General features: G+C 42.2%; 3 protein-coding genes across 5 annotated transcripts; 2 read left to right on the top strand and 1 right to left on the bottom strand.

Moving 5' to 3' along the window:
- Positions 1–44175: 44175 nt before the first annotated feature.
- Positions 44176–110550, top strand: LOC147431914 (uncharacterized). 3 transcript variants are annotated; one of them, XM_086494362.1, is made up of 5 exons: positions 44176–44535; positions 58775–58929; positions 59024–59752; positions 76667–76751; positions 109843–109978. In XM_086494362.1, the coding sequence occupies exons 1-5, from the start codon at positions 44376–44378 to the stop codon at positions 109848–109850; spliced, it is 1137 nt and encodes a 378-aa protein (XP_086350488.1). In that variant the 5' UTR covers positions 44176–44375; the 3' UTR covers positions 109851–109978. The 3 variants fall into 3 exon arrangements, with proteins under 3 accessions (XP_086350488.1, XP_086350487.1, XP_086350489.1); XM_086494361.1 differs by lacking the exon at positions 76667–76751 and having other exon boundaries at positions 109843–110550; XM_086494363.1 differs by lacking the exons at positions 76667–76751; positions 109843–109978 and adding an exon at positions 108377–108840.
- A 272-nt stretch (positions 110551–110822) lies between these two features.
- On the bottom strand, positions 110823–112889 carry LOC147431913 (tubulin alpha chain-like). The gene is made up of 5 exons (XM_086494364.1): positions 112747–112889; positions 112526–112668; positions 112195–112429; positions 111707–112077; positions 110823–111616 (listed from the first exon to the last, which is right to left on the bottom strand). The coding sequence occupies exons 2-5, from the start codon at positions 112616–112618 to the stop codon at positions 110960–110962; spliced, it is 1356 nt and encodes a 451-aa protein (XP_086350490.1). The 5' UTR covers positions 112619–112668; positions 112747–112889; the 3' UTR covers positions 110823–110959.
- Positions 112890–124669: 11780 nt separating this feature from the next.
- On the top strand, positions 124670–125193 carry LOC147431912 (uncharacterized). Its single transcript, XM_086493713.1, has 2 exons — positions 124670–124855; positions 124924–125193. The coding sequence occupies exons 1-2, from the start codon at positions 124670–124672 to the stop codon at positions 125191–125193; spliced, it is 456 nt and encodes a 151-aa protein (XP_086349839.1).
- Positions 125194–144179: the final 18986 nt, after the last annotated feature.

The following is a 144179-nucleotide window of genomic DNA, read 5'->3' as shown; positions in this document are numbered from 1 at the left end:
ACCACCATCACACTGCTTAAACTGTATGCCCAAGTAATGATGCAACAGCCCCAAATCTTTCATCTTGAAAGTAGCATTCAAATCAGCCTTAAATTCAGCAATATGTCTCTCATTTGGTCCAGTGATCAGCAAATCATCTACATAAAGAACCACAATGAGAAGTACATCACCCTCATGATTTACATACAATGTGCTTTCTGTTGGACTGTTACAAAAGCCTTGTTTGACCAAATGAGTGTCAGCTTTCTCATACCAAGCACGAGGAGATTGCTTCAACCCATACAAAGCCTTCTTATATTTGCACACTTTGTCCTCTTGTCCTTTCTTGACAAAACCGCGAGGGTGTGTTACATTTACTTCCTCAAATATGTCACCATTCAAGAAAGAAATAACAATGTCTGATTGATGTACATCCCAACCAAAATGAGATGCCAATACACATAGAAACGCACAGTAGTCACACGAGAAGTGGGAGCAAAACTCTCTTCATAATCTATGCCTTTTTGCTGTGCATAACCCTTTGCAACAAGTCAAGCCTTGATCTCACCATCTGGCTTGCGTTTTCAACTTGTAAACCCACTTTGTACAAATGGCCTTTTTTCTAGGAGGAAAATCACATTAAAGTCCATGTGTCATTTGCTATAAGTGCATCATATTCTGATTGCATGGCAGCCATCCAATTTTTTGAATTCTATGCTTCATCAAAAGACAAAGATTCCTCAGCATCATGTAAGCCAGACACAGCCAAAACATAACAATTTGACGCATAAGATGCATGGCCAGAGCCTGAATGAGTACGACTAGACAAAGGTGCATCCAATTTATTGTCATGCAATGTATGCACCAGCCATTTTGGCATACCTCTAGCCTACTCATTTTCAGCCCTTTCCTCATCAAGTACATCATGTACATCTGCATCAGTAATAGGCTGATCTATTGCTTCTTTGCCACCTCTTGAAGCACCTGTCAAACATGTTTGTGAAGGCTGTATTTTGCTTCAATAAGAAAAACTCAGAAGCCCAAAACGTGCATGCCACAGTTTTGTATCTGAAACAGCCCTTGAATCTGCAACTGCATTTGCAAAATTTTATCCACACTTGTCATACAAAGTGAGCTTATACAGCCCATGGCACAAAAGGCCAGATGCAACAATTTCATCACCAAAACTGAGATCATGAACTATACATCTGTCATCCACAAATTTGACTACAAGTCCAAGTCTAGCAAGTACATATACAGACATAAGATTCTTCTTGATCCCATGTACATAAAGTGCATCAAAAAGTGTGAAAGAACTGCCATTTGCAGTAGTGAGCACAATCTTTCCAGCCCCCTGACCCGGATAAGAGGGATTGTTGGCACAAGTGACTAAATTCCCATGAGGGACAGACTCGAGAGAGGTGAATAATTCACGATGTGAGGTAATGTGCTTTGTAGCACCACTATCAAAATACCACACATGCAAATCTGCAGCAACTTACGCATCATGGACAGCAGGATTGTAAGTGCACTCTGCACTAAAAGCCCATTCTGCATTAACATCGCATCACAGTCTCCTTTCACAAAAGACTCAACAATGGCTACATTTATACTGAAACTAGTATTTGCAGTGGAACCACCCTCTTTCTTCTTAGCCTCTTTGGCCTTCAACTTGGGACACTTCTTGATCAAGTGATCATTAGCTTTACAATAATGGCAACGCATCTTTTTTTTGCCCTTCTCATTAGAACTGTCAGACGAAGTGCTGCCAGTAGAAGCATTGGGAACATAAGTTTTGCCACTTGCAGCAAAACCATAAGAAGTGGCTGCATTGTTGTTACCACTCTTTCTTTGAGAAGCAATAAAAGCATGTTCAACTGCACGTTGTCTAGTCCTGTTCTTTCTGGAAATTGATTGTTGCAACAGCAATGTGCACAATGCATCAAACTTGACAACTTTAAGATTTCCTTGGGTCATAAATCTCCAAGTACTAGCAAAAATCTCGTAAGAATCTAGCAAGGCATCAAGAACAGTCTGCACAAGGGAACTGTCTGAAATGACTTCACCTACAGAAATAAGTTGCTCATTAATATCCTTGACACCAGCAAGGAAAGTGTCCATATCATCTTCCTCATGCATAATCTTCGATTCCAGCTCTTTACGCAGCAAAGCAATTTTTGCCTCATTGCGGCTTGCATAAAGACCAGCCATAATATCCCAAGCCTGTTTTGCAGATTTCGTTGAATGAATGTGAGGAGTAATGGTGCGCTTTACAGACAACGCAATCAATGCATGAGCCTGTGCATCCTTTACATCCCAACGAGTTTGTTCTACCGTAGGCAAAACAACTCTAACATCAGCAAGACCTGCAACATCCTCAATATCACCTACATCCTCAGAACCAGGATGTACATCAATGCCCTGCACAATATTCTAGACACCCTTTGACACAGTTGTTAGGAAATATGATGTAGCTAAGTAGATAATTGAGTAGATTACTTAATGGAGAGAGATAATTTACACACACAAGAGATTATAGAGTAGAGAGAGAGAGAGTGCACACAATATATGTGGTTCACCCAATGTGGGCTACGTCCACGGAAAAACAGCCACTCAATGGCTTTAGTACTTCAAACAAGAAGTAAGTTACAAAGGGATTATACCCTTTTGGAGCTTCCGCCTTGCTTCACTCTCACCACCTCACATTAACTTCACAATGCTTCACAAATCCATTCTTGTGTGTAGAAGAGGCCTCCTTTTATAAGCCAAAAGGGCTACCGTCTCTCATGAGAGGCAGCCATGTGTAGCCACCCTTGTGTAGATAAGTCCAAATCGAACCCTCCAATTCGCCCATGGGTGACCGCCCTCGAGAAGACAAGTCCATTTTTGAATTCGGCCATCGACCATTGAATTCAGCCACTGGCCACTGGCCATTGACTTCCGACCACCGGTCAACCGGCCAACCGATCGATCGTTTTCCAACCACTTTTCGGCCACCGTCCGACCATAATATTCCGACAAAAATGAATATTTTGGGGCTTGAGACTGGTCGTTAAAATTTTGGTTTCTGGTGAGTGATTTTGGTTTTCGGCGAGTGATTTTTCTTCACGCACGATGGCTTCTCCTCATAATGGGGGCCTTACAAATGTGCGTTTTTACCACAAAAATTTACAAGGGGTAAATCAGGCTCCATACTTAACAACAAGAACGTGTTGCATCATGTAAGCCCACATATGGGTAATTGTCCCCATCCAACCTGTCCTCAGCAGCAAACATCTTGAACACATTTGTGTTGTTGTCAGCCCATGGAAAATGTATGCACCTGATGTGAAAACTGCTCGAAATGAGGAGAAACTCAGTGAGACTAGCACGTGCTATATAGCACAACCCGCAATAGATTGTATAGGACCTGTTATGCAGAAAACGGCATTGATAGAAATTATGCACTAAATGACGAAATTGCATGTGCAGACCTGCCAGTAGTGGAAACAGAGGCCAAAATCGAAGAAAGCGAGCAGGCGTATGCTGGAGCTGCTGGCGACTAAGCCCGGGAGGATGCAACCTGCTCTAATACCAATTGTTGGAATTAGGGTTGCGAGAAAACACACACAGTTTGGAGAAGATGAAGGAAGCTCAAGGCACACAACTGAGAATGTATTACTTAGTGTGCAATGGCAAGAACGATAGCCCTAAAGTGATAGGCGTATATACAATGCACGAAAGAAAAAACCTCCTAAAGAGGGGGAAAATGCCCCAGCGGTCCTAGTGTGTTCACACACATCACTACCACATGTATATGGTAACACCCTCTTCATCCATAATAATTCTCCATGCTGAAAGTAGTTTTCGGGTAGCATTGATGGTATCCAAATTCCAACCATGAGTATGTGTGTAGTTGTAGAAGTTATGAGCTATATCAACCAAAATCATTCCCACATCTCTCAATGTCTTCTAAATCTCTGGAGCATTATTTAAAATGTGTGGTAAACACCACTGATTAAACTTTTGATGCTCTTTTGCAACAAAATTTCCGTGGTGTCTAGTAGCATGCAACTGCCATCGTCCACTTTTGCGAAGTGTTCGGTGAATTGCAGCAGTAACTTCATTTATTGCATGAGCGATGGATGTTTTGATGCCATTGCTATCCTTTAAAAATAGATGTTTGGTATACTTCTTGAAAATGTTCAGTGCAAGAATGTGCATCACATCATACACAAGATCCAAACTAATGTAAAAGCCACAGAGATGGTACAACCTCTAAAGTGGTGATTCTCCTATTAGCGGTGCATTGGATAGAGTAGTGTTATACTCTTCCTTTGTTTTTTTTTGTCTTGAAAGTCTTATAGCTTCAAACATCTCTGTTGCAGTCCTCTTTTCTGGTGGGTAGCGAGTAATATATTTAATTCTTTTTGTATACATACTTTGGAATGCACACCCCTTCAATGATTTGCTTCATGGGAGGCTTATCCTGTCTACACCCGTTCTTGCCCCCATCCTTCAAACACCCTGGTTTACATTGGGTTGGGTGATCGCCTGCCCATGACATGAGAATTGCCCTTAGAATTCAAGAATGATATGCTATGTCCAAAGACTTGTCAAATATGGCAGTTGGTGGATAGTTAAAATTGATGGAGAACCCATCAACAAAAGCTGGCTCAAGTCACATATTAAAGGCTCTTAAAGGTATGGAAGAATATTGCCATGTTTCTTTTCTAACTTCAATAAGCTAAGTGGCAAAAATAGCACTGGCAAAGCTCCAATAATTGAGTTTTTTCCATCGTTAAGGACCACCACTTCAACAACTCCACTATCTTTCTGCTTGGTTGAAGCTGTTTGAAAGCCATCCCAATGGCACATTAGTGCAAAGTTCTGAGGATCCCTCTAAAAAAACATGAAAGTTATGGGCATGATAAACATTGCTAAGATGAAGCCTATTCAAATTGATTGCAATGTTGGCTCACCTTGACCATTCTTCTTGGCACTTTGATATTTGTTGCACAATGTGAGCATAAGAACTCATATTCCTTGGTAATCTCATTCCAATTGTTGTTTAGCTCCGGACTACGCAAGGCAACTGGAAAAATTCGATAATACATGGCACAAAAACTATTGGGGCATTTAACTGGAATCTCCCACTCTTTCTGTGGGTTTCAAAAGTCTTTTCACATTCTTATTTTGTCCCCATCCCAATAATCATTGATAACATTGGTATAGGTTGAATTGTCCGCTTGCCAAGTGCTTCTTGCCCGCCACATTGTAAGAAAATCATAACAAAACTCCTCGCTCTGACATAAAAGACGAAGTTGCTCGATAAACAAGATGAACTCAAACCGCACCATGTTTTTTCTCTCCTTGCCACAAACATCACAACGTCCACAACATGTCTCACAATTTCTCTTATGCTTATTCCTTGAAGAGGACAAAGAACATGTACATGGTAAAACATTCTCCACTTATATATCCTCTACATCCGGGGGGGAAAGAGTGGGCTTGTGTTGTTTCTCATCCTTGCCTATGCAAAGTCGCCACTGTGTAGTTTTTAAAAGGCCCTTCTCTTTATATCGAGCAAACACCTGCGTTTAATAGTCTGCGGTATGGTGTTGTCTACCCCTAGAAATTCTTCATCCATGACAATTTCTAAGAGTGACCTATTATGCCTTTTTTCATAGATTGTTTTCCCTTTCCCTTTCTGTTTGGGAGGGATATCATTCTCAATATTGCATCTTGTGCAAGCAAAGGTGAATGAAAACTAACCAGATTGGATTGTAGGCTCAACACCCAGCTCTCAAGCTCACCCTGCAAAAGGGGACCTCTCTCTGAGGATGAACATGTCAATACTTGATCGCTATCCTCAACACATGGCTCCATTAGTCCTATATCACATACACATACACAATTTCTTCTCTTTGCTTGGTACAATGATTAAAAGAAATGGAAAAAAATGTATTCAACAACTCGTTTAATATAAAAATTGAAATTCAATAGAAAAAGGTTGTGTCCATCAATCACAATTCAAAGATACATACTCACAGAAAAAATAAATGAGCAAAAAAATCATATTTGTCTTATAAAGTCAATGAAGTTGATGTCTCTGGCCATCTAAACCTCTAGTAGATCGCCTATCTCAGAGATGCAATGTTCATGGCACCTCTCATCAATCTTAGTACTCACGCAAAACCGGTCTAAGACCTCGCACACTTTGGCCATATTTCCGACCCCAGCAAAACAATCTATTATGATTTCCCCTTCTTGAGTGCCAAAAGCAAAACTAGGAAACCACAAAAGTTTGTGTGTCTCTCAACTACACCACGCAAGGCATTGCCTTCTTCATCTAGTGTGAGGTTTAGCTTCCCTGTTGGTAGCTCCACAAATGTATCATACTTGTTGTCGAAAGATCCCTTCATGACTTTTAGTAATGCCTATTCACATGTACAATTTGGATGGGCAAAGAATGTAATCACTAAAGTGGAAACCTGCAAAGCAGCATTAAGATAGTAAACTAGAGTTTTAGCCTAAAAAAACTTCTACAACAGTAATCCTCAAGTGGTTTTGACTTACCTCTTCTACTTTCCCACCACGAATGGTCCTTTTGCATTGGGTTGTAGTTTCCAAGAGCATACTATGTACATACTGAAGTTTGGATTGCCCCATCACACATGACACAATCTCAAATTGATGCTCAATACCACTAGTAGCAACAAAGAAACCATCATGGCTCAAGAACTCAGCTGCAATGGTAACTGACACCTTCAACTTTTCTAACCTCTTTGAGAGCTCCAATTTGAATTCACCTCTACATCAAAGTTGAGCATATGAGATTGGGCATAATATGAACTAAAAGAAACAGGCAGAGAAGGTTATGAATGGCTATACAAAGTAGATAAGTTGCATTAGGAGGCCAAGTGGTATAGTCCACCAAATCCAGGGATGCCCCCTCTTATCTTCAGAAAATTCTACCTCTATCTCCTCGAGTGCCTCTTTGTTAAAATATTTCTTCTAGCTTTTTTTATTTCCAAGAGCAAGCCTTCTTATCAAGTGGATCTCACTTACAATCGTCTTCTTGATATGTATTTGTGTTAAACTAACAGAAAAATTCCATACACATTAGAAAATTACGATATGATTTGCTCTAAGACTTACATACATGCCAAGGTACATTTCTCACTTATTAAGACAATCCAAGGCAAACAGCATAGAGTATTCCTCATCTTCCAAGAAGGCAATGATTATACACTTAACACGCACATACCTGGAGGCATCATCATGGCAAGTTTCACAAGATCCATTCACCACATTCATAAATTATAGTAAACAGGATACATACATGTTGAGGTAGAAAATAATTCCTCACCTGAATTGACTTCCCTTGTCCAAGCCTTCAAGTGATGGTTTCCATCCCATACCACCAGCTTTCGACCAACAAGATGTGTCTAGGATTGAGATGCAAACAGCTCTCGATCAAACTGGCGATTCACCTCCCCCCAAAAGGACTCGTCCCATTGTTTTTCTTCCTACTCACTTACTTGAATTACGTCTCCATTGGCCATTTTTTTTTAGACAACAAAATCTCCGCGAGTTGGCATGTAACCATGATGCCTAAACTTATGGGCCAAGTCGTCAATATTGTTTTCCCCTTGTTAGACGAACAGCTTCGTGACCATGAAGTCGGCACAAGGGAACCCAAGGCCATCCAATCCTCCAAGAACTTTGTGTCGAGCTCAACATATCTGCCCATCGCCTTTACAACTAGCTGGGAACATTGCAACACCTCTTGGGTTGCAGCTCTCACAACCTTGCCTAGATCTTTTTGAAACCATCTTTTTGACACCTTGCAAGCTCTCTTCCATGACCCTTTAGGAACTTTGAATGTATACAATCAAGATATTCAACAACAAGAATTAAACATAAAGTACTTATAGCACTCCCAAATTCATTTTTAGTATCTCTTTTTGTACTCGGATATGGTATTAGATTCACAAGTTTGTGTCAGTTTGGTCTCATAGGTCATTTTGGCCACTTGAAGACATTAATAAATTAGTTCATCTCTCTCTTTCTCTCTCCCATTGTATGAGTGATCACACATATCGCACATAGTACTAGCTAATAGCATTCCCAAATTCATTTTTAGCATCTCTTTTTGTACCCAGACATCGTATTAGATTCACAAGTTTGTGTCGGTTTGGTCTCATAGGTCATTTTGGCCACTTGAAGATGCTAACATATCATTTATCTCTCTTTCTCTCTCATTGTATAAGTGATCACACATATCCCACCTAATACTAGCTAGTAGCACACCCAGATTCATTTTTAGCATCTCTTTTTGTACCCAAACATCATATTAGAGTCACAAGTTTGTGCTGATTTGGTCTCATAGGTCATTTTGGCCACTTGAAGATGCTAATATATCATTTCATCTCTCTCTCTTTCTCTCTCCCATTGTATGAGGAATCACACATATCCCACATAATACTAGCTAGTAGCACTCCCAAATTCATTTTTAGCATCTCTTTTTGTACCCAACCATCGTATTAGATTCATGAGTTTGTGTCGGTTTGGTCTCATAGGTCATTTTGACCACTCGAAGATGCTAATATATCATTTCACCTCTCTCTCTTTCTCTCTCCCATTGTATGAGTGATCACACATATCCCACATAATACTAGCTAGTAGCACTCTTAGATTCATTTTTTTGCATCTCTTTTTGTACCCAGACATCGTATTAGATTCACAAGTTTGTGTTAGTTTGGTCTCATAGGTCATTTTGGCAACTTGAAGACACTAATATATCATTTCAACACTCTCTCTCTCTCTCTCTCTCTCTCTCTCTCTCTCTCTCTCTCTCTCTCTCTCTCTCTCTCTCTCTCTCTCTCTCTCTCTCTCTCTCTCTCTCTCTCTCTCTAGGTTTTTGCTTACCAGATTTTATAGTCGCAAACTTGCGTCTATGCACAAGCCTCCGACGTGTAGCGATGTGCCGCTTGAAGTGCCGGAGTTTGGAGTTTGTGAGTAGCCCCTTTTGGGAGCAGCCCCTTGGAATCGCCGACGAATCGCTAACGCTGCATGTATTTTATCACTATGTTTTTATAAAAAGAAGCCACGTTGCAGCTGCCCCCGACCCTTATAAGTTTTAAAAAATATTTAATATCATGAGCAGTAGCACCCGGCGCTACTGCTAAAGAAAGGAGTTGTTTGCAGGTTGATTGTGGCGGGTCCCCCCACTCCCCTTGTGAATCTTGCATAATCATCACGCGGTAATGTGCGTTCAATTCCAATCGACTCTCCCAAAAGCATATTGCACTATCGGTCAGTTGGTCCTGGCAATCTTCAGTTCCGTTGTCTTTCTCACGAGCGCAACTGATCATCTCCCCATCAATTTTTCAATTGCAACGTCGTCCTCGTGCGCAGTGGCCATTGGTAGCATACACTTTAATGCTCATTTTTTTACAAGGTTGCTGAAAAAAGATGCCAGCGTTGGAGGTTTGACATTAGCTGGCTGGAAAGCGAGGGACACACACACACACACACACACACAGAGAGAGAGAGAGAGAGAGAGAGAGAGAGAGAGAGAGAGAGAGAATGAAATGAAATGATATATTAACATCTTCAATAGGCCATACGAGTAGTTGACTCTACTAAACATAGTTGAGGTATATAAACAAGGATGGCCACTTCGGGGGGGGAGGCATGAAATAAAATGATATATTCATACCTTTGAAAGGCCAAAATGACCTATGAAATCAATCCACTACAAACTAGTGAAAGAGGGATATATAAATATATATATATATATATGTATGTATGTATGTATGTATGTGTGTGTGTGTGTATATATATATATATATATATAGCCATAGGCAAAATCCTCGACAAACTCTCGCAAAAATTCCTACCGCTCGACTCAATTTCAGGTAAACTTTCGATGGCATTCTTGAACAGACCTTTGTCAAAAGTGACCAAGTCTTTTGCCCACCTCTTTCTATAGCTGTAGAAGAAGCCGAACCTTCTGCTCAATGGAAAATCCAGAACTTAAACCTAATCAAGTATATAAGCACCAAAAAATTATTTAAGCTTAAAGCCTCCACTGTCTATCTAGATAATAGGTTAATTGCATCTATTCCCTCATATAATCAAATGCACTTCATTAAGCTTACTGAGATCCTCCAACATGATAAAGCAAAATCCCTAAAAAAGGGTTATCACTTTGTTCATCTTGGTTGTATACAAATAGGTGTTAATCCCCTTTTTAGAGCAGGCCTAGATGTAGCATGTTTAGAATGATTTTAGATACCAGACACAAAAATTTGCAAGATCAATTCCTTGGAGGAATTGAAAGCAACCTTGCAGATGGACCTATCTATTTGCAAGTTTTCCCAAACTATAATGTGTCGCTAGACGACCCCTATTTTGGCGAAGCCTTAACTCTTGCAATAAAAATTATTGGTTGTGATCCAAAGCATCTAACTCCCAATGTAGAAATTGCCTTCTCTATTTTAAGAAGAGCAATTAACTCCGGGTTACCAGCAATATACGAAGGAAAATTGATAGCGAGTGAGAAAAAAGATCATAAAAGGCAAAACATCATTATGCGCTCAGACGATCATTCTTAGATGCTTCGCTATGATCAAATTGCATGGTCCGAAGTAAAACTACTAGAAAATTGGGTAGTAGATATACAGCCTACACTACAAACAGAACTTATAAATAGAGTTCTAAATGTAAATAGTATAGATTCATCTAATTATTTAATTAGTTCACAAAAGCCCATTTCTTTTGCTATTGTGCATAAAGCCCCTACAAAGTCTAGAGCTATGCGAATAAAGGACTGCCAACATTTGGAAACCTTTGAAAATAAAGACAAAACCTTTTGCAAGCATTGTTTAAGACTAATTGGAAAAGTAGACTCTTTCTCATCTGCTTTTACTATCCAGTTTTGCATGATCGAAGGAAAGATTTTATTGTCTTTGACACCGATAAAATCTTTATAGCTCCTTATATAACTATGCCTGATCAAGCAAAACCTCACTCTAAATTGCTGCAAAGTAATTACCATATTGTAAAGTTGCATTTGCTTGAAAAGAAATTAAATGAATTGCATAAGCTGGTTACTGAGTCTGCTCATAAACTTGCTAATATGCAAATTCAATTACAACAGCTTGACACATCTCCCTCCTCTATACATACAGATTTAATTGTCCCCTCTTCCCTAGAGCTCCCCTACTTCTCTTTCTATAAACCCTCATTGCAACGTCACTCTGGTCACTCTGGCAAAAATATGTCCTTTAATGTCTTGAATGTTGAACAAGAACAGGATAGTTCTTCAAACATTGAACCGGGGTGGGAAGACTGGAAAGCTGTGGAGCAACTTTATTACCAGCCACGAAGTGACTTATCTGATGAAGATGATAGAGATCTTTACACTCTCGCTTGTTGCCACAAAAATCACAACAAACTAATTGATAACGCAGGTAAACCGCCATCCAAAAACCCTAAAGGTGTAACCATAGAATCCATCGACTATAAATGGACTGAAGACCAACTCGAGCTAATATGGGACATGTCAACGGCAGAACACAGAGCTAGAATAAAAGATTATGGTCCCGCATTTGTCTATGGTGACTGCAATCAGTTTGACTCTTTCTATGATGAAAGAATTTAGAATGGCCTTCAAGCAGAAATTATTCTTGACAACCTTCCATCTCCTCCAATAGAATTTGACAGTTCTTTTTCTCAGGAAGAATCAGGAATTGATGATTCACAAGCTGAAATCCATCTGTGCCATTACAGATGGAAAAAGATGAACCTATGGAAGAAGCCTCAACAAGTGCTGCCCAAGCTCCTTAAAATCCCCAATTTGTTCAAGGTATAAAAAAGGTAGGTGACATTACCTTTTACAACATTGATAATTTAGAACAAGAAGATATCATTCTTGTTCTGGAATACATACATTATTGGATCTATCAGTAAATGTTATTTGGGCGAATGCGACAACAAACTACAGTAGAAGCTGCAGTTAATGGTTTTTAAGTATCCTTCAATGGTGGTGGGAAATATACCTCCAAAGAAAGTCTATCTTACGGTTTGCTGGTAATGCCTCTCCTCTCTTACTCCTGATAGAAAGCATATACAAAGAATTTGTTGGACATCAGGAACAGTGTATTTTTTTTGGACACCCTTCTTGAAATTTTGCTCACTTTGCTGGCGAGTAAATGTTGTGCCTAACATAAACTTGTCAAATTGGCGAGTGAAAGGAATGTTTAGTATGAATTTGTCACTATTAAAAAAACTTAATTTTCATCGAAAAGAGGAGGCATAGTTTGCAATTTTCTTGTATGATTGCATTAATAGTATGATTATTTATAAGACATTACGACATGCTCTCTCTCTCTCTCTCTCTCTCTCTCTCTCTCTCTCTCTCACGAGTGCAAGGAATTTTTTTTAAGGGGGGGCATAGGTAGGTGGGTAAAGGAAGTTTAATGAGAGAGGACCCAAACTCAAGACAATAAGGCTAGCTAAAATTGTTGTGCTTATTGCAAATAAAAAATTTGTATTTCTAGCAATTTGAGAAGGTTTTGGTTGACATGAAGAAAATACTATGAGTAGAAAATGCTATCATTTACATAAGCTTCAATGTCTATTCTCTTCAAGCATGTGTACATGTGTGTGTGTGTGTGTGTGTGTTTGTGTGTGTGTGTGTGTGAGAGAGAGAGAGAGGTGAGAGAGAAAGAGAGAGAGAGAGATAGGTGCAAAGTCATTTTCTCTCAAAATTGACTACGAATATAGCACTTAGGTAGGCAATACTATCCAATTGTTATAGGTATGAAATATTTCCTATATGGATCTTAAAATATGCTTCACATTTATGTTTTTGTTTTCAAAAAGAGTTAAGTTTGGATGTCCAATGTCATGTGCTTTGTGCATGGATAACAACCTTCAAACTATAGTCTTAAGACCCTTGATACCCTCTAATGTGAGGTTCTTTTTGGATAGAAAACAACATAAACTTTTTATAGTGACACCTTCAGCTTTGATGTTTATGAAACTATTGTATGTGTGTGTGTGTGGGTGAGAGAGAGAGAGAGAGAGAGAGAGAGTCATATTTTTGGACTATATACATTGTCAAGTGGAAATAATATAAACTTACCATTGAATTTTATTTTAGAATAATCAGAGAGTAGGGGAGTTGAACCCCTTCACCATGAGGTATGAACCTCCATGGCTACACCAAGCTCCCTCCAAGGAGAGGATAGTTGATTCACTAAGGATAGTGAATCAACTATCCTCTCCCCTTCCCTGCACAACCCCAAATAGACATCAGTAAGAAAATAAAATACACTAAGATTAACATGCGTACTTACAAACCTTCCTTACTCATATCATATATGCCTTTACCAAAAGCTGCAACCAAGCACATTTTCATAGATCCAAAAATATAGAAAGTTGAAATACATCCATCATGGCACATCTACCAACAACACTAGAAAACGCATCATGTTGATCAAAATATACCAGAACCACAATGGCACAATGGGCCATGGCTTTGCATCATGTTGATCCATGAAACACAATGGCATAATGGCAAGGCATCCTGCTAATCCATGAAACAACCCATTTGATCATGCATGAATATAAAAATAACAAGGCATAATGGCAAGGCATCCTGCCAATCATGCAGCAACCCATCAAGGAAGAATGGCAGTGCATCATCTTGAACCACATACACCAGCTACAATCCACAATTGCATCATTGGCAGCACATACTATCAAATCATGAGCATGAAGCTTCTAGCATGTATCGTCACTGTCTATATCACTAATATCATCAAGATCTTCTTCTTCCTCCTCAATGCATGAGCTGTGATACCTTGTACGCATAGGACGATCATTCCATACATTACAAGCTTCATTGAAAGGAAATGTATTGATATCATAAAACTTTTGCTCAAAAGCACGGACACAAATGTCCAAATGCTTATCTAATCTATTCCTCTTCTTATTTTTTATGAAATCAAGCCTACTAAAAGTCCTTTCATCTTCGACACTACCAATAATCATCACTAAGGCAAGGTCAGCAAGCTTTGCATACTCGGAAATTTGAGAGAACAATTGAGGAGCTTGGGACAACTTTTTCCAAAGAAAAGTGACAGTTACCTCTTTTGCATACTCCACTGGAGTCTTTGCAACATGTGCCTTCATTGTTGTAGTAAAGAAGGAAGATTGGGAATCTAGCTTCTCTGCGTCCAAGATAGGACCATAGAAGCAACCACCCACTTCTCTTTGAGTGCAATATGTGGCCTGCAAAGTCTTCAAATGCCTTAAAAAATCCACTTCACATGTTAGAGAGTACCAAAATTGTGGGTAGATGATGGAAAATGCTTCAACCAAGTCATGTGATGGGAATCTGTCATTAATTTCTTGCACCAAAAAAATAGCAGCAGCATGGCATTCCCTTTTCACATTCTCAATAGTCTCAAGAAACACATTATTGGACACCCCTTCCCTTCTAGAATGTCTCACACCTTGACCTTCAAATCCACCCTTCACAGTTATAAACATATTATTGAGGACAATACCTAGCTCATCTTTCTCATTAAAATCAAGCCAACTATCACTCTTAGAACCATACACAAGGCTAGTCCACATTTTGAACTTTGGCCCTTGAAACCCCAATTGTAAATCATACATTTCTTTCAAAACCTTCTTAGTATTTTCAATGCATTCAACAATGTCAAGTACATATACATCTCGAGCTTGAGACAACTTCACAAGCATATGCATGCGTTCCAAAAGAGGGAGTACACATGGTATTCCTAGAATAATTTCAATGTCTACCAACTCTTCAAAGACTCTTAAAGCATCCACATTATCTCCACAATCCTTCTTCATTTTCAAAACCAAAGTGCGATATTCCTCATATAGTCTTAGAATGGGCTTATATAAGGAAATCCATCGCGTTTCAACATCCCTTAGAAGTTTTCTACCTTTGCTCAAACCTTCGGCCTCTTTCTTGTACTCACTAAGTCTCTTGGGAGACCTAGAGAAGTAATTATAGACATCATGGATGACACCTTCTATCTTAGAAACTAATGCAACCTTTGATATTATTTTTCCAGCCAAATTTGTTCTATGTGCCATGCAATGGATTCCCAAAACAAAAGGAGCATACTCTAATGTAAGACGAACAATCAATCCTGCACGATTTCCTTGAAGAACACTTGCACCATCACACCCAACACACATTAACCTTCCTCCTAATTCGGTACTCCCAATACCTCCAAACACTTTCAAGTTCTCGATTACCAAGCTTAACAAGTTTTCGGCATTAGGAGAACCATCAATCTTAGACAAACAAAGGTAATTTACTTCTCTTCTATAGTTCTTCACAGTATACACATGCATTGCCATCCATTGTGTGTTGTCATTTGCTGTGACTTCATCTAAACTAAAGGCAAAAAATGAACTTGCATGCACATCACGTCTCACCCTATCTTGAAACACATCATCCATGCATTCTGCCATCTCCCAACCTGAAGTGATAGACCAATGCTTGGTCGGTAAGGAAGGAACTCCAAGGAATGCATATAAATACTGATTTCGAGGAAAATCATTCATGGGTCTCCCTTTGTTGAGAAGATAAAAAATGCAAGCAAATTGGGGTTTTTTAGCCAAAAACATTTGGCTAGTTTGTGTATGCATGTAACACTCAATTGTTTCTTGATTTGCCTCAGTCTTAAGCAGTTCATCATATTTTTTCTCATTCTCTTTGTGTTTGTTTTTTGTAGCCCAAAATACACTATCCACCTCTTCTCCCTCAATTACAATTTTTGCATAGCGTTTCCCCTCGTGCTTCTCTAAAGTGTCACGCTTGGAATCCATTATACGAGGCCTCTTGTCTATAAGCTCACATACCTTGCACCTCACTTTCCCTTTACCCTCTACTTGCTCCGCCCAAGGAAAGTCAACAAGCCACTCTATACGAAAGCTTCTAGATGCATCATAATCTTTCCAAGTGCGTTTTTCACCTACTTTATCCTTTCCCTTTCCCTTGGTGGTTTTTCTACACACCGCATTTGAATTCCCAACTTCATTTGCATGCATCGCATTCAAACCCTCATGCAAAACATGGGTGGCATGTGGCTCTGTACTAGCAACATTTGAAGAACCAAAAAATGACTTAAACTTATATGAAGCAGGTACCTTAAGGTTCTTTGATGCCATCTACAAGTATACAAGAATAAATTCATGGAATGTAAGTGCTTAACAATAAGGTAGAATACTTTTTTAGCTAGTAGCAAAGAAACATACCTTTGAGAAGAATCGTTCGACGTTCGGACTAAAAATATCTTGATAGCAGGTAACCATGCAGCTTTCTCTAATCACAAAAGAAAAACATGTAGAATCTTCTAAAATCTCTCTCTCTCTCTCTCTCTCTCTCTCTCTCTCTCAGATTCAAGCAAGAAATTTCACAACATAACCGATGTTTTTTGCACTTTAACTCTTTTTTCGTAAGTTTTTCGAACGGATTTTCTCTTTCTTCTCCTCTCTTCAACCGGTTGATTTGGCTTTTCAACCAACTCAAGGCTAAGTTGAGGCACACTTTTCTCGAACACTCCATGGAAACAAAGCTTTTAAATTTTGAATGAAAGTGACCTTTCAGCAAAGCAAAGCAAAGCAAAATTGAAATGAAAGCATAAGCACTAATGTTAAACTATGAACGAAAAGGACCTTTTGAAATTTAGTCTTTAGTTTTAACATCTCACCTCACATAAGAAAATGCCTTTGAATGAAAAGGCCCACACAAATCAAAGCATTGAGTGAGCATTTTCAAAAGTAAAAGCTTTCAACACTGTTTAAATTCACAATTTTACAGGGTGCACTTTTCTACCTGCAGGGTGTACTTTCTACCCACAGAGTGAATCCCAATCTTTTGATTGAAGAAAACGTTTAGAAGAAGGCTTTTGAGTCTTGAGGCATGTGCAAAAGAAAAGACTTGTTACTTTACTTATGTGTTCAAAAAAAGAGGAATGAAGAAACCTCTGAAGTCTGCGTTGAGGTGTGTGCAGACAAAAAGAAACGAGACAAAATAATTTACATGTTGAATTGAAACATGCCTTCAAACTTATGTGTTCAAGACAAAGAATTGAAGAAACCATTTCGTTGAGGTCTGTGCAGGAGAAAAGAAATAAACAACGATTTCTTACCTTAAGCTTGTAAGAGGGCTTGAGTTACAAAGCTAAAGCATGCTCCACACGCTCTTCCTCCAAATCCTTAAACTTCATGATTCACCACTTCCATACGCAGTCTCGCCAAAGTTCTCTTCGATAGGGTTTCACACATTTAGGTGCCCTCCCTTATCCCTCTCTACGTTTAACTTTTGGCGATCGTTCCCACCAAAAACCTTATGCTCATAGCCATACTTGGCGAAAAAATGGTCAAAATTTACCAAAATATAGCCAAAATTTATAAAAATAAATCCAAATTTCGCCAAATTTACGAAATTTCTCCAAAAAAAAATACACTGAGATTCAGGAAGATCAAGCAACGCTAGCCTTACAAGCCTTTCATGAGGCTCAGATCTATAACTTCTTCTCTATCTGGGATTTTTGTATTTATTGCAGAAACCTGATATACAAAGCAAGAAAATACCATTATGGGGAAATCAAAGTAGAATTTGTGCATAAACTACCGAAAGCAATTAGAAAGCTCCTTGTTGAGAAGCTGGATAACCAAAATCTAAATCTCCAAACAACAACTCTTGGAGATATAATCCAAGCTCTAAAGCTGGTCCTACAGGAACTCTGTATTCAAAAGCAGGCACAAAAAGAATTGAAGGATTCCAAACCTTCGAAGAAATTTTGTAAACAGAATTACTACTCCAAAGATTTTGGATGTGCAAACAAAAAGGAAAAATGTTTTGCAAGCGTCAAAGAAGGGAAAGAAGGAGAAGAATTTTAGAAGAAAACCCAAGCACATGTTTTTCAGAAAACGTAAGTCCACATCCTCAAAGAATGACAATAAATGTTTTATTTGTGGCAAACAATGTCATTGGGCTTCAGAGTGTCCAAAGAAGAAAAAATCAGTAGCATTCAAGAATATTATTCTTGCAGATGGATATAGCTACTCTGAGATATCTTCCTTCGGTATCTCTGATTTTGAGTTCATTATTACTCAACTTGAAAGCAAAATGCCTTCACAGAAGAAATCAATTACGACTCCGACTCAAGCTTTCAAGATTGCCCTATTGCAATGAATGTAATGAGCTTAGAAGACTTCATGCCTACTCCCTTCAACCCTCAACAATGGAAAAGGTTTTCCAAAGGAAAACAACAATTCCAACGTGATGGCTCTGCTTCAAGAAATTTAGATTCTTCTTTAGAATTTGAAAAAGCAAGTAAAAAGACCTTTTCTCAACAAAACTCTAAAGAAGCTTCTACTTATCAGAAGCAGCTCAGAAATTCTCTACGTGAGGCTAACCCAAAGCCCCAGCTTTAGAGCGAATGGTCATTCCAGCCTTGGCCACTAAAATGAAACTAAAACAAATCAAAGCAAGTCAGCCTCTCTTTAATCACAACTTCATCAGCAATCTGGTCTCAGGCAAAATCAAAGCTAGACCTCTTCACGAGCTGCCACCAAGAAAAACACCATCCAATTTCTCTAGTTCTGATGAAATAGCTTCTGATTTTCCTCGAGATATTCCATCCACATCTCGTCATACACAGGATCACTTTTATGAAAAATTTAGTAAAAAAGAGTAGGAATTGCGCCAACAAGAGCTCATGTTAGAAAAACAACAGGCTCTCCTTAGATGGGAAGCTGATCTAACTACACGTGAAACCAACAGAGTAGGAATTGCGCCAACAAGAGCTCATGTTAGAAAAACAACAGGCTCTCCTTAGATGGGAAGCTGATCTAACTACACGTGAAACCACTTTCCTTTCTCGGGGGGGTGAGACTTCTCAGTTCTCTCGAAATTCTCACCCAACTCCACCTACTCCACTTCCATTGGATATCTTGCTACCAAAAGAACAATTCTCTAAGCCAACTTCAAAAGATAATCAACTATCTGAAGAAGATATTCAAAATCTTAAAGAGTTGATAACCCTGTTCAAGCAACCCAAGCCTCAGCCAAAGGAAACAAAGGAATCTACAAAAATGAATATGGTCAACGAAACACAAATCATCAAGGATAATGATGTGGCCATCCCTATTGTTGGATTACTAATCTAAAGCCAAAAAGTTTTCAAGCAATTGCTCTGGATGCTTTAGTTGATACAGGTGCAGTAGGAAGCTTTGCAAAAAAATATTTATTCCCGTCAACAACAATCAAGCAATATCCAGAAGCCAGGCAAGTGAAATATGGCAATGGCTCCAAGTCAACAATCAGGGAATACGTCTATGCATGGATAGAGCTAGGTAATGCTAAATTACCTATCAGACTATCTTTACACAGTTCAAACATGTTCTATGATCTAGTAATTGTATTCGACCTAGTATCAAAACTAGCCCCTAGCACATTCACAGAAACTTTGCTTTCATTTCTCTTATTTGGGCAAAAGATATTTTACTCCAATTAAGCAGAGAGCCAGCTATGCTATCAATAGCTGTTTGGTTTCTATCAACTATTGTGATAGCAAATTTAGAGAATGATTCCAAAAGGAAAAAGCAAAATATAAAACCCATATAGAAGAAATAAAAGAGAAATTCATGAAGAGAACCTTCGACAACCCATTAGCTTTCTGGGATGAAGAAAAGTACATGATCACTCTCCCTACTATCCCTGAAGTTAATCCAACTAAAGCTTCACACCCAGGAATGTCAATTTCAGATAATGAGCTTTGCCACAGACAAATAGAAGAACTACTGCAAAAAGATATAATCCAACCATCCAACTCAAACTGGGCCTGCAGAGCCTTCTACGTCAACAATCACAGCGAAAAAAAGAGACGGAAAAAGAGGTTAGTAATTGATTACAAACCCCTGAACAAATTCTTGGTTCCAAAGAAATTTTCTATCCCTCTTCAGGACACTTGATCAGAAGAATAAATGGTGGAAAATTCTTCTCCAAATTTGATCTTAAAAGCAGATTCTGGCAATTTAAGGTGCATCCCAGAGATAGGTACAAAACAGCTTTTGTGGTACCCCAAGGAATGTATGAATGGATATCTATGCCCATGGGATTATCAAATGCCCCTTCACAGTGCCAACTTAGGGTTGAAATAATATTTGGCCTATTAAGAAATTTAAGAAGTAGACTTTTTAGGCATTACCATCTGTAATGGATGTATAAAATTACATGAGCATGTATTAGCTAAAATCTCTAATACTCCAAATCAACTGAAAAATATCACCGAGCTCCAACAATTTCTTGGATGCTTAAATTGGATCAATTGTAATATCCCTTACCTAGCCACCATCACAAAGATAATTAGGGTGCTTTGGCAGAAGAACAGTTCTAAACAGTGGGAGGTTTCGCACAACAAAACCATCGAATTAATCAAAATGATCTGTAATCGACTCCCCCCATTAAAGCGACCCGGTGATGGACAACTTATCCTTTACACCAACGCCTCTCTTGAATCATGGGGAGCAGTCCTCTGTGAAGAAATTAGCAACAAAGAAATGATGGTCTGCAGATTTGCAAGTGGTTCCTTCCTACAAGCAGAATAGAATTATTCCTCTGCTCAAAGAGAGAATCTTGTTGCAAAATTAAGCATCAAGAAATTCAGGCTATTTCTTTTGGGACGAGTTTTCATTCTACGAATGGATATCAACAACTTCCTTAGATTTCTTACTTTGAAAAATGCCAACGAAGATAAACGCCTTATCCAATGGGTCTCTTGGTTTGCCCATTGGGACTACAAGTACGAACATATCAAAGGCGGTGCCTGCAACGTCCTCGATGACATCCTAAGCCATCTCATCCCACAAGCCAGGTGGAATAATATTATTTCCTCTCCACTAACTCCTGGTGACATAAGCACTGATGTCATCCACAATGCCACGGCTGTGCCAGCACTTAGTGACTGGAAAAAAGCGTGAGCATAATAGAGTACATAGGAAGATTCTACTTTGACGGTGTACACATGTTCATTCTAGTGGAATACACATGTTCACTTTTACTTTAGTGGAATACACATGTTCACTTTAGAAAGGAACATGCACGATATGAAACTTGTAGAGCAAGCCACCCAGCCTCCTATAAAAAGAGAGACTCCCTTCATTGTAAGGCATCTCAAGTAAAGCCTAGCCTTATATTGTAATTCCTATAGCGATCCCTTACACACCTTATTCATACTTTGTATGTTAAATACATCCTAATATACTCCTTCCACTTGTAATCTATTGTGTGTCCGTATTTTGGTATATACGTACACACACACACACACGTATATATATATATATATATATATATATATATATATCTGTATGTATGTATATATATATATATATATACATACATACATATATATATATATATACATACATACATATATATGTGTGTGTGTGTGTGTGTGTGTGTGTGTGTGAAAATGATATATCAACGTCTTTAAGAAGACAAAATGACCTATCAGAACAATCGTTACAAACTAGTGAATTTGATACCATGCTTGGGTACAAAAAGGAGATACAAAGATGAATCTAGAAGTGCTACTAGCAGGAATTGTGTGGGGTATGTGTGATCAAAGAAATGAAACACCAATCTACTACACTTGGGGGAGAGAGAGAGAGAGAGAGAGAGAGAGAGAGAGACCATAAAGATAATATAGAAACACTCTACCAATCTATCGTAGTTGGGATATGAGAAACACTACTAGAGATTTAAAGGGTGGGTATCAAGAGCCTGACGGGTTCATATACAAAAGGGTAGAGTTTACCTTAAAGAATAGATAGCAGCACAAATTCTTCCCTAAATAGATTACGGTATCCTGAATCAAGGCCTTTGCCTTCACCTTTTGCTATATATATATATATATATATATATATATATATATATATATATATATATATATATATATATAGAGAGAGAGAGAGAGAGAGAGAGAGAGAGAGATGAAAATGAAATGAAATGTTATATTAACGTCTTCAAAAGGCCAAAGTGACCTATGAGACCAGAATGTTACAATGTGGTGGATCTAATACAAAGTCTGAGTAACAAAATGAGAGAGAGAGAGAGAGAGAGAGAGATGCCATAGTTATTACAATTGTTCACATGCCTCCGATAGAGGTCAATTCTATGCTTAACTGGTAATTTTCTCTTACAGATCTTGTACTCTTTCATCAAAACATGGAGAAGGAGTGCTTAGAAGGCATCACTTGCTGGAATGCAAGGGAAGTTACTCAATTTGTTAAAGGCTACTTAGGTTCCAATTGATACACACACACCATACTCAAGAGTAACATCAATGGAAGCAGTCTTCTATATATGTATGTGCCTTCATGGGACGCTTTGGGAGTGGACATACTTGGACACCGAGTTGCATTGTATAGTTGGGCACAAGAGAAATTGTAGACCTCAAAGATTTCCTTACCGCAAGAGAAGCATGTCTATGATAATGACAAGGTGTCCTCTTCAATGTTACATTTGCAGGATGAACAAGCTCTTATCCAAAGCAAGCCACCAACCAAGCAACAAGTGCATCTCTCTCAACCTCTCCCACCGATTTTGATCCCAAAGAATGCTCAATAGAAATCCTTTCTTAGAAAAGAATTATAGTTGGGAACACAGGAGATTTAACAAAAATCTAGAGAATATCCAAAAATGGGCTGAGAATGGTCAGGGTCTCTTCACTATAGAAAAGTTCATAAATGTTGACCTAAGTAAAGTCAAGGAGATGAGAGAACAGATTGAAGACTTTATACGGCACAAAAGGAAGACATTGATATCTTTTGGAGGCATTGGGGACAAAGATGGTGAGTACATGTCAGAGAAAGTGATCTTGCAAAAGCTACATTAGTAGAGACACTATTTGCAATTGAAAACTATGCCATTCTCTAGTGAAAAGAGCAGAGGGTATCTTCTCTAACCATTGATTTGGAGGATAGAGAAAATCAAACTCAAGATAGCTTAGATAGTATGGAAGCACCAAGAAGCCTTGTGGATAATCAAAAGGGATACCAACGGAGTGTGAGCCCTCCTAAAAGTGTCGCAACCATGGATGATGAGTGTTATGTTCCTATAGGATCTCACGAGCTGGTCTCCATCATGGGCTCATCTTGAATCCTCTCACATGAGAACGTAAGCTATAGATATGGCTTGTTTCCTCAAGGCGTGCAACAACAATATGTCTTTATTCCTTTCTTAGATGGAGATACCAAGGAGATTTCCATTGGTACAATCTTTTCAAAGTCTTGCGATGGAAATACCTATGCAAAGTGGAAGGTGGAAATAGAATCTATCAACCAAGATGCACATGGATGTTACATCCCTGGAAGCGTTGTGCACGTGTCATGTTTGCATGCTGTAAGTATCTCTTTTGTTTCCAAAAGTGAGAGCTTTAAACTCACTAAAAATGCCTTGTGTTTAGGGACAAGTCATAGAAGTTCCTATTGTGTATTTAAAAATGCTTGAAAGTAAATCCTCCTTGGAATTACTTGTAAGTCTCAGATTTTCTTTAAATTTGAATTTCAATTAAGTTCTCTTTTCCGAGACTATTAATAAGGTAATTTCAGCCTTCCAAGGAGGAAAGCCCTTCCTTCTCTTCACAACAATGCTCAAGTGTGCACTCAACCACTGGTGAAGGTGCGAAGGAGTGCTATGAAGCACCAATAGAGGTACTCAATTCTTCTAAGTTTTATTTTAAATTTGTTTACATACACCTTAGTTCCTAAAGACTACATTTTTTACATTGCAAGGCTAGTAACACTCCAAACGGGTCATCCACATACATGCAATCAAGCAGCATATCTCCTGAGTATAAGTTGGGACATCCACAAAAATCTAAGGAGGTCAATGTAAAGCTTTTATTTTGTTTGTACTTTGATTTTAATTTAGCAATCTTGTGCCCTCTACAATTTTATTTTTCCACTCCCCTAGGTTACAGTGCTACCTATCAATGGATCGTTCACAAAAATCCAATTACCATCCTCTTGTGGCAAGAACGATTCTTGACATGACAACGTTATTGATAGGTTTGCTTACTAGAGTTGTAAGGTTTTGTACATTGAGCTTTTGTGGAAAATTTTAAAGTATTCAAGAAATTGTTTGGAATATTTATCTACTTTGTATATCTGTGTTTATAGAATTTTGGAAATGACTCTCCTCTAAGCGTAAATTTACCTATTGACTTGGATCATTCAAACGAATAAGTGAGAGAGGTAGATTGTGATCTTTTCCACAAAACCAATCACATGCAGTTCCTTAAATTTTGGCTATGTTTAATGATGTTGGTGTGTAGTCAACATGGAAGATGTTTGATATGGTGGAAACAGATGAAGACCATGGCATTTTAATCATCAAGAATTTTGTAAGGACTTCTTTTATTATCGATTATGTCATGGGTTGAGACCTACTTTTTTGTTTATAGATGATAGTTAATGTAGGTGCTTAACCATGGATCGGTAGACCTTGATGACAAAAGTGATATGGAGATATCTGGAGGGGTAAACTTCTTTGGTTTGTCCTCTTATTGAGCTAAATCTTGTGACTTGCATGTTAATATCAATTTTGTTTTAGAATGATGATGCTACACCACCCATTAACATATCAAAAAAGAAGCCAAAGGTCATGTGCTTAAATGAGCTCGTGGTAAGTGTCTTAGACTCAAAGTGTGAAGAAAAAAACTCTATCTATTAATGGTGTTTGAATGATACCTATATGTTTGCTTATAGTGTGGAAACAAAGAGAAAGGAAATATACCTTCAAAGAAAAAGGTTTGAGATTGTTGATTTGATGTCATTAAAGGACATCTCCCTTGAAGGGGATCAAGAAAATCTTGTTTTTGCAGGTTTTGAAGGAACTCACAAACAAGAAATCATCTAGCAATGACGCCATCATTTCAAGGGTCAGCTCATCATCAATTCTTTGGTAGAGACTTTAAATCTCTATTTTGTAATGATTTTGAGATGGAATGGTCTTTGCAATGTGAAGCAAGAGAAAATGGGCTAAAAGACTTACCCAAGTTCCTGCTAGATACAAAGAGAACACCTCTACCCTGGTACAAGCCCTTTTCTCGGTATATTGATCTAATCAAGCATTTTGAGGGTTGTGAATTGTTTTTGTTTATTGCAGGTTTGCAAGTCTAAAAAGAGGAATTTGAATCCTTCTCATAACAAAGTCACATTATTGCCTCATGTATTGCAACTAACATCTTTGGTGGTATAAATGAGCACGTTGCATTGCAAATTCAATAGATTTTTTATGAAGGCCCTTACATGAGTGTAACATACCTTTTGCAGAATAGGGCACTTAAGAAGACAAAAAAAGAAGTGATAGCTTTAAAACTGATGGGAGAGCACAACATAGACCTCATGTATAGGCGACTAGCTGACTTTTAAAAGAGCTGCAATGGATTACTGCAAAGGAATCATTTGATTTAAGAAAGAATCCCAAGACTAAGAGGCATTGGATGTTTTAGTGTCTTGGGCCATTGTTGAAAACAAGATTAAGCTCAAAGACACTAATGCTAAAAATATGGTTCAAGATGAAGTTGAACTTGTTTAAATCAAGTTCACTATGGAACTTTGGCTATATACGTTGCCTCTATTTTGACAAAAATTTTGGGTAGTTTGGCATTTAATGCGCAAGCACATATCATAACTATAAATCTAAAAGATTTTGTGGGACAAGTTATAATCGATATGATCTCAAAGCATTATTGCTCCTGTTGCAGTCTTGAATGTTTGATGTATGATAGTTGATTGGCCACTATTAACAGTTTTCATACTAAACAACTATCCATAAAAGATGTTTGATTGGAGGTTGCTCATAATTTGGATACTGTTATGCGTACAAGATAGAGATTCCTTTCAATATGTGATAAATTCATAGCTATGAAACTACACTCAATGGCAAAAAATTGGCAATTGTACGCCACACCGGCGATACGACAATTGATGGCCATGAAACTTTGCAGGGGTAGGGAAAGCACCCTAATCCGTTCCCTTGCAAAGTTTCAGGGGCAGCTCAAATGCTAATTTTTTGTCATTGGGTCTTTAGCAAGCCTAAGGCAAAATATTGGCGATTGTGCAGTGTGACACCAACGAGATGGCAATGGATGGCCATAAAACTTTGCAAGAGTGGAAAAAGCATCCTATTGCCTCCTTTTACAAAGGTTCATCGTTATCGCTAATTGTCTCGACGGTCAAGTGCGGCTCGAATAGGCAAAAAATTGGTGATTGTGCAGCACCACACCGACAAAACGGCAACAAATGGACATGAAACTTTGCAAGATCTAGGAAAGCACCCTTATCCCTATCCTTACAAAGTTTCATGGCCATCACTAAGGGTTGCCACGGTCAGGGGCAATATAAACGCTAACTTTTTGACTTTGCCCAATGGCAAAAAATTGGTGATTGTGCAACACCACACCAACAAGATGGCAACTTATGGCTATGAAAATTTGCAGAGGTGGTGAAAACACCCTACTCCCTAGCCCTACAAATTTTTATGGCCATCACTAACCATCTCCACGATCAGGGGTGGCTCGAACGCCAATTTCTTGCCATAGGGTCCTTAGCGATCCCAATGGAAAAAAAGCTATTGTGCAGTGCCACACCAACAAGACGACAACGGATGGCCATGAAACATTACAGGGGTAATAAAAGCATCCCAATATCACCCTTGAAAATTTTCATAACCATCTGTAACCATCTCGGCAATCAAGGATGGCACCAATGCCAACTTTTTTCCATTGGACCCTTAGCGAGTCTAATGGCAAAAAAAATGGTGATTATGTAGCGCCACACCGATAAGACAACAATGGATGGCCATGAAACTTTGCAATGGTGGAGAAAGAACCCTAGTCCTTGCCCTTACAAGGTTTCATTGCCATTGCTTACCGTCTCGATAATCAAGGGCGGCTCAAACACCGTTTTTTCCCATTGGGTCCTTAACGAACCCAATGGCAAAAAATTGGTGATTGTGGAGTACCACATCGATGAGATGGCAACGGATGGCCATAAAATTTTGCAAGGGTGGGGAAAGTACCCAAATCCCTACCTTCGCAAAGTTTCATGGCCATCACTAACCATCTCGATTTTCACGGGCGGCTTGAGCGCCAATTTTCTACCATTGGGTCCTTGGTGAGCCTAATAGCAAAAATTGGTAATTGTGCAGTGCCACACCAAACGAGACAACAACAAATAGCCATGAACATTTGCATGTGTAGACAAAGCACCTTAATCTCTATCGCTGCAAATTTTCATGGCCATCACTAACCATCTCAATGGTCAAGGGCGGCTCGATTGCCAACTTTTTACCATTGGGCCCTTAGCTAGTGCAATGGCAAGAACTTGAAAATTGTGCAGCACCACATCGACAAAGTATGGCCATGAAACTTTTCAGAAGCAAGGAAATCACCCTAATCTCCATCACTACAAAGTTTCATGGCCATCGCTAACCGTCTCGACGGTCAATGATGGCTCGAACATCAATTTTTTGCCATTGGGCCCTTAGCGAGCCCAATGGAAAAAACTTAGCAATGGTGTAGCGCCACACTGATGATACGAAAAAGGGTGGTCACGAAACTTTATAGAGGTGAAGAAAACACTTTTCTCATGACCCTTACAAAGTTTCATGGCCATCACTACCGTCTCGATGGGGTCAATGGTACCTCGAACACCAATTTTTTACCATTTGGCCCGTAGTGAGCCCAATGGCAAAATATTGGTCATTGTCCAGTGCCACACAAATGAGACGGTAAAAAGGATGGGCATGAAATTTTGTAGAGGTAGTTAAAGCACCCTAATCCCTACTTATGCAAAGTTTCATGACCATTGATAAACGTCTGGATGGTCGAGGTGGCTCGGACGCCAACTATTTGCCATTGGGTCTCTAGCAAGCCCAACGGCAAAAAATCAACAATTGCCACATTACACCGACGTGACAGCAAAGGATGGCCATAAAACTTTGCAAGGCTGGAAAAATCATCCTACTCTCTACCCCTGCAAAGTTTCATGGCCATCATTAACTGTCTTGACAGTCAGGGGCGTCTCGAATGCCAATTTTTTGCCATTGGGCCCTTAGCGAGCCCAATGGAAAAAATTTGGCAATAGTGCAGAACCACACCAATGAGACAAAAAAGAATGGCCATGAAACTTTGCAAGGGTGGGGGAGCACCCTTATCCCCATCCTTGAAAAGTTTCATGGCCATAACTAACCGTTTCAATGGTCAAGGGTAGCAACAACACCAACTTTTTGCCATTGGTGGACCCTTAGCGATCCCAATGGCAGAAAATTGGTGACTGTGCAGTGCCACACCATCGAGATGGCAACGGATGTCCATGAAAATTTGCAAGGGTAGGGAAATCACCCTAATCTTTGTTGCTACAAAATTTTATGGCCATCGCTAACCGTCTTGATGGTCAAAGGCAGCTCAAACACCAGTTTTTTTGCCATTGGGTCATTAACGAGCCCAATGACAAAAAATTTGGCAATTGTCAGGTGTCACATCGCTAACTGTCTCGATGGTCAAATGCAGCTCAAACACCAGTTTTTTTGCCATTGGGTCATTAGCGAGCCCAATGACAAAAAAATGGCGATTGTCAGGTGTCACATTGATAAGACAAGAATGGATAGCGATGAAACTTTGCAAATGCGGGGAAAGAACCATAATCCCTACCCCTGCAAAGTTTTGTGGCCATCACTAACTGTCTCAACTCTCAAGGACGACTCAAACACCAATTTTTTGCCATTGGGTCCTTAGCAAGCCTAATGGCACAAAGTTGGTGATTGTGCAATGCCACATCAATGAGACGGCAAACGATGTCCATGAAACTTTGTAGGGGTGGGAAAAGCACCCTACTCCCCACCCTTGCAAAGTTTCATGGCCATCGCTAGCCGTCTCGACAATTTGGGGGGGGCTCCAACGTCAATTTTTTTTCGATTGGGCCTTTTCAAGCCCTATTGCAACACCGGCGAGACAGTAACAAAAGGTGCCAAAAAACTTAATTAACAGTAGATGAATGCTAGACTTAAATAACAATAGATGAATTTTAAACTTAGAAATGAACCACAAATGAATGAGAGAAGGTGCAACACCATAATTAGAAGATCTATGGACAAGAGGATATAAGAATGAAAATAATTGAAGGGGGAGAAAAAGTGGAATGATAAATAGCACCAATGAGGTGGTCATTGTTAGGACTCATCATCATAGCTATCATCTCCAAAATGAGCACCAATGTCATCGGCAAGGTCTGTAGCTCCTGCTCTAATGCACACTTTCTCCATGATGCTCTCATGATCATCTGGACTCAAACGCCAGCGAGGGGTGCTCCCTTTCTTCTGGCTGACAATCCTCTCTAGTCGTAGCTTCACAATAAGGACAAGATGGGAGTAGTGTATGGCCCCCTTCGGCCACTCATACCATACAAAATGGATGTAATGTTGACGTCTACGCACCTACTAAAAGTAGTGCCCTAAAACAACCATACTATGAGCATCATATGCCTCACCATAATCATCTATAGTGGATTCCTAAAGCACAAACTTTACCTTAATGCATTCAAGAATATATTAGTCAACTCCCTCCTCATTGCCCTCCTCAGCAATCTATGAGAGTATTGACATCATATGAGAACTGTGTGATGTCGTCCTCAATGGAGCTACTTGATGTGATCATGCCCTGTGATGGTGAAAGAAGATTTAGTGTCCACCTACATCCCACTCTGTCATGGTGCAATCTCTCCACTTGCCATGTACATAGATATCGCAAAAGCATGAGTGGCACCTAGTAAAGATGGTGGGATCCCTGGCTGGTAGTGCTCTAGATGTTGTGCAACTAGTGCTTACCTGCACAGTGTCACAATCTTAGATGGTGAGATCAATATCCTATTTATCCACACACCAAAAGAACCTCCTCATTGAGAGTCCACTAGTTGTAGATGAGTCACATGCCATGTGCTACGAGCACTACTCCACGACCTGTCTAGCATCTCTAAATCGATCATTAACCTAAAAGCCTGCATGAAGAAGGCACCATGGTGCATGATGAGGTGTAATTTGCAACCTGTAAGATGTACCACCTCAAAGCCTTGTGTATGTCTGGTAGTCATACTGCTGCCATGTAACTACCTCGCCCACATCATCATCACTTGGGATGGGTGTAAGTCATGAAATATCCCCACATTGGGCACACCTTCCCTCCACACACAACATCTGATGGTAGGATGTCCCATCCACACACTCACACAACAAAGAGTGGACGAAGTCTCGGGGTCCCATTGGGACCTCTCCAGCACAACCCAAAAGAGCACGGAACACATCATACATCATCTAAAATGATTGCACATGGTATCTACAACAACATGTCTCTCTCTTGCGCATGAACTCGCATGTACCAAGGATTGCAAGCCTTGAAAGAGAACTGGCCAATGGTGATCACGGGGTGGGCAGCCTGGAATGCATGAAAGAGCCGATTCTACATAATCTCAAGAATCATAGCACCATGATCTATATATTGATTGCAGCCAACCCTATGTCGAATTTCCTCTTTGAAGTCTAGCAAGGTGCGGAAATTCTCCTTCCAAAATTGACCTATGATCTCCCTCATGCATAACCTAGACTATGTGAGCATCATGGAGCATGCCCACTGCTTGCCCAAAGCTCCTCACTATGTCCCAAATCAAGTCGTAGGCTCCTAAGGCGTCCAGCAAGGTGGGTCAATGAATAGACAACACACGAGAAGTGGCCTGAGAAATACCAGTGATGGATGTAGCTGCCACCATTGCGATGAGTGTGCGATGAGCTGCAAGTGTGTCCCTGGAGCCTCGCCTAGATAGTGCAATGTAGGAGCACCTAACACTATCTACAACTATCCTTGTAGTCTGACGGGTCCTTGGACTATGGATCTCGATAGCTATGCATGACTCAATGACACAAGGGTGTCGTAACAAATGCTCAAGCACATGAGTACGTGAGGGAAGATCAATATTGTTGAAGTACGTCTCTACAATGACGCCCACATGATATTTGGTATCAGACACACTAAGTGTGCTATCCATCGTCAAAGGAGGAGCAGGATCTGAAGCTAAATTAGGGTCCACACTCACCTACATGCCAACTCCAGGCTGCTTCATAAGTAAGTGAGGGAGATCCACTCGAAGAAATGAGGCGACTGGGCTACGTCGATGGACTGCTGAACTGCTCCGCAGCTAGCGATACCATATGAATCTTGCCAAAGGCATCCACTAAGGGCGGTGTGAGCTTGCCAACGGGTGTTGCATCTTTTGGTGGGACTGTAGATATTGAGGTCAATGGTGCAAGGACCGAGGAAGGGGATGAAGGCAAATAGGTAGGGGATAGAGAGAGGAGAAGTGTCACCCTCATACGGTGATACATGCATGTGAACAACCTCAAAATCCTCGATTGTGGGGGGGGGGGGGGGGGGTAATGGTCTCATATGGCACATCCGTACGTAGTCTTGCTCTAGAGAGTTGCTTGCATTCCCGAGCTTTTCATTGATTTTCTTCCACGAGAGTAATCTCTTCCACGTTTCGAACTTTGTGGATGGGGTGCTTGTGATGTCTATCGTGCTTTCAAGGCCTTCGTGATTGTGAACCCATGCTTAGTTAGGGAAATGAGTGTGTTAGTGATTGAATCAAGGAGGCATGAAGGGCTCCAAAAATCACTTACGCATTAATGAAGTGAACTCGAAAGAAAAGTGTTTATATACATTTGCTCCCTAATGTAATTTAACAAGGAGTAGATCTTGATAAGATCACACCAATCCCATTATAAGAAACCAATTCACAAGTAATCATTCACTCTTGAGTTATATGACATAAGTAAACAAAAAATAAAAGCTAAAAAATATACATAAATATTTTATTTGTCATATTTTAAACAGATCGAATTTTGATATTAGTTTTATAATGCTATAAAATAAATAATTATATAAAAAACAAAATAAATTACTTTTGAAGACACTTAAATAGTTATGTTGAATTATCTTGAAAATTTTCATTTAAAATATTTTTTAAAGTTGAAAACAAATGACGTGGCTATTGAGGTGGCCATGCATGGATGACATGTTCGTCCATGTGGCAAGGTGGTATGGATGATTGATGACATGGACTTCATAGGTGGAAAGATGAGGTGGTGGATGGGATCGGCTCATCTTCCATGTCATATGATAACGTATCAAAATGGTGACGTGGATTGATTAGGTGGTAAAAAAAGTGGATGATGAAATGGAGAGGTGGTGATGTGGCATGCTTGATGGCTTGTGAGGTAGTGATTGATGTGGCAATTCATGCAAGCACCACAAAAAAGTGGCAGGTGAGGTGGTGGATGACATGGCATCTAAAGTGAGATGGCATGCAAGGTGGCACTTGAGTGTGGTGGGTGAGTTGGCAATTAGGGTGATGTAGCAAGCCAAGTATTGAGGTCAAATTATTGACTGTGGTGATGTGGAAGGTGAGATGGGGTGATGACATGGACTTTTGGTGATGTGGCTACCTCATTGTATGAGGTGGACTAGCCAACTAGGATTAAGAGAGTAGGACCAAACCATAGTAGATGGACAAGTGTCAAAATTCCTAGGCTTGCCACTTTACCAAACCTAAAGAGGCACACCTCAAGTGAATGGTGAAAGTGAAACAAATTAAAACACTAGAAAAGTGTCTTTCCCTAACTCAAATTGACTCAATTCTTTTTCCATGAGGATCCTACAATAAGAGTCATAACATACGTGAAACTCAAAATGAGTGGCAATGTACATTATATATTAAATTTTTTCTAAAAACTCTATCAAGATCTTATGAGCAGTCTTTGTTATTTTTGAGCTAGATCTTAAAAAAATGAACCGTTAAAATTTTAGCTTTTTTGCATGGTCACATTCTTCGGGTCATAATCTATCAAATGATTGGATGTTGCAAAATAATTTCTACATCATTAGATATATGGTGTAGAAAATTTAGGTCTTTGTCAATAGACATCCTAACAAAGAAAATTAATAATAATTATGTAGAGATCCAAAAAAGTATCACTAAATCAAGTTATATTACAAAAGTGAACAATTGATGTGCAAAAGGCCAAGTTAAGCAACAAGCCCGTATAAAGATATACGTATTTGTTCATCAAGGTCACAACGTTGAACCAGAGTAGTCCTTGCACATCAAAACTTCAATTTTGGTGTGAAAAATCAAAGATCAAAACTTTCCATTGTGTTTAACACTATCTGTTTTGTGTGGCCACCAAATCTTGCTTCTTCAAAGTAAGTGCAAGCATAGTAATGTCAAAAAATAGACTGTTTTTTGATAGTCTTGGTGGGGGAAACTGTTGAAAGTGGACCTTATCATGCATACAATAGAGAAATATATAAATGTGGGAGATCGATAAAAAAGAGAGGATAGATGGGAGAAGGACGAATTTTCTTGTATTGATTTTAAGGATCACAACAGGAGGGCACAAACTTCTTAAAGGAGCTCTAACCACCCATCCACCCCCAAGATTTAAAAATCTCAATCTCAAATATAATCATAGCTTCAAGATCATAGTCTTATGAACTCTCATATTCTTGTTTTAGGTAAGTGAGATGTCTTCTTTGTATCTTCCTCTGCAAAGCTACTTTGAAAAACACCATCAGCATGGCCAAAAACTCCAACTCATGCAATCTCTAAGTGAGTCTCAAATAAAGTGAGCAAGGCAAGGACTCCAATGTGGAAAGTTTCTGCAAAAGCATCGTGGTTTGTAAATTGAGGAAATTCTCCCTTATAACTCATAGAATTCAAATGCTATTGTAAATAAAAACGTTGCTATTTCATTGTTGGGAGAAATTTTGGGAGAACAGTTACTTGAACAATTCAAATTTCCTCATACACATATCCATCAACCTCTCACCATCTCTCCCAAAACCCAAGCATACGCACCTACATTAGGACACGACATACACACACACACATAATAGACTTGACAGCGAAAGATTGTAAGAGAAGGAGATGTATACATGATTTGTGAATACACAACATACATACGAGTGGAGGGAGAGAAAATTTTCACATGAATGGCGTAAAGATTGTAGTCTCAAACACCATGGCACCTCTTATAGAGTTTGGTATTTTATTTTGTTATTGCTTATTGGTGCCAAAAATTGGAGGCCCCTCTTTACACTTAATTCCACTTTAGTCTATGAGTGGTGGTTATCTCTTATTGCATAACCCTCTATAGGGTAAGTTCTCACTAATTATTTACAAGGGAGCCATAGTGGCTTATTCGAAAAATAAACTATAACACTATGCAAAATAAAAATGGCCGAGAGAATTATTTATTGCTGATGCCTTCTTGTTGCTCTTCTTAATCTACAAGTGTGGGTGGATCCTCATTTATATGATGTGTAGGTGGGGATCCACAAAAGGGTTGTAACAGACTAATTTGAAATGCATTGTGAATGTGCCAGTGTGAAGGTAATTCTAAGGGAAAGGAAACATCATTTATCACAGCAGAATTTTTGAATGGACCATAAAAGCAAGCTCAACAAAAACATTTGTATCAACACTTTTAATTCTTCTCTTTTCAATTCAAAGCATAAGATAATCTCCTTCCTTAAATTCACGTTCTTTGCGGTGTTTATTAGCGTGCTTAGTGTAAAGTTCTTGTGAGTGCTTAATAGCAGAGTGAAAACTTACAAATTTCATGAAAATTTGTAAGGGTCAACACATACAATGTTAGAAAGACGTGAAGCAGGAGTAGAAAGAGAGTGAACATACAAAATCTCAAATGGAGATTTACCTGTAGCAGAGTGATTGATAAGTTATAAGAAAACTATAAAGTATGTAGGTAATCATCCCATTTATTTGGTTGAGAAGACACGTAAGCTTTCAATAAGTCAAGGATAGTGTGATTAGTGATTGTTGTTTAACATTAGACTCAAGATAGAATGCAGAAGTGAAATCAAGTGTAGTACCAAGAGTTTCAAAATTGTAGTCCAAAAGGCACTATAAAATATGGAATCTCTATCAAATATGATTAGCTTTGGAAAACCATGATGAAGAAAGACATCTTTTAGAAAGAGAAGTGCAGCTTGATATGCAGTGAGAGTTTTCTTGCATGTAATGAAATATGCTTGCTTAGAAAAACAATCAATAACAGTCCAAACCATATCATGCTTGTGAGCAATGAGTGGAAAGCCAATAACAAAATCCATAGAATGTGTTCCCAAGGTCTTTCACGAATGGGGAGAGGGTGTAAATGACCTAAGTTCTTACGTGTTGCTACTTTAATCTCTTGGCAAATTTAACAGGTTGAAACATACTGTTTAACATCACTTTTCATAGCAAGCCAATGAAAATCATGACATAAATTCTAAAAATTAGCAGCAAATCCTCGATGTTTAGCATAAGGTCGTTTATGCAATTCTTCAATGAGTAAAACACATAATGGTTTTGTAACACACAGTTTCCGTTTGAAGTAAATAAATTTTTCTTGTATGGTGTATTCAAGAAATGTGTGCACTGAATTTTCAAGCATATCCAACCATGTGGTTTTAAAATCATCGTCTTGTGCATAAGTATCAAGCACAAAATCAAATGAAGTACCCGTAATTATTGATAGATTATGAGGGGTCTTCTACTCAAAGCATGAGCCACAACGTTTTCTTTACCAAGTTGGTACTGAATGTTGGATTGAAAACTTTGTATAAACGTAGCCACTTAATATGTCTATCATTGATTAGGGGTTGAGATAATAAATATTTGACACTTTGCTGATCCGTTTTAATTATCAAGTCAGCACCCAATAAATAATGTTTTCAAATTTTCAAAGCATGTATTACAACAGTCAATTCTTTATCATATGTACTGAACTTAAATTCACTCTCTGTTGTGTGCCTTAAGCTTCCTTCGTCTTATCCAAGCTGTGTGTTTTTTCTTACAACCCTAATTTCAACAATTCGTATCAGAGCAGGTTGCATCCTCACGGGCTTAATCACCAGTAGCTCCAGCACACGTATGCTCACTTGCTCCAATTTCTGTGAGCTTTGGAGAGCGTTTGCGGTTGATAGATATTCTGGGCGAGCTCGTTGAGTTCGACCTGCTCAGATTATTGATTTGGGCTCATTTGGCCTCAGTTTCCACTACAGGCAGTACTGCACAGGCTATTTCCTCATTTTGTGTAAAATTTATGTCAATGCCATTTTTTGCATAACAGGTTCCATATAGTATCCTACAGTTTGTGCTATATAGCATGTGTTATTCCCACTCTGTTTCTCCTCTTTTCGGGCAGTTTTCACATCATGTGCAACATTCGCCATGTCTAACAACAACACAATCGTGTTCAAGATGTTTGTTGATGGATGGGGACAATTACCCTGTGTGGGCTTACATGATGAAATATGTCCTTGTGTCAAAGGGAATTTTAACCATTGTGTAGTGCATTGATGTACGTCCTAGTTCTGAGGATGTAGGCGATGTTGAGAATGTTGCAGGTTTTGGTGGCACAGTTGCTGCTACTAGAGCTGTTTTGCATACGGGTGAGCAAGCTAGTGGGGATGTAAAAGATGCGCAGGCCCATGCATTGATTGTGTTGTCTATGAAGCGCACTATTACTCCTCACATTTGTTCAACGAAATCTCAAAATAGGCTTGGGATATTCTAACGGTCTTTATGCAAGTCGCAATGAGGCAAAAATTGCATTGCTATGTGAAGAGCTGGAGTTGAAGATGATGCATTATGCACATTGCTGTGCAAGAGTCACTTTTCAAAAAAAAAAAGACTAGACAACGTGTAGTTGAACATGCCTTTATTGTTGCTCAAAGAAAAGGTGCTAATAGCAATGTAGCCAGTTCTCATGGTTCTTTTGTGAGTGGAAAATTGCATGTTCCTAATGCTTCTGTTGGTAGCAATTCATATGGGAATTCTAGTGATAAGGGCAAAAAGAAGATGCTTTGCCATTATTGTAAAGCTAATGATCATTTGATCAAGCAGTGTCCTAAGGTGAAGGCCAAAGAGGCTAAGAAGAAAGAGCCTGGTTCCAATAGTAATGTTGGTTCCACTACAAATGCAGCTATTGTTGAATCTTCTGTGAAAGGAAATTGTGATGTTGATGTAGAATGGGCTTTTGGTGCAGAGTGCACTTATGATCCTTCTGCCCATGATGCATGTTTGTCAGTTGTTGCAGATGCTCAAGTGTGGTACTTTGATAGTGGTGCTACAAAGCACATTACCTCTCATCGTGACTTGTTTACCCCTCTCGAGGATGTCCCTCATGGGAATTCAGTCCCTTGTGCCAACAATGCCTCTTATCCGGTCAAGGGAGTTGGAAAGATTGTGCTTGCTGCTGCAAATGGTAGTTCTTTCATACTTGTTGATCCATTGTATGTACCTGAGAGCAAGAAGAATGTTTTATCTGTATCTACACTTGCTAGACTTCGTCTTATAGTCAAATTTGTGGATGATAGATGTACACTACATGATCTTAGTTTTGGTGATGAAATTGTTGCATTTGGATTTACGTTGTGGGCTTTATAAGCTCACTTTATCTAACAAGTGTGGGCATAATTTTGCAAATGCAGTTGTGGATTCTAAGGCTATTTCAGATGCAAAACTTTGGCATGCACGTTTTGGGCATCTGGATTTTGCCAGTTTGCTATGTTTGCAAAAATTTGATACGATTTCTTCTTTGCCACCTCTTGAAGCACCTATCAAACATGTTTTGTGAAGGCTGTATTTTGGGTAAGATGCAGCGTTAAAGTTTCCAAAGCATGGTTCAGTTAGGGCCAGCTCTGCAAGTTGCAGGTTGTGCATAGTGATGTTTGTGGGCCCATGCAAACTCTGTCCTCGGGCAATTACCTTTACTTTGTGACTTTCATTGATTATTACTCCATGCATGCATAGGTATATCCGCTTAAAGAAAAGTTCAAAGTATTTATGTGCTTCAAACAATTTCTAGCTATGGCTGAAAATGTCTCAAAATACTATGGGCACCCTCCGTTTTGATCGAGGGGGGGAGTTTATGTTTCATGAGTTTAGTGCATTTCTGGCTAGTCGTGGGATAAAACACCAATGCACAGTGCCTTATAGGCCTCAGCAAAATGGTGTTGCTGAGAGGAAAAATAGGTCACTTATAGACATGGCACGATGTATGGTCAATGGTCAAGCTTTGCCGCATTTATTTTGGCTCAAGGCCATCATGTGTGCCACTTATGTACTAAACAAGTGTCCTACAAGATCTTTGTAGTCTATCACTCCATATGAAGCATGGCATGATAGAAAGCCTTCAATTGAGCACATGTGTGTTTTTGGATGTTTGGCATATGCTTTGGTGCCACAAACACAATGCAAGAAATTGGAGATAAAGCTGTCAAATGTATTTTTTTGGTTATAGTGCTGAAAGCAAAGGTTACAGGTTGTATCATCCACAAACAAAGTGTATCTTGGTCTCACGAAATATTGTGTTTGTGGAAGATTCTGTTCAACCCTCGTTGTCATGTACTAGAGACAATAATGTAAGCTCACAACACATTTATGAAACTTTGTTGCCTCTTTTCAGTGGTGGAAGTTTGAATGTAATTCCAATGAGGCAAATGTACAACCTATGGGGGGTTTTGAAAATGTTACAGATTAGCCTATTACTGATGCAGATGTACATTATGTACTTGACGAGGAAAGGGTTGAGAATGAGCAGGATAGAGGTATGACTAAATGGTTGGTGCATACTTTGCGTGACAGTGAATTGGATGCACCTTTGATTAGTCATACTCGTTCAGGTTCTTCCATGCATCTTATGCATAAGATTGTTATGCTTTGGCTGTGTCTAGCTTACATGATGTTGATGAAGCTCTATCTTTTGATGAAGCACATAATTCAAAAAATTGGGTGACTACCGTGTAATCAGAATATGATGCACTTATAGAAAATGACACATGGACTTTATGTGATTTGCCTCCTGGAAAAAAGGACAGTGGTACCAAGTGGGTTTACAAGTTGAAACACAAGCCGGATGGTGAGATTGATCGCTTAAAGTCTTGACTTGTTGTTGCAAAAGGCTATGCACGTCAGAAAGGCATAGATTATGAAGAGATGTTTGCTCCCACTTGTCATATGACTATTGTGCATTTTCTATGTACATTGGCAGCTCATTTTTGTTGGGATGTACATCAATCAGATATAATTACTACTTTCTTGAATGGTGACATATTTCAAGAAGTTTATGTAACACAATCTCACTATTTTGTCAAGAAAGGACAAGAGGTTAAAGTGTGGAAATGTAAGAAAGCTTTGTATGGGTTGAAGCAATCTCCTCATGCTTGGTATGAGAAAACTGACACTCATTTGGTCAAATGAGGCTTTCATAACAATCCAACAGAAAGCACTTTGTATGTAAAGCGTGAGAGTGATGTACGTCTCATCGTTGTTCTATGTGTGGATGATTTGTTGATCACTGGTCCAAATGAGGCACATATTGCTAAATTTAAGGTTGATTTGAATGTTGCTTTCAAGATGAAAGAGTTGGGGCTATTGCATCATTACTTATGTATACAATTTAAGCAGTGTGATGGTGGTATTGCCTTGTGTCAGACAAGTTACATAGAGACATTGCTATGTAAGTTTGGACTTGAGGATTGCAAACCTATTGCCGCTCTCATGGAAACAGGTTTGAAATTCAGTCTTCATGATGCTGGTGATCCTACCAATGTCACTCTTTACCAAACTGGCGTTGGCTGCCTCATTTATGTATGCAACACGAGGCCGGATATTCAGTTTGTAGTCTCACAGGTCAGCAGATTCATGTATATCCCAGCGTCTAAGCATTGGCAGACTGTCAAGAGGATTTTTTGCTACTTGAGTGGCACTTTACATCTTGGCTTGTTTTATCCCAAGGGGGGATCATCGCCGCCAGACTTACATGCTTTTTCAGACTCAAATTGGGCTGGTTGTTTTGACATACGAGTGTCCATAAATGGTTTTTGTTTCATGCTTGTCAACTCATGCATATCATGGTTGAGCAAGAAGCAACGTACTGGGGCCAATTTGAATTGTGAGGCTGTGTAGAAGGAAGCCTTCACAGCTACAGTTGGGTGTGTATGGCTCACACGTCTTATGGCTGATTTGGGTGTTGGACAGAACACTACCAACACTATTTACACTGACAATCAGAGTGCATTGGCAATTGTGAGGAATCCAATTTTTCATGCTCGCATAAAGCACATTGAGGTGCATTACCACTATGTCAGGGAGAGGCTCTCAGAAGGAGAGATCAACTTGGCTTATGTGCCAACACAGAATAGCCTTGCAGATCTTTTCACAAAAGGCATTGTCTCGTGAGAAGTTTGAAGCTTTTTGCAAAGCTTTGGGCTTACACCCTTTGTGGAATGATCATGTACTTAGGGCATGGCACTTCCCTATACTCTATGTGCCAGCTCTCGTTTACCACATCACTCCCAGGGGGGTTTGTTACCATATACATGTGGTAGTGATGTGTGTGAACACACTTAGGACCGTCGGGTATTTTTTCCCTCACTAGGAGGTTTTTTACCCCGTGCATTGTATATACACCCATCACTCTAGGGCTAACTTATCTTTCCATTGCACACTAAGTAATACACTCTTTGTCATGTGCCTTGAGCTTTCTTCGTCTTCTCCAAGATGTGTGTGTTTTTCTGCAACCCTAATCCCAACATCCAATAGATCATCCACTCTAGGAATAGGAAACATATTCTTAGTGGTGATCTTGTTTAAAGCCTTGTAGTTAATACACATATGAAAGACTCCATTTTTCTTCTTAACAAGAAGTATTGGAGCTTTGTATGGTGAACTACTAGGTCTAATAAGTCCTCGGTCAAGTAAATCTGTGATTTGGTTTTGTATCTCCTTGTGTGCAATTGGATTTACACGATAGGGTGCTCTACAAGGTGGTTCACTACGCGGGACAATATCAATTTTATGGTCTTCAGGGCATGATGGTGGTATTCCAAGAGGCAAATCATGATGTTTAAAGTGTGAGAGAAATTCATCATGTGAAGAGTCTTGAGGAGTTTTTGTTTGAGCAGAGAGTTGGTTTACAAGCACTACATATATTTTTCCTTGCATTTAAATTGCTCGTTTGTTGGCTTGAGTGTGACAAAGTAGTGGAAGTTTTTTATGTTCTTGGATTGCGATGGAGTAAGTTTTGTTTTCATGGGTGAGAGTCAAAGTGCATGTTTTGCAATTGATTGGTGGGTTAAAATCATGTCGAATAGGCATCCCCAAAGTCATATCAATACCATGCAGTGGTGTGACTATAAATGTACGTGTATGGGAAATTCACCAATGAAAACTTCAACAGTGACTTGAATTTTACAATTGAAATATTAGTGGTGTGACTATAAATGTACGTGTATGGGAAATTCACCAATGAAAACTTCAACAGTGACTTGAGTTTTACAGTTGAAATAATATTAAAGATAGTATTTACTTTGGTGAAATGAAGAGAGTTGTGGAAGAGAAAGTTGTTGTGCCAACCGTGTAGAGATGAAATCATGGCTACTACCATCACCTAAAAGAATTGTGATATCTTCACCTTTAACTATGCCTTTCACTTTGAGTAGAGTGTGTGGAGATATAGGAATACCTGAAGAAGGATTTTCATTGGCGTCATACTCAAGAATCGGGATCATAGCCCTCACCGTAATTGACTTCAACTTCATTGTCGTCTGGAGTACCATCTTTGATGAGGTTAATTTGTGCACCATTGGGCGGTTGTTGAATGGTCTTTGGTTGCGGTTGCGTGCAACTCCATTAGGTTGGCCATTGGGATGATGGTTGCTCTTAGCAGGTTTGTTTGTGCACTTATCTGCATAGTGACCAAACTAAAAACATTTGAAACATTTCACATCTTTATTATCGTTGAAAGGTTGATCATGACATTGATTGTTGGAAGGATTTTGGTTGTCCCTCTACTGCATGGGGTTGTTGTTGTTGCCATGAGGTTGAGAGGATGTAGAAGAGTTGTCAAATTTGTGTCTCTTAAAGAAAGTACAACTCTGGTTTTTGTTCATGTCAAAGTTAGGAGAGAAAGGAACTCTCTTGTTACGGGTAGTGTTAGTAGACTGATCAATGTGAAGTTGATGTCCGCCTTTCTTTTTCTCTACATTGAGTGCCAAATTGATTACTTTTGACAGAGAATCTGGCTTAAACATGTCCATTTCAACACCAATTTGCAATGCTAGCCCATATATATACTTGCTTTAGTTTCGTGCGGCGGCTGACATGTTCGATAGCTTGAAGATGAATGAGGCAATTCCATAAACGATCAGTGTAAGCCTCATTTCTACCTTGGAGAATTAAATCCATTGGTGGCGTGCTTTAGCTTTGTACTGGGTGGGTAAGAAATGGGGTAGGAATAACTTTTTGAATGCATGCCATGTGCGAGGTCTTCTACAGTGTTGTTTAGTGGCATTCCACCATAGTGTTAGATGATGACGTCCACTTAAGAAGAGTAGCACGAGAGCAGGGTGAAATTTGGCAATCGATTGAACTGGTTGGTCTGTGAGAAGAATTGATTTTTTTTTTCGAACTCCCTTTCACAATTTGTAGATGGCAATTAGTAAAAGGGAAATTCCCAATTTGTTTGATGGACCTTGAAAGGTAGGGTCGACTTTAGATTCTTGAGTTTGGAATAGCCGTTCGATTTTCAATGTGCAATCAAGAAGCTTTTAAAATGGATGGATAGGGATCTGAGAGTCGGCGCCCAAATAATTTTTTGATGTCTTTTGAGTCGGTGATTAAACAAATTTGGGTGCTCGAAAAGAAACCAAAGTGGACGGCCGACTGGAGTTATAAAGATTGAGTGGTTGGCCGATGTAGTAGGATCAGAGGAAGTGTTCAAATGTGGGAAGTAAAGAAGTTTGCATGAGCTACCAAGAATTAGGGGCCAACTAAAGGAGTTTGGAAAAATAATAGGCGGCCAAAGCTTTTAAAATTGGACGGCTAACTTCCAAAGCTTTTAATTGATAATGTCCACACCTTTTTACACTAAAGAAAGTGTGAAAAGCTGAAAATTTCAACTTAGTAGCGAATTTCTGACAGAGAATGACATTGCCGATGTGTTAGGCGGTGATGGCGACCAACAAAAGCTTTCCCAACCCACGAGCATGAAGCAAAAGTCGTTCCACTTGCCAGGGCGATTGGCTTGATGCAGCTTTTGTGTAGGGTTTGGTGACATCAATCTCGATGCAAGAGGGTGTATAAGCGGTGGTTCTCGTGGCTTGAACCCAATTGACAAGGAAGTAGAGTAATATGGTAGCCCTCTCTCCCCTAACTGCCCCCCTCGAGGGCTTCGATGCAAGAAGTCGTAGATTCAGCTTCAATTTCGAGCTTATTCTAAGGAGAGCCTCGAAATACTTTGAAAGCCATCTTCTCAATTATTCGATGTGTAAACTATTGTAATCTACTTACATGAACTCAATGAAGTCTCACAATGGCCTACATGAAAGGGTAAGAGAGTATATGGTGGATGCAAAAAGAAGACGAACGCAATTGCAAAATTACATGCATCACATTCTATCAAGAGAGATAATTTATGAGTGACAGTAGAATAAATTATCTGTATATAATTGTAGTGTACCATTGTGTGGCCATGTAGGGGTGTATACAAGTCTATGGAGTTTGAGTAAAAGGAGATACAAAGGAGCATGAGCTAGTTTTTCCTCACGAGGAGGTTTTTAACCTTCGGCTCGTACCGACGCCCATAACCCTAAGCACATTGAATGATAATACTTCTGGTGTTGTGTGCCTTTGAATTTATCCTTCTTCTTCTCCGAGATTTGTGCCGTCCTTTTGTATGACCATCGATCCGTGCACACTCTCTCTCATCAACTTACGAGCCCGACGACAAAAACCTCTCTTTACACTTCCTCCACCCCCGTCGTTCACAAGAGGCGGCGGTAAGCTATCTTTTGTATTTGAGAGCTCATCTCAGTAGCCCACTGGTGGCATTGGGGCTATGACCTGCGTTCGTGTTGATCTGAGCTCAAGCAGCATGCACCACGTTTCACGCTGAAAAGCGGGCGGTAGTGCAGGATTTCCGGGGGGGGGGGGGGGGGGGGGGGGGGGGTTGGGGGGGTTTCGCCATTTTTCGTGTAGGTCCAGAAATGAGGCAGAGAACTTTTGTCGAATGAGACTCCTCCACGCACGACTCATGCCCCCTTTTTGTTTCTCCTGCCGCCACTTCGTGTGAACCCGGCCTTATGGTGTCATGTCTGCAGTAAAGTTATTGTGGCGCTTCTAAAATTGGACACAGAAATCAGCAAAATTGCAAATCAGCGCGGATGGCGGGAGCTGAAGTGCTGCTGAGCTCTCCCGCAGACGTGAAGGCTCTCGTGCCCGACTTCATCTTCAAGCGCGCCAAGGAAGTCGTTTCCTCCAGCAAGCTCCATGATGTCTCCTTTCAAGGGCCTTCCCTCGAACATTCTTCCGCAACCTGCGCAGGTGCGCGGTTGGGACTTCTTGTTTGAAGACATTCATGCCCTCAGATGTTTGTCTTTGAAGATCCTTACCTTAACAATGTATAATTTTTCATTCTGTACGTTAACACACATTTTTTTGCTCTTGAAATGACTTGCATGAGTGTCTCTGTCACACCCGCTCTCCTGTACTTTCATCCTTTCATTTGACATGCATTTATTTCTGCAGAGACACTGTCCTTATGTTTGCAAGGCTAATATTTGCCAGAGTTTGGCAATGCTATCTCGCGATGTTTTGACTGTTCACCTTTGAGATTTCCTGTGCGGCCAGAGTTATGATATGTTTTGTCACTGCTTCACGGCCATGTTCTCTTTGGCAATCTTAACAACTGGATAGTGCTCGCCAGTTCAACTGGCTGAGAGTGAAAGGTTAGTTACAGACTAGACATGCCTGTACTTTTTGGCACCTAGGGGATTTACATCAATTGCAGAATGCAGTCACGGCCAAGTGCAGAATAGGAAAGAAAAAGAAAAGTACACTTGCTGATCGGTAGGTGGTTTCTCCAAGCAGCAAGTGGATAATAAAATTAGCAACAGTCTTTGCATCCATCCCGGGTAGTTAATTGCAAAGTACAGCAGGAGTGTGGTGGCATCATACATGGGAGCATGGTGGCCAGAGAGAGGAGGAGAGGAGAGAAAAACGCAAGAGAAAGCAAGAGGAGAGAGAATGGAAAAGCGCTGCTGGGCAATCTCTACAACCAAGAGGTACCACAAGGCTGCCCCTCCCTATGTAGGGGTCAATCCAGGCTGCCTGACCTCACTCTATACCCCATGACCCATAAAATGGGGAATTATGAAACATCCAAAGGTCACAAGCCTAAAACCAGGGTGCCCTCAGTAAGTGGCATAAAAATTGACTAGATTGGATAAAACGCGGTAAGATTTTTGTTGAATTTTGTGGTGGTAGAGGTGGTGCTATAAAGAATGGCCTTGGGGGAGTATTTACTCTCCGTAGTTTGGCGAGTGGCTTCCCCAGTAGTTGTAACCATGAAGAGCAATAATAAAGGAATACATTAAGGGACACCTAGCTAGGGGCTAGGTCATGTGGGAGTGGAACTCCAGTATTACGTGTCTCGTCTCAAGTGGAAAGTCCTTTTGTCAGTTCAAGGTTGCAAAGTGTTAAAGTTGGTTCCAATTGTTATTTTCCATTGGCACGTGGTACCCTTTTGCTTATAGAGGTATCATAGCATTGGCCGCTTGCTTTTTTGGCAAGCAAACGGATCCTACATGAACATACAATTGGAAGCTATGGATTTCGATGAGTATTTGCAGTTTCTCGTCAAAGAGTTGTTAGATGTGCTTTCGAGGCATCTTGGAACAATTTAACGATACTATAGAATTTACTATTATGCTTGAATTTCATGATGCCTTAGATGTTACCTCCTCCTGGGATAGTGGTCTTGGGGATAGCAAGCCTATTGCTACTCCTATGGAGACACGTTTGAAGCTTATTGGTTTGGCAACCTTGTGAGCTTCTCAAAGGACGTGCATGTGATTGCACAGGGCAATATCAAGTGTCGCGCAGGCAGTGGGTATCAGTATTGTTCTCATTTTAGGACTTTAGTCTATAGAATTGAGCCTAGGTAGTTAGGAGCATGTCAAGCACCATATATTGATAAGTGATTTATTGACGGGTGACCCTCTATTAAGTGGAATCGTGGTATTAAAACATTGCTCGACTTCCACTTTCTGAAGTATATACGTGGGCCTTGGGGCTCACCCTTCCTGTATCAGGACCCAACGCTCACATAGACAGACAACGCCCTCAGTACGTAACCCAGTAGTGTTTTCTTCTCCCTAAGGGTTAGCACTTCAACACCCTCATGGTCAGTGTTTCAGCCTACAGCCATCAGCGCTAGTAGTGGCTGTGCAGATCAGCCTTCAGCGTTTGCATCATCCTCTGCCCCATCGACATTAGCACCCTCGGATCAGGGTTTTGTAGATCTCAGCCTGTTCCCTAGCGTTTTTCAGTTTGCAGCCCTTCAGTACCTTCGTACCATTAGGGCCAAGAATTTTGGTGCATGATTCCATCAGCATCTCGACATCTTGTACCATTGTACCGGCATTTGTGCAATCTAAACACAAATACCACTGTAGCAATAGAGCGCGAGCATGTTAAAGGCTTGGACATTGCAAGTGAGAAATCAATAGCAACGTAGGAACAGAAATTGCAAATAACTGACTGAACTTGAAAAGAGAGAGAGAGAGAAGAGAGTTGACACGAAACAACGGAGTTCCGTCCCCAGATACACTGGCCCCAAAGATTGGCGGCCCTCTCGATACTCCTTTATTATTGCTTCGCAAAAGTACAACTCGAGCCTGAGGGTCCAACTCTCTCCAAGAAGATGCTGCATCCAGATGCTCTATGGAAGAATGGTCCCAAGGGTCCTTATAAACTTACAAGGAATGCCCAAAAGCAGAGCCCCAAAAAGCTTCAGTCCAAAAGCTTCTGCTCCCAAAAGCTTAGTAAAAAAAGCTGCAAATTTGCCAACGTAATTTGCGAAAATCCGTACAACAATGCCACGTCAGCATGTCAACGCAAATTGCGGAATTCTGTACAGTTCTGCCATGCTATCATGTCTAAAATTCTGCCCAAACCTTACACTCCGCATTATTAGGGTTTAGGCCCCCTGGCCATAATCTTCAAGTTGGTAGGTGGTTAGAGTTTTTAACTCTAACCCTATGGTCCTCTCGACCACACTTTTTGGGTCCTGATTTTCTTGTCCTCTTGGCCAGCTCTTTCCAGTTGGGCACGCTGTAACAGACTTGGACACTCCAAGTCAAGAATCTACCACGACAACCCAAATAACCACTTCAAAAACAGTTCACAGTTTACAAACGATTCAACACTGGCCCGGCGGACTTCCGTGCCTAGAGATATTGGCCCCAAAGGCTGGCGCCACTTTCGATATTTCTTTTTGTATCAATCTGAGTTCAAAGTTAAAGAGTGCGGGCAGGCGCTCACACTCAGACTCTGCGTCCAGATGCTCTGAGTTGTGAGAGGCCTGCTCACTTATTTAAAGTTACAAGGGATGCCAAAAGCAGAGCCCCAAAAGCTGAAAATCAAAAGCCCATAAATAAAGCAGAGGCTCTTTCTCTCTCTTGCTTATAAAGCAAGTTCCAAAAAGCTGTCCAATCAAAAGCTTTTCAAATAAAGCAGAAGCTTTTTCTCTCATTCTTCTATGCTTTTATAAAATAAAAGCAAAAGCTTCTCTCTCTCTCATCTCTTGCGTCGAGTAAAAGAAAAAGCCAAAAGGCTGTCCAGAACTGCCGCTGCTTTAATTCCCAGCGCTGGCGTCTGTACACAATGCCACTTGTCAGCGTGAGATGCGCCGTAAATCACGGAAGCTGCCACGTCAGCAAATCTGCGCCGTTTCGGGAATTTCAGCCATGTCAGCATTTAGGGTTTTGGGTTTTTGCAAAATTAGGGTTTTTGATTTTAGGGTTAGGGTTTCCTGCAGAGCGGGCAGCCACGTCATCACTTTGTGCCATACCCCCCTCTTGAAAGCATTGTAATCGTCCTCGATTACGCTTGCAAAATAGACAGAGGCCATAAACTGTCTTAGCAGACACTGACTCCTAGTACCTACGTTCTAGGAACACACATCTAGCACATGTACCAATCGACAGTCACATCACACGACATCACAAGACATCACTCGACATCACAAGACATCACATGACATTCAACATTCATTCGGATCTTAGACCATGATTTATCGGCAATGTAGCTAGCAATCGCATCTAGATCCAGTCGGGACCTCATAGATACCCGATTGACTAACCCCTATTGCAACCATGTCTATACGAGATCATTTAGACCGAAATGCTGCAGTCATTTCGTCTATCAGTTCCTGCACTTATAAAAAAGTCAAGAATAAATCAGTTTCATATTCAGGAATTCCATTTCATAAAGTCATCCAATAGAATACTGTCAGCTCTCAGTATCCCTGAAGCTCAAAGAGACATCAATGACTCTAGTATTCAAAAATCGAGGCATCTGTTGACAAAGGAGCGGAGTAACTCCCCTCTTGTGCAAACCCATTGCACCAGATCTCCGGCCAAGTTGAATTCTGGGTTTCGTTTGGAGTAGACTATGCTAAACCAAAAGCTTCGAGGTAAAGATTCACATTTTGAGGAATATCTGCTAGGTCTTCCTCCTCCATTCGCTTCGCATTCAATGCGAAGTAGGTCTTGAATTTAACCAAGAACCATCTGTTCGCTTTACCTTCTTTCTTTCTTTCTGTGCCAATTTCTGTTCTAGAACGAGTATCTGCCCGTTTTCGTCCAATTCGAGTTGTTCATCATCACGCACATCGCCTTCAAAAGGCTTCAAGAGACGCACATGAAAAACATTGTGAATCCTCCAAGTATTCTGGTAGCTTCAGTCGAAAGGAGATATCATTCATCTTTTCGGAAAATCTGGAAAAGTCCACACCATTTCATGTTAAGCTTTCAAAGAAGCCGCTCCTTTCCCTTTTTTTTCTTTCTCAGGCGTGCCTTCCCATAATGTAAGAGCACCCAATCCTTCTCCTTCAATTTCAAATCGCGACAATGGCGATCTGCTGCCTTTTTCTGTCTTTCCTGAAATTTTTTCAAAGCCTTCCGGACCAAGTCCCTCATGAATTGGTCGGCTTCAAAGAAAAATCTTATCTTTCGCGCGAAGGAAGGGTAGAACCTTCGTAGCAAATTCAAAAATCTCAAATGGCATCTTCCCCCATCAAAGAGTCAAACGTGTTTCACTGAATTAGCAATCTCTGATTGTCCGTCAGTCTGCGGGTGGAACGATGACGAGAACTGCAACCGCGTGCCTATCTGCTCCCCAAATAGCCGTCTGAAAACAAACTCGTGAACCTGGGGTCCCTGTCGGAGACAATTGTCTCAGGCATGCCATGTAATCTAAAGACCTGGGCAATAAACAGTCGTGCCCATGTTGTGTTCTCAGGAGATGAAATCCATTGCAATACTTTCCCAGGGGCGGGTGGGTATGGGTAAAAGCTGTAACAATCCCTGTGCTTTATGCCTGTCAAACTTGACCTTCTTGCATACCAAGCAACTGCGCACAAACTCGTCCTCAATGGCTGTGTAACTCACAACATGGTTTTCTTCATCAAGTAGCCATCCCGAATGGAATAGTCCGCTACTATCTCCCCTTTTTGTATTCAACTAGATACGTTTGCAAAATCTGTTCTGTGGCGTACCGACCGACCATATCCTCGAAGTTCCTATGATGTATCGTGGAAATAGCCAGAACCAACGGCTTTCGGGACAAAGTATTTGCCACCAATTTCTTCTGTCCCTGCACACGGACAATCCGGAAGTGAATCGTGACAAGATGTTTACCCACGCATCTACTTTTTCCGATAGCTGCTTCCGTGACCAGAAGTAGCGTAAACTCGCATCATCTGTGAAAACTGTAAAATCGGCTCCGAGTAGGTAATGTCGCCACTGAATAAGAGCATGGATAGCCGCCAGAAGCTCTTTTTCACAAATCTGTGTTGTCAATTCCGGCCTTGAGAACAATCGGCTCTCGTAGGCAATGACATTGGCCTTCTTGCATTAAGACCGCATCCAGACTATGACCACAAGTATCACAATATACTTCAAACGACTTCTGCAAATCCGACAAAGTCAAAACTGGTCCCGTAGTCGATTTCTCTTTCAAAGTTTGAAAGGCAGTCACCTTTGTGGGTCCCCACGAGAAAGGGACTCCTTTCTGTGCCAAGATATGCAAAGGGGAAGCAACCTCTGCAAACTTTCGAATGAACCGCCTGTAGTACGAACACAGTCCCAAGAAGCTTCTAACTTCATGGACATTCTTTAAATCGGGCCAGTCACGGATGGTCTCTATCTTGGCCAGATCCATTTGCACTCCTGCTGTTGCTGACTGACACAATGTGTCCCAAAATGTGTATCTCTAGTAGCGAAAAAAAATTCACTTTTCTTCGCATTAATCACTAACTTGTGTGATCTCGTAATGCTTGAAAGACTTGAAGCAGATGATCTCTATGTTCTGCCTCATCCTTGGAGAAAACAATGATATCGTCAAAGAAAGTGCCAACAAATAGCCTGTACTCTCGAAAAATCCTATCTATCATCCGGTTAAATGTCGCATGATCATTGGTTAGGCCAAAAGGCATCACCAAAAGCTCAAATAATCCAAAAGTCGTCCGAAAGGCTGTCTTGTAGACGTCTCCCGGTGCGATTCGGATCTGTTGATATCCACTCTTCAAATCAATCCTGCTAAAACACGAGGATTCTTGTAATCTGTCGAGTATATCATCGATCTTGGGAATCGGAAATCTGTTCTTGATGGTGATTTTGTTGAGAGCTCTATAATCGATGCACATTCTCCAAGATCCGTCTTTTTTTTTTTTTAAACCGACACTGGAGAGCAATACGGTGAAGTACTAGGCTGAACAAGACCCTTTTCCAAGAGGTCTTTCATTTGGTTCATAATCTCTTCGTTCTGGGCTTCGGCGCACACGGTATGGTGGCCGGTTCGGTGGCGTGCTTTCAGGTATCAGATCAATGGTATGATCCCCAGGACGAGTGGGTGGTAACTCGCCTGACAGGCCCTCTGAAAAAGCAATCGGCATGAGTGTGGAGAAAATCTTGGCGTTCTTTTGTTCAGGTCAAAACATATTCGACCTTCATCCATTGTTCAGTTCTCTCCCAAAAAAAAGCGAGTAAAGAAACTGAAGTTCATCAAGTACAATCTCTGAGCCCTTCATTTGTCAAAGTCGCATTCTCGGCCTGGTAGTCAAACACGGCGTTGTTCTTGCTGTACCAAGGGATTTTGAGTAGAACGTCACAACCTTTCAAGGCAATTACGTAAAACTCCGCGTGCCCTAAACACCCCTGTCATTGCAAACGAAGTTTGCCAATGCTCGGTGTTATGACAACATCCCGTCCCGGTGCCACTCGAACTACCTCCGCTTGTGGCCTCAGCCTGTCGGGTGTAATTCCAAATCGAGCCGCCAATTCAAGAAGTTGGCCTTGGCTCCTTCAAAAGAGCTTCCTGATCTTTCCCTTTGCTCGACAAAGTTTGTATTTTCATTCATTTGATTCGGTTAAGGCCCCATGCAATGTGGTACCTGTTCTTCTTTTTATCTTCCTTTTCTGCCACGTCCCTCAGCTGCTTTAGAACTTTATGGCCCTTCTTCATTCTGTTCATTCGCTGCCTTTTTAGGGCACTTAGCGGAGATATGTTCAGCTTCCCCGCATCCAAAGCACTTCCCCTCCTTTATGTAGAGAGCCCTCTCTTGAGGAGTGAGCTTGGGTCGTGCATCCTTTTCTTTCTGTTCTGGGTTGCTCTTTCTTTTTCTACTTTCATTTTTCGAAGTCTGTTTGGCTCTTTGTGTCACAATCTCATCTGTGGGGTAGGTCAGACTGCCAGAGTGAATGGCAAACCCCGTTTCGCATGACTCATCAACTCCTGAATGGAAGCTGACTTTTGTTCTAAGCAGTGATCTCGGATCTCTGTAGGTAGACCCAAGGTAAACCGCTCAATTTTTTCCTTGAACGAGATCTTCTTAAATGAAGAGGCGGATAGAAAAGAGCTCCAAAATCTCTCTCAATAAACGTCCACTGTATCCGTCTTGGTCATCCGAAGATGGTTCCAAGCAGTTCGTATATCGCGTTCATACTCTCGAGTTAGCCAAGAAGAAATAAAAAGCCTCTTGAATTTCAGCCATTTAACTGGCGCAGTCTTGTTTAATAGAAGCGTGGACCACCAAGTTCGAGCATTGCCCTTAAAGTAAGAGGCATGTCTTCGAATCTTAGAGTGCTTTGACTAACGCCCTCCCGCGAAAGCGATGTCAAACTGCTGTACAAAAGACAAAGCCTTCAAAGGATCTCTATAACCAGAAAACGTGTCAAATTTAATTGACTGTCCACCTTCCTTAAACACTTGGACTTTCTTGCTTTTGTCTTCCAGAAGTCATACTGGTTGGCTTTGTAAAAATTCTTCTTCTTTGCATAAAAGTTGCTGTCATCAGATTCCGAACTGTCTGTAGACGAGTCCTCTGTAGAACTGTCAATCATGAGGCGAGATTTAGACTTCTTTGCCTTTTTCTTGCTGTTTCCGAAGTGATGCTTCTTGCTTCGCTTTTTGCCTTTTCTATCTTCTTCGCTCGAGTCAGATGAGCTAGAAGAACTGTCAAAAGAAGAAGAAGAAGAAGAAGAAGAACTCGGCACTCCTTCAAATCGAACACGCTTCTTCTGTTCCTTTGCCTTTTCAAATGTCGTCTGACGACCCAAATAGCTCGAGAAGTCAGTGCCTTTCTTCTGCTTTTTGCCGTGCTTTTCAGCTTTGTTTTGTGCATCAAAAAGCTGAGCAATTCGTGCATCAACCACCTCTTCTAATTCCTTCTCTGTGTACATCTTGGGAGTAGGAGGTTTCTTGGGTGGTTCTATGGTCTGCCGCCACTGCGTCTGCACCTCCTCGAAAGAGGTCTCGCTCATATATTTTTGCAAATTTTGGGTCCTTCGCAAAATTGAGCATCATCTTTGTTGCGTCGCCGATCAATCGTTGACGCTCCATCTCTTCGAGCTTTGCCTGCGTAGGCCGAGGCGGGCCATACTCGCGTGAATCTTTGTTGTGATCCCTTCCCGTATCTCCGGATGCAGAGGGAGTCGACTGATCTTTGCCTGAAGCCATAGGTTCCGCGGAAAAAAAATTCGTGATCGGATTTCCCGTAGAAGAGAAATCGGCTGTGCTCCGATACCACTGTAACAGACTTGGACACTCCAAGTCAAGAATTTACTACGACAGCCCAAATAACCACTTCAAAAACAGTTTACAGTTTACAATTGATTCAACACTGGCCCGGCGGAGTTCCGTGCCTATAGATATTGGCCCCAAAGATTGGTGCCCCTTTCGGTATTTTTTTTTGTATTAATCTGAGTTTAAAGTACAAGAGTGCGTGCAGGCGCTCACACTCAGACTTTGCGTCTAGATGCTCTGAGTTGTGAGAGGCCTGCTCACTTATTTAAAGTTACAAGGGATGCCAAAAGCAGAGCCCCAAAAGCTGAAACTCAAAAGCCCATAAATAAAGCAAAGGCTCTTTCTCTCTCTTGTTTATAAAGCAAGTTCCGAAAAGTTTTCCAATCAAAAGCTTTTAAAATAAAGCAGAAGCTTTTTCTCTCTCATTCTTCTATGCTTTTATAAAATAATAGCAAAAGCTTCTCTCTCTCTCTCATCTCTGCGTTGAGTAAAAGCAAAAGCCAAAAGGCTGTCCAAAACTGTTGCTGCTTTAATTCCCAGCACTGGTGTCCGTACACAGTGCCACGTGTCAGCGTGAGATGCGCCGTAAATCACGGAAGCTGCCATGTCAGCAAATCTGCGTCGTTTCGGAAGCCACGTCAGTATTTAGGGTTTTGGGTTTTTGCAGAATTAGGGTTTCTGATTTTAGGGTTAGGGTTTCAGCAAAATTAGGGTTTTTGATTTTAGGGTTAGGGTTTCCTGCAGAGTAGACAACCATGTCATCACTTTGTGACACACGCCACGCCATCACTTTATGCCCGCAAAACAATCAAAGGCAGAAACTTTCATCAGTAGCCACTGACACTATGTATCCATACACCAGATTCCACAAATCCAGCACTTCTACAAAGACATCACTCATTGATCAGTAACATATTGTCGAGGGTCTCAGATACAAATCATGATCAGTGTAACCTATTTAGCAATCACACCTAGACCGGGTTGATCTTTTCACGGATGTCTTGATCTACTAAATGAGTCTAAATCTTGTTACTATCAGATTCTGTCACAAATGGATGACGTGGCATGTCTATAAGTTGTCCCAACCTATAGGTTAAGAGTATTCTTTATTCAGGGAGAATTCTTATACAAGCACGAGAACCCGAGGAAACCCCTCCGTTCTGTAGTCTTAGACTCGAAGGTCGTGCTTTCCCGTAAAGGGCTTGGGCGCAAGGCCGTTCCTTCCCGTAAGGGACTTAGGCGCGAAGCCTTACTTTGCCGTAAGGGACTTCGGCGTAAAGCCGTACTTTCCCGTGTAGGTCTTTCCCGTAAGACTGTAGATTCTTGCAAAACAAACCACACAAAGCAATAGTTCTCAATGCGTATCAACACCTTATACCTGTCGCTCCTTGCTCGGAAAAGCGACCTCCGTACTTAGTCGTCACACGAACACTTGCCGTTTCCGTCGCCAACCTCTGCTCCAGAATCCCAACGCTAGCACTTTCTGCTGCTCCTGGCCTCTCCAAAAACTGAACGCTTGCTGCCCTTTTATAGGCCCTGGCACCCGACGGGAATAGCAACCGAAAAGGCAGAGCCTTGCCCCTAGAGAGAGGAGAGAGAAGAATCGCTGATTCTGGCGCTTTCTGGAGAGAGGAGAGAGAGAGATCGTAGATTTCAACCCCCTGCGTAGCTTTTAGCGCTGGCTTTTTTTTAATAAGAGCCTTGCTTTTTCTTATTAATAAAAGGGCTGGTCACTTCAAAGTGACCAGCCACTTTATAAAATACAGTGTGAACCTGTTCAAACTTTAAAAACTCACTTAGTCAATGAAAACAATGCTACACAAACACATTCCAGGCGTCCCCGGGTGCAGGACACGACACAGATGCACATGACACCTATTCTCGATTATGTGGAAAAGACCCTCACTTTTGACCATGGGGGTAAGAAAATAAAGATTCATGCTGATGCAGGAGATTGGCAGTTCCCAATTGTAAGCCATATCTCCATTAAGAAAGAAATGAAGAAGTGTGTTTCTGCTTACTTGATTTTTGCACGTGAGAAGGATAAAACTAGTAGGGACTCTCTCTCTAGTCTGGAAATTAAGCGTCTTCAATTTATTGAACAGTACAAAGATTGTTTCACGGAAACACTACCTGATGAACTCCCTCCGGTACGCCCGGAAGATCACCGCATAGATTTCATACCGGGTTGCTCGCCTCCCAATCAACCCCCTTATCGGGTAAGTCTTGCTCAGCAAGAGGAAATTTTGAAGCAAGTCAACGAGCTTCTAGAGAAAGGGTTAGTACGGCCAAGTGCTTCACCCTATTGCTCTCCAGTTCTACTGGTGCAGAAGAAAGAGGGCATGTTTCGAATGTGCATAGACTATAGGTCTTTAAACAAGATCACGGTCAAGAATCGCTTTCCGATCCCTCGGATTGATGATATACTTGATAAGTTACAGGGTGCAAGTGTCTTTAGTCGCATAGACTTAAAGAGTGGGTATCTTCAGATACGGATCGCCCTTGAGGATGTCCATAAGACTGCTTTCCGCACAACCTTTGGACTATATGAATTTTTGGTAATGCCTTTCGGCTTGACCAATGCTCCTGCGACGTTCAATCGCATGATGGACCGCATTTTCAGCCCGTATCGAGCTTTTACGGGAGTATTCTTTGTTGCATGTGAATGCAAAGAAGAGGGAGTTCTTTCTCTGAGAGATACACTATCTCGGCCATATAGTCTCTCACAATCAAGTGAGTATGGATCCTGCCAAGATCCGAGTGGTAGAAGATTGGCCTATTCCCACTACGGTACATGATGTACGTAGCTTCTTGGGATTATGTTCGTATTATCGAAGGTTTGTCCGAGGATTTGCTCATGTAGCAGGACCACTTCATGATTTGACAAAGAAGAAGATTCCTTTCAGATGGGGATCGAGACAACAAGGAGCTTTTGATCGGCTCAAGTACTTGCTAAGCCATGGACCTATTTTGATAGTGCCTGACTTAAGGAAACCATTTGAGGTTCACTGCGATGCTTCAGGCGATTGCATCGGAGCAGTGTCAAACCAAGAAGGCCATGCAGTGGCCTACGAAAGCAGACGGCTTAAGGATGCAGAGTTGCATGCATCAATCTACGAAAAGGAACTCACGGCTGTGATTCATGCCTTATCCAACTGGAAGCACTATCTTCTAGGAGCGGATTTTGTGATCAAGACTGATCACGAGAGTTTGCGGTATTTTCTTACGCAGAGGAAACTATCTGAGAAGCAGATGAGATGGGCCAACTTTTTGTCTATGTCTCACTTTCAGATCCTTCACACTGCTGGGAGTAAGAATGTGGTCGCAGACGCATTGTCTAGACGGCCAAGGGTGAACGCTATCACTTCGGTGTATCACCAAGAATTAGAAGCACTACCGGATTTGTATCCGAATGACCCAGACTTCTCCACCATTTGGGGAAAGCTACATTGTGGAGAGAATGAGTTTCCCTATTCCATTCGGGACGGTTATCTCTACCACCATCAGGCCATATGTGTGGCAGAACCATTAAGAAAGAAGATAATGGATGAAGCACACGCTTCGCCTTATGCGGGTCATCGGGGTATTCTCCCTACGACCTTAGCAATGGAAAGATATTTCTGGTAAGAAATTAACGTTGAAAACTCACTCAAATCAAAGAATTGATCAAATTTTGGGGCTTTCTATCTTTTTGAGATCAAAATTCAAAAAAAAGTGGGGTATTGGGATCTACAGGGCATAGACAACCAGTTGACCAAATTTCATGTTCAGATGTGGTCAAACATGGATCGTGATCCATGTACCTTTTCATCACTTGGGGCTGAGATTTGACTAGTGGGTAGTTGATACCATTTGAAACAACTTTCCCAAAAGGTTAAAAAAGAAAAAAAGCAAAAATTTGGTCAAAATAGCCAAACATCAGAAACTAGTCAAAAACCGCAAGGCAGACATAAAAATTTGCTTTTGACCGACAAAAAGTTGCTCAAATCCAAAAGTAAGTGGAGGAGTAGACTACTGACACCGCAAGTAATAAGCAGGCCAAATTTGGTGTCTAGACTTGATGGAACATGGATCGCGATCCATGTATCTCATCAAGGTTTTAGGTTGAGATTTGAGCAGTAGGTAGCTGAGACATAGACAAACACTTTTACCATTGTAGTGCATCAGAGACACAAGTGAGTTCAGCGTAGACTTGGATGTGACATTTGAAGTCCCGTGCGGACCAAGATGTGTCAGTTGAATAATTAATGCCATCTGAGATCAAGTGTGGATCAGGATGTGTAGGATTGCATGCTTTGTGTCAAGAAATGTGGATGGTAGAAAATGTTTGGATGATCTTGGTTTTGAGGGGTGCAATTGAGGGTTGTATGTCACAAATCGGTAACGTGGCAGAAGGCCCATCTGTACGGAATAGACCCAAGAGCAAAGAGTAGGAGATCTCAGATTAATGATGTGGCTTGCTGACATGGCAGCACATACACACTGATGATGTGGCAGCTGACATGTAACCTGTACTGCTATGCTAATGTTGTATCCTACTACGCATCCTTTTTTGTTTAAAGTTGAGTACCTCTTTTAAGCCAAGTAAGTTGCGTCAACTTATTTTACACATACCTTTTCTAAAAACATTTTTAAGTTAATAATGTTTTGTTTTATCTAGTTTTGTTTCGTAGCAAACAAAGTGATTTAGTTTGTTTTGTTTGTTTGTTTTTGTTTTTCTTTTCTTTTCTTGGTTCCTTGCTTTTATAGTTTTATGAGTGCTTTATTCCCTCTTATAATTCGTGAGTTCAGACTTATGAAGGTATATCCTACTACGCATGTTGACGTGGAGGTTTCTACGCAAGCTTTACTTGCAGATTCCCTGCGTGGATTATTTGGGTCAACTATTTCCGGGGCCAAGTTGTAAATAGCAGATTGCTTTTGAATGCCTTTGGCCCTTTGGCCTATGAATTTAAGGCTAGGGTGCTAGTTGGGACCTTAGGTCATGTGAATGGCTCGCAGAACAATCGTAACAGCGATTGTTCACCATCATAAAAAGAAGTATCACAAGGGCTGCCTGTTGAGGGGAGGGAATTCATCCCCCCTGTTTTTGGCTTGTGTTATTTCAAATTCTACCGTTTCAGTTCAGCGTTGGTGGTGTTGGTGTGATTCACCGCCTGTTCAAGTGGCCAGCTGGTTTCACTTGTTCTGTTCCTTAATGTTCTCTTGGTGCTTTTTTAGGCAGAATGTGTTGTCTGTGCACAGTGTATTTCTGATTGACAATGTTAACATGAAGGTTGCGATTGGGTCAGACTGTTGATTTCCAGCATCAGTCCCAAGTTGTTCTGCTTTTAGAGGGACTTGTGTTGATCTAAGCTCTAGGACAATTCACACATCGATAATATTTTAATTTTTGAAAATATTTGTTTTTGTCAGCTCTATGACTGTGGCTTGAATAACTGAACTGTGCATAATGAAGACGTTTTTCCTTGACTAGGTTCAAATCCAGGTGATAACTACAGCTTAAGCATACTCATAAATACGGAGTCTTCTTCCAACCCCACTTGTCAATGCTCCTGTCCTGCAGCTCCTAAAGCTAAAGGGAACTTGTGCAAACATGTAGTTGCTCTCCTACTCCTGCGCAGTAAAGAAGTTAGTAGATTTGTGAGGCTTCATATGTCAGAGCTGTTGATTTTTCCTTTTAGTTTTTGGGCTTTAAATTCTCCATATTTTCTTGATTGTGCAGTTGGCAAAGGTAGCAAAAGATCAGGCTAATGCAGCAGTTCTCTCAGAATTCAAGTTAGCAGAGGATCAATTGTTTGAAGGCAGACAGAGTGAGCTTGTTCTCTCAGATAGTCAAGCTACAGAAGTCTTTGTTCCTTCAGATAACAAGGTTGACAATGACATTTCTACGACGGCCTCTTCAGTTTCACCAGTCATAAACAACAAACAGAGAAGAGTGCTGCCTTCTTGGATTTCAGAAGGATATTGTGCTCCAAAAAAGGACGTCAAAGAAACAAAGGTAGCTAGAAAGGCTGGTGGCAAAAAGGATGCAGTTATCAACGAAGAGGGGAGAGCATGCACTGTTGTTGGTGGCAATGAAATTTCACAAATTGAACAAGGTAAAGGAAAGAGCATGGTGCTCAAGGAAGGAGGTACAACAAAATCTGTTGTGAGGAAACGAAAGGATACTAAAGGAGAAAGAGTACAAGATACAGGATTCGAAGCTGAAGAAACACCTGGAGTTGAACAGAAAACGTCCTCAAGAGCAGCTAGAGGGAACACACATAAAATTGCAACTACTTCTGTCAAAAACGGTTCTCTCCCTGGTCAGAAGAGACGGCGAAGAGGAGCATATGTTGAGAGTGACTTATCAGAAGAAGAGAATCCGGCAGTTCTTGATGATGAGTGTTCTTTTGAAGCAAAAAAAGATTTAGCTTTGACGACCGAAGACCTTGTCAATTTAGCTACTGAGGTAGGTCATACTTGCGATTATATTGTTATTTATGCCTGGTCTAGAATATAAGGTTTTCCGGAACTAAACATGATCAATTTGCATTTTATGGCTTGACTATGTGGGATTTCCTATCTTTTTTTGAGGATTATCAGAATATTGAGTTAGTTCTTCTTTGTGATTTTTACACAAGGGGTCCCCAACTAGCATGCCTCTAAAAGAAATGGGTCTTGTACGCCTATTGCTAAGAAGACAATATGTTGCCAGAGTGTCTAATCACTGTTTTAGAGGGAAGGGTTGTACTTTGCCTAAGGGGCCTGTGCTTAGCACGCAGAAGGCTAACACTCTCTAGTCAGTTGTTGTTGCTAAATGGACTATTTTCTTATTTTTCCGAGTAATTTCTTTTTTATTGAAACTAGGATATTTAAAATGTGTGCACTTGAACAATAAAGTTAGAAATTCTAGATCTACGGGAATTATTAAAATCCATCAGGAACAGACAACTCTGATGTGTCATACGATGGGTGACATTAAGCATCGCGAAGGGGTTGTACCGTTAGTTTGGTAGAAGAGATTGGGAAATGGATATGCCTGATGCGTCACGTGATGGGTGATGGGAGTATCAGAAAGGAATATTCCGTTGGTTTGGCAGGAAACCTGAAGCGGAAAAGGAGTATGCGTAAAGACGCAAGCACAAGAATAAAGATGGGTTCTAAGAAGCTTTTTCTGAAAAGCGGAATATTTTTAAGCGTTTTCGGGGAAGAGCAGATGATCTCCCGCAAGGAATCTGTGTTTGTATTGCATCTGTGCCTGAGAACTTTATCTGGGGACACCTGGAATGTGATTGCATAGCATAAATTTCAGCTTACTGAGTTTTATGGAGTTTTATCTATGTTTACATTTTTTTAATAAAAGTGACTAGCTGTCTATATAAATAAAAGCAAGAACTAATAAAATAACCAGCGTTGGTTGCATCTCTCTCTCTCTCTCTCTCTCTCTCTCTCTCTCTCTCTCTCTCTCTCAGCGTTGCCAAAACTAGCCCGTAGCCTCTTTCCTCTCTAGCGCTACTGCTTCCCTATTCCAGCTGGCTCCGCACCGCCTATTCCTGCTGGGTGCGGGAGCCTATAAAAGCAACCCGCCTCGTCTCTCAATTTGGCAGAAGTGCCAGCGCTAGCGGCAAGAGTTTACGTGGCGGAGAACTTGCAAGCGATCGAGTGAAGCCAGTACACAAGATTCCGTACTCGGAGCAACAGGTATCAATCATGAATTCGCCGTATGAGTTGTTATTTCGTGTTTGTGCTTTTGCATGTGCTTCATCACAGAGAAGAAGCAATAAGGCCTTGGAACGGAATCAAGAACGGTTTGTAGAGCTTTTTTGTTTTGGGAACAGACGGAAATCGAATTGAGAGCTTGTCCCTCGAGAATTTCCCGCAAGGGAAGGAACCGACCTTCGAGTCGGAAGATCTAGAATGGAGGGGTCACTCCGGTTCTTGTGCTTGTAAAAAGATTCTCCCTAATAAAGATTCTCTTTAAGGGGGGGGACCAGCCCATCTTCTGGTTCCAAATACTGTGTCGATCTTCTCCCACATCTCTTTTGAGTTGAAAGATTATTTATTTTCAGCTTGTTGAATATCCGTGTGCGCTCCCGTTTGTGACAATGGTATTAGAGCTCGGATTCCTCTCTTTCTGTGCAAAGGAGAACAATTCCGACAAGGAACGGGAAGAACCATGATGAGCCATGGAAGAACCGTTGAAGACGAACTCTAGCAAGTGCGAGCTCAACTCGCGGAATTGTAGCAGCTTATTTCATTGTGGGCCGTCCAAAAGGTTTTGGATAGAATCAAGAAGCCGCAAGAAACAGATGTCGATGGGTGTCAGAAATATCCTGCTTGTGGGAGCAACCCGCAAGAGGATGGTGGGAAAAGAGGTGTCGAAGCGCACTAGGGATCTCCGGATCAGGACAAACGGCCTTCTAAGAGCAAGGGCCAGGAAAAAGAACTTTTTTTTCTTAAGGAAAGCAAGGATGTCTCTATCTCTTCTCCATCATACTCTCCTGACTATACTACTACATCTACTTCTCATACAGTATCTAAATCTTCTCCAAAGAAGAAAACTCATACTACTTCCCTACGTAATACTAAAGAAAAGCCCCAGTTCAAGAAGGATAACCGCATGCATCATCGCAAGATGCGGGTTTTCAAATCCGGTGACAAGGATGTGAAGTTTGACAACTACACAGGATGGAGAGATATCTCCAAGGCAGTGTCTTTCATCAAGCAATTTGAAGTTGCTTTTGCCAATGGAAACTTCACCGAAAAATCCAAGTTGCGTCATGTTGGGATGCATCTCAAGGGGACAGCAAGCAACTGGTGGTTAGCCAAAATTCTGGAAGGTACACAAGCTAGAACGTGGGCTCAATTCAATTCTATGAACAATTTCTTCCGCCTGATTTTGAGAAGGACATTCGGAAGGCATGGGACTGGCTCGCCCAGAAGAAACATGAGAAAGTCACGGCTTATGTTGACAAGTTTTGGTCGGTTCTTCTGAAAGTTATGCCTTTCATGAAGATTTCCGGCGAGGAAAAGATGCAAAGTTCGAAGGAGGCCTTCAACCACCGTTTGAAAAAGCAAGAATGTGAACCCACACGACACCCTTCAGGGGATGATGGAAACGACAATTATTGCCGAGGATCTACATTTCACTGGTACCCCTAGACGGATGGAACATAGCACGTACCGTGCAAGGCAAAGAGCGGTTTATGATGACCAAGGCAACCAAGGCAAAAAGCGTCCCCTAGAGGACCCGGGTCAGCCTAAGAAGCCAGGGAAACGGCTCAAGTAGCTCACATAGAACCAAGTATAGACCTTCAAAGAATAAGGAAGGTGCTTCTGCTGTGGTAAGAAAGGACACATAAAGCCTGACTGCCTTGTTCGGCAGCAACGGCAAGAACAAGTATCTCCGAAGAAGGTACAATCGAAGAAGGAACCTGAATTCCATTCTTAATGTGTAAGGGAATACAGAAATCGAAAAAGGGAAGCGTCAGCTCCTTAAAGGCTGGGGACCCGTGAATAACCAGCGGGTGTTGATCCTTTATGACTCTGGATTGACGGACAACTTCATCTCATTGGAAACTGCAAAACGCTTGGGCCTCACATTGGCTCAGCTTGGAAATCCGGTCACTTCTGGACCGCCATTCGAGGGGTTGACCAGCAATGCAACTCCCATGCAAGGACAACTCAATCTTCGGATTGGCGAGTACAAGGACCGCGAATGCTTTTTGATGGCACTTATCAAGGGATGTGATATCATCTTGGGTATGCCATGGCACTACCATATGCAACCGATTCCAGATTATGTAGAAAAGACCCTCGCCTTTGAGCATGAGGGCAAGAACATCAAAATTTTTGCTAATGCAGTGGATTGGCTATTCCTTATTGTAAGCCATATCTCCATTAAAAAGGAAATAAAGACGCGTGTTTCTACTTACTTGATTTTTGCATGAAAAAGAGATAAAACTAATGAGGGTTCGCTCTCTAGTTTGGAAATTAAACGTTTTCAATTTCTTGAAAAGTATAAAGATTGTTTCATCGATACTCTGCCGGACAAGTTACCTCCGGAACATCCGGGAGATCATCACATTGATTATCGGGTAGCTCTCCCCCAAACCAACCCCCTTACCGGGTTAGTCTTGCTCAGCAAGAGGAAATTTTGAAGCAAGTCACCGAGCTCTGGAAAAAGGTCTAGTACGACCAAGTACATCGCCTTACTGTTCTCGAGTTCTATTGGTGCAGAAGAAAGACGGCACGTTTCGAATATGCATAGATTACCGATCTCTAACCAAGATCACTATCAAGAATCGCTTTCCAATTCTTCGGATTGATGATATTCTCGATAAATTGCAGGGAGCAAGCATCTTTTGTCCCATTGACTTAAAGAGCGGGTATCATCAGATATGCCTAGCCCCTGAGGATGTCCATAAGATCGCCTTTCGCAAAACCTTTGGACTTCATGAATTTTTGGTAATGCCTTTCGGCTTGACCAATGCTCCTGCCACATTCAATCGAATGATGGATTGAATTTTCAGCCCACACGGAGCTTTTTAAGGAGTGTTCTTTGATGACATACTCGTCTTTTCGATGACTGAGGAGGAATATCGGAAGCACTTGGACATAGTGTTTCAGGAATTGCGAAAGCATGAGTTGCATGTGAATGCAAAGAAGAGTGAGTTCTTTCTCATTGAGATACACTATCTTGGCCATATAGTCTCACACAACCAAGTGAGTATGGATCCCGCAAAGATCGAGGTTGTACAAGATTGGCCAACTCCCACAACGGTACATGATGTATGTAGCTTTTATGGATTGTGTTCTACTATTGGAGGTTTATCTGAGGCTTTGTTCAAGTAGGAGGACCACTCCATGACCTAACAAGGAAGAAGATCCCTTTGAAATGGGGATCGAGACAACAAGGTGCCTTTGATAGGCTAAAGTATCTATTAAGCCATGGACCTATTTTGAGAGTGCCAGACTTAAGGTAACCATTTGAGGTTCATTGTGATGCTTCAGGTGATTGCATCGGTGCACTGCTTAACCAAGAAGCCCACGCAGTGGTTTATGAAAGTAGACGGCTTAAGGATGCAGAATTACATGCCTCGATCTACGAGAAGGAACTTATGGCTATGATTGACGCCTTGTCTACTCAGAAGCACTTCCTTCTAGGAGTGGATTTTGTGATTAAAACCGATACCAGAGTTTGCGGTATTTTCTTATGCAATGGAAATTATCTGAGAAGCAGATGAGATGGGCCAACTTTTTGTCCATGTTTCACTTCCAGATCCTTCATACGGCTGGGAGTAAGAATGTGGCTGCAGACGCATTATCTTGACGGCCTAGGGTGAATGTAGTCACTTCTGTATATCACCAAGAATTGGAAACTCTTTCAGATTTGTATCCGAATGACTCAGACTTGTCCTCTATTTGGAGTAAGTGGCAGAACGGAGAGAATGAATATCCCTATTCCATTCGGAATGGTTACCTCTATCACCACCAAGAAATTTGCGGGGTGGAAACACTGAGGAAGAAAATCATGGAAGAAGCACATGCTTTGCCGGGTCATTAGGGAATTCTCCCTACAACTTTAGCATTGGAAAGATATTTCTTTTGGCCAAGCCTTAAAGCAGACATTGATCGATATGTCAGGGAATTGTTTGGTTTGCCAAAAGATAAAGTACGATCGGCATAAGACGCTTGGGTTACTCCAACCTTTCCCTGTGCCTGATCGACCCTTGGAGAGTATTGCCATGGATTTTTTTTATGGATCTTCCAAAGACTCAGATTGGAAATAATGCGATCTGGACCATTGTGGATAGATTTAGCAAACAAGCTCACTTTATTCTAGTCAAGAAAATGATCAAAGCGGTAAAGGCTTAGACTGGCGCTCGTTGTTGCTGCCTGCACCCCCCCTCGCCATCGCTGCCCTCCCTGCCCTCGCGTAGCCTCTTCCAGCCCCACCTCCTACGTGCAGCCATTCAGCCCGCCCCAACGTGCTGTGTCGTGCGCGTAACCCCCCGCCAGCCCTCAACGTGCTGTCCCCCTCCTAGCATCTGCATGTTGCTCTCTCGCCCGAAACCTGCCTGCTGCCCCCTGCTCGCTCTCTGCTCACTGCTGCCCTTTGCCCCCTGTTTCACCTCATTGCCCGCCCGCCCCGCCTCTGTTGTGGTGGGTTGTTTACAGCCTATCGGCGACGGTCTCGACACACTCGCCAGGCCTCACTTTGCTTCGCCTCGACAATGAAGTTTCTTTGACATTACCTGTCGAAGCTTCTCAGAGGGTTGTCTTCGCTCCGCCCCTTTCCATCACAACAACAGACACAGATGGAGGCTCATGCTCCATCGTAGAGAGACTCTCAAGAAGCCTCCTCGCCCGATCTTGTTGAGCCTACCATCTGACTTGCTCTTTCGTCGACATAGCAAGCGAGCCTTGCAGCAGAGGTGGATCACCTCCAGGCGACCTCCGTCATCTGTAAGATCATTAGCACCCGCCCTAGCAGAGGAGAGGTGCGTGATCTCCTCCAAGCCCGTCTTTTAGCAGAGGTTGGCAAGATCCTCGACGTCCAACTTCTCGGACGTGGCTATTACCAGATAGAGTTTGAGACACCCAAGTTGGCGTCCAAGGTCATTGCGATGAGGACATTCGAGCAGTCCGAGCTCATTTTCAACCGTGCTGCAATGGTTTCGATCCAGCTACTACTGACGTTCTTGTCGAAGAGGTAGACCTTCCCATCTCAGTCTGCTTCCCTGGCCCGAGGAGGGAGTACCTTCCGCTCCTATCTAGGATAAGCTCACAGATTGGGATTGTTCTGGAGACACCTCGCATGGTAGCCTCTGTAGCTGCCAAGGCAGCTAGCATCCCCACAAAACGTCTTCTGGTTCGGGACACCCACATCCTCCCGAAGGTCATTCTACTACCTTAGGTGAGCGGTGGTTGGCTCCGCCAGACCGTGGAGTATTGGGGCCTCTCGAATCACTGTTTCATTTGTCGTCAGATGGACTATCTTGCGAAGGCCTGTCCATGGAGGAGGCCTCGTCTTTCACCTGAGGCTCAAGCTTAGGTTGAAGCTCAGGCTAAGCCCTAGCCTCCTAGGGTTGGCCAGCAGCAGACGGAGTCATAGGGTACTCAGGCAGACTTACCCTCCGAGCCTGGGGCTCAAGCACAGGAGGGATAGCAATAGGTTCGTGGTCGTTGTCGACAGGGGCCACTACGTCAGCCTGACCCTTCGGGTGGTCGCCAGGCTCCAGGTTGGCAGCAGTGGTTTCCCATAGGGAACCGTTTCGACCCTCTTCAGCAGTACGAGGTCCCAACTCCACCCTCCACCTTAGCCTCACCTTTGACAGCCCCTCTTCCTCCCGAGTTCTCCTGCGCCCCTTCCCCCTCCTCGCCTCGCCCCTCTTCTTCTGCTACATCCCGCCCCTCCACTCCTCCATCTCCCACTAGCCCCCCTGCTTCCACATCCCCCCTTCGTTCCTACCTCGCCCCCCTTCGTTCCTACCTCGCAGCCGACACATGGGGTAGGACCTTCCTCGGCTGCTAGAAGATCTCTTCGTAGCGCTTTTGCCATGAGTCGATTACCGAGAAGAGGGATAGCCCTTCTTGCGTACCCCCCTTCTGGTGCAGACCTCTCCCTTTGCAGCAGTTCCTCGGGGACTGACGAGTTTCGACATTCGTCGCAAGTGGGATTTCTTTATCTACGACTTCACGCGGTTTCTCGACGACCCTTCACCAGACTTTGAGGCAACTTGTTTCAGAGTTCATGTACTGTTCCTTGCAGTTAGAGGGATAGAGGCCGTGGACTCAGCGATTGGCCTCTCTTTTCCCCTATGTGGCAGGGACCAGTCTGAGTGGACTCTGGACTTAGTGATGGAGTGGTTGCAGGCACAGGCCCTCGAGTTCTTTCACCACATGGGAGACCTGTGGGTTGCAGACCTAGTACAGACTTTGTGGCTGCTGGCCAAGTTCTCAGTGACACCTCCAGACTCGGCAGGATGTAGACACATTGTGGTACACTTCTTTGCTGACACGCATAGCCCATCATGCTATGTATACATACATGAGGACTCTTGGACAGAGGAGGTTGACCGTTGCCCTCATAGTTACGCAGAACGGGAACGACGACGGGATCCTGGCGGAACGGGGGAACGGGGAGGGGTCCGGAACGGGAACGGTGCAGAACGGGAGGCATAAAAACACCCAAATAATGCAATTCTAAGCTCTGTGTGATTGAATAGAAGTAGTATCAGAGTCCTTTGACTCTTAACACTCAAAAAACACTTGATTTGAAGACCATTCAGCCTTATTATGGCAAACGTGTGTCGTGTAGACTTGAGAGCTTGAGAGGGGGAGAGGGAAGGGGGGGGGGGAGAGAGCTTGAAACTTGAGAGAGAGAGAGGGAGAGAGCTTGAGAGAGAGGGGGAGAGCTTTTAGCCTTGTAGACTCTAGAGTCTAGACTTGAAAGCTTGAAAGAGGCTAGAGCTTGAGAGTCGAGACTCGAGAGGGTAGAGCTTTAGCTTTGGCCCTTGAAAGCTTGTGTGCATTGTGAAGGTAAGGGGCAAGGGAAGGGACATTTAACAAGGGGAAGACTCACAAGACAAATCACCAAAATCTGAAAATCTACCCATTCCCAGCCGTTCTGAGCGATCGTTCTAGTATCAAAAGCCTTTGCGGAATGTCTAGCCGTTCTGGGCCGTTCCGGACCATGTTACATGTATCCTCCTCGGAACGCCGTTCCGGCGTTCCATGCCCACGGGGTGGCGTTCCCCGATAACTATGGTTGCCTTGCACACGGCACGCTCTTCTTGGGCATGGGCTAGATAGTCTTTACAGTCACGCCTATCTTGGGGACGCTTGGATGTGGATTACTCCATCCAAGCCAGCCTCGAAGATAGCGCGGTTAGCTGCTGTCGCAGCATCAGTTCTCTCTTGTTCCCCATGAGGATTGTCTCATGGAATGTGCAGGGATTAGGTGGACCCCAGTTTCAGCGCCAACGGGGTCGATTGCATCAGGAGCAACGGGGTCGATTGCATGAGGAGCTTTAGCGCTGCCTTGTGGGTGGAGAGATTGACCTTCTTATGTTGCAGGAGCATCATCTTTGTGAGAGCTGCATACAACGATGTGGTCGGCTGCATTTGGACCGGGGGGTATCCAGGGAGGGGTATGTATGACTATTTCGGACTCTTGAAGGCAGGCCATTGTGGGTAGACGTATTATTGTGCCTGGCAGGGCTTAGTGGATTACTATGGAGTTCAGGGTTGCCTCTTGGGCTTCCTGAATATCTATGCACCCAATGTGGCAAGTGTATGTGCAGAGTTTTGGTCTCACATTGTAGAGTCTCTGTTGCATACAGAGCAATGGTGCATTGGGGGTGACTTCAATATGCTGGAGGATCCCTCTGATAGGATTGGAGGTAGCCATGCTACTATGCATGGAGTTGAGTTGGCAGCCTGGGAGAGGCTATGCATGACTTTAAGAGTTTCAGATGTTTGGTAGCACTCTGGCTTTGTGAGGCCCCCAGACAGCTTGGCCTTCTCTCGCCCGGACTGAAGAGTGGGAGGAGTGAATCTATCTCTGATAGATCGCTTCTACGTTAGTGACCACATCTGTGACTTGGGTGGGTCAATTTGCATCTTGGCTGGGACATCTTTTTCGGACCATGCACCAGTGATCCTCACGATGACAGATAGACAGAGGAGGGGGATCACGATGCTACGCATCCCTGAGAGGATCTTGTTGGACTCCGAGCTCAGAGAGCGAGTGGTGGCTCTCTTGGACACTGTAAGGTGCAGCGGAAGTGAATGTTGAACTTTGCTGAAGATGAGTGCTCCGAACTGTGCTCAAGGTTCCTTTTACTTAGGGAAGGGAGAGCCTTCCGTCCTTTAATGAGAGAGTGCAAATGATCACAAACAAAGTGGTAGATATTGTGAATGAAGGTGCATGAGACTGAGAGATAAAGAGAGAAGAATATGACACCAGAATGTTGTCAAACCCTCCTCCAAGGGCCCCTTCTCTTGATGGCGAGAGAAGTCTATTCTATTGATTGCAAAATCTGATACAAGATGTTGATGCAAGTTGCGAGGCTATGATGCAAGGGGGATCTAAGTCTGCAGACGTCGGCGACGACGATGGCTGAAAATGCTATGTTCTGGGCTGTTCTTTGTCTGCTGAATTTGCTATATCTCCTGCTGAATCTACTGCTGTAAAAACGCTGAAATGCTGCTGTCCAAAAATGCTGGAGGGCTGGTTGAAAAACGCTGTTATGCTGGGTACAAAAACGCTGAATTTCAGGGATGAAAAACGCTGGTTCAAGGCTTGCAAAAACGATGGATCTGAGGGCTGAAATCGCTGACTGCTGTCTAGGGAAAAGCGCTACTGGTTCATGCTGAAATTGTCGACTCTTCAAGGCTGAAAACGCTGGGCTATGGTGCTGAAAAACGCCAGGCCTATGGGGGTGGTTCTTGCTTGAGAGGGTGCTCCAGAGGGCCTGTTGCATTGGGTGCTTGTTGCTCTCCTTCCTCCTTCTGCCAGATAAGCTTAGCGCTTGGTTTTCTTATATATTACCTTAGGCAAATTGCCCTACCCAGTTCCCAACAAAAGTCACTTAATAAATAAGTGAAAAATGTCCAAATAGGGAAATTAGGATTTCTGCCCTGTAAAATGATCCCGATGGAATTTGATGGTAATGCTGATGATCATGCTGTGTGCAACCAGAGGATATGAATCTAATCTAAGTGTCTGGACATGCACGGTCTGCGAACAGACTCACAAAAGTGCGAGATCACTTCCTATTCTAGATTGACTTGAATGAACTGAACCTTGGTCATGCTGTAGCTTGTCCACGGACACATAGGGTTGGATGTGTCACGTGACATCCCCTCCTTTTCAAAGTGAAGTACTGGTACCGAACTATATGGCGTCGAGGGAGATCGCCAATTGCATCCGGAATCTTGGAAAGGACTCTTCGTAGGCCCACTCTGATGTGTGGGTCATGCGATACTTGAACTTCATAAAGGTCTGCAATGCCTTCTTCTTTGGGCCGCGCCGAAAGCGACACAAAGTCGTCTGTGGCTCCTTCGATGCTTCAACTTCATCTATAGTCATGTGTCTACCTTCTTCAAGAATCTCCGAGGATGAAAATTCCTGAAACCACTTCCAACACAAAAACATGAACATACCCATTCCATGTAAAGTGACTGGAAAAATACTAGTCTTCTTTAAATTCTTTAAAGACTATGCATGCAATGTAGATGAACATAGAGACGGAGTGCCAAACCGTTTATCAAAGACACGCAAACAATGAGGTCAAGTCTTGACTTTCTGATCTAAATCAATCAACTGTGGCAAATCACAATGGAAATGCTGATGCTTGATGCTCAATCTTTCTTGTGCTCTTTCGGATACTGTGTCATGCCAAGGAAGAGACATGGAATGTGAAATCCTTGGGTGCAAACATTTCATCTTTTCATGAGTAATCCGCATATATCCGTGCTCATTCATAAGTGAATCGTGTTCATCGAACAATATGTCATGCCTATGAAAAGGGATCACATACAGACGGTGACTAAAATACAGGAAAGCATCACGAATGAAACACTCGAACAATGCTACCTGACTAATCATTCGTACACATAATACTTCCTGTGGGGGTTCTGTGGACCTAGGCTCCAGAGTCAAGATCGGTTCTTCCTGAGGGGGTTCTTTGGACCTCGACTCGAGAGCCAAGATTAGTGCTTCGTGATCGATCGTCTCTGCAATGAGGTTAGCTTCACTAGAGAAAGTATCAAGTAATAGGGACTTCGACGACGATGACGATGACGATGGTGTCGACGACAACGACGTCAAGGCTAAAAACTGAAAACGCCAGGCTGATCTGGGTCTTCTTCTTCTTGAGAAAACACTAGGGCTCCTGTTGAGGTGCTGCTTGCCTGCTGGGTGCCTGTTGCTCTCCTTCCTCCTCCTGCCAGATAAGCCTAGTGCTTGCTTTTCTTATATATTATCTTAGGCAAATTGCCCTACCCAATTCCCAACAAAAGTCACTTAATAAATAAGTGAAAAATGTCCAAAAATAGGGAAATTAGTTTTTCTGTCCTATAAAATGATCCCGATGGGATCTGATGGTAATGTTGATGATCATGCGGTGTGCAACCTGAGGATATACATCTAATCTAAGTGTCTAGACATGCACGGTCTGCGAACAGACTCACAAAAGTGCCAGATAACTTTCTATTCTACACTGACTTGACTGAACTGAACCTTGGTCATGCTGTAGCTTGTCCATGGACACATAGGGTTGGATGTCTCACGTGACAGACACGCATGACTCCTGTTGACAGAGTGGCCTCTGGACTTGCTCAGCTTAGTCGTTTCTTTCTCCAGGAGTCTACGGCTTGCCTGGCTGCAGCGAGGTAGGACGAGCAGCGTCTTTGATGGGGCGTTGCTTCCTTGCAGAGGATGCAGGAGCAGCACCCAGACAGTCCTTGGTTAGAGGAGCAGTTGCAGCAGGCTCGCCAGGAGCTTGCCAGCATAGAGGAGAGGCGTCATGAGTTTGCTTTTCATCGACAGATATCTCAGTGGACTCAGGTGGGTGACAGGGTGACTGCGTCCTTCTTTGAGGTAGTGGGACCTCGTCATGCGTACACTAGTGTCAGCCAGTTGAGGAGGCCTGACGGGTCAATTGCTTCAGAGCCAGAGGACATGCGTGCAGTTGCTACTGACTTTTACCGTGACCTGCTGTTAGCAGAGCTTGAGTCAGAGTGTTAGGATGTATGTAGAGAGCAGGTTTGGGCACAGATGCCTTGTCTTGTGACTGAGGAGATGCGCCAAAGGCTTGAGTTGCCTCTCCAGCTAGAGGAGCTCCATGCGGCCCACAAAGCATTTCCCCGGGGTAGTTGTCCTGGCGAGGATGGTTTGACTCCCAGTTTTTTCCTGGAGTAATGGGACTTGCTGGGCTCGGACCTTTGCATCGCTTTTCAGTACATCTTGCACATAGGAGAGATGCTTGACAGCATGAGTGAGGGATTGATCTACCTCATTCCCAAGGAGAGTGGCTCCTTGGATGATTCGGCAGTGGCGGCCCATCACCATCCTCAACTAAGCCTTCAAAATTCTAGCCAAGGCTCTGAGTTTGAGGATTCGGCCACATCTAGAGAGCGTTATACATGGGACCCACACAGGTTTTGTCAAGGAGCGCAGTATCCTTGACAACATCTTCACTTTTTGGGAGGCATCTGCCCTCGCGCGCCTCCGAGGTGAGGATTTGGTGATACTTCTTGTCTCCCCTTATGGTTGATGTAGCCCTCTCTAGCAGAGGTGGTTGTAGCTCTATGGGCAATTTTATTAACTAATAGAAGGAACTTTTTCTCGAAAAAAAAAAGAAAACGATCAAAGCGGATCACATGGCTAGGATTTTTCTAGCATAGATCTTTAAGAAACATGGGATGCCCAAGTCTATTGTGAATGATCGGGATCCTCGCATGTCAGGAAACTTTTGGTGTGCCTTGTTTGATAACCTTGGCACAAAGTTGAATTTTTCTTCTGCATATCATCCTCAAACGGATGGGCAAAGTGAGATCGCTAATTCCACAGTATTCGATATGCTGAAATCTTATGTGTCAAAAAGAAAGTCTGATTGGGAGAAGTATTTGCCTCTGTCGAGTACGCGTACAACAATACCGTATATTTGTCTACCGGGAGAGCCCTTTTGAGATTCTTTATGGTAAACCTTTACTTCCACCGATCCTTGTCACTAAGGATAAAATTTTTGCAGCATATGAGTTTGTTCGAGATTTGGGCACGACCTACAAGCAAGTTAAGAGATCAATTTTGTGCTCTCAAGAAAAACATAAGAAAGTTGCGGACAAGCATAGAAATAATCCGGACTTAACAACCGGTCAATTAGTCTTACTCAAGTTTGGGAAGGCAAGACTAAAGAAACAAGCGACTCATAAAGGGAAAGTGGTAAAAGTTTCCAATTATTATTATGGGCCATTTAAGATAATTGACCAAGTGAACGATGTGACGTTCCGATTAGATTTACCATCTAATTGGAAGATCCACAATGCTTTTCGTGTTAGTTTACTCCGGCCATATGTGGGATTGCCTCCAGCTAGCCTATTGCTGAGGAACCTCCTGAGGTTGAGGAAACAGTAGAAATACTCCAACCGGAGTAGATCATATATCATCAAGAGCGACCACTCAAGTCCGGGACGATTACGCAGAAGTATTTGGTAAAGTTCAAGAATTATTCTACTGTAGACGCTCAGTGTATGACCGAACAGGAATTAGCATCTTATCCCGAGATTCTGGAAGGATATTTACAAGTATTACAATTGAGGACAACTAGTTGTTTTGAAGCCAGAGGGATGTTGCTAAATGGACTATTTTCTTATTTTTTTGAGTATTTTCATTTGTATTAAAATTAGGATATTTAAAATGTGTGCACTTGAACAATAAGGTTAGGAATTGTAGATCTACGGGAATTAGTAAAAGCCATCAGGAACGGACAACTCTAATGTGTCATATAATGGGTGACATTAAGGATCGCGAAGGGTTGTACCGTTAGTTCGGTAGGAGAGACCGGGAAACGGATATTCTTGATGCGTCACGTGATGGGTGACGGTAGCATCGAAAAGGGAATATTCCGTTGGTCTGGCAGGAAACCAAAACTGGAAAAAAGAGTACGCATAAAGACGCAAGCACAAGAATAAAGATGGGTTTTGAGAAGCTTTTTTTGAAAAGTGGATTTTTTTAAAGCGTTTTCCGGGAAGAGTAGATGCTCTTTCGCGAGGAATGTGTGTTTGCATTGCATTTGTGCTTGAGAGTTGCATGCGGGGACGCTTGGAATGTGATTGCATAGCATAAATTTTCAGCTCATTGAGTTTTATGGAGTTTTGTCCAGGTTAACATTTTTTTAATAAAAGTGACCGGCCGCCCACCACTTTAATAAAAGCAAGAACTAATAAAATAACCAGCACTGGCTGCATCGTACTCTCTCTCTCTCTCTCTCTCTCTCTCTCTCAGAGCGTTGCCAAACCAGCCCGCAACCTTCTCTCTCTAGCGCTACTGCTCCCCTATTCTAGCCGGCTTCACACCGGCTCTTCCTGCTGGGTGCGGGAGCCTACAAAAGCAACCCGCTTCCCCTCTCAATTTCGTAGAAGTGCCAATGCTAGCAGCAAGAGTGTACTCTGCGGAGAACTTGCAAGCAATCGAGCGAAGCTAGTACACAGGAGCTCGTACTCGAAGTGATAGGTAGCAATCGTGAATTCGCCATACGAGTTGTTGTTTCATGTTTTTGCTTTTGCTGGTACTCCATCACGGAGAAGAAGCAATAAGGCCTCGATCTATGCTCAGAGGATTTTGGGAACGGAATCGAGAAGGGTCTGTAGAGCTTTTTTGCTCTGGGAACAGACAGAAACCGAATTGAGAGCTTGTTTCTCGTGAATTCCCCGCAAGGGAAGGAACTGACCTTTGAGTCAGAAGATCTAGAACGGAGGGGTCACTCCGGTTCTTTTGCTTGTATAAAGATTCTCCCTAATAAAGATTCTCTTTTGGGGGGGGGGGGGACGCATGCAATAGAAGTTGATAATTTTAACGCTGTAGGTGATGCATCATGAGTGGGTAACATATATGCATTATGCTCAAAAACAACCAAGGGGACAAAAAAGTAGGCATTTGGGGTTGTTTGGGAGACATATTAGGGGCAGTTTGAGGGCAGGTTTCGGGTTGTTTAGGACTTGATTTGGAACTAAGATGAATGGAGGTAATTCAAGCCTTACTTTAGTCGACCGTTCCGGACCCGGCCCCGGCGCCGTTCCCGTTCCGGTTCCCCCCTCCTCCCTGTTCCCGTCCCGTTCCGGACCCTCCTGTTCCGGTTCCTTGTTCCTGTTCTGGGTAACTATGACACACACACACACACACACACAAAGTATATGGAACACAATATATGTCAACACCCCGTGGTATTATGCACACACAACCACACACTAACACATGCTTACATAATACCATTGAAAAAAAGATGCAAGTTGTTGTAAACAGGCTTCTACTAATCTTCTAAACATGGCACATGCGACAACCTCACTAGCAGAAGAATGATAGACGGACGGATGACTCCAAAGCAGGACATAATGATGGATGTTAAAGCCAAAAAAATCCTCCTTTTTTCTTCCTTCTTATTTTTTGGCATGGAAAAACCCTTTTGTAATTCAGTGTGTAATTTGTTTGGAATTCTCAAGAAGCATGTACAAAACCTTGAATAAATCAAGTTTTGACTAGCATCAAATATGAAAATCCTACAAAACAAGAGGTTCTTTTAGCACTTGAGCGATGGATACACTAGCACAAGAAAAATATACATGCGTGGTTAGTACACAGACAATTTTCTTCAGGTAGTGGCAATACACAATTCTTTTTACGATAGTCGGCATGTGTACATAAAAAAGTTTTTTTACTTCGCCTATATCAAGTTCTAAACTTGATAGTATTTCAAACCTTTCTACAAAGATAATAAAATTTTAATTTTAAAGGGAAGGTAGGATAAAGCCAAGTTGGCAATATGCAAACTCTCTAAATAAAGTTGGGTGACACCGAATGCCAGCGCTGGCAAGATTAGGCTGCATATGGCCTTAAAGGCACCGCAACCAATACTGCATATAGCCTTAAACAACACCACAAGCTAGCAATGCGTATAAAAGCATGCAGCGCAAACGGGTTTAATCACAGACTCCCCTTCACAACATATTGCATGCATAGCGAAAGCTGTGGCGATTTTTGCAATGCTAACACACACACACACACACACACACACACACACACACACAAAGCAAGTCTACAGTGCATACACACACACACACACGATACATAAGCCATACACTAGCGTAACCTTCATCGCCATCTCCTCACAAGTGATAGCGCAAGCGCAAGCAGTAAGCCCTGCGTGGTGGGATATGACTGCTCATGGAATACGCTCCAAGGCAAAGAAGAATCGCTGGAAGCCAGATACACAAATCGGATTGCTTAATTGCGCAACACAGCAAGGTAAAACAAGGTTTTTTGAGATATTTTACAAGCTAAATACACATAGGTACATACACTCAGCATACCATATTACTTATGAATAAAGTGGCTGAGACAGAGCATGCATTGTGTGCTAGGCATAATAACCTGTGTATATTGTTGTTTCTCCATAATAAACGTATTAGTGTAAAGCAATATATACACATGCGTGCTCACTTCCTGTTTTTGTAGAACAACCATAAGAGGAAACTCACCAACAAAGTAACATATATTCAAGTATATATAAGCATATGCATATTGTACATAGAGTTTTTTTTAAAGAAAGCATAGTATTAAACAAAAAATTGTGTCTGGGAACCCGTTTTGGAACAGTTTCGATATAGTAAACGAAGGGGAAGCCGTCTTTGTGATAATCGTATCTGCAAGAATGCAAATGGCAACGACAAATGCGGTTCAGGTACCGAAATCCGTACTGTTTTGAGTACATACATATGTTTCTCTTATGCCAAACTAAATGTAATAAGTTTCTAAAAGTAGCAATGTCAGATCCTTTGAATAAGAAGTAGCAGAAGTAAGTAATTAAGATATGGCATGTCGGCTAAAAAAACCTCATGTGAGGATAAACAGATACAAAGTGTACTTAGTGTTTTTTGGAAAAAATAGTAATAATACATTGAAAAAATAGTAATAATACAAAGGAAATTCTGTCGAAATTTTTGCAAGTTAGGATATAAATACATAACAACACAAGATAGTAACACTTTAGTTTTTTTAAGCACTTGGGTATATACACCATGGTAGACTAAAAGGTTGAAACATAAAAAGAGGGCGTATGACAACCTCTTATGAGGACATTTGTCATAATGTACGACGGTCTTTTTTGAAAAAAGAAAGGTTTTACAAACAAAATGTTGCTGAAATTTTCACAAATTCAATATATTTAGAAAAAATAGATTGGAAAGATGACTGTACATACCATAGAGATAGGGGTGCTTTTAAGACAACATCAAGTATAGCATGTAAGAATATTAACCTCATGTATGTAACCATTGTTGACAAATAGGAGTACAAGCAGACAACTAAGCATCACTCGAGATATATTTAAGCTACAACAGATTCGGGACAAGCTCATGGCTGCACATAAAGAGAAAAAGAGAACCAAGCCAATAGCAATTAGAGACCCTATCTCCAAGCTGTGTAAACCCATAAAAACTTTCACAGACCGTAATCGATCCTACTTACATAGACGAGCAAAAGAAAACATAAGTTATGATTAGGAGTATGGTTGGGGTCCAATGTGTGACAGCAATAACAAGCAGTGGGGATTGCTTGATATACATGTCACCCATTTAGTGCAAATTAATTCTAATTAATTGTACTTGTGGTTGGTTGGCAGGTAAAGATCCCTGCTCTCATCTAGTAGGAGTTTCAGCTTTAACTCCTACTTTGTCATGTATCAAAGTATCTTGTAATGTAATTTTTATCAAGAAATTGTTCTATATTTTGTTCAATACACAATGTGCTTTTGCAAGCAGTATTTAAGTTTATCAGTATATGGTTCTGTATCAGTATATGGTTCTGAAAGATGGGATTTATAAATTCGAACACACACACACACACAGACACACTTTTTTTGTAAATCGGGTTTGATTAATTTACAAGTGGGAAATCTCAAACTGAGGAAAACCCATTGAAAAGAAGAGATACAAAAAGCCGACCTCTATGAGGCTCCGAGGGCTAGAAATGGGCAAAGTACATCTCGTATGCAATGTCCCCAACATCATAAGCAAAATGCAGCGCTTAGCCAAGCGACAATTTAAAATAGGGAACTAGAGCAACCTCAGTGCCTTGAAACATCAAGAAGTTGCGATGGTGCCAAATGGCCCACAGAACCCAAAATCTGACCCAAGCAAGAAAGACTGCAAACTTAGACTGCGGAGACTGAAGCATCCCAAAAAGCCAAAACCGTCTGTGAAAAGTGCCGAAAGGGAAAGGACATCAAAGAGAAGCCGACACCTGTCGAATGAAGGATCTGGAGCAACGAGAATGCCACAATAAGTGTGGCAGTCTCCTCCGTTGTACCACATCTGAAACAACAAGAAGGCGCAATATGCCGTGCATGCAATGTGCTACCAACAGGTAAAGCTCCCACCAAGCAGCGCCACAAGAAAATACGTTCCTTCAAAGGGAGATCTCACACACACACACGTTTGTTTGAGTAGTAAAGATGTGTTGGTTACTAGTGGGAAACCTTAGAAAGAGGAAACCCCACAAAGAATATTACAACAAAATCCAAGGGAAAAAGGCTCATAAAACAATCAAAGTAGAGCATGTATATTTGGAGGGGATATCTCATCCAAGTCAAAGTTAAGTTGCAACGATTATTGGAGAAAACTTTTGAAAAAGCCAAAACATCTCATGAAACAGGAGGAGATTACGAGATCTCTAGTGTCCAAATTTTCCAAAATCTGACCCAAGTGCAGAAAGACATTTATTGTGGTAAAGGTGGAGATGACTTTCCCAAACGGCTAATGGTTTTGAAAAAGAACTAGAGCAACCTAGAAATAGTCTCAACTCTCCCAAAGCATTGAACTTAGCAAGAAGGCTATCAATTGGCAAAACACCAAGTAAACTTTGTCACATAAAAAGGTGCTCTTTCAAAGGGAGGTTGGAACTTGTTATGCCATATGGCCATAACCACTTTACACTACCATTTATTTGGATTATGCATACTTCACAACCACGACCTTTCAAGGGATAAGTGCTAATAGGACAGGGACCAAAGGATCAACCATAGGCAAAAGAAACCGAGTAGATTCTTATACTTGAGCAGGTTCTACCACGCAAGGAAAGGAAAGTGAAGAGTAAGCTGGTCCAGAAATACACGGTCAAGCTTTACCTTTAGGCTTTTGGTTTAGTTGCGACTATTCCAAAAGTGACGCGCTCATAACGATTTGGCAAGATTGAGGGGCTTGTAACCCAAGACTTCTATTTTTAAGCCAACCAATTCCCACTAATCGTATGCAATGCTCATGTTGAGTCTTTGCAAGACTTTTGGTGAGAACATTTGCAGGATTATCTTGGGTTTTGATCGTAGTCAGTGTGACAAGACCATCATCCCAAGACCTGTCGTATGACATGGTACCGAACATCTATGTGTTTAGTACGTGCATGGAACATGGCATTCTTAGCCACACATACTACACTTTGGTTGTCACAACCAAGCCTTGAGAATGATTGTTGAATGTGATTTGTCATGTGATGGCCTGTGATGTCAAGTGATGTCGTGTGATGTGATTGTCGATTGGTACATGTGCTAGATGTGGTGTTCCTAGTGCGTCGGTACTAACAGTCAGTGTCTGCTAAGACAGTTTATGGCCTCTGTCTGTTTTGCAAGCATAATCGAGGACGATTACAATGCTTTCAAGAGGGGGGTATGTCACAAATTGGTGACGTGGCTGGCTCTTGGACACAGTTTGAGTGGGCAGCAGATACACACACACACCCCCCGATTGGCAGCACCGAGAAACGCGGGCAGAGTGCTGACGTGGCAGACTCGGCTTTTGCGTCGTACTGATCGACCGTGTCCTTAAAGCTTCTATGATGAATCGCGAAAATAGCCAAGACTAACGGCTTTCGGGACAAGCATTTGCCACCAAGTTCTTCTGTCCCTGCACATGGACAATCTGGAAGTGAAACCGTGACAAGATGTTCGCCCATCGCATCTGCTTTTCTGATAGCTACTTCTGTGACAAGAAGTAACGTAACTCTGGTGATCTGTGAAGACCGTAAAATCGGCTCCGAGTAGGTAATGTCGCCACTGAGTAAGAGCATGGATAACCTCCAAAAGCTCTTTCTCATATATCTGTGCTGTCAATTCCGGCCTTGAGAACAATCGGCTCTCGTAGGCAATGACATGGCCTTCTTGCATTAAGACCGCACCCAGACTACGACCACAAGCATCACAATATACTTCGAATGACTTCGGCAAATCCGGCAAAGTCAAAACTGGTCCTGTAGTCAATTTCTCTTTCAATGTTTGAAAGGCAGTCACCTGTGTGGGTCCCCACGAGAAAGGGACTCCTTTCTGTGTGAAGATATGCAAAGGAGAAGCAACCTCTGCAAACTTTCTAGTGAACTGCCTATAGTAAGAACATAAGCCCAAGAAGCTTCTAACTTCATGGACATTCTTCAAATCGCGCCAATCACGAATAGTCTCAATCTTGGCCGGGTCCATGTGCACTCGTGTTGCTGAGATGTGTCCCTAAAAGTGGATCTCTGGTAGGAAAAATTCACTCTTCTTTGCATTGATCACCAACTTGTGATCCCGCAACGCTTGAAAGACTTGTAGCAGATGTTCTCTATGTCCTGCCTCATCCTTGGAGAAGACAATAAAGTCATCAAAGAAAGTGCCAACAAAAGATTTGTACTCTCTGGAAATCCTGTCCATCATTCGGTTAAAGGTCGTTGGAGCATTGGTAAGGCCAAGAGGCATCACCAAAAACTCGAATAAACCAAAGGTCGTCCGAAAAGCTGTCTTGTAGACATCTCTCGGCGCGATTCGGATCTGATGATATCTGCTCTTCAAATCGATCTTGCTGAAACAAGAGGATCCCTGTAATCGGTCAAGAATATCATCGATCTTAGGAATCAGAAATCTGTTCTTGATGGTGATTTTGTTGAGAGCTCTATAGTCAATGCACATTCTCCATGATATGTCTCTCTTGAAAGCCAACAACACCTAAGAGCAGTAAGGGGAAGTACTGGGCTGGATAAGACCCTTTTCCAATAGCTCTTTCACTTGGTTCTTAATTTCTTCGTTCTGGGCTAGGCTCACTCAGTAAGGTGGCCAGTTCGGTGGTGTGCTTTCGGCGGTGGCAACTCGCCTGGCAGGCCCTCAGAAAAGCAATGCGGCATGAGTGTGGAGAAAATCTTGGCGTTCTTTATCAAAGTCAGACATATTTGTCCTATGTTCATCTTACAAACAGACTGGATTTCATTAATTTCGAAAAGGCTGAAGCCGATACAATAGGGACAGACTCGCCTTTAAGTTTCACATCAAGTACAATGGTTCTGCCCTTTTCAATAGTCAATGTCGCTTTCTTCGCTTGATAATCGACCACGGGGTTGTTCTTATGGTACTAAGGGACTCCCAGGAGAACTTCACAACCTTCCAAGGGCATTATGTAGAAGTCCTCATGCCCCAAATACCCCTGACAATGCAACCGAAGTTTGCCAATGACAGGCGTAATGGCCACGTCCCTGCTGGGTGCCACTAGAATTGCCTATGGTTGTGCTACCATCCGATCGGGTGTAATCTCGAGCCGTGCCGCCAATTCAGGTGAAATGAAGTTGGCCTTGGCTCCTCCATCAAAGAAAATCAGGGTTTCTTGATCTTTCACTTTGCCCCAAGCTGGGCAAAGTTCTGTACTTTCATCAATCGTGCTTGGGTTAGTACCCATGCAATTCTGAACCAGTCCTGCTTTCATCTTGCCTTTTCGTCCTCATTCCTCAACTGCTTTCGAACTCTCTAGCCTTTCTTTATCTTGTTCTTTCTGTGCCTTCTTAGGGCACTTCGCGGACACGTGTCCAGGTTCCCCGCATCCAAAACACTTTCCCTCTTTGATGTAGTTGGCTCTCTCTCGAAGAGTGAGCCGGGGTCGTGCATCCTTATCTTTCTCTTTTTGGGGGCTCTTCTTCTTTCTACTTTCATTTTTAGAAGTCTTTTCGGTTCTCTACGTCATGACCTCATTTGTGGGGTAAGTTAGACTGCCTGAATGTATGGCAAAACCCCGTTTCGCATGACTCATCAGTTCTTGAATAGAATCTGACTTTTGTTCTAAGCAGTGATCTCGGATCTCTGTGGGAAGTCCGTAGCTAAACTGCTCAATGTGTTCTTTAAACGAGATCTTCTTAAATGAAGAAGCGGGTAGAAAAGAGCTCCAAAATCTCTCCAATATGCGTCCAAAGTATCTTTCTTGGTCATCCGAAGATGATTCCAAGCAATCGTATGTCTCGTTCGTACTCCTGAGTTAGCCAAGAAAAAATAAAAAGCCTTTTAAATTTCAGCCATTTAACTGGCGCTTTCTTGTTCAATAGAAGAGTGGACCACCATGTTCGAGCATTTCCCTTGAAGTAAGAGGTAGCCCTACAAATCTTGGAGTGCTCTGAGTAATGCCCTCCAGAGAAAGCTATATCAAACTGTTATATGAAGGCCAAAGCCCTCGAAGCATCTCGGAATCTAGAAAAAGTGTCAAACTTAATTGACTGTCCACCTTCTTTAAATTCTCGAACATTCTTGCTTTTATCCTCGAAAGAGTCATACTGGTTGGCTTTGTAGAAGTGCTTCTTCTTTGCATAAAAACTGTGATCGTCGGAGTCCGAACTATCTGAAGACGAGTCCTCTGTAGAATTGTCAGAAACTGTGCGAAACATAGGCTTCTTTGCCTTTTTCTTGCCCTTTCCGAAGCTTTGCTTTTTGCTTCGCTTTTTCCCTTTCCTGTCTTCTTTGTTTGAGTCAGAAGAGCTAGAAGAACTGTTAGAAGAAGGAGAAGAAGAAGAGGAAGAACTGGATTCTCCTTCAAATCGCACATGCTTCTTCTGCTTTCTTGTCGAGGCAAAAGTAGATTGACGACCCAAATAACACGGGAATTCAGTTCCTTTCTTCTGCTTTTTGTCGTGCTTTTTGGCTTTGTTGTTCGCGTCAAAAAGCTGAGTAATCCGTGTATCAACCACCTCTTTCAATTATTGCTCTATAAACATCCTCGAAGTATGAGGTTTCTTGAGTGCCGGTTTGAGGGGTGGCTCTGTAGCTTTCTGCCACTGGGTGTGCACCTCGTCGAAAGATGTCCGAGTCAAAAATTTTACAAATTTCGGATCCTTCGCAAGGTTGATCATCATCTTTGTCGCGTCGTCAACCAATTGTCGACGTTCCATCTCTTCAATCTCCGCCTGAGTAGGCCGAGGTGGGCTGTACTCTTTGTGAGAATCTTCTTCGTGATCTCTTGCCGTATCCCTAGATGCAGAGAAAGTGGACTGTTCTTTGTTGGAACCCGTAAGTGTGGCGAGAAAAGGATTGGATTTCCCGGTAGAAGAGAAATTGGCCGCGCTCTGATACCATTGTAACAAACTTGGACACTCCAAGTCGAGATTCTACCGCGACACAACAGAGATTCACTTCAAAACAGTTCACAATTCACACTTGATTCGACACGATCCGGCGGAGTTCCGTGCCTAGAGATGTTTGGCCCCAAAGGCCGATGCTCCTTTTGGTATTTCTTTTCATATTAATCTGTGTTCAAAGTACAAGAGAGTAGGCAGGCGCTCACTCTCAGACTCTGCGTCTAGATGCTCTGAGTTGTGAGGGCCTTGCCCACTTATTTATAAGTTGAAAGGGATGCCCAAAAGCAGAGCCCCAAAAGCTTCTCAACTCAAAAGCTCTTAAAAATAAAGCATCTATTCCAAAAGCTACTCAATTAGCTTGCGTAGAATTTCGGTTGCGCAAAAAGCAACTTTCCGTACAACGGCCCGCAAATCATAGGATTTTTGTACGCACATCAGCTTGTCAACGAAAATTGCGCCGCAAAAGCCGGGTTTGCCACGTCAGCACTTTGCCCGCGTTTCTCGGTGCTGCCTGCCGGTGTGTGTGTGTATTTCTGCTACCCACTCAAAGTGTGTCCAAGGGCCAGCCACGTACCAGTTTTTGACAGTGATCTACTCTGTTGTTACGCAGAGAGAGGCCCATGCGACGTCGTTAAAATTTTTGTTATTAGATGAATATGCGAGAGATGTTTTCATGACTTGGCATCACTTGAAACTGACTGACAAAGAGACATTGGATGACTACTGATAGAGGTTTTGGGATACTTGTTGGCAAGTGTCTTTGGAAGATTATTTTGAAAGACCACATTGAGCGATTTTGTTGTAATTTGCTAAAGAGATTCAAGACTATGCTTTAAACTAGAAGTTTGACTCTATTCAGAGACTTGTGAGACATGACTAAGCAACGATTTGGAATGCATGCTTGCTCATTGACTTATGCGACGGGCAGGACACAGTATCCACCTCAAAAAGGCAAGAGTCTACCAGTGAAGAGAATGAATCAAGGGAAATAGATGACAGCTCATCACCGGATTCTGGAGAATTGGAGGGTTGCAACGAACTAAGGGAACCAAATGCAAGTTCATCAAAGGATTCCAAAGAAAGAGGAATCAGATGATAGTGCGTCTTAGGGTTCCGATGATTGACTCTGACGTGCCAATGGACAGGGGAAGTGAAAGACGCTATCCGCAGGTCCTAGGGCACAAGGAAAGCAAGGAAAAAGGGAATTAGCTGGTAGATTAGAACTGTTGCTAATTGGACTATTTTCTTATTTTTAATGATTAATCTCTTTTTTAGGATATTTTATTGTGTGCACTAAGAACTGTTAAAAGATTGTAGCTACAGGAATTGCCATCAAGAACGGACAACTCTGATGTGTCATTTGATGGGTGACGACGGTAAACATCGCGAAGGAGATTCCGCAAGTTCGGTGGAAAGGGCCGGGTTACGAGTGCCTCGGATGCGTCACATGATGGGTGACGGGTGCATCAGTAAGGGGGCATCCCGTAGGCTAAGGAGGAAATCCGAACTGAGTAAGAAAATACGCGTAAGAACGCAAGCACAAGAATAAAGATGGTTTCAATGAAGCTTTTTACGAAAAGCAGGAACAGTCGCGGGAGGACAGATGTTTTCTCACGAGGAGTCTGTGTCTGCATTGCATCTGTGTCGTGTCCTACACCCGGGTTTGTGTAGCATTGTTTTCATTAACTAAGTGAGTTTTTAAAGTTTGAACAGGTTCACACTTTATTTTATAAAGTGGATGGTCACTTTTAAGTGACCAGCCCTTTTATTAATAAAATAAAGCAAGGCTCTTATTAAAAAAAAGCCAGCGCTAAAAGCTACGCAGGGGGCTGAAATCTGCGATCTCTCTCTCTCTCTCTCTCTCTCTCTCTCCTCTCTCTAGAAAGCGCCAGAATCAGCGATTCTTCTCTCTCCTCTCTCTAGGGTGCCAGGGCTCTGCTTTTTCGGCTGCTATTCCCGTCGGGTGCCAGGGCCTATAAAAGGGCAGCAAGTGTTCAGTTTTTGGAGACATCGGGAGCAGTAGAAAGTGCTAGCGCTGGGTTTTGGAGCAGAGGTTGGCGACGGAAACGGCAAGTGTTCGTGTGACGACTGAGTACGGAGGTCGCTTTTCCGAGCAAGGAGCGACAGGTATAAGGTGTTGACACGCATTGAGAATTATTGCTTTGTGTGGTTTGTTTTGCAGGAATCTCCCGTCTTACGGGAAAGCCCTACACGGGAAAGTACGGCTTTACGCCTAAGTCCCTTACGGGAAAGTACGGCTTTACGCTTACGTCCCTTACGGCAAAGTAAGGCTTCGCGCCTAAGTCCCTTACGAGAAGGAACGGCCTTGCGTCCAAGCCCTTTACGGGAAAGCACGACCTTCGGGTCTAAGACTACAGAACGGAGGGGTTTCGTCGAGTTCTCGTGCTTGTATAAGAATTCTCCCTGAATAAAGAATACTCTTAACGGGGGGGGGGGGACCAGCCCATCTTCTGGTCCCCAATACTGTGTCGATCTTCTCCCTTCTCTCCCTTTTGCAAAGTATTTTATTTTTCAGATTTCTAAGTGCTCGTGTACGCTCCCGTTTTGTGACAGTGGTATTAGAGCTCGGACTCCTCTCTTTCTCTGCAAAGAAGGACGATTCCGGGAAGAACGGGAAGAACCATGTCGGGCCAAGGGAGAAGCGTTGAAGAGGAGCTTCAACAAGTGCAAGCTTAGCTTGCGGATTTGCAACAAATCTTACTGATGCCAGACGTCGAAAAGCTCTTGGGCGGAATGAAGAAAACGAATGGAACTGATGCAACCAAGCATCCAGACAACACTGTTGGCGTGAGACCACAGGAGGAAAGAGAAGAAGAACGTGCCGAGGTGCACAAAGGATCTTCGGATCGGAATGAACGACCTACTCCAAGGAAAGGCCAGGAAAAAGCTCTCTCTTTGCTAGACGAGAGCAAGGACATCTCTATCTCATCTCCATCTTACTCTCCTGATTACACTTCTACTTCTCGATCATCTCGTCAGAAGAAGGAAGCCGCTACTACTACTACCCTACATCAACCTAAAGATAAGCCTCGATTCAAGAAGCATGGTCGCAAGTCTCAACATCGCATGAGAGTCTTCAAATCGGGCGACAAGGACATCAAGTTCGAAACCTACAACGGACGGAGAGACATCTCCAAAGCACTGTCCTTCATCAGGCAGTTTGAAGTCGCCTTTACCAATGGGCACTTCACAGAAACATCCAAATTACGCCATGTGGGGATGCACCTCAAGGAAACGGCAAGTAATTGGTTGTTAGCCAAGATTCTGGAAGGTTCTCAGGCCAGAACTTGGGAGAGCTTCAAATCTGAATTTTATGAACAATTTCTTCCACCTGACCTCGAGCAGGACATACGGAAGGAATGGGACTGGCTTGCCCAGAAGGAACATGAAAGAGTAACGACTTATGTGGACAAGTATTGGTCGGTTCTTTTGAAGGTCACTCCCTTCATGAAGATTGCCGACGAGGAAAAGAAACGAAAGTTCGAAGCGGGTCCTAAACCGCAGCTTCAGAAGAGCATGAAGGTGTATCCGCATGATACTCTTCAGAGGATGATGGAGTCAGCAATCATTGTTGAGGATTTGCAGTCAACTGGGACGCCTAGAAAAATGGAGCATAGCACTTACCGTGCAAGACAAAGAGGGGTCTACGATGACCAAGGAGACCAAGGAAGAAAACGTCCTCCATCTAGGGACGATGATCACTCTAAGAAGCCAGAGGGCAACGACAGGCGAACTAAGTATCTTTCTCCCACTCAACTCCAAACTTTCAGAGAGGAAGGAAGATGCTTCTACTGTGGCGAGAAAGGACATATGAAACCGGATTGCCCGTTAAAAGCAGCAACGGCAAGAACAAGCCTCTACGAGGTAAGAGAAAGCAAGGAAGGAACCCGCACCACCAAGCTCGAACTCAATTCCAGATGTTCAAGGAAACTTAGAAACGGAGAAAGGGAAGCGTCAACTTCTGAAGGGCTGGGGGTCTTTGAACAACCAGCGAGTACTGATTCTTTATGATCCAGGATCCACGGTTAACTTCATCTCCCTGGATACTACGGAACGATTGTGCCTCACACCAGCTCAGCTTGGCACACCGGTTACATCCGGATCGGCATTCGAGGGGTTGACAACCAATGCAACTCCCGTGCAAGGACAGCTCAATCTTCGGATTGGCGAGTACAAGGACCGCGAATCATTTTTGATGGCACCCATCGAGGGATGTGATATCATCTTGGGTATGCCATGGCACTTCCAATGGCACTTCCACATGACACCTATTCCCGATCATGTGGAAAAGACCCTCACTTTTGATCATGGGAGTAAGAAAATAAAGATTCATGCTGATGCAGGAGATTGGCAGTTCCCAATAGTAAGCCATATCTCCATTAAGAAAGAAATGAAGAAGTGTGTTTCTGCTTACTTGATTTTTGCACGTGAGAAGGATAAAACTAGTAGGGACTCTCTCTCTAGTCTGGAAATTAAGTGTCTTCAATTTATTGAAAAGTACAAAGATTGTTTCACGGAAACACTTCTTGATGAACTCCCTCCGGTACGCCCGGAAGATCACGGCAGAGATCTCATACCGGGTAGCTCGCCTCCCAATCAACCCCCTTATCGGGTAAGTCTTGCTCAGCAAGAGGAAATTTTGAAGCAAGTCAACGAGCTTCTAGAGAAAGGGTTAGTACGGCCAAGTGCTTCACCCTATTGCTCTCCAGTTCTACTCGTGCAGAAGAAAGACGGCACGTTTCGAATGTGCATAGACTATAGGTCTTTAAACAAGATCACGATCAAGAATCGCTTTCCGATCCCCCGGATTGATGATATACTTGGTAAGTTGCAGGGTGCAAGTGTCTTTAGTCGCATAGACTTAAAGAGTGGGTATCATCAGATACGGATCGCCCCTGAGATGTCCATAAGACTGCTTTCTGCACAACCTTTGGACTATATGAATTTTTGGTAATGCCTTTCGGCTTGACCAATGCTCCTGCGACGTTCAATCGCATGATGGACCGCATTTTCAGCCAGTATCGAGCTTTTACGGGAGTTTTCTTTGACGACATACTCATCTTCTCTAAGTAAGAAGAGGAACATCGGAAGCACTTGGACTTAGTGTTTCAAGAATTGCGAAAGCATGAGTTGCATGTGAATGCAAAGAAGAGCGAGTTCTTTCTCTCAGAGATACACTATCTCCGCCATATAGTCACTCACAATCAAGTGAGCATGGATCCTGCCAAGATCCGAGTGGTAGAAGATTGGCCTATTCCCACTACGGTACATGATGTACGTAGCTTCTTGGGATTATGTTCATATTATCGAAGGTTTGTCCGAGGATTTGCTCATGTAGCAGGACCACTTCATGATTTGACAAAGAAGAAGATTCCTTTCAGATGGGGATCGAGACAACAAGGAGCTTTTGATCGGCTCAAGTACTTGCTAAGCCATGGACCTATTTTGATAGTGCCTGACTTAAGGAAACCATTTGAGGTTCACTGCGATGCTTCAGGCGATTGCATCGGAGCAATGTTAAACCAAGAAGGCCATGCAGTGGCCTACGAAAGCAGACGGCTTAAGGATGCAGAGTTGCATGCACCAATCTACGAAAAGGAACTCACGGCTGTGATTCACGCCTTATCTAGTTGGAAGCACTATCTTCTAGGAGCGGATTTTGTGATCAAGACTGATCACCAGAGTTTGCGGTATTTTCTTACGCAAAGGAAACTATCTGAGAAGCAGATGAGATGGGCAAACTTTTTGTCTATGTTTCACTTCCAGATCCTTCACACGGCTGGGAGTAAGAATGTGGTCGTGGACGCATCGTCTAGGCGGCCAAGGGTGAACGCTATCACTTCGGTGTATCACCAAGAATTAGAAGCACTACCGGATTTGTATCCGAATGATCCAGATTTCTCCACCATTTGGGGAAAGCTACATCGTGGAGAGAATGAGTTTCCCTATTCCATTCGGGACGGTTATCTGTACCACCATGAGGCCATATGTGTGGCGGAACCATTAAGAAAGAAGATCATGGATGAAGCACACGCTTCGCCTTATGCGGGTCATCGGGGTATTCTCCCTACGACCTTAGCAATGGAAGGATATTTCTTTTGTCCTAGCCTTAAAGCAGACATTGATAAGTATGTCAGGGAATGCTTGGTTTGCCAAAAAGTGAAGTATGATCGGCATAAGACGCCTGGGTTGCTACAACCTTTGCGTGTGCCTAATGAACCTTGGGAAAGTATTGCCATGGACTTCATCATGGACCTCCCTAGAACTCAGACCGGAAATGACGCGATCTGGACCATTGTGGACAGGTTTAGCAAGCAAGCACACTTTATATCAGTCAAGAAAACGATCAAAGCAGATCATATGGCTAGGGTCTTCCTGGTACAGATCTTTAAGCATCATGGAATGCCTAAGTCTATTGTGAGTGATCGAGATCCTCGCATGACAGGAAATTTTTCGCGTGCCTTGATGGATAATCTTGGTACGAAGCTGAATTTTTCATCTGCCTACCATCCTCAAACGGACGGGCAAAGTGAGATAGCCAATTCCACAGTATTGGATATGTTAAACGCTTGTGTGTCAGACCGGCAATCTGACTGGGAGAAATATTTGCCTCTTGTCGAGTATGCGTATAACAATACCATACACTCATCGACAGGGAAAGCACCTTTTGAGATTCTCTATGGTAAGCCTTTGCTTCCACCCATCCTTTTAACTAAGGATAAGATCTTTGCAGCAGATGAATTTGTCCGGGATTTGGACACAGCCTACGAGCAAGTTAGGAGAGCTATTCTACGCTCTCAGGAAAAGCATAAGAAAGCTGCAGACAAGCACATAAGGAATTTAGACTTAACAGTCGGACAGTTAGTCTTACTCAAGTTTGAGAAGGCAAGACTTAAGAAACAAGCGTCTCATAAGGGGAAAGTGGTAAAACTTTCTACCCGTTATTATGGGCCGTTTAAGATTACTGAGCGAGTGAATGATGTCACTTTCCGATTAGAGCTACCGCCTAATTGGAAGATCCATAATGCTTTCCATGTCAGTTTACTCCGGCCGTATGTGGGACTGCCTCCAAGCCAGCCTAGCGCTGAGGAACCTCCTGAGGTTGAGGAAACAGAAGAAATACTCCAACCGGAGCAGATAGTAAGTCATCAGGAGTGGCCTCTCAAATCCGGAAAGATAACACGGAAGTATTTGGTTAAGTTTAAGAACTATTCGAATCTTGATGCTCAGTGGATGACGCAGGAGGAATTAGCAGCTTATCACGAGATACTGGAGGTATATGTCCAAGCACTACAGTTGAGGTCAACTGTTTAGAAGCCAGAGGGATGTTGCTAATTGGACTATTTTCTTATTTTTAATGATTGATCTCTTTTTTAGGATATTTTATTGTGTGCACTAAGAACTATTAAAAGATTGTAGCTACAGGAAGGGAGGACAGATGTTTTTCTGCGAGGAGTCTGTGTCTGCATTGCATCTGTGTCGTGTCCTGCACCCGGGGACGCCTGGAATGTGTTTGTGTAGCATTGTTTTCATTAACTGAGTGAGTTTTTAAAGTTTGAACAGGTTCACACTTTATTTTATAAAGTGGCTGGTCACTTGAAAGTGACCAGCCCTTTCATTAATAAAATAAAGCAAGGCTCTTATTAAAAAAAAGCCAGTGCTAAAAGCTACGCAGGGGGATGAAATCTCTCTCTCTCTCTCTCTCTCTCTCTCCTCTCTCTAGAAAGCGCCAGAATCAGCGATTCTTCTCTCTCCTCTCTCTAGGGCGCCAAGGCTCTGCTTTTTCGGCTGCTATTCCCGCCGGGTGCCAGGGCCTATAAAAGGGCAGCAAGCGTTCAGTTTTTGGAGAGGCCGGGAGTAGCAGAAAGTGCTAGCGTTGGGATTTTGGAGCAGAGGTTGGCGACGTAAACGGCAAGTGTTCGTGTGACGACTGAGTACGGAGGTCGCTTTTCCAAGCAAGGAGCGACGGGTATAAGGTGTTGATACGCATTGAGAATTATTGCTTTGTGTGGTTTGTTTTGTAGGAATCTCCCGTCTTACGGGAAAGCCCTACACGGGAAAGTACGGCTTTACGCCTAAGTTCCTTACGGGAAAGTACGGCTTTACGCCTAAGTCCCTTAGGGCAAAGTAAGGCTTCACGCCTAAGTCCCTTACGGGAAGGAACGGCCTTGCGCCCAAGCCCTTTACGGGAAAGCACGACCTTCGGGTCCAAGACTACAGAACGAAGGGGTTTCCTCGGGTTCTCGTGCTTGTATAAGAATTCTCCCTGAATAAAGAATACTCTTAACGGGGGGGGGGGGGGGGGGACCAGCCCATCTTCTGGTCCCCAATACTGTGTCGATCTTCTCCCTTCTCTCCCTTTTGCAAAGTATTTTATTTTTCAGATTTCTGAGTGCTCGTGTACGCTCCCGTTTTGTGACAAGAACTTTCCCAAGACCTAGGATAAGATTTTTGAAGCCGACCAGTACACGAGGGACTTGGACATTGTTTTTGCCAAGGTTTGTGAGGCTTTAGAAAAGTCTCAAGAACGACATAAGAAGGCAGCAGATTGACATTGACGAGATTTGAAACTAAAGGAAGGTGATTGAGTGCTCTTACGTTTTGAGAAGGCACGCGTAAGAAAAGGAAAGGGAAAGGAGCGGTTTTTTCCAAAGCTTGGCATGAGGTATTATGGCCCTTTCCAGATTAAAGAAAAGATAAATGATGTCTCCTTTGGACTCAAGCTGCTCGATACTTGAAAGATTCATAATGCATTCCATGTAAGTCTCTTGAAACCTTTTAAAGGTGAGGTGCCAGTTGATGGGGAGCTTGATGAGCTACCGGAAGTGGAAGAGAGCAAGGAGATACTCGTTCCTGAATAGATTTTGGCACACGAGGAAAGAAAGGTGAAAGGTAAAGTGATTCGGTGGTTCTTGGTTAAGTTCAAGAACTATCCGGCGTTAGATGTGAAGTGGATGGTGGAGGAGGACCTAGCAGATACTTCTTAGATTTTGGAGCTTTACCTTGAAGCATTCGGTTTAGCATCGTCTACTCCGATAGATCCTCGATATCAGCAAGGTTGAATCTGGTGCAGAGGGATTGCACAAGAGGGGAGTCACTCCGCTCCTTTGTCAACAGATTATCTCGATTGAATAAGGTCACTGATGTCCCCTTTGGGTTTCAAGGATTCTGCTGGGCTGAGAGTATTTTGCTGAATGACTTTATGAAACGGAATTTCCGAAATCAAACATGAATGATTTGTCCTCTCTCATTTGACTTGTTTGAGTGTAGGAATTGAAGGACGAAATGACTGTAGCATTTCGGTCTCATAAATCTCTATAGACATGATCGCAATAAGGATTAGTTAATCCGGCATCTGTGAGGTCCGGGATGGATCTAGATACGGTTACTAAATATGTTGCTGGTAGTCATGGTCTGAGATTGGGAATAAATTTTTCTGTGATTGATTTGTCATGTGATGTCAACTGCATTGATGTGACCGTGGTCTTTATACAAGTACTGGATGTGTTGTGTCTAGTGCGTCGGTACTTAGAGTCAATGTCTACTGAAATGGTTTATGGTCTCTGTCTGTTTTGCAGGCGTAATCGAGGGCGATTACAATTCTTTCAAGAGGGGGGTATGTCACAAACTGATGACGTGGCAGTGCCATCCGGACACAAACATATGGATAGCTGATGTGGAAGAAACTGTACGGACTGCTGACGTGGTAGAAATTGTACGGACAGCTTACATGGCAGAAACTATAAGGGCTGTTGACGTGGCAGTAGTACGGACGTCCGCCTTTTGTGCTGACAGTGTTGGCGTGGCAGCCTGTACGAAATTCCGCTTTTTGCGCTGGCTGATTTTACTGGCAGATTTTGAGCTAGGTGCTTTTGAGGATTATTGCTTTTGAGTTTGAAGCTTTTGGCATCCCTTGTAACGTTTATAAGGAGCCCTTGGGACCTCACTTTGTAGAGCATCTGGACGCAGAGTCTAAGAGCAGAGGTCCCTCGGGAGTTGTACTTTGCAATTCTTTATGAAAAAGAAACACTAAAAGGGGTGCCAGACTTTGGGGCCAATACTTCTGGGCACGGAACTCCGTCGGGCCGTGTCGACTCTCTCTCTCTCTCTCTCTCTCTCTCTCTCTCTCTATTAGTTCAGTGATTATGAAGTTCCTGCTCGTGTGTTGCTATTGATTTCTCGCGCCAAAACAACTCAAGTTAGCTCAAAAAAAATTCCGAGGGACATTCGGAGGGACAATCATCTTGCTCTTTTTTTTGTTAAGGAGTTGGCTTCTCCTTTCGTCCAGATCGGAACTCTTGATAATCCGGCGTAGTAAAATTAGCCATCACACCCAGACTGCACTGATCTTCCACGGGTGTCTTGATGCACTAAAATCACATACCCAGGCAATCTCATCAAATTAGGAATATTAAGTGGTTGGCACATCACAATGCAATACAAATGCTCACATATGCATCTTACAAGACATATAAACATAAAGTCGCCGATGAACACTCCCCCGCAAATAACCATCCAAGTCCGGGCCATGAGCTGTTCAACGACTCCCTCATCAAATCCTCTCGCAAATAACCTAAAAAGGTCCGGGCCATGAGATATAGAGGCCTTCTACAACCAAACGCCCCCCCAGACAGTAGCGTGTGTCGTTTGGAGGTGTTGAGAGTAAGGATTGCTCAGACTTCTTAATACTCCCCCCGTAAATAACCATCCACGTGCGGGCCATGAGTAAAAACAACACTTTTCAATCATTCAATACTCCCCCCACAAATAACCACAAGGGTTCGAGCCATGAATATGAACAACACTTTTCAATCATTCAATACTCCCCCCGCAAATAACCACAAGGGTCCGGGCCATGAGTATGAACAAGCATTCTCAAACATTACTCCAGCTGGGAGTAAAAATCACCAATCATCGAAACGAGTATTAAAACCAGAGTCAGATAATTCAAATCAGCACCAAGACAGGTTTAAAACAGACACCATCCATTTCAAACAAAGTTTCAAACAATACTTTCTCAAACAAAGTTCAAAAGTATCTAACTATAAAACAACTAGATAGTTCATTCAGGGTTTTGTTCGGACAACCGAATTTAGAGGACGATTGGCGTGCCCTTCTGCATCACGCTGATGGTTTGGTTCCGAACCTGGAGAGTCGCATCATTCTTGTCATGCCAAGGCATGCCGACGAGAACGTCACATTTGTCCAACTTCATAATGTGGAAATCGGCTTTTCCATGATAATCTTGGATAGTCACTAGAAGAGCACGAATGAGCGGTACCACTTTCTGAGTTTGCTATGTGGCTAGCTCAGCTTCAATTTCTCCACCCTTTGCATCGTAATCAAAGTCCGTCTGCTTCAAGAATTCAGGATGGATGAAGTTCTCTATAGCTCCTGGGTCAAAGAAAATTAGGGCTTTCAAACCGTTGACTTTACCATATGCTCGACACAATTCATTTGTACTTTCAAGGCGTATGCCATAGATGTCAGGTACTAATCCATTGGCTGGTTTAGCTCGTTTGGTTGGAGATGGTCTTGGGTTTCTGTCGACCGTCGGCTCCGCTGGTCTACCAGTGCGTTGGGGACAACCAAAATAGTTATGTCCTGTTTGAAAGCATCCAAAACATCGGCCTTCTTGTAGTAAGGTATCTCGTTGTTGAGGTGTCAAACGAGGCCTTTGCGGTTGACTTTCACGAGCCTCTTGAGAATCTGTTCTTTGTTGGCGAGAGTTGTGGTTAGGGCCGGAGGTACTTCTATGGTAAACTCTAGCTTTTCCTTCATCAGTTTGTACCCGACCGCGGCATGGTCCATAAGCTCTTGCATGGTAGAAACTTGCTTGGAAAGACAATATTCTTGCAATGGTGATGGTAATCCAATGGTGTAGCGCTTGCACTGGTCCTCCAAGGAAACGAACTTAAAGAAGGACATCGGAAGGTACACGTCGAGAAACCTTTGGTTATAGTCCTCCATGGTTTAGGTTGCAAGCATTTTCAAGTTGCCCCACTCTGCCAAAATCCGGACTTCAAACATAGAAGTCATGTAACTGCGTGCAAAAACTGTCTTGAAAGCTTGCTAGGTCCTTGGAGCATGCGGTTGTGTCGCGATTGAACTCCACCATTGCATAGCATTATCTTTAAGAAATCCTGTTGCTCGAGAAATCTTGGATTCTTTTGTATAGTTCTCCAAAGCATAGATATTGTCGAATTGCTGTAGGAACTGCAATGCTTTCTTCCTATCTTTCATCCCGAAAAAAGTGAAATATTTGACTGTCGTGCCGCCATCCTTGAAATCTTTGGGTTGGGTTAGGCGCATATCCCGGTTATGGATAATAAGGGTATCCAACTGGGCTCCAACCATTGTAGCCTGGTGGCGGTGGTGGAGGTGGGGGCAATGGTGGTGGCAAAGGCGGTTGCACTGGATCAGGGTCAGATGGCTGTGGCATATGCTTGAAGACTCCCCCAATTGGAACAGACGGCTGAGAAGGTTGCCAGTTGGAAGCTCTAGTTCTTTTTGGTGCCGAAGGAGGTACCACCTGGGGCATGAGAGGGGGTAACATGTAGTTCAAAAATTTGTTGAAAACTTTGTAGCATCGAAAGATTTTGTTGAATGTTGTGAAGCTCGTCGAGCAAATACTGCAAATATTCTATTGAATCCATGAACACGATGTCTTGGGTTCTTTATGGCTTATGCCCTGTAAGACAGAGCGATGAAGACGAGAGCGTGTCCGATGCGCGATGAAGTAAGGGTGGGAGTGCCTAATAAGTCCAAAATCGGGCCCCGAAGATACTTCAAATAAAATTCCAGTAGTCTTTGGTTTGCTCTGTCTGCTCTTTTGTAGGATCGGTATGCTTTTAGAAAAGCACACGCACGATGCTTTGATACCACTGTTACAAACCAAGCACCACGTGCCAATAGAAAAGAACAAACCGAACAGACTTTTAGCACTTCAATAAGAACTGAATTGAAAGAGAGAGATGACACGCGACACAGAGTGGCAGAATTCCACCCCAGAGAGTATTGGCCCCAAACCTTGTCGCCCCTTTCGGTATTTCTTTATATAACTTGAACTCTGTCCAACGTCGGTACTCCAGACTTTGCACCTTCTCTATGAAGCATGCCTGAGAATGAGCCCATGGCCTCATATTTAAAGGCCATAGGCCCAAAAGCAGTTTACACAGAAGGGCTTTATACTCAAAAGCATATGGTCCAAAAGCGATGCCCAAAAGCTGCCAGCGTGATTTACGGGAATCCGTACAGGGTGCCACGTCAGCATGTCAGTGCAATTTTTGGGATGTCCGTACAATTGTCACGTCATCAATTTCTACGTTGTCTTTTGTGTGCGTGTGAGGGTCCAACTTTATTTTAATTCCTTTATGTCACTTGGGCCCCATTGGACGGGGTCTTATAAGTTGGTAGGACTTCTTCTTCTGCTGTTGATTGTTCTTCTTAGGGTTTAGGCCCCTCGGCCGTGATTTGGAGGAGGTTGGCTCTGCTCTTCAGTGACTTGACAGGTCAGCAGTTTGTGACAGCAGGGTTGTTGCTAAGTGAAACAACCAAAGAATCCCAACTCTCAGGCAAAGTCATCATTAAGAAAATAGTCTTTAGTTTATCATTGATGACTGGTAACTCAAGAGTCCTACAACTGACTCAAAATCCCTATGAAATCACTCAAATGCTTAGATGTTGGCTTGGACTCATCCAACTCCATGTTCACAAGTTTACGCATAAGGCACTTGATTCACAAGAGTTGTATTTCCATAAGTGTCTTTAAGCTTTTTCCATATAGCATAAGCTGTATCAAGACGCTTAATGCCTGTAAGTACATCATCAGACACAACCATTTTGATGTATGCAATGGCCTTCTTGTTAAGTCTAGCCCAATCCTCATCTGCTATGGATGCAGGCTTAGTTTCTAAGAGAGCATCATCACAGTCCTTGAGAAACAAAATGCCTTGCATCCCGTCCTTCCAAAGATCAAAGCAAGTGCCATCAAACCTCCTTGATTTCAAGGAGGGATTTAGTGTCATTGTTGCTAGAAGCATTAGTAACCATATTTCAACAATGCACAAAATTACTGTCACAAGACGGGCACCACGTGCCAATAGAAAAGAATAGACTGAACATACTTTTAGCACTTAAATAACAACTGAACTGAAAGGGAGACGACACGCGACACGGAGTGGCAGAATTCCACCCCAGAGAGTATTGGCCCCAAACCTTGGCGCCCCTTTCGGTATTTCTTTATATTGCATCAACACAGTACAAGCCGGTACTCCAGACTCTGCACCTTCGCTAGGAAGCATGCCAGACAATGAGCCCTAGCCTCATATTTAAAGGCCCTTGGCTTGAAAAGCAGTTAGAGTAAAAAGCCTTTAAAACTCAAAAGCTTCTGGTCCAAAAGTAAAACCAAAAAGCTGCCAGCGTAATTTACGGAAATCCGTACAGCTTGCCATGTCATCATGCCAGCACAATTTTCGGAAATCTGTCACACTGCCCTTAGGGTTAGTGTTAGGGTTTTTGCAGTTTTAGGGTTAGGGTTTCCAGAATTAGGGTTTCAGCAGTTAGGGTTTCTGGCAGAAATTAGGGCTAGGGTTTTTGCTCTTGGGCAGCCACGTCATCACTTTGTGACAGTTTAGGCCCCTCGGCAACATCTGTAAGTTGGCTCCTTTCTTTAGGCTTTGACACGTCAGCAATTTGTTACAATTACAAATGTTGCAATTTATGACATCAAACAACCAGCTGAATATTCAGCCAAATGCAGCCGAACTTCTCAGCAAAATAAAGAGTAAGGATTATTGCCACTGTATCATTGACAATATCCCAAATACATGTACAACAGTGAGAATGACGATTTTCAGGAGTATGGTTGCTATTTCAACATACATGACATGCATAAATCACTATCAGATGCTTCAACAATGTCACCAAAAATACATCTGCAGCAATCCCAGATGTGCAAATGATCTCTAGGCCAGGTGCAACATGAATATTCAGTAATATATTAACTCAATGAGAGCTGCCCGACATGTGTATTGCATACATATGTGCTCGTATCAACTTTTGATATATTATACACCAAAAAACTCTACAATTTCTTCAAAATCTCACAAGTGAGAGGTAATTACACTGCTTACAACACCAAGATTGCTTCAGCAATGCCCCCAAAGTGCATTACACGCATCAATTTTTCCAAGATCCACAAATTTCAGCAAAAATTTGGCTGACCAATCTGTCCCAATTGCATTAATACATGATCCAAAGAGAAAAATACGGGCAAATTTGGCAAAATTTCAACAAATTTTGCAAAGGCCTTAAATTTCTCGAGTTGTGCACCAATGTCAATGAATTCAACTTAGTTGAGTAAAATTTCACTGATACATGAAAAACCCCAAATTTTCCGAAGCCAGTGTGCACAATGTCTGCATTTTATTTTTTTGGGCGTAGATATTGTTGTCATGTACGAACAACACAAAGGCTGTGCTTCCACACATGAATTAGGGCTTGCCGTGGCCTATGCGAGTTGACTTGACTTGCCCGAGACCTGCAAGTGATCAATAATGGCCTATTGCGACTTGCGTGAGCTGCCACTTGCTTTTGCAGGCTGAGTAATGCTTGAGAACGTGGCTCTGATACCAATTTGAAGTGGGAAAGAGGAAGTGCAGGTAGAATGCGTAGCAGAATCGTGAGCGACAGAGAGAGAGCGTGAGGAGATTTGACGCAAAGAGTTATCGTGCACCAAACGATGGTAAACAAAGAATAAATCAATGTATATTATATGTTAGGGTACAATAAGGGTGTGTTCACCCTTGTATGAAATTTATACAAAGAGGGAAGGGCATTTACACCCAACATCGTTCTCCACTTGAAAGGGATCTTCTTCTTTGTTAGATCATAGAGCGGTCCTTCTACATTAGCAAAGCCTCGGATGAGTCTTCAATAATATGAACACAATCCCAAAAAACAACGTGCATCATGTATGGTAGTGGGAGTTGGCCAGTCTTGAACAACTTGGACCTTTGCCGGCATTGTAACAATAAATGCTGTTTCTTTCCTAACGAAGCGGACCGGCCATTTCCCACTATTCCGTTTTCAAGGAAACGATGTTTTTGACCTTTTTTTTGGGATTGAAAAATATGCTTTCAATCAATTATCTTTTAGCCTTAGTATCATTTTATGCACTTGCATTTCTCTGCATGTACACTTTGCACTCTATGCATAACGCTTTCCCTCTCTCGCCAAGGTTTACCGGAGTGAGTCTTGTGGCTTCTCTTTTGGGCATTTCGGGTGGCTTTGTGGATGGGGGGTGTGTATGTTTTAAGTCCTATAATAGTTTGTACACTAAATTAATATTTTAATTAAAAGAAACACTAATTCTTGACCATTTTGACCTAAACCAAAACTCCCAAAACTCCGTTTTTCCCATTTTTGTTTCTCGTGGTGACTATGTTTGCGGGATCCATACTCACTTTATTGTGAGAGATTATATGGCCTAGGTAATGTATTTTTGTGAGAATCTCATTAATACGTGACTCATGCTTATGCAATCCTCGAAACACTATATCCAAGTGCTTCTATGTTTCTCACGATTGAGAGAAGACTAGTATGTCATCAAAGGATACTTTTGTAAAGGCTTGGTATGGGCTAAAGATACCATCCATCCTTCGATTGAATGTGGGGAGCATTAGTTAATCTGAAAGGCATAACCAAAAATTCATAAAGTCGAAATGTTGTGCGGAAAGCAGTCTGTCATCGATTCGGGGAATCCAGAGTTGATTCTTCATCGTGATCTTGTTTAGAGGTCTGTAACATAGTTACCAGGGAACGTGTTCCCACGGGTTTGGAACGTCGGAACGGTGTTCTGGTCGGTCAGAGTTGCAAGGAACGTCTTGGAACGGCAGGGCGTTTCGGATGACAAGCTGGTACCGGAACGTTTGGACCGGAACTGGGTGGAATGGGCCGGAACGGTAGAAAATGGGCAGATTTCCCCAAGCTCCAATGGTCACAAAGGGGCAGATTCTGGGGGGTTTTGTTTCTTGGCAACCCTTATAGAATGCTCCCCCCTCACCCCTTTCCTTCACAATTGCAACAAGCCTCAAGGCTCTCTCTCCCCCTTGCTCTCAAGCTCTACCCTCAAGCTCTCAAGCTCTCTCCCCATTGTTGTCAAGCTCTACCCTCAAGCTCTCAAGCTCTCTCCCTTGGGCTTGCCCTCAAGCTCTCTTCCCCTTGGTCTCAACAAGTGAAGCCACACTCTTAAGCTCTCAAGGAGTCAAGCCTCTCTCTTAAACCCTCAAGGATCAAGCTCTCTCTCTATTTCTCGGATAATCCATGGCCTCTTCTTCTACCCCTTGCAATTATTTGAGAGCTCTAATCTGTACTTGCATGTGTTATTGTGTATGGGCATTGTGTCTATTGTGTACACTGTATGTACTATGACCGCGGCGCCGCACATCACAATCAAGTCATAATAAGGTTGAAAGTTCTTCATATCGTGTTTTTTGTGGGTATTAGAGTCAAAGGACTCTAGTACTAGTATTCAAACACACAACGCTAAAAATTTCATTATTTGGGTGTTTTTTATGCCTCCCGTTCCGCGCCGTTCTCGTTCCGGACCCCTTGCCGAGTAGGGAGGCCCGTCGCCGTTGCTGTTCCACGTTCCAGGTAATTATGATTTGTAATCTATGCACATACGATTTTTTTAATGCATTGGTAGAAGCGGAGAGTAGTAGAGAGAAGTGCTTGGCCGTATTAGACCTTCTCTAGAGGCTTGTTGACTTGCTTCAAAATTTCCTCTTGTTGAACAAGACTCACTCTGTATGGAAGCTACTTGCTATGAGATCAATATGATGATCTTTTGGACGTTCTGAGGTAGCTTATGTGGAAGAGATTCAATAAAATAGTTGTTGTACCTTTCAATAAATTGAAAATCAAGACTCAAGAGTGAACACTCTCCCTCTCGTGCTAAAGTTAAGTGAGTAGAAACACACTTCTTCATTTCCTTCTTAATGGAAATGTGGCTTACAATAGGGAATAGCCAATCCCCAGCATCAACAAAATTTTTGTTTTTCTTGCCCTCAATATCTACAGTGAGGGACTTCTTGACATAATTTGGAATTGGATTGGTTTGGAAGTGCCATGGCATCCCCAAGTAATGTCACATCCTTTGGTGGGTGCCATAAAAAACGATTCTCGTTCCTTGTACTTGCAAATCCAATTGCACATGAGTTGCATTGGTAGTCAACCCCTCAGATGCAGATCCAGATGTGATTGGAGTGTCTAACTAATCAGGTGTGAGGCACAGGGGGATCAATACTCGCTTGTATCGGATTTCCTCCTCAGATCATCACCCGGACTCTCCCACTGAACTTACAAAACAACTCCTTGCACCCATCATATGACGTATCAAAGACATCCATTCCTTATGGCTTTCTCAATCTTGTAGATCTACATTTCCTTAATAGTTCTCAAGTGCACAAATTTAAATTGTCCTAATTTCATTAAATAGAAATTGCTGAGAAATTAAGAAAATAGTCAATTTAGCAATAGAGAGCTTCTACCCCTCAGGATTCTGAATAGGGAGAGGGACCTCCCAAGTTCGATCAAAACGAAGTTAAATGGAGTGTGGGTATTGAGCCCCACCTTCCGGTTCATGTGCTCGTCTCTCTCTTTCCTCATCAATAAGGAAACTCTATGAAGGGGGGCATCGTTGGGTTGTGGCTAAACACTTAATCTTGTGAAGGATCCACCTCACTTCATCTTTTCTCATATTCATGGAGGAGACACTTGACAGAGGGTTTTTTTCTAGACATGGCTTCGTGTGGTAAGAGTAGGACATTTGGCAATTGGATGTCAATAGCTTTTATAGGAATGCTCTGTGGAGGACACTTCAGTCTGAGGAAAATTTCCCGCCTCTTGTAACTGATAGCGATGTATATTGGATTGGAGATATATGTTGGAATTACTCCTCAGACTTCAAGGTCTGGGGGCAGGCAAGATGAAAGCCGGACTGGTTCCAGATTGCATGGGTACTGATCCAAGCACGATTGATGAAAGTACAGAACTTTACCGAGCTTGGGGCAAAGTGAAAGACCAAGAAGCCCTGATTTTCTTTGATGGAGGAGCCAAGGCCAACTTCATTTCACCTGAATTGGTGGCGCGGCTCGAGATTACACCCGATCAAATGGGACCACAAGCAGAAGCAGTTCTAGCGGCACCCGGCAAAGACGTGGCCATTACACTTGTCATTGACAAACTTCGGTTGCATTGTCAGGGGTGTTTGGAGCATGAGGACTTCTACATAATGCCCTTGGAAGGTTGTGATGTCCTCTTGGGAGTCCCTTGGTACCATAAGAACAACGCCGTGGTCGATTATCGGGGAGGAAAGCGACATTGACCACTGAAAAGGGCCGAAACATTGTACTTAATGTGAAACTTAAGGGCGAGTATTGTATCGCCTTCGGCCGTATCGAAATTAATAAAATCCAGTCTGTTTGTTTACTCGATCTTTTTGAAAGAGTTAAATGATGAACACAGGACAAATATGTCTGAACTTGATAAAGAACGCCAAGATTTTCTCCATACTCATGCTGATTGCTTTTCTGAGGGCCTGCGAGGCGAGTTGCCACCAGCTCGTCCTGAGGATCATACTATCGATCTAATATCTAGAAGCACACTACCGAACCAGCCACCTTATCGTGTGAGCCGAGCCTAGAATGAAGAGATTATGAACCAAGTGAAAGACCTCTTGGAAAAGGGTCTTATCCAGTTGAGTACTTCACCTTATTGCTCTCTGATGTTGTTGGTTTTGAAGAAAGATGGATCTTGGAGAATGTGCATTGATTATAGAGCTCTCAACAAAATCACCATCAAGGACAGATTTCCGATTCCAAGGATCGATGATATTCTAGACCGACTATAGGGATCTTCTTGTTTCAGCTGGATCGATTTGAAGAGCGGATATCATTAGATTCGAATCGCGCCGGGAGATGTCTACAAGACAGCTTTTCGAACGATATTCGGTTTATTTTACATTTTTGGTGATACCTTTTAGCCTTACCAATGCTCTAGCGACCTTTAACCGAATGATCGACATGATTTTTAGAGAGTACTGATACTTTCTTTGATGACATTATTGTCTTCTCCAAGGATGAGTGTAAGGTGCATCAGAATGAATGTTTGAACTTTGCTCAAGACGAGTGCTCCGAATTGTGCTCAAGGTTCCTTTTTATTCCTATGGAAGGGAGAGCCTTCCGTTCTTAATGAGAGAGTGCAATGAATACGAACAAAGTGAATGGACACTGTGCGTGAAAGTGCATGAGACTGAGAAATAGAGAAGAGAATACGACACTAGAGACGTTGTAAAACCCTCCTCCGAAGGCCCCACTCTCTATGGCGAGAGTGATCTACTTATGATTGCACAAATCTCTACAATGCTTGGACTTGCCGACGATGAAGACGACGACGAGACATGCTGAAATCTAGAAACTGGCTGAAATCTGTAAATCTTGTATCTGCTGAATTCTGACTCTATGTCGGGGACGATGTCGATGTCGATGACGACGATGCGACGACTGTAAACTGTCCGGGCTGAAACTGTAAACCTTGCGGAAACTGACCGTGCGGCGAGGAACTCTTGCGGGAAGGTGAGATTTGATCTGCGGTGTCTAAGGGCTGAAAACTGAAAACGTTGAGGTTTCTTGAAGTTGCGTCGCGGAGAATCTGCAAAACGCTAGGGCTGAAAATCTGCAAATTTGTCTCCGTTTGTTCTGCAAATGCAAAACGCTAGGTTGATGTGATGTTCTGCTGTCGCCGGAATCTGCAAGTACAAACCGGTGGCTGATCTGGCCCAAAAACGCTATGTTGTTGCTGTGGAGCAAAAACGCTAGGGCTTGGGGTTCTGCTGAGAAATTGCCTGTTGAGCAATGGTGCTCCTGCTGCCTCTTCTGCCAATTAGTGCTAGTCTAGGTTTGCTTATATACAAACTACTGAATTTGCCCTACCTACTTTCCAACAAAAGTCACTTAAAAATAATAAGTGAAAAATGTCAAAAATAGGAAAAATAGGCTAAATGCATTGGAAAATTTCCTTGAAGGATTCTGATGGGAATGCTTATGATCATGTTGTGTGCAACTAGAGGATATGCATCTACACTAAGTGTCTGGACATGCACGGTCTGCGAACAGACTCACAAAAGTGCCATATCACTTCCTATTCTAGACTGACTTAACTGAACTGAACCCTGGTCATGCTGTAGCTTGTCCACTGACACATAGGGTTGGATGTGTCACGTGACATCCCCTCCTTTTCAAAGTGAGGTACTGGTACCGAACTGTATGGCGTCGAGGGAGATCGCCAATAGCATCCGGAATCCTGGAAGGGACTCTTCGCCGGCCCACTCTGATGTGTGGGTCGTGTGGTACTTGAACTTCATAAAGGTCTACAACGCTTGCTTCTTTGGGCTGCGCCGAAAGCGACAAAGTTTTCTGTGGCTCCTTTGATGCTTCAACTTCGTCTTTAGTCATGCTTCTTCATTGTCAAGACGAAGGGGCTGAAGTGATGTCCCCTCATTATTCTTTAGCCAAATCTTTACTTTCTTGTCAATGCCACCCGGAAGCTTCTTGCAATGGTCCAAAACCTGTTCACCAAAAGCAACCCATGCAACCTTTCGACCTGTAGGATCTTGCCGAGCAGTTGGGCATTGCTCGTACACAAACAACGTTGCAAACTTGTGTGTGATCTCTTTGTTGGCTGGCATGCTTTGGTAGCCTTTGTGAAACAGTAACCTGCATTCGTCTACAAACTCAGGTCGCATCATATGGAGAAAGATTTTAGAGCCCTTCTTCCTTTTCTTCATGAAGACCGAGAACCAATCCTGATTTGTGACATCAGTCTCACCGAGGTGCTGGTAGAGCTTGCCCTCCAAGCTTAAGCCATACTCCTCATGCAACTCCTCTCGTGTGTAGCAAAATCGAGTTTGCTTGGGGTATTGAATCCTCCAGGAAGATCTTGCTGCAACCCACATTTGACATAGTGAACAAACATTGAAAAGAACATTTCTACAATTGAAGAGACAGAGTTGATATGTACCAATGCTTTTGTCGCCGATAGTTTAAGACTTTATGCCCAATGTTGTGGAGCTCCTAGGCTTGCTACTGGATGAAAGCATGCTAGCTGAACCACCATCAGCTGTTGCCATGGTGCACTTTCGCGGTGGAGTCTTCATATCACTGTACAAACAAAAAAACACAATCCATGATTCACAATGTCCTCAAACAAACACATTGCTCAACTACAACGAGAGAGAGAGAGAGAGAGAGAGAGAGAGAGAGAGAGAGAGAGAGAGAGAGAGAGAGAGAGAGAGAGAGAGAGAGAGGGGGGGGATTACAGTACCTGGTGAAGATTGAGGTTGCACAAAGAGGGTAGGCATCCGCAGTTCTTCCTCGCTCTGTTTACACAGGGTGCATGAAGATGGAGTAGCGCGTGGGTAGCTTCCTGCTGTGTAGAATGGCATGCAAGAGAAGTCACAGTCACCCTCTACCCGTAAACAATGTTAAAAAAATGATGGCATCCTTGAAGTGGCGGCATTTTCCATTTCTTGCAATTTTCCACGTCCCCGATAAATTATTTGAAGGGAACAAATAAAACTTGAGAAGTACTTCGAAAACCACCTAGAAAAGCCCTTAAAATTGACCACCATTTCATGTTTTCACCCAGATATATGAGAAAGAGCTTTTGGCGGTTATCCATGCTCTTACTCAGTGGCGACATTACCTACTCGGAGCCGATTTTACGGTCTTAAAAGATCACCAGAGTTTACGCTATTTCTTGTCACAAAAGCAGCAAAAAGCAGATGCGGTGGGCGAACATCTTGTCACAGTTTCACTTCCAGATTGTCCATGTGCAAGGACAGAAGAACTTGGTGGCAGATGCTTTGTCCTGGAAGTCGTTGGTCTCGGCTATTTCCGCGATATATCATAGAAGCTTCAAGGATATGGTCGATCAGTACGCCACGGATCCACATTTTGCAGATGTATTCGGTCGAATAGAGAATGGGGAGGTAGTAGCGGGATATTCTATTCGGGATGGCTACTTGATGAAGAAAACGATGTTGTGTGTTACACAGCCGTTGGGGAAAAAGGTTCTAACCGAATGCCATTGTGCACCATTTACGGGTCATCGCGGCATTGATACCACCTTGAAAGGTGTGGAGCGTTACTTCTTTTGGCCGAGACTCAAGACAGACGTGGACGATTTTGTACGCAGTTTGCTTGGTATGCCAGAAGGTCAAGTTTGACAGGCATAAAGCACCGGGATTGTTACAGCCTTTACCCATTTCCACCCGCCCCTGGGAAAGTATTGCTATGGATTTCATTTTTGACCTCCCGAAGACTCAAGGTGGGCACAATGGTATCTGGAGTGCTATTGACAGATTTAGCAAACAAGCTCATTTCATTCGAGTGAAGAAAACAGTTAAGCCGGATCACCTAGCGAGACTGTTCATTGCCCAGATATTCAGATTACATGGCATGCGTGAGACAATTGTCTCTGACAGAGATTCGCGATTCACGAGTTTGTTTTGGAAGGCTATTTGGGAGAACATTGGCACGCGGTTGCAGTTCTCGTCATCTTTCCACCCGCAGATAAATGGGCAATCTGAGATTGCAAATTCAGCCGTGTTGGATTTATTGAAGTCTTACATCTCGGATCAGAAGACTCAATGGGAAAAGTATTTGCCCTTGGTGGAATTTGCCTACAATAACACGATTCACTTTTTGACGGGGAAGGCGCCATTTGAGATTATTGAAGGTGCTCTGAAGGTTCCACCCTTCTTAAGCACGAAAGATAAGATTTTTGAAGCCGACCAGTACACGAGGGACTTGGACACTGCTTTTGCCAAGGTCCGGGAGGCTTTAGAGAAATCTCAGGAAAGACACAAAAAGGCAGCAGATCGACATCGTCGCGATTTGAAATTAAAGGAGAACGATTGGGTGCTCTTACGTTTTGACAAGGCACGCTTGAGAAAGAAAAAGGGAAAGGAGCGGCTTTTTCGAAAGCTTAGCATGAGATACTATGGACCTTTCCAGATAAAAGAAGAGATAAATGATGTCTCCTTTAGACTGAAGCTGCCCGATACTCGGAGAATTCACAATGCTTTTCATGTGAGTCTCTTGAAGCCTTTTAAAGGCGACGTGCTCGATGATTGGGAGCCAGATGAGCAACCCGAAGTGGAGGAAAGCGAGGAGATACTCGTTCCAGAACAGATATTGGCACATAAAGATAGAAAGATAAAGCGATAAGGCGGTTCTTGGTTAAATTCAAGAACTATCCCGCATTGGGTGCGAAGTGGACGGAGGAGGACCTGGCAGATACTCCTCAGATTGTGAGACTTTACCTTGAAGCATTCGGTTTAGCATAGTCTACTCCGATAGAACCCCGATTTCAGCATGGGCGGAATTTGGTGCAGCGGGCTGCACAAGAGGGGAGTCACTCCGCTCCTTTGTCAACAAATTGCCCCGATTTTTGATAATAGAGTCACTGATGTCCCTATTGGGTTTGAGGGATACTGTGAGCTGACAGTATTTGGAATTCCCGATAATATGATACTGATTTGTACTTGACTTGCTTGAGTGCAGGAACTGATAGACGAAATGATTGTAGCATTTCGGTCTGATAAATCTCTATAGACACGATTGCAATAAGGATTAGTTGATTGGGCATCTGTGAGGTTCCGATTGGATCTAGATGCAATTGCTAAAATATGTTGCTGATTAATCATGGTCTGAGATTGGAATGATTTTTGAATGTGATTTGTCCTGTGATGTCAAGTGATGTCCTGTGATGTAATTGTCGATTGGTACATGTGTTAGATGTGTTGTTCCTAGTGCGTTGGTACTAACAGTCAATGTCTGCTAAGACAGTTTATGGCCTCTGTCTGTTTTGCAGGCGTAATCGAGGGCAATTACAATGCTTTCAAGAGGGGGGTATGTTACAAACCGGTGACGTGGTATGCTCGAACACACTTAGCAGGCTACAGGCTCGGAAAACGCAGCAGGCTGACGTGGCAGATTTTCGGAATTCACGCTGAACATGTTGATGTGGCATACCGTACGGATCTCCACTGTTCACGTTGACAGTGTATGGAAAAGCTGCTTTTACGCTGGCTGAATTTACGTGGGCTGATTTTGATAGATTTTGAGCCCATTGCTTTATTTTTAAGAAGCTTTTGAATTACTACTTTTGGGCTTATGCTTTTGGGCATCCCTTGTAACTTATAAATAAGTGGGCAGGGCCCTCACTTCTCAGAGCATCTGGACGCAAAGTCTGAGAGTGAGAACCCTCCCACTCTCTTGTACTTTGAACACAGATTAATACAAAAAGAAATACCGAAAGGGGTGCCAGTCTTTGGGGCCAATATCTCTAGGCACGGAGCTACGCCGGGCCCTGTCAAATCAAGTGTGAATTATGAACTGTTTTGAATGAATCTTTGCTGTGTTGCGGTAGAAACTTGACTTGGAGTGTCCAAGTTTGTTACAGAGCGCCGCAGCCGCTACAGTGCTGTGTGGTCAACACCATTGGTGTTGCATGTGAACAATGTTGTTGCACGGCAATTGACGGCAACTGAAAGCTGCCATGACTGAAAGCTGCCATGACTAGTGTAGAGGTTACGAAATGATGGGCGAGAAGGCTGCAAGGTTGTTGTGAGAGAGTCTCTCTCTCTCTCTCTCTCTCTCTCTCTCTCTCTATCTTCAAGGTCTCTTGGGATAGTTTCCTACGACGTTAAAATTCTCTTCTTCTTCTTCTTCTTCTCTCTCTCTCTCTCTCTCTCTCTCTCTCTCTCTCTCTCTCTCTCTCTAACAAAGCATGCTGCTTATGTTGGCTGATCGGCAGTGCAAGGGTACTCAAGGGCCGAATCGGGACCGAGGGTGAGCACACAGGACTCAGCATGCGCAGGTTCTTGAGGTGAAAGCTGCGTATGCCAGGGCTGTACCTGCTGTGTGGTGACTGATCAACCAATGTCACTGTTGGCCCCCCGACCCTTGAAGGCCTGCCCCGGCCTCCGCCGATCGCCCTGATTACGGGAAATGGTCACTAAGCGACCATTCCCTACACCGTAATATGCACTCCTGAATCTTGTTATAGATGCTATGTAGTGCTCAATTCAATGCTTGTATCATGTGACTCTCTTTTGAGACTGGTTTTCTTATTTACTCAACGTGAATGTAGTTTTTCTCTACTGAAATAGATTCCAGTGTGAGTAATTTTTAAGATCAATGATGTGATTTGCTTTCCAGAGCTCATTAAATAAGCAGATTTGCATGTGCGCACATCTCAAGCTAACAATTTGCATTTTATAAATTATTGGTGGATGCATGCTTGTTGAAAGTCTTCTTTTTGAACATTTGTCGCAGCATCTTGAGACCGAAAAGGGCAACAACAATGAGCCCGGGCATAATCAGTCAGGAGAGAGTTCCGTCAATGATGAACCCCACAAAATCACAGCAGCTTCCAGAAGAAAGGGCTCCATTTTTTCGGTTCAGGAATGGAACGAGATCACAACGAAAGGGTTAGATGGTAAAGATGCCTCGTATGGCCAGGAAAGGTCGCAGCTTCCCTCAACTTTTCTAGGTGACGTAAACACCGGTCATTCTCAGGCTAGTGCAGAACTTGGTACTGATTCATGTGTCGATGGGGACACTACAAAGGGCTTGAATTGTTTGGGGACTGCAGAGAATGTTGTTGATGACATGCTTGGACTAATCTTTGGGCCAACTTTGAGTAAAACCGTAAATACAAGGTTAGAAAGCTCGCAAATTCCGGTGCAAGATGTGAACAAAAGCACAGTAACTTACCCTGCGGCTGATATGCTGGATGTGGTTCTACCTCTATCAGTTGACTCTGCACCGCAACCAAAGAAAAAAAGCAGTCTCAAGGATAAAGTCATGATGTATCTAGGTTGATGGATTTTTGTAACATAGAGTAATTTATGTATATAGTTATGTTGCAGAGTTGACGGAAATCAGTTTCAGCAGTTTGAATTGTGTGTTAAGTAGAGTAATTCGGGACTAGTGAATTTTCATGCACGTTGCGTAGCTGAGCATGCTTGGATTGGAAGGAAAGATGTTATTTGTAATGAGTAATAGATGATCCTTCCAAAAAGGGTAAAAAAAAGAACGTATCACCCAAGCTAACTGAAGCCCGAGATGCATGTCCAAATGAATTTAATAATATTGCGGAGGAATCACATGTGGAAGAATAAGCATGATGGTTATAGTTCTTGTTCCTTTTTGTAAATAGAATATATGTTCTAGCATTAGAATAAAGTATGTGGTGTTTTTTTTAGGCTTGACTCACAATTTGTTAAATTTTTTTTTGGACCCTTTATGACGTAAGAAAAGGAAAGTCTGCTTTCTTTTATTGTAGAGCGTACATGATAGTTAAGAGTTTTATTGATATTATTGTGACTTGGTTTTTTATTGTATCATTAGCTGGTTGCCTGCGTGCATGGAAGCTAATGTAGCGAGCTAGCTAGTATTCCTCTCCTTCGTCTTCACCGTCACCTTCAGTGGAGTCAGCGCCCACCTCTTCAAAGTCCTTCTCAAGGGCGGCCAGATCTTCACGGGCTTCTGAGAACTCGCCCTCCTCCATGCCTTCACCCACATACCAGTGCACGAAGGCGCGCTTGGCGTACATGAGGTCGAACTTGTGGTCCAGTCGGGAGAACACCTCGGCGATGCTAGTAGAGTTGGAGATCATGCACACAGCACGCTGCACCTTGGCCAGGTCCCCACCTGGCACCACCGTCGGTGGCTGGTAGTTGATCCCGCACTTGAAGCCTGTGGGGCACCAGTCCACAAACTGGATGGTGCGCTTGGTCTTGATGGTGGCCACCGACGCGTTCACATCTTTGGGCACCACATCCCCTCGGTACATCATGCAGCAGGCCATGTACTTGCCATGCCGCGGATCGCATTTCGCCATCATCGAGGCTGGCTCAAACGCGCTGTTGGTTATCTCTGCCACTGACAGCTGCTCATGGTAGGCCTTTTCTGCAGATATCACAGGCGCATAGGACGACAGCATGAAGTGAATGCGTGGGTACGGCACCAGGTTGGTCTGGAACTCTGTTATGTCCACATTGAGGGCTCCGTCAAATCGTAGTGAAGCTGTCAAGGAGGAGATCACCTGCAGCAGCAATATGTATAGAATATGCATGAGCAATAGCATAATGGAAAGTTAGAAAGAGGCATGCAGCAGGAAAGAGAAGTTCAATACCTGAGAAATGAGCCTGTTGAGATTGGTGTATGTAGGCCTCTCGATGTCCAAGGAACGCCTGCAAATATCATAGATGGCCTCGTTGTCGAGCATGACTGCCACATCAGTGTGCTCGAGCAGGGAGTGGGTGGACAAGACGCTGTTGTAGGGCTCCACCACAGCATTGGAGACCTGTGGGGAAGGGTAGACAGTGAAGCCAAGCTTGGATTTCTTACCGTAGTCCACCGACAGGCGCTCCAGCAGCAGGGAGCCAAGGCCAGAGCCGGTTCCGCCGCCTACTGCGTGGAAGACCAGGAATCCCTGCAACCCGGTGCAGTTGTCGGCCAGCTTTCGGATGCGGTCCAGGCAAAGGTCCACGATTTCCTTGCCAACTGGGGGCAGTAATTAGGATATTATGCAGCAGCAGCACCCAGAAATATACACACATACATTATTTCCTTATGTAAGTGATAAATAGATGATAGAAGACGGGATCCATGGTTTATTACTGGTATAGTGGCCCCGGGCAAAGTTGTTGGCGGCGTCCTCCTTGCCGCTGATGAGCTGCTCAGGATGGAAGAGCTGGCGGTAAGTGCCGGTCCTCACTTCGTCGATGACTGTGGGCTCCAAGTCCAGAAAGACGGCACGTGGCACGTGCTTCCCGGCGCCTGTCTCGCTGAAGAAGGTGTTGAAAGCATCATCTCCTCCTCCCACTGTCTTGTCACTCGGCATTTGCCCATCGGGCTGCGCACACCCACCATACAACATTATCATACACATGCCATGCCATGCTACTCTCTTAACAAAATGACAGAATGGCCCAACAAAACTCTCAATTACCTGAATTCCATGCTCCAGGCAGTATAACTCCCAACAGGCATTGCCCATCTGAATGCCGGCCTGGCCGATGTGGATGGAGATGCACTCTCTCATATTGTTGAAGAGGAAGGAATGAAGGTAGGAGAGGAAGAAGAGGTCGAGGCCTGCGTTCAAGGGCTGGGTCTCTCTCTCTCTCTCTCTCTCTCTCTCTCTCTCGCACTCTCTTACGCTCACGTTCTTACTGTATATGTATCGTGAGGCTTGCGAGGTCGCGAGGGGCGCGAGGAGCCAACTACCAATGCCCGATCATATCTGCACGCTGCTAGCCTTACGTCTGGGCTCGCTCGCCTAAGGTCCAGTCGCCCAAAAAAAATAAGCGTTTTACCAAAAACTTGGAAAATCTATAGATAGGACTTGAATGAGCGTGCCTCTTGCATACGAGAGCAGCTCCTTATATTGATATCACAAGCACTACAACAACCTTCTTGGAATACACAACGTGGGTTCACGTTCGGCCACACACCACACCTCCCCCCTTAAGGAGAAAAAGATGGACATCTTTTTATAGGTTTGGGTTGAGAATGGACCCGACATGACTGAAAGGATTGCGTCAACTCCCAACGCCTCATGCCGGGAGAGTGACCGTACATTGGCTTAGGGGCTAGGGACTGAGAAGACTCGACTCAAGAAGAAAACATCTCGTTGTGGGCACTACACTAGGTCGCTATCCCAATGGAAATAGCTACACGAGGAACGACTATCTGAGAGTTGGACATGATATTTTTACGACATACATGCCTCTCCATAAGGGGCTCGGTGTGATGATCCTTTATGCAACAAAGACTAATAATAGAAACATTAGTACTAAATTCATCCAATTTCGAAAGGCAATATCAGAGATTTTTTGCAACCAAAAATGATGGCAAAAGGAATTGATCAACGAGGCTCTTTACCTTCCCCTTGTTTGGCCACCACCACACCATCCACGGCATCACCATCTACTCCAGATTTTGCGTGGCTATCGGCCGTTCTTGGCTACATACCACTTGCTACTCCTCCGAGAGTCACCCCAGTCACGATACTCCTCGCTTTGGGGCCGAGCCTCCAGTGGAGACACCTGCCATCCGTACCCCCATCGAGACACCACTCCATATGCCACTCAAGACCCCTGTTGAGACACCCAGGTTCACACGTCACATGCGAGAGGGCTTACCGTACTCGGTCGACATCAACCGCGGCATTATCTTGGATGAGGACGGCAAAGAAGGTGGTCTCATGCATGCACGACCTTTTCTCTCAGGTGTTTCAACACTACATACTAAACACTTGGAGTGAAGTGCCAAATGAATTAAAAGGTGAATGATCATATATGGAGAACGAGGTTTCAGGTGCTGAATGTGGTGATGATTGTGAATAATTATTGGCAACTAAACCGGCGATAAATACCACATGAGAACCTGCAAGCCTGGCGTGATGCTTCTCCCAGCACTTCTATGGTAGTACAGAGTGCCTCTATTTTCACGGCCAACCCCTTTATGGCCAGATTTAGTGCATGGCATGCGTCCTAGGCACTGCAATAAGTGGCTCTTCAAGATATTGGAGTAAGCAAAAGAGATGGCAGGGTACGCACAAGTAGTCTTAAATGAGCATGTGGAATGGAGGTAAATCAAAAGGAATCGCAGCAGCCTCTGAAGGTGTTTTGTGTACTACACGGCCTCGAACCACTGAACCTGACTCCGTTGAGGAAGACATCATGGGCGCTAGTGTGAAAGAAGGGAACCACAATGGCAAGAAAATATGGTGCATGATGAGGTTGAGGTGTTGACGAGCTGATTCTTGCAAATCATAGCACATTGTTGCCTTTGCCGTCGATACCCTGACGTGCACTCTGATGAGTGCAACACCTCGGTCACCTGTTGCATCATACTCACGTCGAATGGACAGTGCAAATGGTGTGAAAGAGGACTTAGAGACAACATGCAACATAGTAAATGATGACGGGGTTGCGTTATGCAAAGGCTCAACAAAAGTACGAGGAGCAAGGCCGCTTGAAGTGATGATGAGACAAAGCAAGAAAAAGAGCAGCGAGGTGGACGACGACAAAAATGTGAGCTACTACCCTGGGTCAATCAAGAAGCTCGCCATAGCCACTAGCTCCGCTGTAGTGTGCCAAGAAACTCAAAATGAAACCCCCAAAGAACCCTCCTAATCCTCGCCGCCTCCACCAATGTGATGTACATGAGAGTGAGGCAAGATAGGATCCGAATGACCGTGCCTCTTGCATACGAGTGCAGCTCCTTATATTGATATCGCAAGCACTACAACAACCTTCTTGGCATGCACGACGTGGGTTCACACCACAACCGTCCGGCCACACACCACAATATGAGAAATATTAGAGGTAAATCGATTATATTTGAAGGTTTTTACACTAACTTTTGTAGGCTTTCTCACCACCAAATTTAAATTTAGTTAAAATTTGCAGGTGGGATTACACTAAACATTGGTTTGTTTGGAGCACTACTATGGTCGTTTTGCTTTATTACTAATTTTTTTTTTACTTGGTTGGCTTAAAACTCTTTTTTGAAATGAGCCCCAAGCATGGTCCACGTAGCCTAAATACCTATTGTCGATTAAAAAGCCACTACTCTTATGTTGTTAAGTCTACAACGGCTTGCTGCGCCCAGGCCCATTAGCTTTTCTTGTTCCTGTTTTCCTTGTGTTGGCGATGATAGAAATGCTAGCTCTTCAAAAGGGCATCAACCACAGAAACTTGAGGTGCTCAATGTTTACGGAGGTAGGGTTTCTTGTGTCATAAATAATAATTGCTTTGCCCAACTTGCAGGCTTTTGTGCTCGAAATCCTAGGGATTGTGTAGGTGTCGCAAATCGCCAAACGTATGATTCTTGATACAAAAGATGTTGTGAAAGAGATCAAGAGGTATGGGCTAAGGTTGTCTCTATGACTGGGAATAGCATTAGCCTTTCCAAAGGAATGTGGATCAAAAGAAAGGGCAAGATCTTCTATCAATGAAAAAAAAACTTTTTGTTTGAGGAATTTAATCCCTCTAATATGAATCAACCTTCAACATGCTGCAAAAGGCTTTCTAGAATCATCATCATAAAGGAGGATGAAAATGGCTCCTCTAGGTGACCACTATAGAGAATGAGTTCACTTGAGTTCATGTGAGAAATGGGAAGCTAGGCAGCTAATAGTGCTAGGGGTCTTGAATGTGAGAGATTACCCCAATCATGATGTCAGTGGATTGGGCCTCTTGTATAAAGATAAAAGCACTCAAGAGGAGCTTGAAATTGAGGTTAATGAGAATGAACTAGTCTTCTTAAGAGGGGCAAACAAGGTACTCCATTGATGTCACCTGTGAAAATCGTAACAAATCTAGATGGTTCACCTCAAAGAACTACAGTGACACAATCTGCTTTAGCCTAGAGAGGAGAGAGAGTTGCGAGAGCAACAACAACGGACCATGCTCGATTCCATTGCAAATCATCCTTGGGAAGAGCCAATGCGAGAAATAGAAGAGAAGCATGTTGCCCAGGAAATTCATGGTGTATGACTCCTTATGTATGATGTGCCGGAGTGGAATTTGAAGGATGCATTTGGTAAGGCAACCACATTTGGCCAGTAGTCAAATCTATCAATAAAAGAGAAAAAAACATATCTTCCCATTTATAAGCTGAAAAATGAGTTTGTTAGAGCAGTTAAAAGAATGGGAGCAAATCAACAACGGGGGTATCTACAAATCGATAGACAAAACTCTATGTCAACAAGTCATAAATGTTTGTCATTTGCATTTAGATCTCCATGTCTATGCGCTTGCTTGGACCACACAACTAGACTACGGGGAAAAGCATGACTTCCGTTCTTTATAAATTTTGGGGAGATACAGTGCCGACTATCCACCATACTTCTGTAGTGCACTTTTGTATGGCATGTGTTATATAGGGTATGTAGTTTGTCATTTATTCATTGTACGAATAAAGTTTAACTACTCACATGGTTTCCCGTAGCTAGATATAATAACATTGCCTGCCTTGCACACACGGATGAGATGCCTTCTCAATGACAGCTCAATGACGAGGTCGGTACTCCAAGTAAACTTTTACATTTCTCTACACTAAAATCTACTATATGTAAACCAAGTATTTTTTATTCTTAACAACACACAATAGTAAACCACAACAACCAATCTGTTTGGCAAGGCGAGCCAAGCTAGACTAGTTAAGGACTTAATCGAAGGGCTTGACAATCAAAGGACCTATGGTTGGTATAGGCTTCACACATGGGCTCGAACCTAAGCGTGAATTGGAAGAAGTTAACTCATGTGCGAACTAGTTGAAAATTGTGTGCATTGCATGTTAGGGTGAACTAAGTACTTCCTCTGTACTGTGATCTTGATGTGAACTAAGTACTTCCTCTATAATGTGATCTTGATGTGAACATCTTGGTGTGAACTATGATGGTGGGGAGCTCAAAGCAACTATTGTGAAGTGCAAGTCTATAACAATCAATAAATATTTGTTGCCAATGAATTGGGAGAACATTTGCTTGGCACTTGTATCGAGATTGGCAAGTTGTGAGTTCAAGCTCCTCCCAAGACGAATCCTCCCCACCAAGAGAATAGGATAATGTAATCATCGACATCTTGATTTTAGACCCCATCGAAAGTATAGTCTCAGATAGTGCTAAGACTTGACAGCCACATAATAATTAAATAGAGGGAGAGACGCCACATGCATTACAAGTTATAAAAGCTTTATTCTATGAAAGAAGAGTAATTATAACCCCCCAAAACCTTCCAATATAATATTTTAGGAGAGAAAATTTGAAATGTTTCAAATTCCAAATGCGTTTGTGTTGCATATATAATCAAACTATTGCACGACTCTTAAAAATCACAAATGAGTTTATGTTGCATATGTGTTCACACTATTGCACGACTCTTCAAAATCACAAATTTACAAATTACTGTACTCCCATATACTACTCATCATTCTATCATCATTGAAATGGAAGACCTTATAGATGCTTTACTATGACATCGACATGTCCTTATTTGAGTCGAGAAAGCAACTTTTGAAATGTTAGAGAATAAAGGGCACTAAAATTTCCTTGTATCTAGCCATAATCCTTGTGTGTAAACTTTTTGCAAAATAGTGAGATGATTTTTTCTCTATCACAAGAATCTGTCATATTTTGATAATTCTAGATTTGTGACTATAGTAATGTGCAAGCACATACCTACAAAACAATAAGGGGTGTCTCTCCATGAGACTTTTGGTGAAATGTGGCCACTTATTGTCACGCAATTCACATTGCTAACATCTTTTGATGCCAGCCAATGGGAATAGCCGAACCAAAGGACGTTTCACTGAGAGCACACCAAAGGAAACCACACCAATTTGTATTGCCAAAGTTAATGATACAAGCTAGGACACTCATCGATGAAGATAAGCACAAATGGGTACAAAGCCAATCCTTAAAAATCTCAAGTGGATGGCTAACTAGTCAACAAATCTTGGAAGGACAAGGATACTACTAAGGGCATAAAATCATGTGACTACAAAAGCCCCAAGTGACATCTTTCCTTGTGTTTTCCCAACCTTTAGCAACAAACTGTAGCTCTAGGGAAAAGAAACAGCCCAGAGGCTCTCATCAACACCGATGACATGCCGCAACTAAGTACAAAAAAGGAGCAACTCATGTGTGCTTCTCAATGAACTCCCACATTAACAAAAATCCAACAATAGTGCAATGATGGATCTACATGGACTTGTTTTCCACAACCCAAGCCCATTAGTCTCACTCCATGCTAAGGTCCCTAACTCAAGAATGGATAGTTGAAAGTTTAAGGTGTTTGGCAATTGGTTTCAAAGTGTTTCTCTAGTCCAAGCTTCATAAGAGGTTTGGCAACTATTTAGATAGTGCTTGAAATGTTCATCCATTGACGTGAGGAGTATGCCCAAAGCTTGCTCGTCTTTGGCATGAAATTGAGTAGTTGAAAGGTTAAGGTTGGTAATCCAATGAGGAATTCACACTAATTGCATTAGAAGACTAAGAGTGCTAATTACACACTTAGATAATTAATACATACAATAGCATAACATAGGCATATAAGGATTATTACTTGGTTATTGAGTGTATACACAAGCTCAATTTATAGCTTTGAGCTAAGCACATTTTCACACATAGGTGATGATGTCACATGGATTTCCATGTAAGCTACACATTAGGACTTATCACATGGTCTATCACATGTCATAAGTTGACTAGGTGTCCACATGTAAGAGGGCGCTCACACACATTAGGCTCTACAAAAACTACACACCCTAACAATAGTTCCCCAAATTCTCCTACAAGAGCAATGATACTACATGTGTAATCAATACTTGAGGCTACCTAAAAAGTCACTACAACGTACACTCATCATGCAATTTAAAGCAAGTCATCAATCTTGCGTTAAAAGGAGTAACACAAGCGTATGGAAACACAAAGTCTCTATTGCTACTAAAGGACTAGGTCACTCGCTTGACATACCCCAATTAACTCAAATTTGGGTAACAAAGAGTCAAGAAGATATTATAGAGAAAGTTGAAGTCATTGCCATCTCCCTCGTCTCCCAATAAATAATGTTAAACATAAAGAACTACTATTAAAGAGAGCGCAAGATAGCTTCAAGCTTTGCTACATTGTAAGAGCTCTCTCACATAAAGACAAGTCTCCAAGGTAGAAAGAAAAGAAAAGAACCTTGGTCATAGTAAATTATTGGGTAGTGAGCCCACCAAATGAGTGACGCGTTAGTTTCAAAGCTTTAAGTCAAATTATACTATGTGCTAGAGCTCATAAGCTAACATGATAATTCTCAACTTGGAAGAGTTGATCTACTTATTTGTGTTAATCATGTTGAAGTAGATTACATAAGATTTCAATTCTATTATTCTATAGGTTAAGTAGAGCGGCGTAGAATCCTACACTCATGCACACATGCACAATGAGATAGTAGCACAAAGCCTTCATGACAAAACTCTTCTGCAAGGGGTGGTAACTTCTAAAAGCTTCTTAAAATTCTTTGAAAGATAGGTATACTTTTTGAAGCACCCCTTATCATCCCTATTGGCACAACATATTGTTCTCCATGCATTGTCCGTGTATCCATAAATATGTCACAACACAGGATATATGCATTTGATACTTTTTTAATTTTCCACCCATACACTTACTTTCCACCTACAACAACAACAACCAATCATTACAACCATCCTTCAATTTGATCTTTGAGTGATTTCCATAGCTGTTATTTTTATATTTCATAACAACTCACTTCTACAACAATATGTACTCTACTACCATTGCTAGATCTACTTCAAGAATCCGATACAGATTAGCCACTCAGACACTTAAACCAAAGGTGCTTTTTTGCACTAGATTTTTTTCCTTTGGTTATCTACGTATTTGGGTCTTAGTTTAGCTTCTATGATCCTTTTGCCTTTCGATTTCTATATCAATAAAATCATAACCTCTCCATGGCCAATTGATAATGAATATCAATTCAACTCTCAACAGATGTATGTTCAACAAGTTTACTCTCCATTGGAAACCACCTATGTGTGCAATCTCCTTTAATTAAATGGAAAACCATGTGGTATCCAATAAGACATCGAACAAAAAATCTTTTTCACACTTGATTTCCATTAATCTCTCCTTGATTTATACTAACTCCATCATCATCACAATTACTATGGCTGAATTACATTATTATGCCCAAATTAAGCACAAAATTGAGTGGAACACCTTATTCACAATCATTTGTGGCATAACAAATGCGCCGCCAAAAAAGCCATATGGTCCATCACCATTGACCATGGCCTACTAAGTATTGTACCACAAAAAAGCAATACATACCTAACCATCTCTCTCACTCCTATGCCTCACATAAAAAATATCACTCTTTGGCAACTAAGTCATGACCCAAGTCTCATTGTCAATGTGCTTTTCCAATATATTCACCAAGATATGTTGACAAAGGAATGCCTACGAAGGCAAAACATTACTTCCTATTGGTGAACCTACATCTTAACAACAATCATCTAGGGCCCATACAACCTTTTGTACCATGTCACTTAAACAAGTCTACCTTTCGGAAGGGAGAGGTGTATAGTGATATTGGCATGCTATTGAGGTTTGGGCTGCAATTGTAGATTGAAGGTCAAATTGGATGGACTAACTTGCCAAGGTGACTTTCAGAGTGTGTGCCAATGAATCTTCCTATGCAATTTCCACAAGGTGGTACTATGTAATATTAAATGGTGGGATATCTACGAGATTCAAATTGTAGTTGTGAAGCAAGACTATGAGCTTAAATCATTGTTATTAGAATGAGAGCTCTAAAAGTCTTTGGTGCTCAGGCATTGCCAATGCACATTGTGAGTATAAAGGGTAAGTTGTAAACTGTGAACACCACGTTTTGAGACAATAGAGGAAAGCTTGGAGAGAGCTTTGGCTACGGAGTTTCCTCCTCCTTCTTCTTCTTCTTTCCTAAATACTTTTCTAATCAGCTAATGGTATGTTTGTGTGTGTTGCTAATGTAGCAAAAAAATTAGCATGCATGCTTGTTTGCTTGCCTATGCATCCGAGGGACTCATCTCCATGTATGTGTGTTTGTAGAGTGGATTGTACCCATTGTTTCCCTTGGAATTTCTTGCACTTCATTCTCTATTCCATGTGTGTGTGTGTGTGTGTGTGTGTGTGTGTGTGTGCATGCGCATGGACATGTTATAAGAATGGTAGGTTGTGTGAGTGCGCATGTGGTGCATACAAAGTGTGAGTATTGGTGAGGAAGGAGATGGTGGATCTGAGCGTGAGGGTTCACCCCTCACTACTCCTTATTGATCTATATTGCAAAAGAATAGGCAAAGTTAGTACCAAGGATTTAATATTTACGTAATTACCACAAATTTTGTGTGATCACAAGGTCTTATTGACACATCTACATAATCACACTTAGCATGATCACAAAGAAGCCGATTTAGGGTAACCTGGAAACCCATTAAAAGTCCGTCGGGCTTTTAAGTTTTCCTTGCATGCCCGTCGGGAAAACCAAGAAGCCCGATAGGGTCGCAGATTTATATAAATAGGGCCCCAATCGGACCCGCTGGGTGTTTTTTCTTGAGCCATCTTGAGAGAGAGAGAGAGAGAGAGAGAGAGAGAGAGAGAGAGAGAGAGAGAGAGAGAGAGAGAGAGAGAGAGAGAGACGACTGCCTTTGCAGGTACATCCAGAGGAGAGAGGGGGTCGTGTGGGAGCGTGCTCTGCATCGCAGTGCACGGCAGTAGCGGAGTACTTGACCACACAACCCGAGTATGTGTTGTGTGTGTGTGTGTGCGCGTTGTGTGGTAGCGTGTCTTTTGTCGTATTGCACGGCAATCATAAGGTACCTTACCACACAATGGGAGCGTGTGCGTAAGCTATTCTACGGAACAGTGTTTGCCACGGGGGCATCGCTTTGGTGACGTGGGGAAGATGGTGTCCTTGTGGTAAGTATTGGCTTACTGTCAGTCTAGTATCCTTATGGTGAGTCAACTTCCCTTCCCCTTTCCAAAAAAACACATGGCATCGATCGGTAACCCGGCTAATTGAGTGTTGTTTGTTAGAAGCATCTATTTTTGCATGAATGCGACATTCAGGTCGTTAACCCGATCGTATGAACGTCATATAATTTGTATGTGCATGTGCATTTCATTTTTTTAAGTATTAAATATATGAAATACTTGGTCGGTAGCGCGGCCGTAAAGTGTATTTCATATACAAATGTTTGAGTTGTTTGATATTGTTGTTTTTAAGTGTTCTTATGAAAATATATACTAGCTAATCATATTCAAATAAATGTTTTATTCATCAATCATCATCGCTATTTGAAATGCTACATTTACATAAATTCTATGTAAGAAAGTATATGCACACAATTTGCATGGTAAATATTCATTTTTATCTAAAGAGGAAGAAGCTCTTTGTAATTTCCTAGCCTGATTTGTATACTTTCCATGTTTTAAATGAGTTAAAATAAAATTGACATTATGTACATCACAATGCATGTATCTTCCAAGAGGCTTTATTTTTGAAGCGAATCGTGATAATATGCAAAATATAAACTCAGGTATTTTGTTCTATCGGAAAATTTTGAATTGTTTTAGATTTTTAACATGTTCTGTTAGATTGGACAATTTTATTCGGAATGACATATTTTTATTGCATTTTACACGAGTAAACATACCATTTTAAAGTCAAAATTATTATCAACCTGAATAAATATAATCTTGCACAATTTTTTGAAGTCTTTAAGTCAGTGTATACTTTGTTTGAATTAGTGTGAGAGTGCATGGTGAAAAATATAAGTTAAAAATTCACAATATGCTGAAATGTTTCAGATTTTTAACATGTATTGTTTGATCTGGATGAAATACTTATAAACTACTTGTTTGCTCTGCATTTAACACGTGCAAACATTGCATTTTAAAGTGTAAATTGTTTCCAATGTTTATCAATACATTCGTGCACATTTCTTAAAGTCTTCAAGTCATGGTTATGGTTTGTCTAAACTAGTATGAGAGTGTTAGTGCAGTGTGCAACCATGAATTGTTGTTTTTTATTGTCTAATGCTAAAATGACGCTAGATCAAAAGAAAATTATTATGTGTGCCATTAGAAAAGAATGTATTTTTGCAATATCGTCATGTGAAGATGGTTGCATACTGCAGATTAGTGAAAGCGGTGCCTTCATCAAAAACCTCACTAGCGCTATATGGGAGAACACAAAGCGTAGGCTGCGAGGTGAAGGCCAATATGAGTTGCTGATTCCAGTAGGGATTCGAGAATTTGACCCCCGCCACAAGGGTAGGACAATGTTGGGCAATATGAAAGTCTATTGCAGAGACTTAAAGGAAGATATCCCTCCTGCCTACGATATGACAAAATTAGAGCTCTGGGACAAATTATGGGAGGTGAGGGTGATGCGGGTGGGATAGTTACATGGCAGCAATATGACTACCAGACATACACAGGTCTTTGAGGTGGCACATCTCGTAGGTTGCAGCTCACATCTCATACTGCGCCATGTCCCTACTTCATGGAGGCTTTTAGGTCCGTTGTGTATCCATATGTGCAGCAGGTGCATCATGCAAAGTGGCAGGATCATCAGTTTTGTGCTTGCCTCAACGTCTTCCCGATTGGCACTTTGGTCTCTGTCATGGATTTCGCAAAGAGCTACACCTTTGCTCCACAACAGGAGATCCAATCCGAATACTACTTCTCTAAGCAGGTAAAAATGATAATGATTTGATAACTTTACATTTGCTTTGCATTCTTACCCACATTATGTAATTGCATTATTTCATTCACTCCAACCTTTTTAAATGCTCTTGAAGGTGGCAATCCTTGTCCATATATCTTATCGTCATACAAAGGCGGCAGTTGATGGAGTGGAGAGCTCTGAGGACTCACGGGTGATCATACGTGAGTACCATTTCTACATCAGTGATGATCGCTCACACAATGTGCAGTTTGTGCAACATTGTTTCTAGAAGCATGATGGATTCCTTCGTGAGCGCCACATCTCATTCTCTTGTCGTTATCTTTGGTCGAATGGTTGTGGTGCGCAATTCAAAAGCGCACATGAGTTCTTTTGGTTGTACAGATGGCACCATAATAGTGGCATACCTTGCAATTGGATCTTCTTTGAGTCAGGGCATGGAAAGGGAGAGCACGACAGTGCAGGCGGCGCTGGTGTAAAGCAGGCTCTTCAGCGATATCAGCTTTGATGTGACAGTGACTGATTTAGAGATGCTAGACAGGTTGTGGAGTGGTGCTCACAGCGCATGGCATAGAACTCATCTTCATGTAGTGGATGCTCAGTAAGGAGGTTCTTTTGGTGTGTGGATAGTGAGAATATTGATCTCACTAAGCTGGGATTGTGACACAGTAGTAGGTACGCTCTAGTTGCACAACATTTGGAGCACTGCAACTAGGGATCCCACTATCTTTATTAGGCACCACTTATGCTTTTGTGATGCCTGCGTACATGGTGAGTGGGTAGATTGCACCATGATAGAGTGGGCTGATAGGTGGACACTACAACCTCTTTCACCATCACAGGGTATGACCACATCGAATAGCTCCATTGATAGCCAGGCCACACAGTTCTCAGATGATGTTGATACTCTCACAGATTACTTGGCAGAGGGAGATGATTTTGTAGTTATGGTTGAAGATGGAAATGTAGAGGGAGTTGACTATTATATTCTTAGGTGCACCAAGAAAAAGTATGTGCTTCAAGAATCCACCGTGGATGATTATGGTGAGGCATATGATGCTCACAGTATGGTTGTTTCAAGGGGCACTATTTTCAACAGGTCCATGGATGTGGGCACTACATCCATTTTGTACAGTATGAGTGGCCGAAGGTGGCCATACACTACTCCCATCTTGTCCTTGGTGTGAAGCTAAGGCTAGAGAGGATTGTCAGCAAGAAGAAAGGGAGCACCCCTCGCTGGCGTTTGGGTCCAAATGAGCACGAAAGCATCATGGAGACAGTCTGTAGCAGTGCAGGAGTTGCAGACCTTGCAGATGATATTGGAGTTGCTTCTGTAGATGATAGTTGTGATGATGAGTGTAAGCGGTGACCCCTACATTCGTGTTATTTACCATTCCACCTTTTGGCCTTTTCGATCATTTCTATCTTGTATACTCTACTTCATTGATATTCTATATTATGGTGTTGTACTTTCCCTTGTTCATTTGATGTTCATTTTGGAAATTATCGTTCATAGGTTGCTATTTTGGTTTACCATTGATCTAATTTTATTAAATTTTCACGGTCTTACGTTGCCATCTTGACTGTCATTTTTAGTAGGACGAATGTCAATTCATTGTAAGACGCCAAGTACAGGATTGAGACGGATTGTGATCGAGGATCTGGGTGCTTTCCTTGCCTCCAAAATTTTTTCATGGCCATTTTCTCCCGTCTCGTCCGATTTTTTTGTTTTGGCTTTGCTAAGGGCCCAATGGTAAAAAAGTGGCGAGGTTGTGCCACCGTAGTCCATCGAAATGGATTGCGATGCCATGAAATTTTGTAGGGGTGGGGATTTAGGTGCTTTTTCCACCCATGCAAAGTTTCATGGCCATTGCAGGGGTGGGGATTTGAGTGCTTTTCCTGCCCTTGCAAAGTTTCATGTCCATCCGCTCCTTTGGACGCATACCATGTAATGATGCCCGTTATGTTTCGATTCTCAACCTTGATCAAAAGTTGACAAATATGGGCCAAGTATGGATGACATGGTGGTCAATCCAACAGAGTCTTGAAAATCTACAGGAGCTAAAAGAGTCTGTAGTAGAGAAGGAGTGGTGACTACCATACTTTGACAAACAATGACAAATTTTGGCCAAGTATTTTCATGCAAGATGAAAGAGCGCTCATAGTCCACTCCATAGTGTGGCTTACATGCTCCATCTAGAGTATTGGAATTTAGATATGATGTCCAATACAGAGGTGGTCAACGATTTCATTCACGTGGTCAACACGTTCTACTCCAACATTCAGGATCGAATTGATTGTATAAAAGAAATGAGTGCATTTATATCAAAAGAAGGTCCTTTTGCGAATGATTTTGTATAGTCAATGGCAAAAGATCAACCTACATGGAAGTGGTGGATAATGAATGATGAAGAGCATTACTCGACCTTACATCCCCTTGGAATGAAAGAACTGGCACAATGTGCAACAAACTCTATTTAGAGAGAAACTGTATTATGTACAAGTATGTTCATAGCACTATTCACAACAGACTATTAACAGACAGAGCAGAAAAATTAGTGTATATGTTTTGCAACAAAAAGATATTGCATCACCTCAAAAGTGCTAGCTACGAGGAGGAAATGCCAACTTGGTTGTATGGTTGTCAACTGGAAGACGAAGAAGAGTTTAATGTTGATGTATCTCAATGCACTATAGACAAAATAGAAGAGAATCTGGTAATAGATGTGAAAGTTGAATTACAAGGAGACCCACAACACTCAGACTTAGAACCAGATAACAACTTCACAGATTCAATATATCTTGAGAAGTAGAAGGAAGATTGTGTCAAAAACCATTATGAAAGAGCTTGTATTAAATGTGTTTTGATCATATACAATGCTTCATATTCACGATTATCATAGTTTGTTGATCTCAAATGATATGCTCAGAACTAGCATCTTGATCACCAAGCAAATTTCTAATTGTGATGGGGGTATTTTGGCGGACTTGCTTTAATTTATACTCATTTTCCATGCCAAAAATAACATATATTCCTTGTGGAATATCTTGTGAGCAGATTGCACATCGGCTATTATTTTGTATCAAACGAATAAGACAGACAAAGTGATAATAATGACCACATGTCAATGTATAGTATCGACTCCATCCATCAAAATTCTTGTAGCAAACTGGACATTGGGAAGATGAAGATGTATCCGAAGTAGATGAGGGGACCAAATCTAGATGCACGACAAGGTGACTGATGTGTGTCCCTTGTACAGGTGGAGGATTCACTCGTTGTGTTAGATTCTAAACATCTTGGCTTAAGCGGTGAATACTTTTCTCCATCCGGACCTATGAGGGTTGGGATGTTTGGGTGGCTATAGAAATCCATGTTATTTTTGCAGCTTTCTTTGCCAACTGTGTCGTGTAAATATCTTTCTCTCTGTTTAATTGTAGGTCAACGCCTTCACCTGTCAATGCGAGCTCATCTCGGATGAAAGTGACACAACTCTCTCTGATATCACGGGTGGCAACAATTGTCTCCTTCGATGAAAAGTCTATTGGTCGTTGTCGCACAAAATGAACATATAACATTTTTGCAAAATATAACACACAATCTGCATTGTGTAGTGGATGATCATAAACTTCCAAGTAGATCCTCTCAGCATTTTCTTTGATCGCTTTGTGGAGGCACTTTGATACCTTCCATGTTCCTTTCTTTATCTCCACGTCCTCACATGGCCATATTGTTTTGATCCTGTCCTTGGTCACTTCTTTATTGATCTCTTTCCATTGCATGTGGTTTGGATTTGCCCATTTTGAAAGTCGTCGAGCAGTGCCAGTCGCTTGCTGGGCCGACATATTGTGCGCTAGAGACTTCATGCACTGGAATTCATTAACAGCCGCTTGGTGTTGATCATTAGGCATTGATTCGGTGCTACAAACTTGTTCTTCATCGGCCATTTTATCTTAGAGTTGCAATGGATAAATAACAAATATTCAATATCATTGACAAAAGTATATTCTCACAATTCAATAGTCTCACAGATACACAAAGCAGCTCAGTCTCGTCCACTACACAAGATGTCGTAAGCCGACTAAATCAAATCACAACTGGCGCCACTAAACAAAATCACAACGGACGGACCCAATTGAACCACAAGAAAAATTTAAAATACCCCAAATAACACGACAAATTTGAAATGACTAAAGATAATTGATCCGATTGAAATACAAGACATGACTCAATGAGGTGAACCACCCCAAACCAAACAATAGAAATCAATACAAATGAAATACCCCGGACAAGACAAATGTATGTCACAAAAATGTTGAGGTCGGCTAAAAAGATGGCGCAAGTTCAACAAGCGGTCGTTGGACAGGCTTTGAGTCTGTTTTTAAATGTTCTTTGAAAAATATCAAAACATCAGATGCATTTCTTCTATTTTCTTGCTTTGCTAACTTTATCCAACAGTCTACTTTAATCTGAATGGCCCTCATAACATCTTGGTCGGGGTGGTAAAATACTTCTTCTGGAGAATAGAATTTCTAGGCTACACTCCAAAAATCTATCAACATGTTGAATAGATAACCCAAAGCATAAATGTCGCTCAATTTTGTGTACGCATCTGCGCACCGTGGATCATATAGTTCTGGAGCTGGCATTTCAAGAATCATTCCCCAATCAATGATGCCAACATGCGGTTTGTTTGCTCAAGTAAAGTCCAACATTATGTTGAGGGTGTATGCAAGATAGACCGTACCCACTTCCCACAGTCTGCACTGCACCCAACCGTGACATCCATGACGCGACTAACTCGTCGAGTTTCTCTTGGTCTCGAAGCACGAGATTACAACGTGTGGTACACAACTAGAACTCACCGAGTTACTACTTGGCAATGCCATGTAACTTGTCGATTGATGTGGTCCTTCCACGCATATGTCCATGCGGCATTGCCACGTAACTCGCCGAGTTACGTGGCATTGCCAAGAGGTAACGCCACGTAACTCGATGAGTTACGTGGTGTTACTTATTGGAAATGCCACGTAACTCGGCCAATTACGTGGAAAATCTCAAGTTACTTGCCACGTAATTTGCCGTGGGTACGTGGCAAAGCTGACGACTTGTCCAGTGGTCATGCCACATAACTCGACAAGTTACGTGGATAGATTTTTTCAATGGGATCAGCGGGTTACATGGCGTGCCATGTAACTCGACGAGTTCATAAAATAAGAAGAAGAAAAAATACATTTTAAAAGGTTAGGTCAAAACTCGAGCTCGAAGGCTGGAGTTCATCTTTAAGTCTTCGAGGACCGAGTTTGCCATCGCTCCAATCCGCAGAGGATCCCCTGATAGAGCGACACCAGATACACGGTGACGTGGCCCGTTTGTAGAGAGAGATTGAGGTTGGATAACTTCTCTTCCACTCTCTCTCACACACACGCACACAAAATGTGACTAGCTCTCACACGAACACGTGCACAGATTTAGAATGTGCACCCATCTCTCTGACACCCGCACACATATGCAGAAGTTTTGGAATGTAGATTTCTCACCCTCTCTCTCACATACACAATGTCACAATGTGTGTGCCAGGTGCCTATTGTTGTGACGTGGGGGGGGGGGAGTTTGTGCAGAGCAGGTGTTTTGTGGATTTGGCTTTGGAACCTTTTCACACGTATACAAGCAAGCTAACTATAAATTTGAGGGTTTATGGTCGCTACAAATCTTATATTATAACTAAAAACTCCATTTGAACCGGCTTGAGAGCCTTCTTGCAGGAGTTTGAGCTAGCCATTTTTCATTTTGAACAGGCTTTGGATAAAGCAAACATATCTTTTCCCAAGCCCTAGCCGTACAAAGATGACAATGTATATGTGTGTGTGTGTGTGTGTGTGTGTGTGTGTGTGTGTGTGTGTGTGAGAGAGAGAGAGAGAGAGAGAGAGAGAGAGAGAGAGAGAGAGAGAGAGAGAGAGATTTGGGGGGCAAGGCTCGAAATAAACCTATATTTTTAATCTTATAAAGCCTCAAACTATGGAAGGAAGTAGGTTTCTTTCTGTTTTTTTAATTAAAATAAGCAGGAAACTTGTGGACATAGGCTAATTAAGTTTATCCCAAAATTTTGCACTTCGATAACCTGCTACCCGAAGCCTAGCCATAAGAAAACCTTACATGAGCAAGATCGAGAGAGTCATCAGAAGGCTCTTACACCTTTAGGTTCATGCGTGATATTTCAAAAAGCAGCTTCAAGCTTCTTTCTGCTTGGAAAGGTTGTCCACAAGATAGAATTAAGATTCATAAACTTCTTTAAAAAATTGAGTATACATTGCTGAAGAAAATCTTGTAAAAGGGAAAGTGATTGAAAGGGAAAAAACTTGAGTGGATTAATTCTAGAATTGGAAACTCATATTACATAGTACATAGCCTCCTCTCTCTCTCTCTCTCTCTCTCTCTCTCTCTCTCTCTCTCTCTCTCTCTCTCTCTCCCCCCCAAAAAAAAAAAAACCAACCAGCGTCATACAGTTCATTGCTCCGATCTTGATGCAACAACCGATGGTGGTGTACATAGGAGCCTCTTTTTTCCTCCTCAAAAAACTAGCATCGAGTACTGCACGGCTCAGGGCGGCCACACAATCAATTGTCATATGGCTTTAACCTTAGTGTGGGCAATAAGTTGTGTCCTATCTGCTTTAGGCCACCCAATTCTAACAAGAGAACGCCTACAAATTGGGAATAGGGCCAAGATGAGGTGTTCCATGTACTTAGACACCCACTAAAAGTAATTGGTGTCTTCATCCTTGGGCAAGTACTTTCAAAACTCTATGTGGGACGCATGTCTAACCTCACCATCCTATCTTATTGCAGTATTAGCGAGAACCACGAGTAAATTGTCAATCCATGGGATCAAGCTGACTTGACTAGTGCATAGAGGCTCCCTCTTCAAACATTGCCCTTAATTACTTAGTACTTAGTGCCCTTCTACCCCTCTTAGATGGCGTACTCTGGGATGACTGTGTGCATGGGTTGAACAATCGTGTCTATGCATAGCCGTGGTTGGCTCTACCATGCTTTGAAGATCAATGCAATTCAAACCACTATGCTGTGCAAGAGCTGGGTCTTGAGTAATTAACTCAAGGGTTTCTGATGTCGAGGTTTGCTGCTGATGTCTTCCAAAGAGCAAATCTTGTAGCTTGTGTGCTCTCTGTTTGATTGTACCATCAGTATGCTTCAGCACGCTGATTTCTTGAGTTGTTGGTAGCACTTTTGACTGTTGTCGAGCTTTTTCTTGCCATTGGTAGGCTGGTTTGCTTGTTGCTGTATGGTGTGGTGGAGTCTTTTGAGACTTAACTCGCCATTTCTTTTATGGTTTGTGGAGAAGATAAGTGCTCCTTTTTCTTCCAAACCCTTTTCACGTTAGGTTCCTTGCTCGGAGATGGCCGTTTCTGTGTTTTATCCATTGGAACCTTCTTTTGTTTTGTCGGTGAAGTTTTAGGCACCCATATTTGAACCGGCTTATCCTTAAGCTATGCTTTTGGTACCCAAATTTTCCTGACTCCTTGCATGCTACTTGTAGCATTTGCTTGTCAAGGGGCTGGAGAAGATTGATTACTTCATGGTTTGGTCTGCTAATTTCTTCCTATTCATTCCTCCTTGCTTGGTGCAATTGGAACAATAAGTTGCTCGCCTTTAGGTGATAGCTTGAGCTGTTTTGTATCCCAATCTGGTACTGCTTTGTATGTCCACATCCAAGGAATTCCAAGAATCATCGTCTCATTCATGTGCTCATCTGGTAAGCATACAAACTGATGAGGACATGAACATCCATGTACTATCATGTTCAAGTTGACTACTCCCAATGTTGGGGTTGGGTTCTTGTTGCATCCTTTGATTGTCGCTATTCCTGCTGTCAATGCTTGACTTGTTGTCTTTTTGTATGTGAAATAATTGACTGCATTTTGTGGGACGCATGTCTAACCTCACCATCCTATCTTATTGCAGTATTAGCAAGAACCACGATTAAATTTTCAAACCATGGGACAAAGCTGACTTGACTAGTGCATAGAGGCTACAAGAGGTTGTCAATCTCTCAGAAAACAACTAACAACTCGCATCTAACTCAAGCTACACTCAAGTGACTGAAATCACCAAAATCCAATCGCTCATCGGACAAACAAATCGCATCCGTTACAGCATCAAGTGACATGTTTATAAGACCTAAGCACACATGCTTATGGTCTCAAACCCCACTTTAGGTCAAGTTCCAAAATCACGATTATTAACAGCAGTGGATTTTTGACCTAGTCGTTTTCGACCTAGAATGCATCTAAATGCTTAGCAATGATGCCCCAATACCCCGCCTATGCTTAGTTTTTGATTTGAAAGTGTAAATTCCTAGTTATGATGAAATTAGGCCACGGGTGAGCGATGCCAAAAGCTATGAAATACTGTGAACTGCTTACGTCAATGCGTAGAGATTTTACCTGCGGTTGCAATGCAACAAACATGACTGCAATGTGACAACCGGGGAGGGAGTAGGAAGCGCGCGAAGGAGAGGAGTGAGCGCCGTTAGCTCACGCTGTACTTATAAAAAATTACAAAAATTGGATTTTATACCTTAGCCAAGTTTTTTGGGTGATCAAAACTAATAATCTGGAGTTCTACCAAAGCTGGGAAATGACTGGCTGATACAATCTGGAAGCTTGTAGCCCCACCTCATTAATTACAGAGTTTATCCGAGAAATTAAGAGTTACAATATTCTCGATTTATCAAAATAATAATTGTTTTACAAAGAGAACTCTGAAAAATGGTGTCTGGGTTAGTTTTCTACTAACATTCTCCCCCTCCTCGCCTGTGTCGTCCCTTGACACAGCTTTATGGGCTGAAATAATCTTCGGGTTGACGGCTGGCGAGGCGGTCTTTAAGCGCATCCAATGCCTTCTGGTATCTGATTTTTCTTTCTTTGTCTGGCACTTGAAGAAATTGCATGGTCACTCTATTCTTCAGCTCCACCGCTGAGTAGCCTATAAATCTGGATGTGAGGTTGCTGATCACTGGCGCAAAGATCTTCGTTCGCCAACAACTGAAGAATCCAATGTAGAAAGCTTCTTCAAATGCCAACATATTGTTTGATGGTAAAAACATACATCTGGCATAAAAGCCATAAAGGACTTCTTTCGAAGGTTGCCCACTCAGATCATAGCACAAGCCTTTGTTACCTTCTAAAAATGACATCCATGAGGCTCTTGCTTGCTCAGGCTCATTAAAAACTTGGATGCATGTGAGCAACATTCTGCAGATTTTAAATAACATTGCGCAAGAGAGATCCGGTAGCCTCCTGAAGTAAGACATGGCGCCCGTTAGGGTTTTCCCCATGTATTTCTTTGTTGCTTGTCCTCTCTCTGGAGCTGGAAGTCTGGGGTAGTTCAGCCAGGTTGGCCGCTTCTTTGTCAGTGCCTCATGCTCTTGCCATGTCCTTACTCTGGGCATAGGACAAAATGTGGGATCTCTTTGCACGGTTGCAGGTGCTCTTGTGAACAGAATCAAATACTGTGAATTCTTGTTCAGCCATATTAACCTCCACTTTGGGTGGTCTTTTTCTGCGCAATCTTCTTGCATGTCTTTGTACAACCTCTCTTTTACCTGTAGTAGTTACACTTTTATGAGAGGGTATGACAGGGATTGCTGATGCCATTGCGCATTGATCTGATTGGGAGAGTGAGTTGAGTGACATGGATAGAGTGTAGAACTCTTAACTCCCAATCCATTGCGGCTTTCCACTGCTCATCCACCTCTTGGGTGATCTTCTCTTTCAGTGCATCCTCCTCAACTTTTGATAGATGGACCATAAGCACTGTGTTTGCATTTGTGATGTTAATCTGAAAATCCTATGCACCACTCGGCTCTGTTGTGGACTGTGTCTCAAACTCAGCAAATGAGACCGAGGGTATGTCTATCTGCGGTGGCTCTGAAGTGCCTGCCTCTTCCTGTGTGCCTGGTTTTCCATCTCTGAGGAGTTGGTTAACTCTCTTGAGCTCTGCTATTTCTTTCAGGAGATCTTCTTCTCTTTGGACCCGCATCAAAGCTAGGTCCCTGCGTTGTGATTGCTCTAGCTTTAATTCTAACTCAAGGTCTTTGTTTTTCTTTTCTAGTGCCTTGTATACTTCATCAGTCCCTTTGATCGAGGCCACGACTGGATTTTCTCTTATTTGCCGTAAGAAGATTGCCTGATCATTGATTCGCTGGTCAGAGTACTGTAAAGAGGTATTTGTCAACATCCAATTGCACTTGAATTTTCTGAGCTGACAGGGATGTCGTAAGAAGTTCATTTGTAACTTTTGTTAGCTGCTCGCCTTTTGCTTTGCAAGCATCGGTTAACTTGGTGAGCAGATCACCTAACTCCTCCATTTCTTTCTGCTGTCTATCTCTAGCTTGCTGATGCTGCTCAACTTCGGCTTTCATCTTCTGCACTTGCCTTTGAAAATCGGTGATGACAGTCATCCTATCTTCTAACTCTCCTTTGGAGTCAATTTGACCTCGTATGTCGAATTTGACGCTTTGTAACCTTTGAGCCATTTTCTGCTTTTCGAGGGCTTTGCTGAATGGATTTCACTAAACCAATCATATACATTGTATATGGACCTCATAGGCAAGCCATCTGTGGAGTCAGATCGGAATTCTGGCATTTGCCAAAAACCTAGCTTTTCTACTAGGGACCCCCTCGACCCCTGTCGACTAGTCAACTGATGATATAGAAAGGTTCTATTATGTTAGGTCATGCTATGGTTCAAATCCCATTTGATTTGGTTGAGCTGACAGGCCGCTATGGTTAGTTTTTGGTCGTAGGTCTTCGTGCACTGCTCGATTTCTAGGGTTTTTTCTAGGGCTTTAGACTAGCTACCGGCCGTGCAAAATGTATCATTGACGAGTAAAGAACTTACCCCTCATGTCTCATGTGAGACGGTGCTGAAAATGGTCAATTGTGGGCTCCAGAAAAGTCGCGTGAAAGAGGCCGAAATCTCTCTCTGCAAAGGCTGCAAGTGGAAATGAGGTGGTTTTAGCCTACCTTGGATATCTATACCCGGACTTCCCAAACCAATTATCCCCAGATTCCCTCGTTAGCTCTACTAGGTCGTGAAATCTATGTTAGACTCAAAAATTTCCTTGATCGGATTCCTGTAGCTCATTCTGCAAGAATTTTGCAAAAGTAGGCATGGCCGCCTAATTTAGGCTTCCCGCTTCCATCTTCTGATTTTATTGAAAAATTTTGTACTTGTCCGTCTTGTCTTTGTGATCACCATCGTGTCTCCCGTTTTTCCATTTGAGATTCCCTGCTATTTATTATTAATTTTTGACCTGTTTATTTGAAAAAATAAAAGAAAATAGCAAAATGCTCTAAAAAAGTAAAGTGAATATCCAATAATTAAGAGAATCCATTGAAAAACACAGCCTTATTGTTTTTTGTTGGATTTTTCTATTTTAAGCCTCATTATCAATAAAAATGATAAAAAAATATCCAAAAAAAACTATTTTTGATGATTTTCTGATAGTATATACACTATTTACACTCATCGGAAAGATAGTATCAGTGAATTTTCCCTAGATGATGAATTATAAGGGTATTATTAGGTAATTTTGCAAAAAATCACACGTTAACATCGAACTTTTTCCTCCCTCTTCAAACATTGCCCTTAATTACTTAGTGCCCTTCCACCCCTCCTAGATGGCATACTACGGGACGACTGTGTGCATGGGTTGAACAATTGTGTCTATGCATAGCCGTGGTTGGCTCTACCATGCTATGAAGATCAATGCAATTCAAGCCATTATGTTGTGCAAGAGCTGGGTCTTGAGTAATTAACTTAAGGGTTTCCGATGTCGAGGTTTGCTGCTGATGTCTTCCAAAGAGAAAATCTTGTAGCTTGTGTGCTCTCTATTTAATTGTACCATCAGGATGCTTTAGCACACTAATTGCTTGAGATGTTGGTAGCACTTTTGAGTATTGTCGAGATTTTTCTCGCCATTGGTAGCTTGATCTGCTTGGTGCTGTATGGTGTGGTGGAGTCTTTTGAGACTTAACTCGCCATTGCTTGATTGGTTTTACGGTTTGTGGAGAAGATAAGTGCTCCTTTTTCTTCCAAACCCTTTTCACGTTAGGTTCCTTGCTCGGAGATGGCCGTTTCTGTGTTTTATCCATTGGAACCTTCTTTTGTTTTGTCGGTGAAGTTTTAGGCACCCAAATTTGGATCGGTTTATCCTTAACCTGTGCTTTTGGTACCCAAATTTTCCTAACTCCTTGCATGCTACTTGTAGCATTTGATTGTCGAGGGGATGGAGAAGATTGACTACTTCGTGGTTTGGTCTGTTGATTGCTTCTTTTCCATTCCTCCTTGCTTGGTGCAATTGGAACAATGAGTTGCCCTCCTTTAGGCGATAGCTTTAGCTGATTTGTATCCCAATCTGGTACTGCTTTGTATGTTCGCATCCATGGAATTTCAAGAATCATCGTTTCATTCATGTGATCATCTAGTAAGCATACAAATTGATGAGGACATGAACATCCATGTACTATCACGTTCAAGTTGACTACTCCCAATGTTGGGGTTGGGTTTTTGTTGCATCCTTTGATTGTCGTTATTCCTGCTGTCAATACTTGACTTGTTGCCTTTTTGTACGTATAATAACTTACTGTATTTACTCTAGCTCCTGTGTCGACCAAAACATTGGTGCTATGATTGTTGAGCTTTACTTTGATGTGCAGGTCCATTCCGTCTAACCAGTCATCATCTGTTGAAATTGCATCTTTAGGTAATTCCCATTGTCGATCATCTATTTCCAGAGTGTTGCTGGGAATCGGTATCTATTGATTCTTGAGAGCAGCTTTTTGCTTGAGTACCCGAAGCCGAGCTTCCTCTTGGGATTCATCAATAATCTTCTGTCGTTTGATCTTTCTTTGCTTGGCTACATGCATTCTTTCTAGCAATTTATTGGTTAGTGGCAAATTGTATTTCTTTAAATGACATCCACTAATCCAATTAGCCATTAGTTCACCATTTAGGATAGACAATTTTATTGCTCCAATTGGAGATACATCTTCAATGATAAACGATTCGTTTCCCTTTTTCTTAAACTTGGGAATGTGTTGCTTAAGGGAATAGACTAAAACTAAGTCCCCTTTCTTGAAGCTTTTTGTGATTAAGTGGAAATAAAAAAACTGTTTTGTTTTCGCTTTTGTGCATAGATGTGAGCTACATTAGTTAGCATTTGCTCATCTAGCTTTTCCAAATCTTCAAGTCTTTCTGACAATTCATGTCCAGTCCACTCAAGATTCTGTGCTACCCTTAATGTCAGCAATAGAAATTCTATTGGCTACTGGCATCAAGACCATAAACAAGGTTAAAGGGTGTAGCATTTAAAGCTGTTTTGAATAAAACTTTGTAAGCCCATAGAGCAGCATGGAGATTCATTTCCAAGTCTGTCCTTCTTGAACTAACCACTTTAGTCAGTACCGAGCTAAGAATTTTATTCGTATTGCTTAGCTTGTCCGTTTGCTTGTGGGTGATAGGGGAGCTGATTTGTTATGGATGACCATAAACTCATTAAGCAAATACTCGATTACCTCACTGAGGAAATGAGTTCCCCGATCACTGACAATCTCTATTGGCAGTCCAAATCTTGTGAATACATACTCATATAGGAATGCAACAGTGATTCTGGAATCATTCTTTTGAGTTGCTTTAGCCTCGGCCTACTTGGTCAAATAGTCCGTAGCTACAATGATATATTGAGCTTGGGTTCTATAAGCAGGTGGACGTATTGGTCCAACAAAATCTATACCCCAGTTTACGAAAGCTCTAGCCCCCATCATTGGTCTTAAGGGCATGCTATCTACTCGTGTTGGCATTTTTGCTCATTGACAAGCATCACACCTTCGAACATATTCTTTGGCATATGAAAAAAGTGTTGGCCACCATATGCCTGCCATCAAGATTGCTCTTGCGGTGGTCTCACTAGAAAAGTGACCTCCAGCTAATCCAGCATGTACTTGTTATATAATCGGAATATACGCGTCTTCATTTGCACAAAGACGCAAATGTTGATCTTTACCTCTCCGATACAATTGGTTCCCAATAAGAGCATGGTCTCTTGCTTCAGTTTCAATTGCTCTTTGATGGCGTTTACTCATATCCTCAAGAAATGTTCGGCTCGATAAGTAAGTAAACAGATAATTACTCCACTTAGGAACAAATGATATCTGAAACAATGTTACATGAGGTATGGGTGTTTGTTTTTGACATTGAGGCCAATCCTTTACAAAAGATCAAACATCACTCCTGATAGTCGGCCAAAACATTCCAAGTCTCAAGATTCGTTGCATAGTTTGGTCTTCCGCAAAGTGAAGTCCTACTATGGTAACATGTGCTTGACTTAGGTACTATTGTTTTTCTTTAGGATAAATGTATAAGAGCAATATCTCGTCTTGATTTCTTTTGTATAGCCTACCAGCTAGTAATTGATACATAGCCGATTGCTCAATTAATCCGATCGTAATAGGAAGTGGTAATTGTGAATCCACTTGAGCTATTATCATCAATGACACAATGTTTTTCAACCATCGAGGTATCATTTTCATGAAGAACAAATAGGCATCTGGTAGATCATCGTCTACCCCTTTAGGTGATTCTCTTGAAATAATCCTTGACAAATGATCTGCTTGTTGATGTGTAGTGCCCTTTTTTACAACCACAGTGAAATCAAATTCAAGAAGAATGATGAACCATCTCAATATTCTCCCTGTGCTGCATGGCTTGTTGACCAAATGCAACAAAGCTTGGTGGTCCACAAAGAACACAAACTTGTTGGCTAATAGGTAATGTCTATACTTTTTAACGGCATAGATCATTACTTTCGGTGGTGGTGTAATTCTTTTCCACCATGTTCAATTGTCGGCTAGCATAACAAATAGGAAAATCAATTTTTCCATCCCCGGATTGAGCTAATACAACCGATAGCAAAATTGGAAGAATCTACATGTACATGGAATACCTTATTCCAATCTGATGCTTTCAATATTGGAGCTGAGGTGAGAGCTTGCTTAAGCTTCATGAAGGATTCTTCACATGCCTCGGTCCATTCAAAGTGTGTAATCAAGCTATACATGGGTTTTGTAATTATAGCGTACATGTAGATGAACCATCGGTAATATCCACAATGCCCCATGAGGGCTTGTACCCCCTTGACTGTTGTTGGTCTATGCAAGTCAGCAATGACATGAATCTTCTCAATATCAGTAGCTATGCCATTTTTAGACAGTCCGGATTGATGAATGTACGCATAGATCATCCATATATACTTCTAAGAATTTCCTAAGATATTCTTTGAAATCATGGATCATCAATCGTTGAAATGTGGCTCGAGCATTAGTTAACCCAAATGGCATAACCCGATAGGCCAATATACCCGATTTTGTTGCAAAAAAAGTTTTATGCTGATCTTTTGGTCAACCAAAAGTTGATTGTACCATTTTTGTCTTCTTGATTTTTGGTTTGGAAAGTTAAATAACTTTTCCTCCCCTCTTTTTAAAAGTAGCTTAGCTCTCATATGCTCTTTTTCTGACCCCAAATCTTCCGAGGTAGCTGAGTGTTCATCTAACTCATCAGTTGCATCGTAATAGAGGTCAAAAAATACTTGTTGAGCTTTCATTAAGTCCTTGGGTTCCTCACCTCGTCTCTAATGTTGAGGATTGAAATCATTTGGATGGGAATTATGTCGTAGCAATCCTCATTGAAAAATTGACTAGGCATAGACGTATTCACACATACATCCATTGTTGCTAAAATTTGAGTCCACTCGAATGGCTCAAACAAATGCTCTGGAAAGGGTTCAAGTACATAGGCTTCGTCTGTGCAGTCACTTTCTAGGATACATTCTTCTCATCTTAAGCTTCCATTTTCTGAAGCTCCACACATTCAAATAGGAGTTTCTTTATTTAATCAGGATGGGAGTTTAGTTTCAATCGAAGAGACTGAATCAAACTCTTGGATGGGTGTTTTTCAAGACATCTCTATAAGTGTGATCTTTTAGATTTACTCTTGTTATAGATCCCACTTTCTTTAAGTACAGATAATTGTTTTCCAATCTTGGATAAGCTGTACCTGTCGCATGAAAGGTCTTCCCAATATGATTTCATAGTTGAGTTTTTTCCCAAAGTCTACTATGGCAAAAGTGTGTTGGTATTCAATTCCACAGGAATTGACTATCACCTTTTCAAGAATCCCTAATGGTCTTTCATGTCTCCGTCAGCCAACTGCAATTTCATTTGAGTTTGTCTAATGGCTGGCTGTCCCCAGGATTCCCATACTGCTTTAGTGGCTATGGCTATGTTAGCTCCACTATCCAATATTGCCATGGTTTCAATGTCACGATGTTTCACTGGGAGGGTGGTGTTTCCTTCCTCTCCTTCATAATATTCCCCGACTTTGTTCATGGGAACTGATCGTATCTCTTTGTTGTCCATTTCATTTTTGAATTTTCCAATTTTTTTGAGATTAACCCGTTATCCCCACCTTCTCTAGGGTTTTTAGTAAATCGTTCCATAAATATGGTCTAAGTTTTAACAGTTCTCCCAAGGTAAGAGTGCATTGGATGGGTGTAGACATGATTGAATGAATGTTGTCTACTTCTAGGGTCTGTTCAGCTCTTTTTACTTGAGTGGTCTTACACACGATGGATTCATATTTGTTATCTCCCAAGTAAGAAGGTAATGTTTTCAAGGTCAATGGTTTCGACATTCCTGAAGCTTTCGATCTGCAATCCCCCTACAAGGATTGTACATCCATGTTCATACTAGAAGGTAAGTTATCCAACCATACTTCCTCTATAGGAGCTGACTTTAGAGTTAGGTTCCCATCATTGATCCCTCTCACTTTTTCCCATAAGTGTCTTGGCCAGTATTCCTCTACGAATGGAATTCCATCTAAGGCATCTTTGCTTAAGCCCTGGTTCTTTTGTTTCAAGGTGGGGTTCTGCCACCACATTCGATTTTTCTTTAGTGTCTCTCATCACAAGCTCTTCAGGTTTTGTGATAATTTCAAGCTTGGGTTTTTGTTCTTCCAGCATTTCCTGCGTGATTCTTACCAAATTTTGATAAGCTTCCAGCTTAGCTGCTTCCATGTCTGGAGAAGGATAGTTTTTTCATTTGTTTTCCATGTTTTGGCTTGCTTTAAGTCCTGCTTGGTAGGCTTCCAAGACGGCATTAATAGGCTCAAAAATTTTATAAACCAGAATGGATCCTCCAGATTTCACGGTTGTTTCTTTAAATTCACTTCCAGTTTCTTTCAGCTTTTCTTGGAATAGCTTCTTTGCTTTCTCCTCGATTTCTACCCGTTGTTTTTGTTTTCTCATCTCATATCTTTTGCTTCTGCTCCTTTTGATTCTTTGATAGGAAACTTTCGTATTTTTTGAATCCTCTGAGGAGTTGTGTTTCTTTTTCTTAGCCTGGGCTCTAGTGATTACCGTGATTGGAACAATCGGTTCACTCTCTAATGAGCTACTAGGTATCACTTGGACTACGTTTACTACTGTTTTACCCTTGTTTAAAGGATTTTTGGGACAATCTTCCGGAAAGTTTCCTCACTTTTTGCAACATTGTATGCGATAAGCTTCAACTAGCTTGAGTTTTTGTCAGGCTCTGGACATTCATTTTTCCAGTGATCATCAGCACCACAGTTATGACAGTTTCCTATTCTTGGCTTCATCATGGGTCTTACCATGGGAGGTCTGACACCTTTATTATCTACATAATACATTGATGCAAGCTCTGGTGGAGCATAAGTCACTGTTTCTTCCATTGGTGGTGGATGTGGATTATACCAATCTCCTTCTACCATTATTGTAGAGGGATTAGGCTTTGCATAGGGTGTAACAGGCACTACTACTTACTCATCTATGACTCCTTCAGAGTGCATGTACTTTAGAGGCACTGCATTATGTCCTGGATATGGAGGTTGTTGTCTCAACACAGGTTGAGGTGTTTCCATACCCATTCGAGGTTTTTGAGCTTGGGCCATATTATGCTGATATCTGTACATGGTTGCTCCTTGTGGCCTCATGGGCACGTACTGAACATTCCCATCATACTTTGGTCTGAAGTAGCACTCATGGGTCTCATGGTTGGTCCATTTATCCTTGATTGTACACCATTTTTGTGGCCTAATTGGTGGTCCTTGTTGAGGTATCCCCTGTCACGGTCCCCTCATAGGTTCTTTTTGCATGTTGTTCATCATGTCGTTCATCCTTTTAAGCATATCTACTATGGCTGAGAGTGGTGTTGCAGTAGCCGTTCCCACTTGTGCTGGTTTAGTGGATGTTGTTTTCTCACTTTGGTTATCCTTAGGGATATCTTCTTCGTTGAAAATTTCACAATTGTCTCCTAAGTCAATAGCATCTGACACACATGCTTCTAGGGTTGTATGCTTTTGACTATAGAGTATAGCATGAAGTTCTTTGTTTAGCAGTCCCTCTAGAAACAAAGATACAAGTCATTCTTCTGCAGGTATCTCCAGCTCTGGGCATCTGGCAATGTATTGTTTCATTTGAGTTGCACAATCCCTAACACACTCACTATGTTTCTGTTTAAAGCTGTAGATTTGAGCTACCGTATTATGTTTGATCCGTGTTTTGGAACAAACAACTTCAAATCCTTGAGCTAATGTGTTCAAGTCCATGATTGATCTTGGTGGAATATTTTGGAACCATGTCAATGCTTTTCCTTCTAATGTCATTCCAAACCCCTCGAATTGAGTATGGAAATCAAACATACGCTTTGCTCTTCGCACTTGCTTAAAGCTTGCTAAGTGGTCGTATGGATCCCCTGATCCACTATATTTTCTAACCCATTTTTGAAAATCAGCTGGTCTGACACATCTGTTTGGTTCAACTCCTGGTCTCCTGGCAATTGGTCCTGTTCCGAGTCCTTCAAACCAGTCTGTTGGAAATAGTGACTCATGTAGCCCTGGAATGGGCTTAGTGTCTGTTAGAAGCTAAACACACCCTACGGAAACTGACTACTCGGCAGATTATCATTTTTTGTAATTATTCATTTATTGAGAAAACTCGACATTTCACCTTGTAAATATTGGGGCTTACAGAAGTTTCCAGATTGTATCCCAGTTTTGACAGTTAGATTGAATAAATGGTTGATTTGGAACTTTAGGGTTTGAGAATTGTAAGGTATTTATACCACTTTTTGACCTTAATGAAAAACCTTTTGTCATTTTTAAAAAGTTGGAAGTCTGTGAGTGAGCGTACTGTGTACAAGAGAGAGTGTGAGCTTCATCTTGATGCTACGTGTGTACCGGTGGTTGAAATCGAGTACGGAGAAGTGCAGCGTGTTGCCCCCGACGAGAGCTACGCGTCGATACCTACATTGCACGCATACGGTCCGGTTTTGCGAGCTCCATCTACAAGCTTCATCTGGTGATTTGGTGAGCATACGTTGTCCGATTTTGCATTGCAGTATATCCATGCGTTCACATTGAGTAGAGCTACACATTAGGCACTTTAGATTTCGGAAACAAAGACCTGCAAATTTCGGCCAGACATCCTACGTGATTTTGCACCGGGTGTTTTGGGTTGGGGTTTTGGTTCATAGACCTTAGGGCAGGTGACCAAGGTAGCTTAGTGTCCACCGAGGAGAGTGTAACTTAGGCAAGGCTAGATCCACTAGTACCGATTATTGAGGAAGGTAGGGATACTGACACTTTATCAGACAAATCTTTCTTCATGATGGGTAGTCAACAGCCAGGAGCTTTCACCTATGACGGACCAATGCCAGGAGGAAGCACCTCCCTAAATCCTTTGAATGATTCCAAGCTCACTGCGATATTCTTAGAAGTAACAAACTCGAGGGGAGCCCTAGTCTATTTTGATTATCGAGGACGCAAGTGCATTTGTATTGAAGAAAGACCGGCTCAGAGATTGGAGATAATTTGAGTCTATGATGATGGAGATAGATTCCGAGACGAAAAGGGGGTCCATTATCTGATAGTTAGTAGCCCTGAAGATTACAACATATATGGAGATAATGTGGCGAAAGGGAAAATGGTTTCAGAAGCTCAAGAACCGCCACCAAACATTGATCGACGTGGAGCAATTTTTATGTATGATAAGAAAACAACCAAGGTTTCAACTTATAATGAGAACGTGGGAATCTACAAGCATGAGAGTCAGGGAATAGTCGCTTACTTTCGCTGCAAAGAACCATACTTAACCGAATTAAGCAAAGACAAGGTTCTTTACTTATTCTCTTACGAAACTGCTAAGGGGAAGGATATAGTTTTTGTTGATAGGTACAGGCGAGAATACCAACGTAT

This window comes from Adiantum capillus-veneris, chromosome 21 (assembly GCF_014529385.1).
Source record: "Adiantum capillus-veneris isolate H3 chromosome 21, ASM1452938v2, whole genome shotgun sequence".
Lineage (NCBI taxonomy): Eukaryota > Viridiplantae > Streptophyta > Polypodiopsida > Polypodiales > Pteridaceae > Adiantum > Adiantum capillus-veneris.
The sequence above is the reverse complement of the archived record's forward strand: the minus strand, read 5'-3'. Positions and strand labels throughout refer to the sequence as shown.

Coding starts and splice junctions, on each gene's coding strand:
- LOC147431914 (XM_086494361.1), top strand. CDS start 44,376: ATGGCGGGAGCTGAAGTGCTGCTGAGCTCTCCCGCAGACGTGAAGGCT. Junction 44,536..58,774: donor TTCTTCCGCAACCTGCGCAG/GTGCGCGGTTGG, acceptor TTCCTTGACTAG/GTTCAAATCCAGGTGATAAC. Junction 59,753..109,842: donor TTGTCAATTTAGCTACTGAG/GTAGGTCATACT, acceptor CATTTGTCGCAG/CATCTTGAGACCGAAAAGGG.
- LOC147431913 (XM_086494364.1), bottom strand. CDS start 112,618: ATGAGAGAGTGCATCTCCATCCACATCGGCCAGGCCGGCATTCAGATG. Junction 112,078..112,194: donor TGCCCGGGGCCACTATACCA/GTAATAAACCAT, acceptor TACTGCCCCCAG/TTGGCAAGGAAATCGTGGAC. Junction 111,617..111,706: donor TCAACAGGCTCATTTCTCAG/GTATTGAACTTC, acceptor TTGCTGCTGCAG/GTGATCTCCTCCTTGACAGC.
- LOC147431912 (XM_086493713.1), top strand. CDS start 124,670: ATGACCACATCGAATAGCTCCATTGATAGCCAGGCCACACAGTTCTCA. Junction 124,856..124,923: donor ATGTGCTTCAAGAATCCACC/GTGGATGATTAT, acceptor TATTTTCAACAG/GTCCATGGATGTGGGCACTA.